General features: G+C 40.1%; 3 protein-coding genes across 8 annotated transcripts in view; 1 reads left to right on the top strand and 2 right to left on the bottom strand.

Annotated features, from left to right (window-relative positions):
• The first annotated feature begins 39,875 nt into the window (after positions 1-39,875).
• On the top strand, positions 39,876-92,807 carry ACO1 (aconitase 1). 4 transcript variants are annotated; one of them, XM_026713457.2, is made up of 21 exons: positions 39,876-40,367; positions 55,435-55,552; positions 56,753-56,921; positions 61,027-61,164; positions 63,854-63,923; positions 64,787-64,970; positions 72,303-72,442; positions 73,296-73,467; positions 75,005-75,105; positions 76,236-76,352; positions 77,630-77,789; positions 79,360-79,495; positions 81,253-81,337; positions 83,458-83,614; positions 84,369-84,493; positions 85,035-85,139; positions 86,484-86,626; positions 87,372-87,519; positions 89,138-89,260; positions 90,726-90,911; positions 92,146-92,807. In XM_026713457.2, exons 2-21 carry the CDS (start codon positions 55,456-55,458, stop codon positions 92,257-92,259), a joined length of 2,670 nt encoding a protein of 889 aa, XP_026569242.1. In that variant the 5' UTR covers positions 39,876-40,367; positions 55,435-55,455; the 3' UTR covers positions 92,260-92,807. The 4 variants fall into 4 exon arrangements, with proteins under 4 accessions (XP_026569242.1, XP_026569245.1, XP_026569244.1 ...); XM_026713460.2 differs by having other exon boundaries at positions 40,279-40,367; positions 55,438-55,552; XM_026713459.2 differs by lacking the exon at positions 39,876-40,367 and adding an exon at positions 52,911-53,179.
• On the bottom strand, positions 92,777-135,957 carry RIGI (RNA sensor RIG-I). 3 transcript variants are annotated; one of them, XM_087926534.1, is made up of 19 exons: positions 135,428-135,943; positions 127,979-128,107; positions 123,891-124,069; positions 122,152-122,302; positions 120,989-121,102; positions 119,094-119,201; positions 116,693-116,843; positions 115,666-115,927; positions 111,012-111,174; positions 103,955-104,056; positions 102,830-102,987; positions 101,656-101,791; positions 100,538-100,686; positions 99,991-100,081; positions 98,879-99,049; positions 96,459-96,610; positions 96,038-96,184; positions 93,528-93,828; positions 92,777-92,944 (listed from the first exon to the last, which is right to left on the bottom strand). In XM_087926534.1, exons 1-18 carry the CDS (start codon positions 135,531-135,533, stop codon positions 93,529-93,531), a joined length of 2,769 nt encoding a protein of 922 aa, XP_087782660.1. In that variant the 5' UTR covers positions 135,534-135,943; the 3' UTR covers positions 92,777-92,944; position 93,528. The 3 variants fall into 3 exon arrangements, with proteins under 3 accessions (XP_087782660.1, XP_087782659.1, XP_087782661.1); XM_087926533.1 differs by lacking the exon at positions 92,777-92,944 and having other exon boundaries at positions 93,282-93,828; positions 135,428-135,957; XM_087926535.1 differs by lacking the exons at positions 92,777-92,944; positions 96,038-96,184 and having other exon boundaries at positions 93,393-93,828.
• A 5,710-nt stretch (positions 135,958-141,667) lies between these two features.
• TOPORS (TOP1 binding arginine/serine rich protein, E3 ubiquitin ligase) overlaps positions 141,668-144,179 on the bottom strand; it is a 6,619-nt gene continuing 4,107 nt past the window's right edge. Inside the window, exon 2 of the mRNA XM_026713461.2 lies at positions 141,668-144,179. This exon is cut by the window's right edge and continues 211 nt beyond it. Within this exon, the coding sequence (XP_026569246.2) occupies positions 141,859-144,179 (2,321 nt within the window). The 3' untranslated portion in view covers positions 141,668-141,858.

Here is a 144,179-nt window from a genome sequence, read left to right as displayed (position 1 = left end):
GATCATTTTGATCTAGAACGTCATTCTTATCTCTCCATCTAACCTCTTTAAAATATGGTTAGAAAGATACTGGTAAAAAGTGCCGTATATGGCTTAAGCTCCTTGGGAGAAGAATAGGATAATTATGTATTAAATAACAGCTTTGGAACTATTTTTATTTTTTACTCCCACGTTGTAGACCATTTGGATTTGTCACTGTAAGCCCTGATATATCTTGGATCATTTACTCCAAAGAATAGTGATGTAGGTAACTCATTATTGATCCCATTGTAATGATAGAAAATTAAGGCTAAAATTAATCATGCCCAACTCTTCCCAATATAGATATTGTACCTTGTTTCCTAGACAAGCTAACTGCCTGGTCGCATCCATTCTTATTCAGAAATAAATGTCAGCGGGAAAAGAGAGGGCAGATTTAAATAGGAGCTATCCTATAATGACTTTTCAGCTTCACTACCTCTGGCAGTTAATATCTTCTGTCTAACACCCTTTCAGCTATACAAGCACCATTAATTGCTAGAGAGGGGCCTGAATTTAAGGCACTGGGGATGTTTGATCACTTTGATTAGAAGGTAAACTGTCGCTAATTCCATGGCTTATTCACTGTCCAGAAGAAGGGAGATACATTAAAAAAACTGCAAATTATATATATCCTCTGATGGACTTAAATGGGTAAGTCAGCCAAGGTCTTTGCTTATTGCTATGGAAATGGCTTCAGTTAGTCTTCCTTTGTTATCCTCATAGCATCAAAGAACAAAGAATTAGATCTGCAGGCAACAACTGTTCCAGTTGAACATTGTGTGTGTGTGTGTGTATACACACACACACACACACCTTTCTGTGGCAAGAAAGGTCATAAAACGAGGCAAAATTCAAGGAACAAATGTCTCACTTAACAACAAAAAAATTGGGCTCAATTGTGGTCATAAGTCGAGGAATACCTGTAATAATCAGTTCTGAAGTCAGGAGAATGCAGTTCCTGACTTCATCCAATCAGAAATTTTCTGTGGTCAAATAAAACGACCATCAGAACAGTTCTCCTCATAACTGAGTGGTTCCAAGAAATTGAAGTATAACATAATAGTAATGATATATTATAACTGATTATTTTTGAATAAGTTATATCATGAATAAAATTTAGTAAGAATCGAGATTTGCTCTTAAAGATAACTTGGAATTGAAATTAAAATTTTATTGGTAATATAACAATGATATAATATGATATGCAAGGTTGATTAATACAATATGAATGTAAAGTTAAGAGGAAAAGATTATAGATATTGTGCACAGGATAAATGCACCAAACCAACACACTGTACAATTGAAAGAAGGTTTAATTTGTTGTTTTGTATGTTTATTATATAAAAAAAAAACTTTAAAAAATAACTGTGTGGTTCCAAAAGATCAAAATGAGGAAAAGAGAAGTTGGATCTTTTTGCTATTGGCTGGTGAAGAAGTTCCAGCTCCTCTATTCGTCAAGTCTGTCCTGTTTGTGTATATTGTACATGTAACTTCATGAATCAAATGAGGCCTTTAGCGTCTGGAAAGGCAACAATCCTAAGAGCAGTCAAAAGTCTGGGTTACTTCAGAAGCAACAGTCATCTTTAAAAACTAAGGCTCATTGCAGTTGTTAAATGTATTACACAGTTGTTAAGTGAATTCAACTTATCCACTGAGTTTGCTTGTTGGAAGACAGCTGGGAAGGTCACAAATGGTGATCACGTGACCGGAGATTTTGATCACATGGCTGTGAAGATGCTGCGATGTTCTTATGTATGAGGACTGGTATGGCTGTGATGACCCAGGGTGGAATACAAAAGCAACAAAGGCACAAAAACAGGTGAAGTCCCTTTAATTCCTTCAAATTGGCTTTAAAGGTGCAATTATCATTGACTGGAGAAAAAACTCCCCCACAAACAGTTGCGAAAAGGAAGAACTTCCGTTGAAATACATAGAAATTATACATAGAAAAAAACAACACAAACCACACTGAAGAATTAATGAGATAAGGCAAGATAAGGGCTTGAAGACACCCACAGATATCGAAATACAACACTGGGAAGGACACCAGAACTCAGATAAGAACTGACAGACTCGAAATATTTTCACACTTTGCTTCCAGCACTGACCCATGCACAGTTTGACCTTTTAAACAGTCCTCACAGCTCTAGCCCATGAAGGGCATCAAGGCCCTTTCCTCCTCCATAGACCACGCCATTCATGTTTCTCCCTTCTCCATTTCTCCCTGCGTGCCCTAAGATGAAGCGGGGATGGGCCTGGGTCTTCCTCTGAATGCCCAGCCAGCCTGTGCCCTTCCCCAGTTTCCTCCCCAATGCCATTGTAACTTAGAACAGTTGCTAAACAAATGATTGTAAGTCAAGGACTACTTGTATGCATTCTGAAGTATATTTTGCCCATTTCACATTTGCTGAATTTCTTTGTACTAAGAGATATTTGAATTTTTTCTTCCTTTTCCCCAGGTTCCTAAACATTGTTTTTTTTATCCCATTCCTCTTAGCTTGCTCACCGTGCCATAAAGAGATTCAGTAATGGAGAAGAAGAGAAACGGCAAACAGACTCACAACTATGGAACACTGAACTGATTAGCATTGCCCACTGCAAGGACTGAGAGTTTGAAGTGCACAGATTCATATGGCTGCTCCTCCTTGTGGAAACCGTTATGCTTCTAAGAATTGCTGGGAAGTAGCTTTTTTGGAATTTTTAAGTATTTGCAAAGTGCACAGTGTTGGGGAGATAGTCAGAGCTGCACTTATGGTGTACTTAGAGAAGGAATGTGGTACTTCTGAATCTCCAGATTACTAGCCATCACAGCCAGTTCTCTGATATTGTGGGAGATGTGTCAGAATGACAGCTAAAAGTTCAAAGAATCCTTAGGTATTTCTGCCCATGGCCTTCTCAGGTGCATTGCCCTCTCAGATTATCACAGGTAAAGGTTCCCCTCACGCATATGTGCTAGTCGTTCCCAACTCTAGGGGGCGATGCTCATCTCGGTTTCAAAGCTGAAGAGCCAGTGCTGCCCAAAGATGTCTCCATGGTCATGTGGCCGGCATGACTAAATGCCGAAGGTGTACCAAACGCCATTACCTTCCCCCTAAAGATGGTCCCTATTTTTCTACTTGCATTTGTACGTGCTTTCGAACTGCTAGGTTGAGAGAAGCTGGGACAAGTAATGGGAGCTTACCCCATTACACGGCACTAGGGGTTTGAACCACTGAGCTGCCAAACTCTCAATCGACAAGCTCAGCATCTTAGCCACTGAGCCATCAAGTCCCTTTTTCAGATTATCAAAGAACCAACTAAAGTGCCAGCAATCTGTAATCTCTGTTGTATTTCTCAACTCTCTACAGTTTTCCTTGAGTCAAAGGATGGAGCACTGATCAGACTGGGACCTCTGCTAGAATAACATGGAAAATATCGTTGAGAGCTAAGAGGGAAATCCCTCTCCAACACTGACATTTTTGCCTGTAGAAGCATTTTTGGGGTTGAAGCAAGCTAGATGAACTGAAGGGCAACTAGGGTCTACCTTGATTTATATTTGTTGCATGTTGTGGCACATAGAAGAATCTTCTAACCACAGGTGATCATGGGAAGCTAGCTTAGGAAAAATGAAGTGTCATGATATTAGGAGTTATGTAAAGCTAAACATTTCAGGAAAATGGAAGGCTCTCGATTTTTCAGGGCAATTTCTGTTGCTCTCCATATGTACTGTACAGTATGGCCTCTGTTCTGTAGAGACATTTGTATTTGAGAACGCTTGGATTAGAAATTGATTTTTCTTTTCTTTCTTTTTTTTCCTGCATCTCCTCTTTCCCAGAATCACTTTGCAATCTTGAAAATATTCTACTTCAGTCCAAATTTGCACAGCATGCAAACAAATAGCCTCTTTGATCCTGATAGAGGTCTTGAAGCTGCTGTGCTGTGGCTAAATAATGAATGACTTCAAAATTAAGGGCTTCCTTAATGATAACAGCTTGCTGGGCTATGAGCTTTTCATCGACTGTACATACCAAATGGTTTGACACATATATATAAAACAAGAAGACGCAGCCACCAAACTAAGCAAAACTTCTGTGAAATGTATGGATCTCATTTTAAAAAGAAAACTGCCAGAAGACTTAAGCATGACTTGTCTTTTGTGCACTGGGTTTGAAGAGAAGTGAGAAGTGAGAAGTGAGTCTTATTTTATTGCTTTCTTTGTAGCCACATCCATTAACACATTCAAGCAGAAAGTAGGCCTAAGGTTGTCTTTAGCAGCTTGAGATTTTTTTTTCTCAAAAAGGATTAGCAAGGAAGGAAAATAGAACTCAACATGAACAAAAAATGATGATGTAAAGCTGGGGAAATTGAGTTAGAATTCTCTTTCAGAAAAAAAAAATGCATTGTTATCAACTATATATGTTGTCACTCTTGAAGTATTTGTTTATGGCCTTTTAGATTTTTAAAATTCGTTTGTTTGTTAGATTTGTATGGGTACCCATCTTGGAGCAGAACTCTGGGGGGCTCACAACCACAATAAACCATAAAATGGTTTTTTTTAAAAAAAAAACCATAACAAAGACAAAAACATTGATGCCTCAGCTTCCAGGATGCTCCTACAAACTATTCACTGGCCAATCTCACATTACCCTGGTGCTGGGGGAAGAGCTTCTGGAAGGCTTAAAATGTGGAGGCTTGCCAGATCACCACTTCTAGATTCTACTAGATCTAGGTCAAATTATTTAAGAGAAGGGATCTCAAAAGTCCCTATTCTATTCAATCTGATAGGATGGCAGTCGGCCTTGGTGGTGATCTTGTAACGCAGCTCCATTCCTCACTGGAGTGATATTAATGCTTAGAAACCATCTTTTTTTAAAAAAAAAACAATAATAGGCCTTTGTTTTTTAGGTATAATCCATCTCTTTTTTTTTTTTTTTTTTAAGGAGCACCTTTGGGACAACCATGACCTGGATGACTTGAGAATCTCCACAGACAAATCAGTGGTGGGATTCAAAAAAAATTATTACCGGTTCGGTGGGCATGGCTTGGTGGGCGTGGCAGGGGAAGGATCCTGTAAAATCTCCAGTCAGAGGTGGGGTTTGCCGTTTCTCCGAACTACTCAAAATTTCCGCTACCGGTTCTCCAGAACTGGTCAGAACCTGCTGAATGCCACCTCTGAGATAAATCCATCTAATACAATGTTTTTCAAACTTGGCCATTTTAAAAGGGGTGGGCTTCAACTCCCAGAATCGCTGGCTGTGAAATTCTGGAAGTTGAAGTCTACTCCTCTTAAAATGGCCAAATTTGAAAACCACTGATCTAATCGATTAAGGAGGTTCATTTCTCAAGGCCAATTGCCCCAAAGCCCAATTCCAATTTGTATTCTAACTCCCGTTTGTCTATCCACACCTAGGTGGTCACACCAGCTTTCTAGCACAACCACGGCTTTTTCCTCACATCCCCCACTTGAAAGGAAAGAGAAGGATCGCCTCCCTGCCAGGTCAGGCATATTGAGAGAGCAGAGAGACTGCAAGGTTCTGGAAGATCAGAAAAATAACCCACAGTCAACGCAAGAGCTGCTTGTGTCCCATTAAGCACAATGAATAAAACATGACAGAAACAGCACAAACGCAGAAAGCCAGGCATTTTTGTTTCAAGCCAGATTCCCTATCTACCCCAGCAGCTCCTGGCTGGCAGGCTCTCTTTGCTAGTCAGCCATTACTCTGATGAATCACTGCAGATAGCTGTCAGTATCCTTGTCAGTATGATAAATGAGGCCAGGAGCTACAATGTTCTCAAGCAATGTATTCAGTTCATCTTGCATTAAAGTATGTAACACACCTCTCCTGAAGCTTTCCTTCAGCTTAGCAACAGCCAATCTTTATTTTCCCTTCCCTCATTGGGAGTTTCTTCATGTGCTCTGTTTCCTCCATTCTCCCCAGCTAAAAAAAAAAAATGCCTGAATTTCCTTCCTAGATTTCAGAAGCAATAGAGTGAATTGGCACAGTTCAAAATAAAACAAGCTCAAGGATAGCTCCATGTTAGAAGGCAAGTGGGAGCAGAAATACGGTGAGAGAGAAGGCTCTTATTTGGATTCCTTTACCTCAGGGGTGTCCAAGTTTGGTAAAATGTGGACTTCAACTCCCAGAATTCCTCAATCAATGATGGTATCTGAGGGATTCTGGGAGTTGGAGTACACAAGTCTTAAACTTGCCAAGGTTGGACATCCTTGATTTAGGAATTAGCACATCAGGAACAAGTTTCCTTTGTATTCTCTTTCAGAAAGAACTAATATTTTAGCCATAAGAATTTCTGCTGTGGAAGATATTCAATCATATGATGTGATCCCTCTGAAGCAACACAGGCCCAGAAAGCTTAGTTCTAAGGTGACCAACTTTTTTACAATGAGAAGGTGGACACAAATAAATAGAAGGAAAAAAAACAAAGCCACTTGTGTGCAGCACACTCTCTCAAAACAATTCTCCTGTGTGGAGTGCATGCATCTCATAATTGCGTCTCACCACACTGTACCAAGCCTTGACAAATCGTCATGTCAAGTACAAATACATCACATCACACACAACGGATCGGATTGGCATCGATCAAATAAGGAGATTTACAGATTAGTCTTCAAATATCAAAAAGGAGGACATGTAGGAGGACACTTTTCGAGAGAGGACAAAACTTTCAAAAGGAGGACTGTCCTCCCTAAAGGAGGACGGTTGGTCACCTTATTAGTTCATGCTCTCTTTTTGTTCTTCAGACTTAATAACAATTGAAACGCTTTCAAATTTACAGCCTTTATGCTTTCCAGCCTCCAGAAGTAGTTTTAAAACAAACCTTACTCATCAACCTATTTAGACTCTATCTTGATTATTTTTGTACCTATTCATATCTACTTCAACATCCAGGGATTAAGGGCACATCTAAACGTTTCTTCTGAGCCCACAAAGCATTGTAAATTAAGTCAATCAGCTGTTCTATTTTCTGGTCAGTAGGCGAACAAAGAAACTTTAAGTTATTAAATGCTTGATTCTGGCCAATGACCGAGTGTCCTAAATATATATCTCTAATGCTCTAATGTTGTTTCATTGGACAGGGATACAAAGTCTGTTATGATGCCCATTACGGTGCTGTGGGAAGTGCCCCCCCACCACCAAAGTATGAAATATTTTGAGGGATATTAAAAAGGCAGGATAGAATATTTACCCTAAAGGAGAAATCGAAGAATATCTTATGGGAGGCAGAAACCAGCAGAAGTCGCCCTGCCCCCAAGCAGAAACTGAGAAGGCCAGCTTTTAAAAATGCAGATTTTGTAATCCATTAGAAAGACTGGGTCAGACAGGAAACTTCAAATAAGCAATTAGGCAAGCCAAAGGGTTGAGAAGATTAGTTCAGACAAGCACCTAGAATTTTCATTTCCCCTTTTGCCAATAGAGCCAGCCATGACCCCATAGGAATCTGACAATAGCCAATAGAATATTAAACGACATGTTCTTGCCCAGGAACAGGAAGCTCAAATACAAAGCCAAAGAAGGTATAAAAACCCACCCATTCTCAACTCCATGTTGTCAGCTGCAGCAGAGCCACAAACCCTGGTGGTTCTGTTCATCAATAAACAGAATCTTTCTTTCCAATCAGCCTCCATTTTATTTCTAGCATCTTTCTCCCAGCTTGGAACTGAACCAGATGGATTTTCCTTCCAACAATTCTGTGTGATGAAAAGGAGGTCTTTCTCCCAAGGATATCAGGTCTTCCCTTCCACCTGATGGGTGAAATAGAGTGCCTGCTAAATTGTGATTGAATTTCATGCCCAAGGTGACATAATTAATAATACGTACATGATTGCTTTAATCTCCTTTCAAATCAATCATTTCCAACATTATTTTTCAGTAAGCATAGCTTTGTCAGTGAGAACACTTGGAGTCCTGCTGAATAAAATCAAAGTCCCCTCTTGTTAATGTCCTTTTTTCACATTGGCCAACTAGATGCTTTAGGAAGCCTATAAGCAGAATAGGAAAAAAGTCTTTCTTTCTTTCTTTCTTTCTTTCTTTCTTTCTTTCTTTCTTTCTTTCTTTCTTTCTTTCTTTCTTTCTTTTTATAACTTGCCTTCAAGATGATTAATAAACAAAAGAAATCATTTAAGATTTTTTTTAAAGTATACTTTAGCACAAACACACTCCAAGAGTTCTTAAATCACAAGTCAAAGGTCAGTCTAAATAAAAATAGGCTTCTCTGCAAGCAATAGAGAAGGACTTAGCAGCCTGTTGTTTTTTGATAGGGAATTCCAAAAGGTGGAAATCGTTCTCTCATGCTATCCCAGATATAATTCAAATGTTTATGGATTTAAGAGTTGTCCTCACAGACTGGCACATGATGACTTTTGACCCTGGAGAGTGAGCTGTTATCATTCAGATGATCTCCTCACCTTCCAGGGATTTATTTCCTATCATTCAAAATGGTGACCAACATTTGGCAGCAAATACCCTCATTGTTTATTAGTTATTTAGTAAATACCAATCTCGCAGTCCAAACGCATTTAACTGCAAATAGATAAATAGGTACCACTTTGGTGGGAAGGTAAAAAATAGTGTTCTGTGTGCATCAGCATATAGTCATGCCAGCCACATGACCACAGAAGCATCTTCAGAAAATGCTGACTCCCTCAGGTAGGAAACAGAGATGAGCACTGTTCCCTAGAGTCCAATGTGACTGGACAGGGGAAACCTTTTTTTTTTTAATGGAAAACTGCAGTCTTTAATTTTTCATGACTCAGCTTTAAGAGACGACTCAGGGTTCAGGGGGGTGTTGAGGAGAGATTTTAAAAAAACACTCATCTCTCCCAACCTTCCATACGATAATCACTTTGCTCAATAATAACATATTCACCCATATACACCAAAATAAACGACCTTGTTAACTGTCTTATCTAGTCCATGGATGTAAGAATAGCTCACATTTACATCCAGTTTATGATTTACATGTATGAAAGGTATACATACATACATACATACATACATACATACATACATACACACACACACACACATATACATATATATACACACACACACACACACACCACTGATTTTTGTTTCGTCTTAATGCAATCATAATTTTTTTTCTAGTGAAATAAGTGATCAGGATGTTAAGTGACAGAAATTATACGATAGAAATTCGTATAGAGTACAAACACTTGGAAGGTGACAGAGTTCTACCACTGCTTATATCTAAAATGAAAAACATCTTTTATTTTATTTTCATATTTTCCTGATGTTAGTGTTTATCTAGGTGCATCTCCACATACCTTAAGGCACATTTCTTAAAATCTTCCACAAAGTCACTTTTGATTATTCAGGTATATGACAACTTTGCATCAACACCACTTTTGTAAAAATGAACACCGATATGAGGCAAAAAAGTTAATACATTATTGTCAACTCGACACTGGTATTGTTAAAGTTAAAAAGTAAAACTAAATGTCCCATTTGCAGAAAATAAAAAAGAATTGAGTGAGCATGGATAAGCCAGCTGCTAAACTAAACCTTGCTATATATGACCTGTAACCACTCAACTTATAGAAAAATATTTGCAGCAATGTCAAAAAGCTGTTTGGGGTAGTTAGAGTTTGCAGCAGAAATTCAAGTCTAGAAAACACACAGATGACTGATTTAGCAGGATCATTAACTTCTTTATAAACAGAATAATATGAGTAAAGTTTACAATACCATTTGTAGATTCTTTCAACCAAACAAAAGCAAAAACACAAGCAGCAGCCTCTCAGAGCAGATATCAGTTTCGGCAAGCAAGCAAATTAGTTTCACTTTCAGAATTGAGAGCACGCCCAGACTCTCAGCCCCCAATTCATCTCCCATTGGCTGACTTTGTTAACTATGTCTCTGCCAGTTCATGAATATACTCTGACATTTTCAGCATGAAAAAGTTGTTTGCACTGTGTACCTTTTCCCCATTTTTCCACACAACAACCTTGCAAGGTAAGTTAAGTTGCAAGAATGTGACTGGCCCAAAATCACTTTGTGAACTAATGTAACTGAGGATGGAGTAGACCAGGAGTGTCCATTCTTGGCAATGTTAAGACTTGTGGACATCAAATCCCAGAATTCTCAGCCAGCATGGGTTTATATATAATTACAATTAATATTGTAGTTAATATGTTGCCTTTTTTCCTTTTCTTTATTTACAACTCTTTAAGTTATCTAAATAACGGAGTGCCAAGAATTTGTAATTATATCAGATATCATTGTATTGAAATAACATAATGTATCAAAATTTTCAGCAACAGAATAAAAAAGAAAAAGAAAAACCTTTTCATAATTGTACAGCATTAAAAAGTGCTGGAATTTATGAACGTTCCTCTCTGATCCCACAAGGTGCATCTTAATTCTTTAAGCACTGGTGAATTAAGTACTTAATTTTGTAAGCACAAGGAGCAGAGAATGAGTCTTTCATTACATGAAGATTTTAAGTAGGCATTCTTCTTTTGAAAAGCAAGAATTAAAATGTATTGCCGTAGTAAGGCTTCAGATTTCTTTTTCTTTTCTTTTTATAAAATTTATGTCAGGCAACACCTGTATTCAAACAGTATCCAATCCATGTGGGAAAGGGATGTTTGGGCTAATTAACCTCAATGATTACTGAGTGAATGCTTAAGTGCCTACCACATAGTGAGGCCTAATTATAATCATGTGAAAACCAGCAGAGATGCCAACAAAATTGTCCCAAGGTGAAAACTAGCTATTGAGGTTACAAAAGCTGACCTTAAATCAGGGACAAAGATTTTTAAAAGGCTCTAAATTTTCTCTGGCTTGCATCAAAAGAATAAGAATATATGATTATACCTTCTTCAGAACAAGTCCCTTTACTAGAAAGGTAGCATGAGGCATTACAAGCCAGAGGCATAGATGTCACATTATAAGATATGACAAAAATAATGCAATAATTTTGATGTGATGACCTCATGATGGACATAATCCCACTTGCTGTCCCCTTGTCCATCCAATGGATCCCCATATATAGAATTACTACTGCAATTTCTTTTCTTTTTATTAAAAGAAAACAAAGCAAAATTGGTTTGTTAAGGTCTGCAAGCCTTTAGCTTACTAAGAATATATTTGTGTACTATTTTAATGTTTGAGATATTTTTGGAATGATTTGGCTTCTGAGTTAATCCAAAAAAAGCAAAGAGTATATCAGTCAAGTTCGATTTTGTTCCACGAGTCATTTTTCTGACTTAAATTCATTTCATCTTATTTCCGCCTCAGTTTGCCATTTCAGTCCAAGCAGTCCAAATGAAAAATGAAGGCATTCTGCTCACATTTGTCTTGATATACTCATTTTTCTATATAGACTTCTTTTATTTGCACACAGTGTTTGCTCCGGTTCCAACCCCACACCCTCTTTTGCTCCATGTGTTTCAGTTCTGGGGTTTTGTTCACTAATGAGTACATTTTTGTGCACTAAATTCTGAAAAGAGATAGATATGTTCGGAAAATGCAATATTAATAAATTCATCGAATACAAATCTAGTGTATTTCTTAACCATCCTTAATTAGAGGATTGCTTAAGAGAGCTCACTTATATTTTCTCTCAGAAACCAGGCATGTAATAGGACTTCTCTGCTAGTGCCAGCACTAAAAGATATGAAGATCCATCCTTTCTTTCTTCACCTTAAACTAGGGGTGGGATTCAAATTTTTTAACAACCGTTCTGTGGGTGTGGCTAGGTGGGTGTGGCTAGGTAGGCATGACCATGTGACTGGGTAGGCATCAGGGGTGGGATTCAAATTTTTTAATAACCAGTTCTGTGGGCATGACTTAGTTGGTGAGCATGGCTTGGTGGTCATGTGACTGGGTGGATGTGGCTTGGTGGTCATGTTATTGGCTGGGTGTGGCCAACTCAATATCATTCACATCGAGGCACACATCTCCTTGCCTGGCCTTTCATGACTGTGGGGATGCTGCAACAGTCGTAAGTGTGAAAAATGGTCATAAGTCACTTTTTTCAGTGCCATTGTAACTTTGAATGGTCACTCCACACAAGCAAAGTACCAGCAAAGGAGGGGGGGAAAGCTCCAGAGATGTTCCTGAGACAGGAAGTCTAGTCCTGCCAAGAATGTAATATGGGTTAACGGAAAGGCAGTTTCTGTAAGCAACACCAGAATGTTTCCTTCCCGCCTCCCTAACAGGATTAGGCCAGTAATTTCTTCTAGCAACTGGTTCTCTGAACTGCTTAGAATGTTAACAACCGGTACTAGCGAATAGGTGCGAATGGTAGAATCCCACCCCTTGTAGGCATGGCTTTTTTGGCAGCACTCCCCCCCCCCCTTTTTGGGGCCTTCTGGGCCTTAGGGAAGTCTCCTTGCGGGGGAGTGATTTTGCTCCCAAAAGTTTTTGCTTCATGGGGCCCAGGAAGGGAAAAAATGGAACCTGTGGGGAATGCCCCCCTCCATTTTTTTCCTTTCTGGGCCTCGGGGAAGCCTCCTGGGAGAAGCAGTAGAGGGGAATTCTGGCACAGCCGATCATAGGAACAGCTGATTGTTGGGTGAGGGGGGAAAGAAATACCTTAAGGAGTGACTGGGAGTGGGAGAATGCAGTCAGCAATGTCAGGCATGTGCGCGATGTTGCACATATGTGATAAGGACTGACTGGGTGGGGAGGGGCGTGGCGAGCGGAGAGGGGCAGGGCCAGCCAGGGACATGGTTTGCCGCTTCTCTGAACTGCACAGAATCATAACAACCGGTTCTATAGAACCGGTCCAAACTGGTAGAATCCCACCCCTGCCTTAAACAATAGGACACGGTTTTGCATGAGTTCAGCTGCTGCTTCCTCTAGTCCCATCCTGCAGAGAGGTACTCTGAGTAGAATTGCACCTGTCACCTGGTTAAGATTATGTTTTGACCAACCCAGAGAAAATGAAGGTCAGGAACGCACTGATCCTCTGATATCGAATCCGTATGAAGTTGTAGAATTAATGAATTCATAAATAAATACGAATTTTGCGGGTATCCTAACAAATGAAGTTTGGAAGCTAAGGTTATGTAGAGAGAGAGAGAAAAAAATTATTCTCGCGTTCTGAAATAGCCAATATAACTACATAGCCAATTGGTTCTCGAGGGAAACTGTTCTGCAACTTGAAAAACAGAATGCAGTTTTGTTCTTACTAATGAAGCTTCCAAGTGGATAGCTACAAAGAAGAAAGTGACATTTAGCACACACACACACACACACACACACACATTCCTCAACCCAAGGCTTCTGATTTCCCCGTTAAAGGTGACACCAGTATTGCTGAGACACAGATGAATTAGTTCATTAATCCCTATACTGTCCTCAGTAACTGGGAGGGGGGAGATAGGAGGCCCATTTCTTTGCTAATAGAGGCTGGCTGTGGGACTCAGGGTCACAATACAAATTAGTAACCGTTGGCAAGCTTGGAACAAATAAAGAAATTCTTATTTTCTTCAGCTTCCTTTTAATCTATCAGCCCACACGCCCACACGCCACCGATATTTTCCAAGTGAAAATTGGGATACAAGCGGGATCTTTACTGATAGACCCATCGGTATCTGCCCCTAGGGGGTCCAAACGCCAATTACATGGTTAGAGTTCTTTTTTCTGCTTGGTTTCTGATGCTGACCTGCTAGGAAATCAATTACAGGTAGTCCTCGACTTACAACAGTTCTTGTAGTGACCGTACAAAGTTATAACGGCACTGAATAAAGCGACTTACAACCGTTTTTCACAGTTACGACCGTTGCAGCATTCCCAGAGTCAAAATTCAGATGCTTGACAACTGGTTCATACTTTATTTTTTTAAGTTTTATTGAATTTTTATTTTTAAATATACATCAATATTTAATATACATCAATATGAACAGTGTGGCCTCTGGGTATGGTTCATTTTGATACAAACAGCAATAATAATAATAATAATAATAATAATAATAATAATAATAATAATAATAACAACAACAACTTTGACATTGAAATTCCTGTGCTGCATGAATTGAAGATGCACAGCAAGAAAAAAATCACAAAGTACTTGGACTTACAAATTGAAGTTGAGCGACTTTGGAAAAAGAAATTGTGTGTTATCCCAATTGTAATTGGAGCCCTTGGAGCAATACCTAAAGGGCTACCTCACTTTTTGGAAATTCTGAATTTATCAGACTTGAACACCCTGATTCTACAAAAAAACCACCCTACTTGGAACAGTTTATATCCTCCTCTGACACTACCTTAATAGTTCCTAGGTCCTTGGTTAGGACTCGAGCTGTTGAGCTACCAACTAGCCCCAAAGGCTGTGAATCTCACTAAAGATTTAATAATAATAATAATAATAATAATAGCCCAAAGGCTGTGAATCTCACTAAAGATTTAATAATAATAATAATAATAATAATAATAATAATAATAATAATAATAATAATAGTTGTTGCATTAATCAAACTTATATAATCCTAGTGTTGATATGCATGTTTGTTTTAAAGTAGTTATTTAATATTTCAGTGTTCCATTTTAATGTCAATGATATTGTTATGCGTACATAGTAATACCATCTTTCAACCTCTAATCTTTCCATTTAATTATTTTTTATATTCTATTATATAAAAATTATATCTGCTAATATTCCCGCTATTTCTTATTTCTACCTCTATTCTAGCTTTTAGTCAGGCCACCATTACTAATCCTAGCCTTAATACACATGTTTATATTAAGACATAGCCCTTAATTATTTGGTTATTCAAAATTACAATATGCCATTCTGTCATACTTTTGACCGTTGCTATGTCCCAATGTCATGTGATCCCCTTTTGTAATCTTCTGACAAGCAAAGTCAATGGGGAAGCCAGATTTACTTAACAACTATGTTACTAATTCATCAACTGCAGTAATTCACTTAACAACTGTGGCAAGAAAGGTCATAAAATGGGGCAAAACTCACTTAGCAACAGAAATTTTGGGCTCAACTGTGATCGTAAGTGGAGGACTACTTGTTGTTCCATCTTACGAAGCCATCCTTGGCATTCTTTCCCACCTATAGATCTAATATGTAGAAGAAGCCAACAATTATAATTCTGTGGAGGGGGAGGGCAGCAAATATAAGACGAAATAGTGGGTCTTCACCTCCTTTGGGAAAGCTTCAATGCAAGGACTTCCACTTAAATTCAGCCCAGCAAGGCAGAAATTAAAGAGAGCTTTTTATAAAATGTTTGTCTCCACACTCATTATTTTTTAGAAAGAAACAAGTAAGTAGGCCAGCACTGGAGCTGATATAAAGCAAATCTTTGGCTGGAGGCTGCTTGGGAGCTTTTGATGCCGTTTATCCAAAGTCCCTCTGTTCTGTTCCTGGCTTTAAAAAAAAAAAATTGCCCTTGGCAGTTCTTGAGGAATCAGTAGATGTCCCTACTTACGCTGGATTTCCCTCCCCCGAAATTGTCACACGCACGAGGGGGACTCTGAAAAATGCATTGGTCTCTGGGATGCCCTCTTGAGAAATAGTTATTTTTTCCTGGGAATAAATCACTCTTGCAAATGTCTATGTAAACAAACAGAGAAGAGACGCCGTAAAAGGCAATCCCCTATCACCTGTTAGGTAAGCCATCTTATCAGGGGCTTCTTAGATAATGTGCATAAAATACTGCTTATAAGCATGCATGCTGCGGCACAATTCTCTGCGTGTGTCCTCAGAAGTGAGGATATACAGAAGCAGACAGACCTCCAACTCAGATTACTGTAAATATACCTGTAAATCTATTAACAACACAATGTTATGCCTGTTTCCTTGGAAATTGTATCCAGCAGGACTGATGTGAAAGAAAGGATTGTCCCAGATTGCATCCTATTACACAATAAATCCCATTGAAATCAGAGAAGTGCATTCTTGACTAAACCTGTCTAGGGCTATCCTGTAAATCAGGGTCCCCAAACTTGGCAACTTTAAGACTTGTGGACTTCAACTCCCAGAATTCTCCAGCCAGCTGGCTGAAGAATTCTTGGAGTTGAAGTCCACAAGTCTTAAAGTTGCCAAGTTCGGAGACTTCTGCTGCAAAATGTTCGTTTTGTTTATTCAGTTGGGTTGATTTGGGGGCAGAAAGAGAGAGATGGGTGGCAAGGATGGGGCAGAACAGAAAGGGATGATAATGACATATTGTCGTACTCTGGCAATGAATTTGGACTCATCTTGGCTTCTTTCTAGAGTACCAATAGGGTTACCCCTCCCCCCATTTTGTAAATATTTCTGCCCCAATATCTCAGGAATGCTCTTGTCAACAGCATTGCATGAAAAAAATGTTTAACATTTAAAAAAAAAAATTCAAAAAAAAAACTATTGAGGCTTACTGTGCTGAAATATAAAAACAATAGAAAACAAACTTTAAGGCATAAAGTTGGGGAGCATATACAAAAAACATAATGAAAAAATATTTTTTGGTGATATATCTTTCATTCCCCTTCCATTTTTATTCTCAGCCAATAAATGCAACCTAAATATTCAGACTTTGCATCAGTTGGAATTGGTTTCTGTTTGAATCCTCTAAGCCATTTAAATTGTAGCTTGGAATAATTTGTATAGTTGTTTTTTTTTTCCATATCATTTCCCACTGTAATTGGAATGTACTCTTAAATTTTGCCTTCATCTCCTGGCGTTCTGGATGATCCAGGAACCAAATGTTTGCCTTTCATTTCTTTCAGTGGGAGCTATAGGAATCTGCATTTTTGTGGGATAGTTTTTGTTTCAACTAGAACCTGCTGGTGAATCTTTATCAGTGGTGGGATTCAAAAATTTTTACTACCAGTTCTGTGGGCATGGCTTGGTGGGCGTGGTATGGCTTGGTGGGCGTGGCAGGGCAAAGATACTGCAAAATTCCATTCCCTCCCCACTTGTGGGGGAAGGTTACTGCACAATCCCATTCTCTCCCCACCCCACTAACCTGCTTTCCAGCTCTGTTCTCACTTTTGATCGCAAGTCGATCACCTGTGGTGAGACTGAGCCACCAAATTCTGGCAACAAAATAACTAATTTGTAGTGTATGGTCTTCCTTCCATCTTTGTACAAGTGATGGGTAAACTGCCTCCATTTCCCCTTTTACCCCAGCCTCTTATTCAACCCCCCCAATAAAGTTGCTTCTGACTTTTGGCACCATGTCTTTGAAAGATATATTGAGTTTGGGGATGGGGAACTAAAAGTGAAATAGAAAGATTTTGTCTCTCAGAAGCTTCACACTCCTATTTCCATTCTTTATAAATCCAAAATGCGCCATAAAACTGGTTGCATGCCTTCTAATAATATCACCACATCCTCCGAAGGCTTTCCAAACTATCTACATGTTTGGGGGTCTCAGTTATAACCACTGGTGGAATTCTAATTTTTTTTTATTACCGGTTCTGTGGGCGTGGCTTGGTGGGAGTGGCAGGGGAAGGATACTGCAAAATCCCCATTCCCTCCCCACCCCACTTATCTGCTTTCCAGCTCCATCCTCCTGTACAGGGCAACAAAAAAAGACTCAGCTGGGACTCAATGGGAGGCAGAGAATAGATGGGGGGGCGGTGCCAGTCAGAGGTGGTATTTGCCGGTTCTCCAAACTTGTCAAAATTTCTGCTACCGGTTTTCCAGAACTGGACAGAATCTGCTGAATACCACCTCTGATCTATACATTTTCAATCAGGGGTGTTCAACCTTGGCAACTTTAAGACTTGTGACTTTAACTCTTAAGACTTTAACTTTAACTCTCAGAATTCCCTAGCCAGTGCAGTTGGCTGTGGAATTCTGGGAGTTGACATCCACAGGTCTTAAAGCTGCCAAGGTTGGACACCCCTGCCTTAGATCTTGCAACACTAACCGTCGGTGACGCTGCTTAAGTGCTGCAGTCTTGCTTCCTAGACAGGAAGCATCTCAGATGAGTCTGGCTCCTCTTTTTAATAAGCCATATTTAATAAGCCATATTCTAGAAAAACCTGTTGCTACCATAACTTCTTGCCTTGCATTTGCATCAGCTTCTCTTCTATGGATCACACCATGGCTTCAAGCTCGGCTCTGACAACCTACAATAGTACCCCTGATGAGTGCCTCGAAACAGAAAAATACCATATGATGAGAATTTACCAGACAGTATCCAGACTATAAACTAAGGAGGACCTGAGGAAGTGGAATAGAATAACAGAGTTGGAAGGGACCTTGGAGGTCTTCTAGTCCAACCCCCTACCTAGGCAGGAAACCCTACACTACTTCAGACGAATGGTTATCCAACATCTTTTTAAAAATTTCCAGTGTTGGAGCATTCACAAGTTAGCAAGTTGTTCCACAGATTAATTGTTCTAATCGTCAGGAAATTTCTCCTTAGTTCTAAGTTGCTCCTCTCCTTGATTAGTTTCCTCCCAGAGGTGGCATTCAGCAGGTTCTGACCAGTTCTGGAGAACCGGTAGCGGAAAATTTGAGTAGTTCGGAGAACCGGCAAATAGCCCCTCTGACTGGAAATTTTACAGCGTCCTTCCCCTGCCACGCTCACCAAGCCACGCCCACAGAACCGGTAGTAAAAAAAATTTGAATCCCACCACTGTTTCTACCCATTGCTTCCCAATATCTTTTTCTCTTGACCTTCTTGCTTTTCGGCAATGCCGTCTTGCATTGAAACAGAGCCTTTTAACAAGAGTCCCACACTGCTTCAAAACCTTTAATTGTGTGATGGATTCTCAGAGCTAACAGGCAACAAATCGACAAACTGCAGGCTACAAGTGGCTGGCCACCCACTCTTTTCCTTTTTGAGTGTAATCCGAAACTCTGGCTTTTCTTTGACAGTTCAGCAGGGAGATCTCTCTTTTTTTGCATCCACCAGAGCCATGGGCATCACACAGAGGCTAACATTTGAACAAACTGGCTTAAAATAGCTTTTGATGCCTGTTCTCAGCACCCGTCTCCAACTCCAGAGTAAATGATAGTGCCGTGACTTGCCATGCTGAGCTTTTTACTCCTGATTTGACATTTATCTGCATGATGTTAGAAACACAGCAACTAGGGAGGGGGGAACAAGGATCCTGTGTCAGCCTTTTTTCTCTCCTCTCCCTCTCGTTATAAAACCTGACAAAAAAAGTAACATTTGAAATAATACCCTTCAAATATGACTAGACTGCACGATCTACATTGGCATCACTTCATTCGGATTGATTGATTTGATCGTGTATTTGAATTTTTGTATGGTTGGTTGTTTTAATTTTATTTTAATACTGCTAGCGTCCCAGAGTCACTTTTTGAGATTGACAGTTATAGGTAAAGGTTCCCCTCGCACATAAATGCTAGTCGTTTGCAGCTATAGGGACGTTGCTCATCTCCGTTACAAAGCTGAAGAGCCAGCACTGTCCGAAGACGTCTCCATGGTCATGTGGCCGGCATGACTAAATGCCAAAGGTGCATGGAATGCTGATACCTTCCCACCAAAGTGGTCCATATTTTTCTACTTGCATTTTTAATGCGCTTTCAAACTGCTAGGTTGGCAGAAGCTGGGACAAGTAATGGGAGCTCACTCCGTTACGCAGCACTAGGATTCTAACCACCAAACTGCCAACCTTTCTGATCGACAAGCTCAGCGTCTTAAGCTACTGAGCCACCGCATCCTCTTGGCAGCTATACTAATTAATTAATTGCCTCCCCAACATTGCCATTCTTCAAGGGAGCTTTGGAGAGTTGTATTTTATCCCAGGTCCCCAGAATAAGTAGTTGGATTTTTAGTTGCCTTGTGTTATCAAAGAGCCCCTTAGTTCAGAAATATAAAATACATACATGCGTGCATGCATACATACATACATACATACATACATACATACATACATACAAACTAAGTATGGTATGTAAAATCAATGACTTACCTGTCAATGAATACTTCAGCTTCAACCATAACAACACAAGAGCACACAATAGATACAAACTCAAGGTTAACCGCACCAAGCTTGATTGCAGGAAATACGACTTCAGCAACAGAGTGGTCAATGTCTGGAATACTCTACCTGACTCTGTGGTTTCTTCCCCAAACCCCAAAAACTTTCACCTTAGACTGTCTGCTATTGACCTCTCCCCTTTCCTAAGAGGTCTGTAGGGAGCATGCATAAGCGCACCCACGTCCCTGTCTTATTGTTTCTTTTATTTTTCTTATATGTACCCATTTCATGTATTCATAAGTATGTATATATTTATACCTATTATCTTGTAAGCGATTGACAAATCAAAAAATAAAATAAATAAAACATACATACATACATACAATGCTTATATATATAATTGACCCTTGTTCTTTTGGAGGAATTTTTCTAGTTTTATCAGCTTGTTCCATCTAATGGGTTATTTTTAATGGATTGTTTTTATTATAATCTCCCAGGTTCAATTGAGTTGGGCAATATGTACAGCCTGAAGGACAGAAGGAAAAGGGGGGGCGTGATTGAAAGCTTTAAATATATAAATGAATAAGGTTGTAGAAAGCAGCATTTTCAATATTAAGCAAAAAATCAAGAACATGGGACATAACCTCAAACTGACAAGAGGGAAATTCAAAAGTAATGTTAGAAAATATTACTTCACAGAAAAAGTAGTGGAAGTTTGAGCCAACTTCCATCAGAGGTGAATTTGTAACTGAGCATAAACATTAACATTCATGGAATAAATCCATTATCTGACAAAAACAAAAAAATTAAAGGAAGGAAGGAAGGAAGGAAGGAAGGAAGGAAGGAAGGAAGGAAGGAAGGAAGGAAGGAAGGAAGGAAGGAAAAACTGAAAGGACAGATTCGATGTGCTACTAGGTCTTTTTCTGCCATCAGTTTTCTATGTTTCTATTTGTAAATCTGAATTAATTAACAAATAATGTTGTGACCATCAACGGTCATGAAGACTTGGCATTAATTTCTTTTTTTAAGGAAAGAAAATAAATAATAGTTCACACACTTACCTTAGGCAGAGCAACTTGAGGAAACTTGATCTCATAGATCTTCTTCGCCTCTCTCAATAGAAAGAGACATTATTGAAACAAGGGCTTAGAAAAATAATACCTATCAGAAACCCACTGCTGTAAGACAGGTGTGGATTTTTTTTCTTTCAATGTTTTATAACATGAGCTACGGACATTGAATGAAGTCTAAGGCTTGTCTTTGATATATCCCAATCTAAATTCTAGTAAGTTCCAGTATTAGTGGAATGGTGTTTCGGGAATTGCCTAATGTTTCTATATTGTGTGTAAGTCTGCAGTGTTGTATGAAATACAAGGAAGGACAGAAAAGAAAGCAAAAGTAGTGTCCTTACTGGAGAAAATATATCCAGGAATAAATTGCCCAGGAGTTGGAGGTGCGGAATGACTCACCTTTTCTAAAAATATTCCACCAAAGGCAGAATAACCTTGTTGGTAATACTGATGTGTGATAACTCATGTGGTATTCTCAGGTTTCACAGTACTAGAGACCAGCGGTCGCCAACTGGTGGGCCACAGCCTACCGGTGGGCCTTGGAAAACTTTTGGTGGGCCGCAGAAGAAATGGCCCCCAAGCAATTAATCTGGGCCACGCAGTTCTTGCGCCTCCCGGCTCTCTGAAGGACCCCGGAGTCAGGCCTCTGAGATGCACACGCCAACCAGCTCCTACACCTCCCAGCGGCAGCAACAGCAATCCCTTCCCCCAGCGCCGGCTGTCAGCTCTCCCCATTAGTTTTCTAGCTTTGAATTGATCCCGGCTCTCTCACTTTCCTCCCCGCCCCCCCGCCCATGTGCAGGCAGGAAAGGAAAGGGAGACGGAGCCGTGCACAGCTCTCCCCTTTTCTAGCCCTCGCTGCCTCTCCCAACATCGAAGCCTCAGAAACGCAGGCAAAGCCGCCGCAGCGGTAGCGTCCTGAGTTGCCTTAGCATGCTCGGTTTGTTAAGAATCGCCCTACCCAGAGAAGGAAGTGGTGCTGTAGGAGGAGGAGGCAGTAGTGGAGAAGCAAGCAACTCAGGGCGCTACCGCTACCATTTGTTAACATTCTAAGCAGTTCAGAGAACCGGTTGTTAGAAGAAATTACTGGCCTAATCCTGTAAGGAAGGCAGGAAGGAAACATTCGGGTGTTGCTTATAGAAACTGCCTCTCTGTTAACCCTTATTACATTTTTGGCAGGACTAGACTTCCTGTCTCAGGAACTTCTCTGGAGGTTTTTCCCCCTCCTTTGCTGGTACTTTGCTTGTGTGGAGTGACCATTCAAAGTTACAATGGCACTGAAAAAAGTGACTTATGACCATTTTTCACACTTACGACTATTGCAGCATCCCCACAGTCATGAGAGGCCAGGCAAGGAGATGCACGCCTTGATGTGAATGATGTTGAGTTGGCCACGCTCAGCCAATAACATGACCACCAAGCTATGTCCACCAACTAAGCCATGCCAACAGAACTGGTTGTTAAAAAATTTAAATCCCATCCCTGGGCAGATGCCTGCTGAGAAGCCCCTGGAGTGGCAGTCAAGGGGCACTGCCCCCCAAGCCCCCTTTCTGCCTCTGCTTCTCCCAGCAGCAGTTGCCCCGAGGCCCCTCAGCTCAGACACACACACACACACACACACACACCGCCCGCTCTTCTGTCTCTTTAGAAGGTGCCAGGTGGGGGGAGGCTTCCAGCCCGGAACGTTTTATTTTGTTATCATTAAGCATTTACATTTTTATAAATAAATGAGTGTGTGTGTGTGTGTATGGTATTCAACTTTGTTCGGGTATTTTTCCACGTCATTATAGTTGTGCTTTTAAAGTTGTAGCAATGTTTCGGCAGAATCTCATCTGCCATCATCAGGCTTCTGGGATGGCAGATGAGATTCTGCCGAAATGTTGCTACAACTTTAAAAGCACAACTATAATGATGTGGAAAAATACAAACAAAGCTAAATACCACACATGTAAGTACCACGAAAAGTTAAGAATCTATATAGATTTATTTATAGAATATCTATATATAGATAGATAGATATAATTATATATATATATAAAATTTTCTTAAGTTTTGATAGATAGATAGAGATAGAGATAGTAGATAGAGATAGAGATAGAGATAGAGATCAGGCTTCTGTAGATGGAACAGAGATATAGATGAGATTCTCTTAAGTTTTAAAGCACAACTGGTGGACTTACATGTAGATCTGGTATATCATATATATATATATATATATATGGATCTTTGTTGTTGTGCTTTTAAAGTTGCCAAGCCCCACCCAATCAAGTCCACCCCACTGGCAGTTAAAAGGAGGAAGCAGCTGCAATCTCACATTACTCTGTATGAAGCACAGGAGACAGAAGCCTGATGATGATGCAATGAGACTTCATCGAATGTTGCTAGATACTTGAATCTTACGCAGAAAACCCGAACAACAAAGATCCACAAAAATACCCAGAACCTCAGAAAACAATGCCATATATATATATATATATATATATATATATATATATATATATATATATATATATTTATATTTATATTTATATTTATATTTATTTATTTATATTTAACATAAAAATTATATTAAATATATTAGCTTTTTTAAAAAATCGTATTAGTGGTCCTCGGGATTTAAAAGTATGAGTTTAGTTGTCCCTGAGATCCAAAAGGTTGGCGAACCCTGCTATAGACCCCTTTCCAACAAACAAATTGCCCGATAGCCCTCAAATTAAAATACTGTGTTATGTAAGATCAAAGGTTTTTATCAAATTCACAATTGTCCTGTTCTTACCAGTGGTGGGAGAATAATACTTTCAGATTGCAATGTTGATGTCTATCTTACTAGGTAGATTGGAAACCAAACCAGTGGGTGAATTCTACTTTGCTCTAGTTAAGTTACATTAAGAGAATCCTGCAAGTTTGAAAGTACAGTTTTTCTGCATTTTCGTTATAGCCCAAAAAATTAGGAAAGGTTCTTCTAAGCTTCTTACCAATCCACTATCCAACTGTGGACTATGCTGTCTCTTATCTGATTGTTCCATAAGATAGCATTTTTTAGTCCATTCTCCCAGGGTCTTTCCCACATACCATTATTACAAGAGGGATATATTAGAGCTGGGCTTTTCAAACTTGTTCATGATAGGAACTTCTTGGTTGGAAAAAAAAATTCCCAGGACTCCAGACTTACCAAAGTTTTAGCAATAGATAATTGGCTGGGTTCAAATGAACCTTTTTTTTAAACTCTTAGTCTCTCAGAAAACCCCACTAGGTCATTTCCAGAAGACTAGAATTCCATGGAGCTTAATTTGCAGGACTGTGGGGTCACCAATCTTTTATACCTCAGGGACCACCAAACTCATAATTTTAAATCCCAGGGACCATTAACCAGTTCTATGGGTGTGGCCTAATTTGTGGGTATGGCTTAGTGGTCATGTGACTAGCTGGGCATGGCTTGTATGTAAATATTATAAATATTGATATAAATATTGATATTTTTTTTATAAAAAATGAGCAACTTTCACCCAAAATCAGGCAAAGCAGGCAGGCAGATTGAGTTGTTTACAAAATCACAGATTCATTCAAAGATCTATCTATCTGCCATTGGCTAGCTCAGTCTGTCACATAAAATTTGCTTGCAAGCAAACTCACAACATTAACTCACAACACACCATGTATGTAAATATTGAATTTTTTTTGTTAAAAAAGAGCAACTCTTACCCAAAGTCAGGCAAAGCAGGCAGGCAGATTGAGTTGCTCACAGAATCATTCAGTGATCTATCTATCTGCCATCGACTAGCTCAGTTTGTCACATGAAATTTGCTTGCCGTGAGTCTGCACTGAATAATAGAACCTTCAGTCCTAAGGAAGATTTGGCTGTGCTTAAAAGCAGAGCCAAAGGTATAAAGACTAGCTAGAAAGCAAGAAATCCAACCATTTCCTGCTTCCTAACTAAACTAAATCTCCCAGCACAGCAGAACAGATGATGGTCGGAAAAAGGAAAAATAGCAATTTAGCAGCAAGTTTGCCGAGTAAGGAGCGAGTGGGTGGGGAGAGTTCTCGTGGGCCATGTGGGCAGCGCAGCCTTGTGTTTCTGCACAGCCTGGATTAATTGCTTCGGGGGTGCTCTGGGGGTCAGATTTCTATGCAGCCCACCAACATTTTCTTGCAGCCCAATAGTGGGCTGTGGCCCACCGGTTGGCGACTACTGGGTTAGAGAATATCTAAAATTGGTTTCAACTTTTGGTTCTGCATCCTAGTCCCAGGCTAGTTAGTCAGTTTCATCATTATTTATGGGGTGTAGATCTTGGTGGCTCAGTGTGCTTAGAGGGCAGTATATTTGTGTGCCAAAAGAATAATATTCCGGTTGACAAGTCAGATAGCTCACTTGTTCAGAAATGTCACGTTTCTGAAATATATATTCAGGCCACGCACCAAAAGAGCCATATGTTGTTGAAATCAATCAGAAGGTAAATATATGCTAAAATGTGAATTATAAGTTTGTTTGTTTTTAAAGATCTTTGTAGTGAGAATGGATGTTTCTTCTTCACCCCACCCATTGGTGCTACTCAAAAAAGAATGATTTTTTAAAATAAGGTTTACATCTTTACAGATTGCTGGTTAAGTGAAATTTTCTCTAAATAATTGCCTGAAAATCCTCAGTGTTGATTGGAAAATGGAAACTACTCTGACCCAATCTAGCGCTGCATCAGATTGAACAAGGAAAACTCACATTTAAGGGCCAAGTTGTCCATCAGACCAATGGATCATTTTAGGCATCTTATTAAACCTGTCCTACTTCACAGGATTGTTGTTGCCAAGGTAAAATAAAGGAAATCCCCCACTTTCTGCACGCCTGGAAGAAAAGCCAAACCATAAGTAACACCAGAGATTCCATGGGGTGGTAGCTCTGTCTCAATTTCTCTTTCAGCAAGTAATTCATCAGAACAAATTGTGACTGAAATCTCCACAAAATGTGTGTAGGTCAGTTCCCAGGCAAAAAATATTTTTGTTGTTAGCAATCCCTTTCTATTTAGTCACAAGCAAATTTACATAACTAGTCTATAGGTGAGCGTGCAGATGCACACACACACTGACTCAGGGTGAGAGAAAACGGTCGCCTGTGTTTTCACCCTTGTTTCATATATTTCATTGTTGAAAGCCTCTATGTAATGACCTTGGGTGGTGGTTTTTTTTCATGTGTTATTTTTATTAGGAAGATCCATTTTTCCCTTCATAAAAATGTGTGTTTCCCATCTCGGCCATCAAAAGGGATTGGATTGATGCACCAATAGCGCCACCTAGGGACCAAAGAAAATACAGCGTCTCAGCATCTCTTTTTTTGCCTGAAGAGTTTAATTTTTACTGATCCCTTCTGAGCAGGTTTTTGACAAGGTTTTGTTTTGCTTAGTTAAGCAAGTCATCTGTGCAGCAAAGGTGCTTCCTTCAACACCTGCACAAGCCAGCAGTCAGCCCACAGGACTGGGAGCTGATCCTTCTGCCACTTGTTAGATTGTGCAATTAAATGGAGTATATTTAACATCGCATCTATTGCCTGACTTTTAACACTCTTCTAAAAATAAGCAAAAGGATGTAGTCAAAAATAGGAAATCGAACTGTTGCCATGGTTTAAAACCAGCCTTGTGCTGTATGACAGGCACGGTATGAATTATGTTGCAATTAAGTCTTTTATAAACACTTTGATTCAAGGAGGAAATAACACGGGAAAATAACACTAACCTATTCATTGTTCCAATTCTTCTTATTAAGATAATATGGAGAGCGGGCCAAGTAATCAAGGCCTGTTGTTCAATTGAAGCAGCAGCAGTGAATCTTTATTTGTAGAGCACTTGTGCCAAGTTACAAAAATAAAATCAAATTATACAAATAAACAGTTCTAAACAAAGATAAGACAAGGTGCACGCATATGCCTGCTTCTCTGATTTAAGGTTCCCAATCATGGATTCAAGAAAGCGCTTCCGTGAGAATAAGAGCTTGGAAATCAGAGTTTTGTGTCCGGTTCAAAGAAGAGAGCCCTTCATTTTCTTTTTTTGAATAGAGTTACTACATAAATCAGGACTACGCTGCTTTTACCTCTGCGCAATCGAAAGAAGATATGCGTGGCAAATAAATGAAAAACTGGAAAAGTACCATCAACTGAAGTGGTACTTAAGTGAAATTGAGGCAAAATTGCAAAAAATAATGTTTCTCCCAGATTTGGGATGAAAAAGCACATTAGCAAAATGATGAGGGAAATGCTTCTATTACTTTGCCTATTTGGCTAGGAAATTCGTATCTGTGCGAGCGGTTAAACTTCAGAGCTGCCAAAGTTATTATGCATCGTGTTCCCAATTTGTGGGGGGGAAACGGTCCATTTGATTCATTTTGGATTCCGGGAAGATAAATGATGAAAAGCCTCTCTGAAATCATTTTTATCACAGGAGGTCCCAAAATGTTGCAGTGCTTGAGATCCACAACAGCAGGTGGAATTCTAATAGAGGAATTAATATTGCATGGATTGCTCAATGATAGGTAGCACAGAAGCAGGTTTTCTCATCAAAGCAACAGAGGTTGACTTTTTTCCATCCATTTCCAATCAATTTCTCTTTTCAAATCCTTTAAGAAGTACAGGTAGTCCTCAAACAAACACAATTATGCCTAAAATTTCTCTTGAAGTGGTATTTGCCGGTTCTCTGAACTACTCAAAATTTCCGCTACCAGTTCTCCAGAACTGATCAGAACCTGCTGAATGCCACCTCTGGTACTTATCTTTTGTTAGTTTCCTTGTTCATTTCTTTGATTGCTGTGAGTATCCGAGAATGATTGGGGGTTGGATGGCATAAAAGTGGACCAGCAGTAGCAGGAAAGAGTTAGATTTGTGCATCTCTTGGCTGCCATCTAGGGGTCATTGGGATTCATGCAGCTGAAACCCAGCTGATATTAAAGAGCTGAAGTTTGAGAAATGGATTTTGCTGTGTCTGAGTCAACTTACCCTTGCATAAAGGACCAAGAGAAGGCTGCTTCTGGTTACATTAATCCATTCTTCTTATTTCTTATATCTATTTTCTAACCATTCATTTATGCCAGATTGAGTAATAATTTTTTTTTTCTTTTCTTTTGCAGCACCTCCCCTGTTAGTTTGTTTTTTGCTTTTTTTTTTTGCCTCCTGGGCCTCAGGAAGTCTTTGGGGGCATTTTTGCTCCCAAAAGGCTTCTCTGGGGCCCAGGAAGGCAAAAAACTGAGCCAGGGGGGCATGTAGCACCTCCCCTGCACTCCATTTTTGGGGCTCCTGGGCCTCTGTGAAGCCTCCTGGGGGGGACATTTTTGTTCCCAGAAGGCTTCCCTGAGGCCAGGAGGCCAAAATGGAGCACGGGAGGGCCACAGCCCTCTCGGCTTCCTCCTTGCACCCCTTTTTGCTTCCTGGGCCTCAGGGAAGCCTCCTGGGTGAATCAGTAAGACAGCGAGGGGGATCATGGCACAGCTGATCATCAGAACAGCTGATCGTCGGGGGGAAGAAATATGTTAAGGAGTTACTGGGCGGGGGAGAATGCAGTCAGTGATGTCACACACGTGCAATAAGGACTGACTGGGTGGGGAGGGGAAGGGGCAGTGGAGAGGGAAGGGGCCAGCCAGGGACACGATTTGCCGGTTCTCCGAATTGTGCAGAATCATAACAACCAGTTCTATAGAACCAGTCCAAACCAGTAGAATACCACCCCTGGATCTACTTGAATTATAAGTAACAGATAACAGGCAATCAGAGTTGGAAGGGACCTTGTAGATCATCTAGTCCAACCCCCTGCCTAAGCGGGAGACCCTACACCATTTCTGACAAATGTCAGTCCAATCTCTTCTTGAAAATCTCAAGTGATGATGCTCCCACAACTTCTGAGGGCAAGCTGTTCCACTTCCGACGGCAAGCTGTTAACACACCCAAACACAAATAACACACTCAAACACAAATGACTGGGGAAGCCAGGGTCCAAGTCTCTCTTACAGCCAAAGCAGCAGTGAAGAAAAGGCATAGAGGCTAGCAAGCAGATGGAATGGGGCAGTTCCCACAGCATCCTATTTGGATCAATTGGAGCCAACTAGATAACCAGCATCAACTGTCATCTCAGGTGAACTACATCATTCTCTTGGCCTGTCATTTGTACTACTTTTGGTACTGTCTCTGTCTTGTCAGAAGTAAAAATGTTCCACATCTATCTTTCCTTCTTTAACATCTTTTAAACATTATCTACCCATAGAAGCAGACATAATTACAGACCCTGGTCATACGTAGGCGGCGTGCATAAGCGCACCAAAACATGCCTACCGTCCCTGTCCTACTGTTGCTTTTTTTTCTTATTCGTATCCATTTCATATATTTATAACCATGTTTATACTTATATCTGTTATCTAATAATTGTTTGACTAGATAGATAGATAGATAGATAGATAGATAGATAGATAGATAGATAGATAGATGATAGATAGATAGATAGATAGATAGATAGATAGATAGATAGATAGATAGATAGATACTGTACTTACTAACTTCTGGCTCCATTCTTCTAAGATCTCCCTTAATGGTTCTGATGTTACACCATTTCATATCATTTTGTAAACCTCAGTATAAACTGGCATCAAGAATAGGTTTGCATTTTTCTTTTCTTTTTTCTTCTGCCTAGAGTCTTTGGTCCCCTCTAAAGTATCCGGTTTCTACAGTCATTAACTTATTTTTGCTATTATGTGCAATATCAAAGGTAGCCAGAATAAGTCTGTTTCTATGATGGAATGTAACCCAGAGTCATAGGAGAGAGACCGTCTTTTACAGAGAGCAAAGAGACAACGTAGCCTGGAATCTTTGATACATAGGAAGAAATCCAATCAGTGGTGGGATTCGGGTGGTTCACACCAGTTCAAGTGAATTGGTTGTTAAATCAGGGGTCATCAACCTTTTGGGCCTTAGGGACCACCAAACTCATCATTTTAAATCCCGCGGATCAGAGACCCTGGGAAAATCCCCCCAAAAGTCTGCATGAAAATTCCCCACCCCGTTTCCCTACTGATCGATCATTCTTTATTTGGGATCATAGGATACTGTCTCCAGCTCTGTTCTCGGGGGGTGGGGGAGAGAGAGAGAGAGAGAGACTTTTGGCTTCATACAAGGAAAGCAGCAGAAGCAGCAGAAGTCTTTCTTTCTCTCCCCCAAACTCCACCAGAAATGAGTCTTTGTGAGACTTACTGCGCTGGTGCAGCCTCTTGGAGCAGGATGCCTTGCAGGGTCCCAAAGACACATTTCTGGCAGAGTTTGGGGGAGAGAAAGAAAGACTTCTGCTGCTTTCCATGTGTGCAGCCAAAAGCAGAAGAAGAAAGAAGCGGAAAGAAGCAGTCCGGTGGCCAGGCCAGGTGCCTGGGGTGAGTGTGGCAAGTTCTCCCCTCTGGCCTTTCCCCCCTTCCCTCACTACTTCATGTTGTGACACAAGCCTTGTGTTCCCTCAGGCCATGTGGGTGGCGTAGCCTTGTGTTCCTGTGCAGCCTGGATTAATTGCTTTGGGGGGGAGGGTGACATTTCTCTGCGGACCACCAAAATTTTCTTGTGGACCACCAGTGATCCCTGGCCCACTGATTGGCAACCACTGTGTTAAATTACCCACCCACCCTTGCAATCAAAGTGGATCTTGGGTGCTGCACTGCGCTGCAATAGAGAAATGGGCAACGGAGCAGCCAGCATGAGGGAAGGAGAAAGCCACCTTCCTTCTTTCTTCTCCCTGCTCCTCCTCCTTCTCTGATGCCAGCTGCCCCTTTCCATTGCCCCTTTCTCCATTGCACCACAGCACCCAGGATCCACTTTGATAGCTGGGGGGGGGGGGGTAAATTTAACAACTAGTTTACCCAGGGTCAGGTTGGCCATTGTGGAAGGCTCATCCCGCATGTGTGGTGAAACTGGAGGATGTGGGGTGGGCCATGCCTCCCATGACAGCCAACCTGATCCTGGGTGAACTGGTTGTTAAATTATTTGATCCACTACTGGGTCAAAGGTGGAACACCACCTCACAGAGGTTCATAGGGTATATCAAATAATTATGCACATACTGTAATTGTTTTAATCTGACAAGATTTCTATTATTAGGTCAACATCAATAAAGAAACCACTCTGAACTAACTCCTGGTATTTGAGAGTCATTCTTGATTCCTTGCCTCTGACAGTTTCCCCCAGTTGTTTAATTTTGTTAGTTCCAAAATATTATAGAAAAAAGTCACTGTTCCAAATTTATCTGGACCCTTTATTTATAACATTTTTGTTGTTTACTTCAAATTCTCTAAGTTCTATAATTAATTTTTCTTTGGAGACAAATTCATCTCATGAAGAGTTTTCAATTTGTCCTTCCGGAGTCCTCTAATAGCTCTAAGACAAATAGGGAAATTTTGGAAATAGACAATTTCTAAAACTGATTACAAAGTGAGGCTTGTGAACTTAGTGCGCTTTAAAAGATTCTACTGCAACTATGAACAAAATGACTCATCCCATCACCTCCCGTCATTCAAACCCATAGAAATCACTCCCGTGGTCTGCTCATGAGAAGCAGCCATCCAGGAAAGAATAAACAAATAAAAAAAAGTAGTTATCTAATCTGAAATTTCCATTCTTATTTAACAAACTATGCAGAAAGCAACATATTAAAGCCTTGTATTAAGAGAAACCGAAATGTTGGATGTTGTTTAAGTTTTTGTTTAGAGTTATATTTCATGGATGGTTTTCAAGGTGAATTAAATTCTGTGTCAATACTTGTTTTATTTTATAAATATCAAATTATGTAATGCATTGATGCATACTCCTCGTTCTTGTTAGCCACTCTTCTGAAGAGGAAATTCAAGTGTGATGTCAAATAAAAGGTGTAAAGTATATACAGAGCTCATACATAAACTACCATACAAAGCTTTGTACTATTGTGCATAAGCGCACAATTGTGCCTACCGTTCCTGTCCTACAGTCCCCAATTATTAGTACCTATTTCAGGTATTCATACTTACATTTATTCTTATTTCTATTATATTGTAAGTGTTTGACAAATAAAATAAATAAATAAATAAAATAATGCATTTTGTGTGAGCCTTCAATATAAATTTTGACCTCTGGCAGCTGCCTGGACTCATCCTTGCAGGTTCCTTGACAGGATGTTACAGGTGATTTGCCGTTGCCTTCTTCCTAGGGCTGAAAGAAGGTGACTGATCCAAGATGACTGAGCTAACTTTGGGCCTTTGGTAGAACTAGAACTCAGTTTCCCAGTTTCTAGCCTGATTCTTTAACCACTACACCAAACTCACTTGCTCAACTAATCAGAATACTGATATATAAGGCCCAGTTTCCTTCTTACTGAACATTCCTAGTATTGCATTTATTTTTATTGCATGGCAAGAAGATTCTCTTAAAATTTTTGGAAATAATTTATAATATTTATTTCTTGCTTAAGTTAGCAAGCTGCAAAGTGAAGAAATAAATTGGAATTGTATTATGACTTCAGTTGTCTTCCATGAGCCCAGGTCTTCTGTTGTTTCCCCTCTAACTGGCTGAGGCTACTGTAATGACAGTTGCAGTCCAAAATATAAAAGACTATCTATACCAATTTAATAGGTAAGCTTGCCAAGAATAGAGTAGAGTAGGGGAGAGGAGAGGAGAATAGATTTAGAATGGAATAGAATAGAATAGGAATAGAATGGAATAGAATAGGAATGGGAATAGGAATAGGAATAGGAATAGGAAAAGGAATAGAATCAGAATACGAATAAGAATAGAATGGAATAGAATAGAATAGAATAGAATAGAATAGAATAGAATAGAATAAGATTAGGAATAGGAATAGGAATAGGAATAGGAATAAGAATAAGAATAGGAATAGGAATAGGAATAGAATAGAATAGGAATAGAATAAGAATAAGAATAGAATAGGAATAGGAATAGAATGGAATAGAATAGGAATGGGAATAGGAATGGGAATAGGAATGGGAATAGGAATAGGAATAGGAATAGAATAGAATAGGAATAGAATAAGAATAGAATAGAAGGGAATAGAATAGAATAGAATAGAATAGAACAGAACAGAACAGAACAGAACAGAACAGAACAGAATAGAATAGAACAGAATAGAATAGAATAGAATATTCTTTATCAGTCAAATGTGATTGGACATGCAAGGAATTTGTCTCGGTGCATAAGCTTTCTGTGTACATACGAACAACAAAGTGATCCAAGTAATTCTGCATTTCTTTGTGAGTTTCATTGCATGTTCTATTTTCTATCTCTGCAGCAACAGAATTGCTTTTCACCCATTCTATAGTTGGAAGCAGATAGTTTAAATAGGACCATTTATTATTGTTGTAGTCTTCTTTGTACATTGTGTGATTGCAGTAGACAGCTAATGAACTGTGCCTGTTACATTGTTGATAACGTTAGAAATTCCCCATTCCTTTCTAATTATGGCTTTCAAAAATGTATTTGTTCTATGGAATTAAGATTATCTAGGATTCTCAGAACCAAGTTACTAAAGGACCAATGTCACAAAGAGATACAGAGAACTACAGGTAGTCCTCAATTTACAACCATTCATTTAGTGACTGTTCAAAGTTACAACAGCACTGAAAAAAATGACATGACTGTTTTTCACACTTACAATGATTGCAGCATGTGATCAAAATTTGGATGCTTGGCAATTTATTCTCATATTTATGACAGTCACAGCATCTCAGAGTTATGTGATCAGCTTTTGCGACCTTCTGACAAGCAAAGTCAATGGGGAAGCCAGATTCACTTAACAACCATGTTATTAACTTAACAACCGCAGTGATTCACTTAACAACTGTGGCAATAAAGGTCGTAAAATGGGGTAAAACTCACTTAACAGCTGCTGAACCCTGCTAAGATTTTTCAAGATTAGACAAAGTCAGCTGGTTGCTGTCATCTGTTCTGGAATAATACAATTCATTGAGTAATAAATATAACAAAGAATTACTTTATTTTTGTTAATAAAAACTTACTTGGATTTATAGAAACTTATTTAGTATTTGAATTGTACAGTAGTACGTCTGTTTTTGTTGTACTTTCAGTACTTCACCATTAGATGGAAAACTTTGCTTAACCATTTCAATCATCAGATAACCTATTTCATATACAATGTTACAGTACTCAAACCTTTTATACAAGATTTCAGTATAAAGTCATATAACAGGCTTTAGCTTTTATTATTCGTTATTACCTTTTATTTATAATTTATTCATTCATTCATATCCCTTTCTCGGACAGTTTATATAACATTCCACAAAACTGTCCATTTAAAATATAATTTTAGAACTGATTCTCTTTAAAAAAAAATTATTACAGTGTTCCATTGGGAGAGAATTCCTGGACTTCTAATTATTTTATGAAGTATTAGAGCACTTATATGGAAATTTTTTTATAAAAGGAAATGTCTGCTCCATATTACCTGTTTTTATTTTCTCTCTCTCTCTCTCTCTCTCTCTCTCTCTCTCTCTGTGTGTGTGTGTGTGTGTGTGTGTGTGTGTGTGTGTATGTATAAAGAACCCAGTAGGGTATAGTCTTAAAGTGCTCTAAAACATGAAATTATACCAGAATAAATTGATTAATTTTAAACTTTCACATGTTTCCTTTTTCTTTTTTGCTTTGGCTATAGTAAACAAAAGTGGTTAATTTTGTTATGAAAAGCTTTATCCATAAAAGCCACCAAGTTAATGTATAGGACATGATAAAAAGTTATATACACAAAGTTAAAACACACACACACATATTACCAACAAAAAAAAAAAACACCGCCCACACCATAAAAACTACTCAGCCAGACATAACATATTGGCTTTTGTCTTCAATTAAAAGAAGAGTACGTTTTGGCAATGGAAAGAAAGTAAGGTTGAAAAAGAAGCATGGTTAACAAATAAGATTTGAGGCTCTTTCACCAAATTGGTCTTAAGCATGGCATACACTCGTCCAAGCAATGCCTTTTCTCTGCCCTGTTTGGTGGGCACTACCTTCATCTCATTCCCTTCAGGGTACCACTATTATAGCAGCATTTCCCCCTTAATTCCATCTCTGTGCAGGCAAACTCACGGGCTTTAGAACTTAGAATAATAATGGGAGGGATCTCGGAGGTTTTCTAGTCCAACCTCTGCTTGAGCAGAAGATCCTATACCATTTCAGACAAATGATTGCCCGGTCTCTTTTTGAAAACTTCCAGTGATGGGGCACTGGCAACAATTTCTGGAGGCAAGCTATTCCATTGGTTGTCAGCTTTATATGTGATTTAGGGGCCTATTTCCTCAGATTCAGAATAATGTCAGCTGGTGCTCCATTCAAAATCCAAGAAAGAAATACTTAGACTCTTTTAATTAGAGAAAAGATGTCTTTTACTGGAAATGAAGTGGTAGCAACAAGAAGATTCTGAATCTGAAGAAATAGGCGCGTAAATCACATATGCAAAGTGATGGAAATGTTCCCACCCCCAATAGTTCAAATGGTTCTTCCAATTAAAAGTTGTGAATATCATCATGTGGACATCTTCAGGTGGTGATGAAGTTTCTATCCGTTGACCTTGGCATACTTTGATAAAGGTTTGCAGCTGCGCAGAGAAAAGAAAGCTAAGCAAGAAATAGAAACCTAAGCAAGAATGTACTCCCCCCCTCCTCAATTTATACAATGCTAAGTTTTACCACCTCCAGCTCACTTCCCATACTTGTCCCCCCTCCTCCCCCCGTTACTTATGGCAACCGAAAGATGCAAAGCAGAAGTAGAAGATCTTGAAGGCTGACATTGGTTGATTGCTCTCATTGTTAGGAAATTTATCCTTAGTTCTAGGTTGTTTCTGTCCTTGGTTAATTTCTAATCATTGTTTCTTGTCTTGTCTTATGATGCTTTGGCAAATAGTTTAGATTCCCACATCCTGGAACACAGCCCCTCAAATATTGGAACATTGCTACCATGTCTCCTCTAGACCCTCTTTTCATTAGACTAGACTAGACATACCCAGTTCCTGTAACCATTCTTTGTATATTTTAGCTTGCAGACCCCTAATCATTCATGTTCTTCTTCTCTTTCCAAAGTCTTAACATCCTTTTTTTATATTGTGGTGACCAGAAATGAATACAGTATTCCAAGTGTGGTCGTACTAAGGCTTTGTACAGAGGTACCAAAACTTCACGTGATCTTGATTCTCTCTATTAATGCAGCTTAGGACTGCATCTGCTTTTTTGGGTGGCGGCTGCAGACTATTGGCTAATATTTCAGGGATCATTCCCCAGGACTTTAAGTTCCCTCTCACAGTTACTTTGCCACTTATTACCTTGAAGGAAGTCAGGTGACTGCCATCACCTGAAACAGAGGCAAGATAACAGATCAGCACCAGGAACATCAAATATTTTTCTGGGGATAGTTTTCTGGGGCCTTGCAAGGATGGGTAGAGGAGAGCACTGCAACTCAGCATGTGGAAAGGCTGCATTGTTTCTGAAATAAGGACTGATTCCTAATGAGTCAGCTGAAGTGCTTGTATTGCTTCCTAGAGGCGCAGTGGCTTGGTGGTTTAATGATGCTGGAAATGATTTTTGCTCCAGTGGTTTGAGTCCCAGCACTGTGTGTCGGGGTGAGTTCCCATCACTCACCTCAGCTTCTGCACCCCTTCCAGTTTGAAAGCATGTTCTATGTGAGTAGATAACCCGTAATGACCTGGGGCAAGGCACGGAGGCAACACAGTCAGCTGATAGTTCAAACCACCCATTTATTGCTCCAACTTTCCCCCAAACACTCCCATATTTATGGCAAGTCCCAGAGCAAAGGGCTCTCGCTCTCTCTTTCTCTCCCTGGCACACACACACACACACACACACACACACAAACACACCTCTAACAGTCTCTGGCTGCAAGCAGTCCAGCAAAATGCTGTTAGCACAATGGCTTTAAAGCAAGGAATCCAGCGGGGGGGCAAGAGAATAAGTCAATGAGTTCAGGAAACAAAGGAACGAGGCAATGGTTTCAGGAAGCAAGGAATAAAGTCCAGGAAACTCCCAAACATCAGCAACATCGCACAACACTCCACAAATTCAGTGTTTGTTCCTGACAAATGCCCCTCCCCATAATATCTCCTTAAGCCTCAGATCCCAGGTGTGCCTTGTGAAGAGGAGTGGGGTGCTCTCCTCCTGCGCTGTCCCCACCTCCTCTCCACTCCATGCTCAGGGATCAGGAGGGGTCAGTCCCTGCTCATCACCTGAGCTCCGACGCTCTTCATCTCCATTGCTTGCCTTCCCTTGGTCATCCTGCCCCTGTTCCTCCCTGCTGGCAAGCCATCCCAAGCCTGAGGGCCCTGGGGATGCCTCATCTTGCTCCTTCCTCCATTCCTCCAAAGCCAACCAAGCTGTCCCCTCAGTCTCTGTCGGCCACAGCTCCGACTCATCCTTCTCCAAGGATTCAGGCTCCGATAGGGGCACTGGGGGGAGAGAGAGAGAAGACGAGCTGGTGCTCCATGCAGGCAGCCAGATTCCTGTCCTCTGAACCTTCCTGATTGCGGTGTCTGCTTGCAAGGCAGCTCAAGGGAGGAAGGGGACCTTGGATGCTGCTGCAGGAAGATAGAACCACTGGTCTTTCTTTCTGGTGTAAAGCTCACTCCCTTGTGGTACACCATGGACAGTGTGTGTTTCCTACAACAGAGCTGGTACCTTGGCAGCTCAACTACTATTCTGAAATTGCGTTGTAGCCTCCTGGCTACTGTAACAACACCATATCCTAATAATAATTGCTTCCTGGATGTACAAATTCCAGAAATCTAACAGACATGAATCCTTGCTATTGGCTAGTGGATTAGACTTGGAGCAGAGACTCAAGAATCCTGGTTTTATATGTATAAAGGTTGATATATGTCATCATGAAAATGCTATCACTCCTGTCTTCACCTCAGATATGGGGATGCAAGCAGACAGTGACTGTGTTTGTTGACAACATGCGCATACATGTCATCATGGTTTGCTCAGACTCAGTAAACCAGGAAGATTTTCCCATTCGGTTATTCATCTCCTGGATAATTTGGATCAGTTGCACCCTCTTTCCCTGACCTATAAAATACAGCTAGTTTGGGGGATCAAATAGGATGCTTTTTATGCTGCCTTGACCTTTAGAGGTGGGGGGAAAGGATGTATGAATGAAAGATGAAGGAAACCTAACCTTTCTGGTACGGTGTGTCCTTTCTTTCTTTCCTTTTGTCATAAAAGTTTTTTATTTTATATTTACAACAGGTCCATCTTTCATTTAAACAGTGTGGCGACTGGGCACATATATCTTGTGCTAACAATTATAATTAGCATACTTTCCTTGCCAAAGTATCAATAATCACATTTTCTTATAAACTATTGTCGCTTACATATTTTACCTTTATACCAATCCTGGCTTATTTCTCTATATATTCATCTACTCGGTTTTAACTTATTGTGCATCCTTTCTCTGTTAAAATGGTTATTGATTACGTTCACACTTCACTTGAATAGGTTATTGACAAAAATCCCAAGAACTAATCAAAACTACCCCCAGGCAGAGAAAAAAATAACCTTTGCAATAGAGTTAACCTGCCCAACGTTTCTTTAAATAACTTTTGAATGGACAGAATGCAGCTGAACAGACTCCTGTTATGCCCATTAGGTTTGCCCTCAGAATATCGAATACAGCTACAGAATTATTGGTGCTGTGTTTGGTTTGCAAATACTTCATTACCCAACTACTTACCCAATTAATTACCCAGCTGGGCAATGAACCCCCTGCGAACAACCAAACTCAAGAGAGCACTAGATAACAACAACCCCACAGTTCAGTCCTGAGCCCCAGATCTTCTCTTCTACGGTCCCCAGATGTTTCAGGATTCCCTAGGGTTCAGGATTCCCCCATCAGCCCTTCTGATCCTTTGCGCCAAGCCTATATTTTAACACAGAGGTCCCCAAACTTGGGCAACTTTAAGACTTGTGGATTTTAACTCCCAGAATTCTCCAGCCAGCATAGCACAAGTCTTAAAGTTGCCAAGTTTGGAGACCTCTGTTTTAACATCTTGGCTCCTCTCCCCTTTTCTCCAAAACACAGAGGTTCAAATGATCCAGTCCAACCCAATTCTATTACAGCAAGGGTCTTCAAACTTGTCAGCTTTATGATTTGTGGACTTCAACTCCCAGAATTCCTCCTCCAGTCATGTTAGCTCAGGAATTCTGGGAGTCGAAGTCCAGAAGTCTTAAAGTTGTCCAAGTTTGAAGACCCTTGTATTACAGTCAAAGACCAGAGATTAGAAACAAATAAAAAGCAACTCGAGGACTATCCAGTTAAAAATCTTAGAATAATAAAAATAATCAACAACAGATAAAAATAATAGATCAAACACGGAGGTTGTTGCTGGATTTAGTTCTCAGATATGCCCTTCCCTCCCTCAGCCACCCACCCCAATTTAGCTTTTATTTATTTATTTTTATTTATTTATTCATTTTGTCAATTGCTTACAAGAGAATAGGTATAAGTAAAAACATAATTATGAATACATGGGTACATATAAGAAAAATAAAAATATATATAAAAGAAACAATAGGACAGGGATGGTAGGCACGTTGGTGCGCTTATGCACGCTCTCTACAGACCTCTTAGGAAAGGGGTGAGGTCAATAGAAGACAGTCTAAGGTTAAAGTTTTTGGGGTTTGGGGAAGAAACCAGAGTCAGGTAGAGTATTCCAGACATTGACCACTCTGTTGCTGAAGTCGTATTTCCTGCAATCAAGTTTGGTGCTGTTTACCTTGAGTTTGTATCTATTGCTTGCTCTTGTGTTCTTATGGTTGAAGATGAAGTATTCATTGACAGGTAGGACATTGCAATGTATGATTTTATACACTGTATTTCAATCAGACCGAAGGCGGCGCAGTTCTAAGGTTGTCTAGGTCTAGAATTTCGAGTCAGGTGGCATAAGGCATTCTGCAATTGGTAGAGGAGTGGAGAACTCTTCTTGGTAACCACGTCGCGATTCTAACGGGGGAGGATAACTTTTTGGCCAAGGCTAAGCTCCTAAGGGAGAAAGGAGGAGCGAGGGGGCCGTAAGCAAGCCGGTTTCGCCGATCCAGACGTGCAAGCCGCATAGCTCGGCTCGGGACGCGGGAGGAGACGCAGCCAAGCGGGCGTTCCCTTTGTCGAGACTGGGGGGGGGAGGGAGGAGAGACACACGAACAAGGGGTTTCCCCCCCCCACACACCATCCGAAAGGGAGGCGGAGCAACTGTTTTTCTTCGCCCGCCCGCTTGACCCGGGTGGGAGGAGCCTCTGAGGGGGCGGAGCAAGCAGTGGCGAGCACAGGGGGTCGTTTCTTTGCCCGAGCTGTCCCGGCGCCGTGCAAAACAGCCGCTGCTGTCGCCGCCGCCGCTTCTTCTGCAGCCGGGTAAGTCTCCGCGGCTTCTGGCTTAGGCGAGGACGCGCCTGCGCCAAGGGGAGCGCTGCCCTTTTGGGGAGGGGGGGGCTCCCTCCCGGTGGTTTAGCCCGCCGAAGCTTCGGGACGGCCTTCCTTCCCTTTCTTCTTGCCGCCTTGCTCGCGAGTAATCCCGCGGGCTTTAGCGAGAGGCGCAGAACGGAGAGGGAAGGAGGAGAAAGGGGCGCCCGGCCGAGCCTTTTATCCTCGCGGCGAAGCTTCGCTGGAGGCCCGGGGAGATCCGGAGGGCCACCTTCGGGGTTTCGCCTCGGGGTTGTGGGAAAGAGGACAGCTCTGACGTTCGAACGGGGCTTAACCGAACTTGTAGGTCATCTAGTTCAGGGGTCTCCAACCATGGCCACTTTAAGCCTGGTGGACTTCAACTCCCAGAATTCCTCAGCCAGCTTTGCTGGCTGGGGAATTCTGGGAGTTGAAGTCCACCAGGCTTAAAGTGGCCAGGTTGGAGACCCCTGATCTTGTCCAACCCCTCCCCCAAGCAGGAGACTCTAGCCGTCTGCACGTCAAGACATGCGCGTCTGTGGAGATTCTCAATCCTCCAGGTCATGGTTGATTCCAAAGGGGCTTTTCCCTCCCCCCCTCTTCCTAAGAGGCAACTGGACTTTGCTGGTTTTTCTTTGAAGACGTTTTGCTTCGCATCCAAGAAGCTTCTTCAGCTCTTGGATCTGAAGAAGCTTGGAGGAGAAGTGAAAAGCCTTTAAAGGAAAACCAGAAAGTCCAGTTGCCTCTTGTGGGGGGGCGGGAAGCACCTTTGGGCCTTAAGATGCGTCTTGGACAGAATTGCTTTTGGATAATCTCAGGGGCGCTTCCTCAAAAGTAAACCCAAGGCATAGCCTAAAGGCAGATCAGAATTGCTGGCTTGTTCCAGCCTTCTTGTGTGTTTTTGTCGGCTTCCACACACACACCCACACACCCAGAGCCTCTTGGACAAAAATTCCCCACACTTTGCTTGCCATCGGTTATGCTTCCTGGGAATTACAGATTTATAGACACAAATCGAATCGAAGGACAAGAGGAGTCGCTCCAAAGTCTTTTTCCCTTTTTATACTTTATTTATTTAATAAAGAGCTGGCTGTCATTTTGCCCTTTGCAATACATTTTTGGCGTTATTAAGCTTAGGAGAGAAAGGGGAACCTTGTGGGGCTGGTCCATGCCTATTTATTTATCTTTTATTATGTTCTATCAAGTTTTTCTGACTGAACCCAGTTGCCAAAGAAGAACCCCTGAAGACAAATTCTTATTTGGGTTAAGAACTTTTCCGAACGGTTCCTTCCTCCCGTAATTTTTTTTGGCTCACCAGAAAAATACAGCAGAAAGTCTGATGTTTGGTTTGCTGTAAAGAAAACTTTTACACTTCCCTTGGTTTACTGTTGACTCAGCAAGCTGAGGCTTTGCTTTCTTCTCCCCCCGCCCTCTACTTCAGATTTCTTCTTTTTCTTTTCTTTTCTTTTTTTGCCCCCCCTCCCCCCCCCAATTTATTCTCTTTGTCAGCAGGAACAAAGTTCAGTGTCAGTTTCACAACACTTTTTCCCCCTAAGGCTAGGAAAGGTTCAGGTTAGGAAACATGTCTTGGGTGGACCTTCTTGTTTCTGCCAAAGCAGATTAAGAGTGATACAGGTTTTGTCTGTTGCTAATACACCTGTGAAGGGCCTCTCAAAAGAGCAGCCTTCAAGACTGAGCACAGAAGCATTGACAGAACTACTAACCTGCTAGAATTAAGAAGCTTTTCTTCTAAGAAATCTTTTTTCTTTCTTTGCTGTATTCCGAATATGAATATTGAATTGTAAAATCATTGACAAGATTCCCATCCCTCTGCGTTAAAATTATACATTGTATAATATTTAATGGGGGCATATGAAATGGATTTTCCTTTCATAAATGCATTATATGTATTCCCTCAGGATACTCACTCTTAGCCACACAGTCTTAAATTGTACCTCGACAGAGGTACTCTTAAATTCTACACGGAGCTTTGCTAAGTTTGAGGGTACCCTTAACCCACCTTGATTCACCTTGGAAAAGCTAAGGAGAGAAATTTGGGGAAGGCACTGCTAGCACCCCTAGGAAATCCCAGGGCTACAGGATACACTGAGGCAAGGTCAACAAATCCACAAGCAAGCAACAAAATTGATGTTTTTGTCAGGCAAACATGTTCATGTAGTCAATAGGAGAAAAACCCAACTCAAGGGAGAATCTTCCTTTTTTAATCTCAACAGCCTTAGTTGTACACTAATTCACACTATATCTCATTAAATCATAATTTGCATTGCCTGTGTTTGCTGAGTAAACTACATCTAGTTATACTATACCTTATACTAAGCCATAAATGTTGGTTTGTAAGCTAGGCTTATATAGCTCCCAAAGCCACAGTTTTGTTTAACATACAGGATGAACCTCACCCAGAAATCTAGTTACTTCAGTAAAGCACAGGTATTGTAATCACAAATAAGTAAGTTGTGCTTTCACAAGTTTTGGGTTAGCGTAACTGTGCACTCAACCTATGCTGGTTTATAAAGAATCACCAAAGTGGTTTGTGCATTACAAAACTGATTTATCAAAATAAGCTTCAGTTTGTGCACTTTTCCCTCTCTTCTGAAGTGTTCACTTCTGTTTTGATTGACCACAACTGGCCATTCTCCAAACCAAGAAATTAAAAATTCCTAACTCAGTTTTCTTTGAAAGTATCATGTTTAAGCCATGGGTTATGAAGATAAGATATTTCAATAATTAAGATTAACTACTGTTTTTATTAATGTAAATCAGGGGTCCCCAAACTTGGCAACTCCAGCATAGCTGGCTGGAGAATTCTGGGAGTTGAAGTCCCAGAAGTCTTAAAGTTGCCAATTTTGGAGACCTCTGGTATAAATAAATAAAAATAGGAAAGCCATGATTTTTTTAAAAAAGGCTCCCTCTGTCTCTACCCAGAGTAGTAGTGGAAATGGAAATTGTGTCCTTCATGAAAAAGTATTTCATACCTTAACACGCTGAATTGGCCTCTTGAAAGGGCCATTTTTCTTCTATTCAGCTAGGCAAACGCAAGCACGATTTGAAATGTTTACAGGTTCAGAGCAGAAAATAGCACATGAGTGACATTGGTCATGGAAGTCACATTGTTATGCTGTCTTTTGTGATCCACGTGAAATACAGTTGCCAGTCTAAACTTCTTTGTATTCTTAAACCGGTGACAATCTAACTAGATTTATTTTGTAAAAGTCATCTGTTGATACAACTGACAGTAATAGTAATACACAAAGCTATAGTTATACACAAAAAAATACCATGATTGAATTCTGTCAGAATAATCCAACTCACAGGTATCAGCAGAGGCATCTCTTGTGTTATTGGTGCACAGTTTTTAAGAGTTATTCTTTCAAGTTACTTTGGCCCAGTTTATAGGAGACATACATGTAAAACAACCTAGGGGAAGTTTGAATGATCCCCCCTCCCCGCTGCTTGGCAAAAGTTTCTTCCCCAAACCCCAAAAACTTTAACCTTAGACTGACTACTCTTGACCTCACCCCTTTCCTAAGAGGTCTGTGCATAAGCGCACCAACGTGCCTACCATCCCTGTTTCTTTTTATTTTTCTTATATGTATCCATTTCATGCATTCATAACTATGTTTATGCTTATACCTATTACCTTGTAAGTGATTGACAAATCAAATAAATAAATAAATACAAATAAAAAAGAATAGCATTTTTTTTACTGTTCCACTGATGTGCTACAGATTTCAGTTTGAAGTTTTGTTAGTTTTTTTTACCTAACTGTTTTTCATGCCAATGTTAATAAGAGATTTAAATTGTGAATTTCATTGGTAATGCTTAAGTCAGCTGTTCTCTGAGGATAGGTTTCTCTATGGCAGGAAAATCAAAGACTAACAAATATGTAATGACAAATGCTTTCGAGGATTAGGACTTAAATGTTCTTTATTTGCAAGTATATACACATTTCTTAGATACCGGTGGGGGGAATTGTAAGCAGTGAGGTTAGGTTGTAGTTACTCCTATCGTTCTACCATTTATTTTCTGAAATTCCAACCACCCCAAAACTGCAGTCCTCAGTGTGATTTACAGATGTTAGCAATGTAAAAAAACGTTACATCAGAAGAGTTTATATGGAGAAAAAAACACTGCAACCAAGCTGAAAATGGTGATAGCTATAATAGAAACAAGGTAGAATTCTAACAGCATTGAACAGTTTTAAAAATTACTACTATATGTACTGTATAAGATAAGCATAGTAAAACTGCCATTTATGGCAATGCAGTTAGATTCCTACTTTATTAGAATTTAATCAGAAACAGGAAGGTAGATGTCTAGGTTGAACAGAGTATGGTGGAAAAATAAAGAGAAATAAAACTGGAAGCAGGAAATAGGAGGAAAAGAAGTTGAAAGAGGGAGAAAAATGGAACTAAGAATATTCAGTATTATTAAATAAAAATTAAATAAATGTGGGAGGTGTTGGTTCATCTATATACTATTAAAGTTTTCATTGTGCGTTATACTACAACTGTCTATGGAGACTCTCAGTCATCCAGGTCATGGTTGTCCCAAAGACATTTTGCTTCTCATCCAAGAAACAACTTATATGAGAAGTGAGAGGTCTTCAAGGAAAAACAAAGTTCAGAACCCATTTGAAAATGCACCTTTGGGATTGATTATACTTTTGAATCAAGGTACCAAAAATCTACTAGCTTAAAGAATGCATTAAAAATCTGGGACCCATTACTCCTGTGGAACTGAAATATCCACAATGTCCATGCTAGTTTTATTTGCAAAATAATGGCCATTGTAGCATCCCAGCAGTCACAAAGGCATGATTTCTGGTGCTTTCTGCCACCTTCCCACAAGCAAAGTCAATGGGGAAGCCAACAGGAAGTTGGACGTCATTCTTCCCACTTGCACTGCTCTTTTGCCCACACATGGTCTTTCTGTTTAGCTCTTTAGCTAAGAAAATAATGACTTACTGCTGAAGTTTGTTTGCTTTTACAATTTTTTTTCTAATTTTCTACTAAGATATATACTCTTCTTAGATCAGGGGTGGCAAACTCGATTTCATTGAGGGCCACATCAGGGTTGTGTTTTACCGGCGGTGGGGCATGGCCAGGAGGGCGTGGCCAGCTTGATGTAAGGTGTTGGGGGCACCCGTGATGGCCCGAGTGGTCTGCCAGCAAAATGGGCTCCTGAGCTCCATTTTGGCTGGGATGGCCTCCTGCAACCCTCTGCCAGAGAAAATGGAGCTCAAGAAGCCATATGCACCCTCCCAAGCTGAGTTTTCACTGGGAGAGGCACTGTAGGTTGGTCCTTTGCTGTTTCCTGGGCGACCCCGCAGGCCAGATCTAAGCACCCCACAGGATGGATCCGGCCCATGGGCCTTGAGTTTGACACCCCTGTCTTAGATGATTTTGTGTGTGTGTGTGTGTGTATGTTTGTGTGTAAAATTTAATGTTCATTCTAGTCAGACCAGACTCTGCTACCTTTCTCCCAAAGCATGACCCAATAGGTTACAGGGTTACCAGATTTAAAATAAAAGCTTGTAGGACATTTGTAATGTTTAGTTAATTGATTCACTTGAATCCCACACAGAGCCACCCAAGGCAGCCTCTTTATTTATAATCAGCTCTTGGGAGATTTTGGTAAGTTTACTTACCATGTAACAGCATGATTGATCAATGCATTCCGAAGCTTACTTTTTTATTCCCAATTAATTCTATGGGTGACTCCAGAGATAAGCCGTGTTGCAACAGCAGTGCAAAGGCAGCATTTCAGCACCACATGGGAGAGGATTTTAAAGGTTGTGTCACAAGGTTGCAACAGCTTTTTGGCATTTTCTGCAAATATGTGACAAGTTTACTATATTCACATGAGAGTAAACCTTTCTTGGCAGTTGCTACAGACAAATACTGCTCCGGGCATCCATCTTCTGTTCCTTACAAAATGTTCTTGTCATTATGTAATAAAGGGAGAATTTCTACACTACTGTGTTAATGGACCTCTAGTTCTTTTAATAAAAGAAATCAGATTACGATTGTACTCTGTATTCTAAATGAATCACATTGATGTGATTCATTTTCTCTCTCATTCTTTACTTGAGATCTCCAATATTTTCCTATATTGGATTTTTAAAAATATTATATGTGTGAAAAATAGTTATTTTTCTCACAGGATGTCATGTATTTATGAATGAGGATCTGGAACTAAGGTCAATAATTTGTACTGAACTGTAATGTGGTTTGGCTTAGTATGTTGAATGAACCCAACAATTACAGTTCGTAATCATGATTGTGGCTTATTAAGTTTGGAGTCCTCTTATTTGACTTATTCTTTAAACCAGGGGCGTCAAATTTGCAGCCTGTGCTGGCCCCACCCCCACCCGGTTTAGCAAGGGGGAGGGAGTCACAATATGTCACGTGACGCTGCCGTGACGATGCAAGTTTGACACCCCTGCTTTAAACCATGGTTTGGTGCATTAGCTAAATGGGCTTATGTATGAGTGCAAATTTAATTTTCCTTCAGGCATGCTCTTGCACGGTTCTGTTTTCTGGATTAATTCTTTTCTATCATGATCCTCACGTACAGTATTACTGTATAGTTTAGCTGGGATGGATATAAAGCAGGCAAATTACATGTGTCCTGATTATTAAAGTGAGAATTTATGATTAAGTGTATTGATAACTTTCTTTTTATCAAAACATGTTCTTCAGCAAATAGCAAAACCACAACATTTTTAAATGAATATTTTTTTTTAATTAAAATAAGATTTTACAAATATTTTAAAAACTGCAGAGGTTTTTTACAGAAGAAGAGAGAAAAAGAAAACAGCTTATAAAAGGGTAAAAGAAAAAAAGTGGAGAGTAAGAAAAAAGCAAGGAAAAAAGATATCTAAGGAAGGGATTTCCCTCTTTTGCCACAGTAACAAACAGCAATTTTTGCTACATTTTTGCTACATGTAGCAATCTCTACCCTTCCATATTGCATATCATCCTTCTCTTTTTCCCATAAATGTTTCTTTTTAATCTATAAATGCAGAAATCAGCAGTTCGTTGTTATCCATTTTCAGCAAATATCTATAAAGGGTTTTCAGTCTTTTATAAAGGTAGTTGTAGATCCCTCTTTTAAAGCCGGGTCATCTTCTAAATAGTCGCAATCTGTAAAATGTTTTACTTCTTGAATATTTCTCAGAAAGGAGGAATGACACCTGCCTCTTTTTATAAAATAAAACTAAATCTGGAAAAATATCTCCTTGTTGGGAATAAGACTTTACCTTTTAGTCACTTTTTGGATCTCTGTGACTTGCTAGTGACAGTGCTTTTTAAGAGAGCTGAAGGTGGCAAAATTTAATGTAACTTTTGGTGGTAGAGCAGTGGCCCCCAATCTTTTTTGTGCCATGGCCCGGTACCGGCATCACAAAATGATCTGCGGCCTGGTACCGGCATCAACACACATGACAAGGCAAGGAGAGCTGAGAGACCAGCCAGCCAGCCGTCCCCCACTTCTCCCCGCCATCTTCAACTCCTCCTTTGTACCTTTGTCGATGGGCTTCGCTTCGGGACGGCTTCAGGACGGTCGCTCGGCTCGCCTTGCCTTGGGTGCTGAAAGAATCCTCGCGCCTTAGTTTTGTTCGAAGCCCCCCACTTCAACGAAACTAAGGCGCGAGGATTCCTTCAGGACCCAAACACCGCTTTCCAACCGGAAAAGCTCACCCGGAAGCACTTTCTCGTCAAACAAGATGGTGGCGCTCAGCAAACCGGCGGCCCGGTAGGAAATGTTCCACGGACCGGTACCGGTCCGCGGCCCGGTGGTTGGGGACCCGTGTGGTAGAGTTCAGCAATATCCTTGTCAACCATGTCCACCAAAGAAACCATTTCCTAATAACCAGGTGAGCCTCCCATGTTAGGTAGTCTTCTATTCAAAAAAACAACATACCCTAAATTCATAGGAAGCCCAAATATCCAAAGAAGGATGGTTACACCTTCAAGAAAATAGTATAACCATTTAATGAAGGTTATTGGATTCACCTTTTTTTAGCTTTATGCTGCTTAGGCGCTGGTGAATTCTGAGAGAGGGATAAAGTTATCCTAAAATCTGCCTAAATGGGACAGGAGAAGGGTCACCTCTAAATACTTTCATTAGCCTTCCTGGCAGTATTTTTTCCAAAGCACTGTAGAGAAAGATCAAGTCTCCTTTAATTCAAGCTCAACTCCTGTGACTTTATGGTTCCTATCAATGTGTATGTAATCATACATGTAATTTTCTTGGCACAGAGTAGAAAAGAGGAACGACTCAGTGTAGAGGATAACTATTTTAATTGCAGCTAACTTCCATATAAACTTAGTTTTAGTTTTGCCCTGGTTCCTTCCACTATGCCTCCCCCCAAAGGTGATGTTCTGCTGATCTGTTTTCTCTTGGTGGCTAACAAAATCAAAATGTGTCCTGCAGATAACTAGGACTACACTACCATTTCAATGCTTAACAGTCCAGAGAGTGAAATAAATGGGGAAGGAACAACAGAATGGGACTCCTAGGTAAAGAGTCCCTCTGCATTTTGTCATACATCCCAGGCTAAACTATATTGTCCCAGGCGCACATTCCTGCTTTTGCTTTCAACATCAGTTGGTGTAATCGTTGCATAATTTGCATTGTGGCAAGATTTAAGATCGGGTGATTAGCACTGTTAAAAGACATTCTGGTCTTGGCTTTCTTACTATCTGCATGTGGAAGCCAAGCATAGCCATTCAGGACAGGGTGTATCTAAGATCAATGCACAAACATTCAGTGGGTGGAGTTTCTTTTGATCCGGATCAGTGCAAATGGATTCCCAATCAATGGATTTAAATCATATCCCCTCCCACACACCCCACACCCATCTCCAGTTTGTAAAAATACTTGCTTGGCTGCTTTAACCAGTGGCTTAAAGAGGAGCACATGCTTGCAGAAGCTGTCTCTTTCTTCTCTGCATTAAGTTGGGAATTCAATTGCTGTTTTTCCATTTTTTAACAGGTCACTTGGGATGAAACATGCATGTATCATTTTCCCAGGATCTCTTTATAGGCAAACTTTCTCAGCCATGGACCTTCTGTATGCAGAAATACTAAATGCCAGAATTCTCAATAACAGCCTTACCAACAGGGGAATTCTGGGAATCTGCACATCTGGATAGTCCCAAATCCGGGAGGGCTGGCATAAGACTCATAATAAAGAAGACTGACTGTAGCAACCAATCTACTGAGATTGCAGCACTTTCATTCAGCTAATCAGAAGCTCTGTGCAGTTTTTTAAATACATGGAAATAAATATTCCTTATGTCTTCCCTTGGATGAAGCCACTTTGAAGTTGGTTGCATTTAATTCTAAGTGGGCACACACAGGCTTGTGATTTTAAAGTCCCTTTTAGCTTCTTATGATACTTTACTTGCTCAAAACAGAAGAATAGGCGTGCATAATTTTTAAGAGTCGGCTCATAGAAAACATTGTGGTCCAGTTAAGTTAGGTGCTGTCATATTTCTTTTTTTCTCTCTCATTCCCAATGCTTTCTCTGGAAACCTATGGACAAAATATTCCTTGCTTTTTAAATTAAATATATAACATTGCACAGTGCATTTTTAAAAATGTTGGTTAAACTGAAAAGTTGGAGAGAGAAAAATAACAACCCATTCCTGATAAAGTAAATGGCAAACCGCTTCCAAAGTTGAGAAAACGTTATGAATCCAGTATAACTCAAGGGCGTTTTTACCAGTTTCTAGACTCTGTGTTTGCTTTCTTCAGCCTAGAAACTGAAGCTTGGGAAGAAGTATTCAGCACAGAACAGAAGATACAGTTGCACATATCAGTTGCATTTAGTTGATAGTGATTTCCATTGATTTGGATAGTTGAAAAAAATCACAGTTAGTGCATGCAAGAAAACATGGCGGCATGGGGTGATTTTCCAACACTGTCTCCATCGTGCCCTGTTCATTTCCCCTCTTCATTTTTTTCCCTAGTTTTCCCTGGCCCTCCCTGAACTGTTGCCTAAGCATCTTGATTGAAGTAGTTGAGCAGGTTCAGTCTTCATTGGATTAGCCTGCCCTTTGCTGGTTGCCTTTTCTTTGTGAAGTTTGGGTGAAGATTTCATTTGCTTCTGTAGAAATCTTGGTTTCCCTTGTGTATCCCTAAACCTTCTGGTATGTTGATGGAGCTATTTTGGCAATACAAGTCAAGGATTTTTTTCCTCCATATGAGAAGAAATAAGAAAGTGCTTAATGGCCAAGAATGCAGGATTTGATCCATCTCATGGCAAGGTGTTCTTTTTTTTAAACCCTAACAAACAAACAGACTTTTTTCTCCCTTCCCTGTTTCTGTTACTGTGGGCCAAAATGTACAATTGGCTTGGGATATATTTCCGTCCAATGAGCAGAAGATTCCTGTCCTTCATTTGTTCACTCCTAATGTCAGAAAATAAGAATTCCAGTCTTAACCATTTTGAAAATAAAACCAGTGGGGAATAATCATTACAAAGTGAGGAACTGGAAGGGGTTAATAATTAGAAGAAAGCAGATACAGAGTGAACTGATCAAGGCATAACTCTTCTAAAGTCTTTGTTTTAATTAACATTAACATTTCCCATTCTTTTTTGAAGCGCCCTCCTCCAAGTAATTCAGGCCAATTAAGAGAAGTGTCTTGTGATTTAAGCTTAGTAGTCTTAAACACTGATGCCTAGTTGATAGATTGTATAGACTGTGGATTACTTCAGATCTTGTGGCTTTGGCATTTCTAGAATGTTAAGTTTGCAAGATCTGATTCTGGAATGGTAAGTTTGCACAATCAGTTCGAAACAACCTGTGTGAAGGAAGGTTGTTTTCATCACCGTCACCCACATGGGCCCAAAAAACGATCAACCAGGAGGACATGTTCACTGTGCCATAGACAAAAGGCAAAGGCAGCCATTTTTAGATGTTCCTGGAAAATTGATAATTGGAAATATTGATCCTACATATAGATCTGAGATAATTTCCAACCAAAAAAAACCTCTGTAGCACTTTTATGGACAGATGAGTTCTGTTGACAGGTGAAAAACCAGAACTGGTTTAAATTTGAGGGTTCAGGTTAAATTTCCTTGTTCAAATAAAAATAGCATTCTAAGCAAATCAGAATTCTATGCTAAATCCCCAGAACTTTTAGTGTTTCAGATTCTAAATGCCCAGATGAAAGATTCATAATTCAAAGGAGCGCAGGTGCTCAAGATTAATTGTTTTTCCCCTCTTGAGCAAAATGGTCAGTAATTTGCCCAGGCAGCAGGACTGAGAGGGAACAAGCTGGGAATGACTTGGATTGGGGAGGGATACTCACCTAATGACCAATGGGGTTCAGTTAACGGCAGTGGGGGGTGCTGGGATTGCTAAGCAGTTCAGTCCTATAAAGTTGTCCTATCTGACTCCATTGCTTAGCAGCAGATATTTCCAGTCCAATTACTGTTTTTAGGGTTGGAGTACAGGTAGTCCTCGACTTACACTAGTTCCTTTAGTAACCATTCAAAGTTAACAGCAGCACTGAAAAAAGTAACTTATGACCATTTTTCCCACTTAGGACCGTTGCAGCATCGTGATGGCCCCCTGATCAAAATTTGGATGCTTGGCAACTGACTCATATTTACGACGGTTGCAGTGTTCCGGAGTCATGTGATTCCCTTTTGTGACCTTTTGACAGGCAAAGACAATGGGGAAGCCACATTCACTTTAAAAAACCATGTTACTAACTTAACAATGGCCATGATTTGCTGAACAAATGGGGCAAGAAAGGTTGTAAAACGGGGCAAAACTCACTCATAAATGTCTCACTTAGCTACATAAACTCTGGGCTCAATTGTGGTCGTAAGTCAAGGATTACCTGTATTTCTCCAGCTGTTGACATAATTTTACAATAAGCCTGCCAGGGTTCCAAGTAACATACCCATAGCAAACAAAACTCTGAGGCAGGCAATTTCCTCAGAGAATAGGTTTATTGAATATGTCATATTGTCACAGGCTGGCGAAAACCAACTCTGATCCTTCCCACGGTTTTCACCTAATTAACAGTAAAAATTTGTCACTTTCTCAAAACAGTCACATGGTCCAATCAAGATACTGTCCAGTTGCTAGGTGACTCCAATTCCCTCCTTCCGAGCACCTACAGGAATGTCCTTGGTTCTCGAGAGAAAGTATTTTGTTTTGACTATAACACCCCAACCATCTCCATTCCCCCCTCCCTATCCCTCTCCTTCAGTGTGCCAGCACTGAAGTTTCAAAATGGCCTCAAGTCAGGCCAGCTTCAGGGTTGACAAAGCCTTGATGCTAAATGGTGTCCATTTACTGCAGTTTGGATAGTAGGTTGTCTCTAATGAAAATGGTCTGTTTGTTTAGAATGTATAATGAGAAGGATGAATGATCAAAAGCATCATTCTATCAATTGGTATCATCCTTCCTGCAGCTGAAAACTGCAGAACATTCTGGAGCTTATATCCACGTAGCACGTTTAAAGTTCAGATCCCTTTTGAGGCCAGCTACAGCTTTTCAATTGATTTCTGTAAGGTCAGGTTACAGTTGGGATATTGCAAGGCAACGAATGGTGTCTATAGTACTGCAAACCATGAACTTCAGTCCAGATATCCTTATCTTTGGTGCCCTGGTGTTTACTCTGTATGTAATATAACTGCCTCCTTTTGTTCAAAAGCCTGAAAGCAGAGAAGTAATTGCATATGTTTTTATGCCCAACACTAAATTGCTTTTAGAAGAACAGGGAGTTGATTTTAAAAAGGTAATTATTCTACAGTTTGTTTTTAAAAACAATCCTTTATAAATTAGTTTTCAATTCTATTATCTCATAAATGGTTCATTGATTTTTGAGCTGGATTAAAAAGTATATCTTGTCCTTACCTTGGTTTCTCTTTTACAAATAATATTCAGCAAGCGGTGATCTATGTCTGAATACTAATTGCCCTCCTTTTCTTGTGATGGTTTAAATACTGATATGTTTGTTGACATATCTGTTGTATTTAAACTTTATAGAATTAAAGTGTTCTTTTATAAGTAATGCTGCATAAACACAAAATGTGCAGTCAAACTGGTGCTGATTATTGTCTTTTCAAATCATTTCAACTAACTCCGCAATAATAATTTTAAAAAACAGCAATAATTTATTAAAACAACGTGCTTCATTTTGCTATTGCATAAGTGGAAGAACTGGCATAAGGCTAAGAGTCTAAATTATGGATTGTAAAATGCTTGGCTTGAATCTCATCTATGTCAGAATTGCAATGAGCTGTGTTAGTTAATAACAGAAAATATGGGGATCTATAATACTTATAAATTGATTCAGAATAACAGAGTTGGATTCATCCTACAAGGAGACTACCTAGCTGAAGTATAGGAAGTGCTTTAAGTATCTGAAAATGTTGTAGAAAAATATAATAGTAATACATATTTTAGTAGTATACATGATACAAATTAGTAAGATAATGTACTCTTTCTTTATTGTTAAAGAAAGTACACATACACATACCCAGAAAAATATGGAACTTTTAAAATTTGTTAAATACTAATACAGTAACAAATAATTTATATGACACCACATTAATTTCCGTTTAGTGCAGATCTTAATTTCAAAATTATTAACAGAGTAATGGATGTTGACTCAGCCTTCCATCCTTCCAAGGTGGGTAAAATGAGGACACAAATTGTTGGGGGAAAATATGCTGACTCTGTAAACTGCTTAGAGGGGGCTATAAAGCACTATAAAGCGATATATAAGTCTAAGTGTTATTGCTATTTCTGCCCAGAAATTAGTTTTATTTTTTCTGTGGGGTTGCAGCTGACTTTAAATATAACAGGGAAAGTTGCCAATATAGTTTGACTTTATCATAGCAATAATACCCCAAACAGATATTTTGTTAAAACTTTGTAAATGTTGTATTGGTCCCCAAAGTATGAATTGCGTAGACAGATGTGTTTGTACAGATAGTCCTCGACTTACGACCACAATTGAGCCCAACATTTACATTGCTAAGTGAAATATATGTTAAGTGAGTTTTGCCCCATTCTGCAGCCTTTCTTGCCACAGTGGTTAAATGAATTACTGCAGTTGTTAATTAGTAATGTGGTTGTTCAGTGAATCTGGCTTCTCCATTGACTTTGCTTGTCAGAAGGTCGCAAAAGCTGATCAGTTGACCCTGAGATGCTGCAACTATCCTAGACATGAGTCTGTTGCCAAGCGCCTGAATTTTCATCAGATTGTAACTTTGAACGGTCATTAAACGAACTGTTGTAAGCTGAGGACTACCTTATTTGATCATTTACAGCAGGTGTTTCCAAACTTGGCAACTTTAAGACTTGTGTGATTTCAACTCCCAGAATCCCTCAGTCAGATGGCTAGAGAATTCTGGGAGTTGAAGTCCTCAGGTCTTATGGTTATTAAGTTTAGAGGCCACTGATGTGCAGCATGGATTGGGAACCACCTATTGGTTGTGGCTTTTTTTTTTCAAAATCCCTAAAACCTCCTCTTAATGTGCAAAATACGATTTTGTGGATTTTAGGATTAATGTGATTTGCCTTAGACTTTTAAAATAGGTTTCTTTTTTTAAAAAAAGGCTCATGAGGTAAAAAAAAAAAAGCAGGAAATCTATTTCTTCAGCACTAAGATCTTCAGTTGTCAAGAAAGAAAAGAAAAAGAATAATATGGATCTCTAACCAGGGGAAAAATACTTGCCCCAAGTATATCCTAGACATATTTAAATTGATCGTCTTAAGAACCAGTTTGGTCTACTAGGGGTTAAGGCAGCAGGCTAGAAAGCCAGAGATCACGAGTCCAATTTTGCCTTAGCAATTGAGCCAGCCACTCTCAATCAGGTCAACCCAACTCACAGGATTGTTGCCATGGAAAAAAATAGGAGGAAGATATGTTGGATATGTTCACCACATGGGGTTCTTTATAAAAAAAAAATAAAGGTGGGATGCAAATAAATAAAAACTCTTAAAATAAAATCCAGTGATATAAACCTGTTTTTTATTTCTCAGTAGTAACAAAACTTTACAACAATGAGCAACCCCTTTGCACATCTCACGGAACCTCTGGACCTGGACCAGTCAGCAAAGAAGTTCTTCAATCTGAATCATTTGAAAGATGCCAGATATGGTATGTTGGCTATGGTCAAAAGGGTTTGTCCCATGCCTGAATTCACCTCTACCTTCACAATGCTCTCATCTGTTGATGGTTCTTGATGATCGCTTTGGCTTTATCCTTTAGAGACCCATAGCTCATTGGAAAACACAAGCAAAAAGTGTCAGATTTTAGGACTTTTCATCTCCAGACAGAAAATTGAAGTATGGAAGGGCTGGTTTTTAAGCATTATTACCTTTCAGAAGAAAACATATTGGATCAAAGATCTGAAAACACTTTTTCTATTTTGGGCGAAAAGTATGGAGAAATATTTCTCCTAACCATCCAAGTGGCTTTCATCAGGCAACCCAACCCCTTGCGGCTTCACACGTATATTTGCTACCAATCTCCATATGTATAGAGGTCACTTTCTCCCTGTTTATTACAGAAAGTCATATCTTTTCCTTTATATTACAGCTTCCCCAATGGGGTGGGTCTCCAAGTTCCAGAATTATTAGTTGTTGGATCTAAAACAGGGGTGTCAAACTCAAGGCCCGTAGGCCAGATCCAGCCCATAGGGCTGCCGTGGAAACAGTGAAGGACCAGCCCACGGTGCCTCTGCCAGCCAAAATGGGCTCCTGAGCACTGTTTTCAGCTGTGATGGCCTCCTACAACCCTCTGCCAGCATGTGGCCTTCCTAAGCTTCATTTTTGCTGGCAGAGGGTTGCAGGAGGTCATCACAGCCGAAAACAGAGCTCGGGAGCCCATTTTGGCTGGCAGGGTGCTCAGGCCACCACTGGCGCCCCCGACACAAGTGATGTCAATCTGGCCACAGCCACCCCACCTCAGCCCCCTGAGGACAAACACAAACCTGATGTGACCCTCAATGAAATCGAGTTTGACACCCCCAGTCTAAAAGATTGTAAATCTCTAGATCCAGAGATTGTAGAAGTCTGGTTTAATTTCTGTATCAGTCTTCTCCATCTGTATATTCCGGAGAGATGTGAATTTCAACCTCCAGAATTTTCATCGATGTGTGGCCGGATGGCGATTGTGGGAGTTAATATCTGGAGTGTGCCCAAATGAGAAGAGTGTTCTGTATTGTGTCTTTGGTTTTCACTCAGAGAGATGCTCCCTCTTTGATGTGAGACAAATTTTTGAAAATCTCAGCTTCTTTTTCTGAGTCTTCTTTTCAATTTCATTCTCTCCTCCCCTCCCTTTTCCTTTCTTTCCCAGCACACTTACCGTTTTCTATCAGAATCTTGCTCGAGGCTGCAATTCGCAACTGTGATGAGTTTCTTGTGAAGAAAAACGACGTTGAAAATATCCTCAACTGGAAAGTGATGCAGCACAAAAATATTGAAGTGCCATTTAAGCCTGCTCGGGTTATTCTGCAAGATTTTACGTGAGTTGTGTGTGTATGTGTATGACTTCTCCATTAAGTTTGCTTGTCAGAAGGTCACAAAAGGTGATCACGTAACCCTGAGGTACTGCAACAGTCTTAAATACATGTCTGTTGCCAGGTATCCAGATTTTGATCACATGAACACGGGAATGCTGGAACAGTCACATGAAAAATGGTCATAGGTTGCTTTTTTCAGCGGCACTGTAAACTTCGAATATTCACTAAATGAATGGTTTTAAATTGAGGATTGCCTGTACTACAAATTGCACTGGGATGAAGACTTCTAAACAGACAGCATTGGTCTGTTTCTAGGAAAATATTCAGTTCATGCTCATGAATGAATATCTCAAGCAAAATTCACCAAAAACATGGCCTTTTGATATTTCAGTAGACTATAAAACCAGGTGTTGGGTTGTAGTTGGCTAGTAAGAAGCAGCATGCAACTAATTTATTTCCAGTTTGAGAACCCTCTAAAATATATAAAATTCAACTTTCAGAATTTTCAGAATGATTAAGTTAGTTAGGAATTACAAGATTTATTGAACCATAGTGGCGCAGTGGTTAGAATGCAGTACCGCAGGCTACTTCTGCTGACTGCCAGCAGTTTGGCAGTTCGAGTCTCACCCGGATTGCTGGGGGCAAGATGCTGACTTTGTAAGCCACTTAGAGAGGGCTGTAAAAGCGAAGCAGAATATAAGTCTAAGTGTTATTGCTGTTGCTATCATGTCTGCCTACCTGATACAAATTGTCAATTCAATACAAATTGACTAAGGTTTTTTTTTTCTCAATAGAGAAAAAAAACTAACATCGCGTCTCCTGGTTTTTAAGGAGTGCTGTTCCAAAAACAACTGTTACATGAAATCACTTTCTTCCCCTTGAACCAATGGTCTTTAATATGTGGGATATAATTTTAAAAATAACCTACCTTGTAACATGGTAAAACTTACTCTCATTAGTACCACCTTAAACCTGAAAAGCAAATTTGAGAATCCTCTGGTCATGTTTCCTCCTAGAAGGGAAGAAACATTCACCTCAGGTAGAGTCACAGCCTGGAAATCAGTGACAAGCAAAGGACAGAGTTCTGATTTCTGTAGTCTTTGGCTTGGTGACCAAGGTCGGAGTTTGCATTTGAGCAAACTTTACGAAAGCATCTTTACATTCAAGGCAATGTCAGTGATAGCACATCTCTGCCAATTATTAACACCTGCTGCATTTTTTAACATCTCGATTATGTTTAAATCTCTCTCTTTTTGAATATTTTTGCAAGCTAAACTTGAATGAATTATCTGAACTTCAACTCCCAGAGTTCCTCAGCCAGCTTCGCTTTGCTGGCTGAGGAATTCTGGGAGTTGAAGTCCACAAGTCTTAAAGTTACCAAGGTTGGAGACCCCTGCTACATACCATACAATCATTAAAAACGGACAGTAATGAACTAAAATCTTACAAAACTTAATAATTGCCAGCCAGCTTATCTGCAAACGTACAGAAAAGCAATGCAGAACCAGTAGCAAGATAAAATTTAAAATATTAAACCATTCAATAAATAAAAGAACTGAAAACATCTGGAATGTTTTAAGTATTATAAAAAAAAAAACCCAGAACATTAAAATAAAAGGGAGGGGAAGTAATGTATTCAAGGGAATACAGTATTAATGCCATGCCAAATAAAGATAAAGATATGATATCTGGTGTTTTCCATTTTTCTTACACTCGATCAGGATCATTTCATCATATTTTCAGATCTTGTTATGGAATTTTAAAAGGAAGATTGCATTTATTTCTACATGAAAAAAATAAGTGTATCTTGTAGATAGTTGCTAAAAACTGGGACAGATGCATTTTAAAATATCTGTTCTGTGCTGGGAAAAAGATGACTATTCTGGGGGCATGATTAAAAAACGGTATTGATAGGGTATGTTTGCATCATGTTTGGGTGTAAGTGGGGAAAGTTTTTATTTTACCTTCATAAGAATTGAGTTGGGTGCTATCTGAGGCATTTTTGCAAATTATTTTCTTGTCTTGGCTCAAGTTTTAGTTTTTCTGATCATTATCTTGGTCTTCTTTCATTCCTTTAAGCTTTAGTCCTAAATGAGAAAATATTATGTGAAGCTTGAGCGTATTAAATAGTTTTGATAAGGCCCAGGAATCTTCCATTTTGACACTGGTGCTACTCCCCTGACTTGGTACCTCTGTTCACATGTGGAATCTATTATGTCAGGAAGAAAGATTTGAACTAGCATTTTTTCCTGACAAGCTATATGCTATTTTTCTGAATGCAGAAGATATATTTGGAACAGGGTTAACACAGCAGTCCTTCCTAACATTGTGGTTACTCAGTACCTGCCTTGAACCTTATATGGCAGTCTGTGAAATGCCATCTTATACAATGTACACAGTGGCCATTTTTTTTTTCTCAAAGCAATAACAGTTGTTGTGAATCAAAATCCTTGCATACGAAGGCTGAGCTTTGTGTAAACGTGAACAAATAACACTTCGATAGAAACATCACTGCAAGAGTAGAATCTCTCGGTTTTCTTAAACTATGGTTAATATATGCTTTTTCATTACAACCTAACTACTACAGTTATGTAAAACTTTGGACTCTAGAGTCTGGCTGTATGTTGCATACATTTTGATTCTTATGTATTAAAAGTTTGCCACATATTCATGAACATTCATTCTATAGTAGGCTTATTTTCTTCCAAAACAACTTTCATTTTTTTCCCAATTACCTGTGAGAATCTGTCCTAGCTAAAAATACTGTTTCTAAAACAAACATAATGTAGTGGGAATGGAATCACTAAATTCTGTTCCAACTTTTACTAAACCTGTTGTGTGGTCTTACTCTTAAGAAAACAACTAATAGCATTTTTTTGGAAAGCATTCCAGATGAATTTGAGTTGCTGATGTTGGAGAAATGTACTTGCAAAGGATTTGTTCAGACATTGCTGTGTAATTATCCTAAGTAATAGCAGTGTCTGAACAAATTCTTTGCAACTACATTTTTGGATAATCCACAACATTATTAGTTGTAGATTTAATTATGGTTTTGAATAATTTTCTTATTTTCCATTGGAGGAATTGATATTTGTGCAGATGCTTTGAGGGTGTAGAATTAGAATAATCTCTCCCAATTCTTCTTCAGTGTATTGTAAGTTATATAAAATATAAATTTAGTGCCAGGCTCATTTATTCATTTATTGGGCTTGAGCTGTGATGAGATAAAAAGGATTCTGGGATAATGCTGTAAGAGTTCTAGCTTGTTTACTGCCTGTGACAAATTGCATTAAAACTAGAACTTTTTTTTTTCACATTAATCTCCTCCTCCTCTTCCTCCTCCCAGTCCCTGGATCTATTTGTGATTTGAATCTCAAACATTCGGTTGCAAAAAGTTTGCTTAATATTCAAATAAATATCCAAAATAACTATAGGTAGTCAACTTACCACCATTCATTTAGTGACTGTTCCAAGTTACAACAGCACTGGAAAAAAAATGTTTTGCATAGATTTAGACTAAAAAAAAAAACCTATTGACTATGGTCTGAGAGTTGTACCATAGTATCAATATATCTGCAAGAAAGAACAGTTTCATGGGCAATTCATGTACCTGATTGCAGTTTGGCGAATTAGAGACATTTTTTTTCTCCTCTTTTGCTCTTTGATTTGCAGTCAGCACTACCATAGTATCTACAATCCAATACTTTCCACAAGTGAATAAGTCAGCAATCTCTGGCATTTGCCTATTAGCAGGACCTAGAGCTTGCCAGCTCAGATAACCACAGGTAATTAGAGTTAATGCTACAACACAAATTGTAAAAGGACAGTAGAAGGAACAAGGAAAGTAAAACATGACTCTGGAGCTTGTTTGTTTGGAAAGTTCTTTCTGTTGAACCAGGGTGTTTGCTCTTATAGCACATTCGGGTGTGTTGAATCTAGCTACCATTCTTCACTTCGCAGCTCCAACTCTGGACCTTGCGAAAGTGTTGCTTGCGTGCGTGTGTTGAGTTCAAAATCTTACTTGCACATTTCTGCAGTCCCTGGGCTATCAGTTTTTGACAAATTTGCCTTGTGTTTTTTGTTTGTTTGTTTTACTTTCTTGTTGCAGAGGTGTCCCGGCAGTGGTTGATTTTGCTGCTATGCGTGATGCAGTGAAGGCCCTGGAAGGTAACCCTGAGAAAATCAACCCCGTGTGTCCTGCTGATTTAGTCATTGATCATTCCATCCAGGTTGACTTTAATAAAAGGTAGGAAATTTACCTTTAAGCAGCATGCCAGGAAGGGAGGAAGGGAGGAAGGAAGGAGGGAAGGGAAGGGAAGGGAAGGGAAGGGAAGGGAAGGGAAGGGAGACCAGAACTTCAGTGAAGAGCAAGGATTCATTACATTCAGAGACTGGGAACCCTTAGGAAGGTAGCCATGTTAATCCTGGGGACTCCTACTTTATACATTCTAGATTAAGGGTCTTCAAACTTGGCAAGCTTAAGACTTGTGGACTTCAACTCCCAGAATTTCTGAGCTAAAATGACTGGAGGAGGAATTCTGGGAGTTGAAGTCCACAAGTCTTAAAGCTGTCAAGTTTGAAGACCTCTGTTCTATGGTATTTCTCCAGGGTCATGTACCAATGATGCATCATATGTTGCTTTAACTTCCAGGTGAGGTGAAATATCTTTGTCAATGGCTCCACAAGCAGAGAGGGGCATAGCAATGGAATTGTCAGTCAGGAGAGAGTTCCGGTGGATGGCAATTTCTCCTGAGTCCCCACATGTTAATTGTAACCAAGTTTGGAAGCTCTGAGTTAGATAATCCCTTCCTCAGATTAACAGGGAATGGTATTCACATGTGAATGTTGGGAATGATTAGCTCAAAAAGTTTGCATTCTTTGAAATGTAATCTTTAGCATAAGGGCATTCCAGGGAACTTGCTAGATGAGACCAAAGTCTAGTCTTTCTCCAACAATAGTGTAGCTACTGAAAACCTTCCCTTCTTCTCTTATTTATATATGAAGCCTGGTGTTCCAAGTCTTGTTTCTGAACACTAGGTTTCCATTTATTTGAAGTTGGAAAATACTGTGTTTCTCATATAAGGCCGGGTCTTTTTTTTTGTGCCCCGAAAAAATGGCTAGGCCGTCTTTTCGGGGTGTGTGTGTGATTTAATTCCCCCCCTTGCATCTTCGGGTGGGCGGGCGGCGATGGCTTGGATGTTGACCTCGGCGTTGGTGGGGCACTTTGTATCGGGGTCAACGCAGGCAGCACCATATCCTGGTGTGCAACAAAAGTACTTCCTAATGGCAAGCCCCCCCACCATTCCCCCCCATTTTGCATGTTTTAATATAGGCCTTAATTTGGGGGGAGGGGCTTAATTTCATTTCATGCCTATAAAACATGCTGGGACTTCCTATTGGGGGAGGCCATATTGTTGGAGAAACAGGGTAGTACAAGATGAAAAATGGAAATGATTAGAGGCTGAAACAGTTTAGGAGGCCTAATTTAAGCAAAATCAGACTATTTTGCTTAAAAAATAAAAATCAAGTAAGAGAAGATGTGATAGAGGCACATACAATTATTCCTTTTATGATGGAAGCAGAGATAAGAGATTTCTGTCGTGATTAAAATCTGAGGCCCCATAAATCAAATTTCAAAGGTTCAGAGTAGACGAAAATCAGTCATTCACACATAGGTAATCCTCAACATACGATCAGAATTGAGCCCAATATTTCTATTCCTTTATAAGGCAGTTGTTAGGTGGGTTTTGCTCCAATGTGTGACCTTTTTTTTGCCAGAGTTGTTAAGCGAATCATTGCAGTTGTTAAGTCAATCATGCAATTGTTAAGTGAATCATACAGCCGTTAGGCAAATCTGGTTTCCCCCATTAATTTTCCTTGTCAGAAGCCAGTTGGGAAGATTACATATGGTGATCACGTGACCTCAGAATAGTGCAAGTGTCATAAATACCTACCAGTTGCTATGTGCCAGAATTCTGATCATGTGACCATGGGGGCGGGGGGAGGTTTGCAGTGGCCGTAAGTGTGAAAAACAATCATAAGTCATTTTTTTATGTGCCATTGTAAGCTCAGTCACTAAACGAATGATTGTAAGTCGAGGACTACAATCGAGGACTGTATTCTATCTTACTCTATAGAACAGACCAGATGAGGTTAAAATAAGGTGGCTCAACCATGAGTTTAGCATATTATGAAAGGAGAATACTTACATTGTCCTAAACACAGCCATTGTGTTTCTTTATTCCAGGTTAAGGATTTATTGAGCCCAGATTAGTGGATTTTGCCCTCATGCAGTATATATGAGGGTCACGAACTTGAAGTCTTGAATGGGGATTAGATAAATTTATGAGGGAAAAAGGAATGATCACCTCAGAGATGGGGAACAAACAGAAAACCATATACTGAGAAGAGAGCATTTGCCCTTGTATCCTGCTAGTGTGTTTCCCATATGATTAGCTGGATCTTTTGATTTGAGTGAGAACAAAATCTGTCTTGCTACTAAGACTTTTTAGTCTAATTCAGCCTGGTTCTCAACTCATATGGCCAATATTCCAGTACCTCTTTACATAGTGCTTTTTTCAAAGCCTTGAATGTATTTTTGTCAGCTGTACTTTCTAATCTTTTTCTGCTTACTAGAACGCTTGTTCTTGTATAATAACATGTTTTAGAAACCTTTCCCTCACTGTTATGTTCAGAATACTCTCTGCCAAAATGCCTACAGGGAATTAGCCGTTCCTTGAGACAGTAGGAATTATTATAAAAGCTTTGCTTTTTTCCTAACTCTCTAGTGCATGGCGATTAAAGAGCTCCATGATGCTGAGCTAAATAAATACCAACTCGCTCTCCGCTTTCTTTTTCAAGGTAGACATTGAATCCTGCACTCTTATCCTACTGATGTTTTCTTACTTGTATTAACCTCTAACCTTTCACTGCAGGCCAGACAGTTTACAGAAGAATCAAGATTTGGAATTTGAGAGAAACAAAGAACGATTTGAGTTCTTGAAGGTAAGATCATACTTCCTTTGTGTGTCTGCAAAGCTAAGCATGGAACAGCCTACTAAGGTAGAAAGGAGTCTACAGAATCACAGCTCCTAATGTATTAGGAACTGTCAGATACTTTGGCCACCTAATGAGAAGGAAGGACTCACTGGAGAAGAGCCTAATGCTAGGAACGGTTGAGGGCAAAAAGGAGAAGGGACGGCAGAGAATGAGGTGGCTGGAGGGAGTCACTGAAGCAGTCGCCGTGAGCTTAAATGGACTCCAGGGATGGTAGAGGACAGGAAGGCCTGGAGGAATGTTGTCCACAGGGTCGCGATGGGTTGGACTTGACTTTGCAACTAGCAACAAATCTATTAAGAAGTATGACATGGACCTGTTTTTGTCTTGAAAGATTAGCTAAGAAGAGAAGTTAGCAAAGTTTTTTTTTTCCATAAAAGAAGAGAAAGAATTAAACTTGATAAATGCTCTCCAACCAATGCTCTCCAAAATTTAAATGTTTTTTAAATTTGAGCTTGGTTATTCTTCGGTATCACACGTACCAAGCCAGACAGTTAATTTTGTAATTTCTGTCTAGCTCATGCATCTGGCTCAGTAGGTAGCCAATCAGAATGGGGCTGTTTGCTTGATTATGGTATCTTAATTTACATCTTGTCAGATTTTAAGATTAAAAAAAAAAAAACCACAGGTGTATTGGTGAAACCACAAAGTCTGAATAGAACTTCAAAAATTTGGTAGTAGGTCCACGTGGGCAGAATGTTTTAAAAACCAAATCTTCATATCCCAATATTTATAAATTGATGACTAGGCAAGTGAAATACTTAATTTTGCTACTTCTTAAGACATTTCCTTCTTTTCCATTTGTGTTTTAGTGGGGCTCTCAAGCCTTCCAGAACATGAGAATTATTCCTCCAGGTTCAGGAATTGTCCATCAGGTGAATTTAGAATATCTGGCAAGAGTTGTCTTTGATCAGAATGGATTCTATTATCCAGATAGTGTTGTGGGTACCGATTCACATACCACAATGATTAATGGCTTAGGTGTACTTGGCTGGGGTAAGTGCTTTTAAAACGGAACTGTCTGTACATTGGGAATTTACGTGGTGTTTAGAAAAAGTCAAAAATGAGAAGGTGTTATTCTGAATTTCTTCTTGCTGTTTCCCCCCTGCTCCTAATAGGAATAGCACTTAGTGTGTGTGTGTGTGTGTGTGTGTGTGTATGTATGTATGTATGTATGTATGTATGTATGTATCCCACCCAAATACCATATTCCCCAAACAATCTGGATCCTCATTTTTACCCACCTTGGAAGGATGGAAGGCTGAGTCAACCTTGAGCCTGGTGGGATTTGAACTGCCAAATTGCAGGCAGGCGATAGTCAGCAGAAGTGGCCTGCAGTACTGCACTCCAACCACGGCGCCACTAAGGGTCTAATATATAATCAACTGGGGTAAAATTTGTGAGATTTTTTTTTTAAAAAAAATATTGATTGAGTTTTCAGTTGCTGAATTTATGTTCAAATAGCTTCGTATGTTTATTATTTTTATCCCACCTTTGATTATTTTTTATTAGTGGCGAGAGAATACCTAATATTCTTTCCTCCTCCTTTTTCCCCCATAATAACAACCCTCTGAGAGAGACTGGCCTAGAATCACCCACTTGCTTTTCATGCAGTGGTGATATTCAATTTTTTTTACTACCGGTTCTGTGGGCATGGCTTGGTGGGTGTGGCAGGGGAAGGATACTGTAAAATCCCCATTCCCTCCCCACCTCACGAACCTGCTTTCCAGCTCTGTTCTCCTGTGCAGGGCAACAACAGAAGACCCAGCCAATCAGCTGGGACTCAGGAAGCAGAGGATAGATGGGTGCGCGGCTAGTCAGAGGTGGTATTTACTGGTTCTCTGAACTACTCAAATTTTCAGCTACCTATTCTCCAGAACCTGTCAAAACTGGCTGAATACCACCTCTGCTAAGGTGTGACTACAACTCACCATCACCAGGTTTCTAGCCTGATCCATAACAGTTACATCAAATCAGCTCTATATCTTCTGAGAAAAAAAAATCCATTGGCCATGCAATGGAACTTGGAGTCCTGATCTTGCTGAAGTACAGCTTCCAATATCTCTATCCAAAGTCCAAAATGTATGGAAAATAATATATTCCCTATACGGGTCGTCCTTGACTTACGACCACAATTGAGCCCAAGATTTCTGTTGTTAAATGAGACATTTGTTAAGTGAGTTTTGCCCCATTTTACAACCTTTCTGGCCACAGTTGTTAAAGCGCAGAAATTCTTAAGTTAGAAACATGGTTGTTAAGAGTGAATCTGGCTTCCCCATTGACTTTGCTTGTCAGAAAATCGCAAAAGGTGATCACATGACCCCTGAGACATTGCAACCGTCATAAATACGAGTCAGCTGACAAGCATCTGAATTTTGATCATGTGACCATGGGGTTGCTCCAATGGTTATGTGATGACCCAGAGCGTGGCACAAAGGCAACACAGTCAAATAAGCAAGAAGAGTCCCTTTAATACTTCCAACCCCTAATATCCAGGTTACCTTTGGCTGGAGAAAAAACTCTCCCAAGAACAGTCTTTAAGTGGAGGAAATTCAGTCCGAAAACAAAGTACATACAAACTGTAAATAAAAATCCACACAAACCAGGTGGCAGTAATTAACTTGACAGGGCAGGATAAGGAATTGCAGACTTGAAAGGCCAATAAAGCACACACAGTCGGGAAGACGCCAGGAATCCAGATAAGCCTCAACAATAACAGATAACTCACGGTTTGCTTCAAACAACTTTGCTGTGCATAGCTTCCCTTTTTAAACACTGTGTTCCCAGCTGCGGCTAATGAAGGGAATCAGGGCCCTTTCCTCCCCTGTAAGCCATGCAACTCACGTTTCTCCCTTCGTCGTTCCTCCCTGCATGCCCTAGGATGAAAAGGGGGTTGTCCTGAATCTTCCTCTGAATTCCCTCTGCCTTGCTCTCTCTCTTCCCTGCTCTGCCCAGCCGGACTTTGCCCTTCCCCAGTTTCTTCCACAGCCAACAGAGCCCTACTCCCACTCCCTGTCAGCTGCTCGGCCTCCCCCTTAAAATCAGATTCCGACAGTGGCATGACAGGTTATAAGTGTGAAAAACTGCCATAAGTTACTTTTTCCAGTGGCATTGAAACTTTGAACAGTCACTAAACGAACTACTGTAAGTCAAGGACTACCTGTACTTGGTCAGTGGTTTTTTTTTTTAAAAAAAAAGTCGAATTCAGGCTAGGAGCTTCGTGTCACACAGCCTCTTTCCATACAGTGGCAGAAGAACTTATGCTGGGAATTGAAATAGGAGAAGAAGCGAGCAGTTACTAACCCCATTAGTATCAAATTCATAAGTGGAGGCCCTATTTAACCATAATTAGACATGGCCTCTGATCACCAAAATGTTTTTCACACCATTGATCATGCCTGATTTAAGGAAATGCAGGCCGAAGCAGCACTGAGTCTATATTTCCCTGGAAAGTTAGGGGAAGTCAGGGGAGCGATACCAGTTAGTTATCATATGACAAATTAATACCACTACTGAAATAGCCCTATTCCTGAATGGTAGAAGGAAACAAATGAGAAGTTGTCCCAGTGACTGAAGCATGACAAAAGGCTCACAAGATAGAAGCCATGCCTTTAGTTTCTCTAATTTTCAAAGTGTTCTCCATAAATCACTGAGTCAGATGAAGACCATTTTTACCCCTTCTGTGGGAAGAGAAGACATTTATTTACCTTGGATAATATCAGTCATTGTCCCAGAAGAAATATTCCCACGTGCCAAGAATATACATGGAAGAATTCTAAGGTTTATATACCTGGCTTGCATTCTTACTCCACTTTATTTTGAGGGCAAAATCTTCCTGATTCTAGATTACATCGGTTAATTAAAGGCGGGATTGCATGTTGAAGGTGATAAAATTGAGATTCTTAGCAGATGTGGAGAGAGCCTCGATATACATCTGCACTGTTCTGTGAAGAAGGCTGATGAAGAAAAGTAACGTTAGATCGGCATGTGTTAAAAGAAAGCAAAATCGCACTGTGAGATCTTAGAATAAAATACTGTTGTTGATTTCTTATCTTTCAGAATATCTAGCCATTTTGGAAATAGTTTAAAATAAGGATTTTTAAAAAATCACATATATATTAATTAGAGCCCTGTTCCTAAATATTAAATCCCTGAAAGAGCTCTTTAAATCCCATGAAAAAACCACCAAACTTAAGCCTAAAATCCCGTTTAAAATAAGCTCAAAGCAGTAATGCATTTAATCTTTCTAGAGAAATGCTTTGACTCAGCATATATCAGGAAACCATAAGTTTTTCTTTCAATTCCAGTTGTAGTTTGTTTGGTTTTATACACACACACACACACACTTTTGCTTGATCAGCTAACATAAAAATGCAAACAGGGCAAAGTAAGAAACTTTTAAAGTTGTTTTTTTTTATTCAGTTAATACAACTTCAGGCCTTTCCTCACTGCTTAGTTGATGTGTTCTTTATTCATTCTAGAGTTGGCTGAGATGATAATTTGCTGCCGCGGTTACTGAGCCTTCTCTCTATTATTCTTTTGAAATCACTATAACTTATATCAATTCAGTTGAAAATAAAATATAAAGGAGATACAGAATATTACTTAACGTGGAATAGGTTTTACCAATGGTTAGAGATAAGAGGTAGAAATTAGATTAAGAAAGAGCATAAGTTAAACATGAATGTTGTTTAAAACTATAAGTATGCTAATATAATCAATAGGATTACAAATAAGATAATATAATTATAAATACGGTTGGACTTATTCTGTTGTATTACTACTATTGCTATCAGTATATATGTTACTATTTATTTATTTTCTAAAATGGAATGCCCAGACAATACACTGTATTCAAAATGCATATATATAAACAAAAAAAAACTTGACTTAAAAAAACTTATATCAATTCAAGATCAAAGGTGACAATCCTAGCAGATTTCACACACTTTCAAACTACATGTGATGACCCGGGGCATGGTACAAAAGTAGATAAATTCCCTTTAATACCACCAACTTGGCCCCCAATGTCCAGTTATCCTCGGCTGGTGATCAAACTCTTCCAAAAACAGTCTACAAAGGCAAGAAATGCAGTCCGAACCCAAAGTACAGATAAATTAGAAATAAAAAACAACAACACAACACAAACCACGCTGAAGTAATTAACACGACAGGCCAAGATAATAAATTGCAGACTTCCAAAAGATAACGAAGCACACACAGTTGGGAGGATGCCAAAACCCAGATAAGTCTTGACAAAGATAATGTACGCTTTGCTTCCAGCAAGGTGCTGTGTGCAAACGCCCTTCTTATATCCTGTTCTCCCAGCTGCAACTAATGAAAGGGATCAGGGCCCTTTTCTCTCCTGTAAGCCACATTGCTCCCTTCTCCGTTCCTCCGTGCATGCCCTAAGATAAAGAGGGGCTGGCCCTGGGTCTTCCGCTGAATGCCCAGCTGGACTGTCTCCTTCCCCTGTTTTTTTCCACAGCCACTGGAGCCTCACTCCCACTCCCTGTCAGTCAGTCTTCCCCTCAGAATCAGACTCCCAACAAGGGCATGACACTACCCTAAAAGATGGTCAGACTAAAGGAGAAATACTACTTTAATTCCAATTCAGCTGACTTAAGAATAGATCACTTACATCTCAAAGCAATGTGTTGGGGGCACAGGAAAAAAAACATGCAGCCGAGATATGTGCCACAGTTCGATACAAGTGAGAAAACCTGTACGTATCTGGAAATGTAATGGTGCGTCCCTTTAAAATTAAGAAGACAATGTAATAAACATTGTTTGTTTTCCCTTGGGAATAGCCAAGGAAAACTAGATCTAGAGTGGATCTAAATTTGATAAAGAGATGCATGCATAGTATTCCACTGCTGAGTAAAATAAATGTATTTCTTGATGTCATGTTTCGAGATATCCTTATCTTCTAATTCATTGGCAAGCATTTGTGTGTGAGTATTGGGGGTTATGAATATACAGGTGAAACTCAAAAAATTAGAATATCGTGCAAAAGTTCATTTATTTCAGTAATGCAACTTAAAAGGTGAACCTAATATATGAGATAGACTCCTTACATGCAAAGCAAGATAGTTCAAGCCGTGATTTGTCATAATTGAGGTGATTATGGCTTACAGCTCATAAAAACCCCAAATCCACAATCTCAGAAAATTAGAATATTACATGCAATCAATAAAACAAGGATTGTATATAGAACAGTATTGGACCTCTAAAAAGTATAAGCATTCATATGTACTCAGTACTTGGTTTGGGCCCCTTTTGCAGCAATTACTGACTCAAAGCGGCGTGACATGGAAGCTATCAGCCTGTGGCACTCCTGAGGTGTTATGGAAGACCAGGATGCTTCAATAGCGGCCTTCAGCTCTTCTGCATTGTTTGGTCTCATGTCTCTCATCTCTCTCTTGGCAATGCCCCGTAGATTCTCTATGGGGTTCAGGTCAGGCGAGTTTGCTAGCCAATCAAGCACAGTAATCCCATGGTCATTGAACCAGGTTTTGGTGCTTTTGGCAGTGTGGGCAGATGCCAAGTCCTGCTGGAAAATGAAGTCAGCATCCCAAAAAGCTCATCTGTGGAAGGAAGCATGAAGTGCTCCAAAATCTGCTGGTAGATGGCTGTATTGACCCTGGACTTAATGAAGCACAGTGGAGCAACACCAGCAGATGACATGGCTCCCCAAATCAACACAGACTTTGGAAAATTCACACTGGACTTCAAGCATCTTGCAGTGTGCGCCTCTCCATTCTTCCTCCAGACTCTGGGTCCTTGGTTTCCAAATGAGATGCAAAAGTTGTTCTCATCAGAAAAGAGGACTTTGGACCACTGAGCAACAGACCAGTTCTGTTTTTCTTTAGCCCAAGTAAGGCACTTCTGACGTTTGTTGTTCAGAAGCGGCTTGACAAGAGGAATACAACATTTGAAGCCCATGTCCAGGATCCGTCTGTGTGTGGTGGCTCTTGATGCACTGACTCCAGCCTCAGTCCACTCCTTGTGAAAGTTCCCAACACTTTTGAATGGCCTTTTCCTGACAATCCTCTCCAGGCTGCGGTCATCCCTGCTGCTTGTGCATCTTTTTCTTTCACACTTTTCCATTCCACATAACTTTCTATTAATGTGCTTTGATACAGCACCTTGGGAACATCCAACTTCTTTTGCAATTACCTTTTGAGGCTTTCCCTCCTTATGGAGAGTGTCAATGATGGTTTTCTGCACAACTGTCAGCTCAGCAGTCTTTCCCATGATTGTGATTTCTACTGAACCAGACTGAGAGACCATTTAAAGGCTCAGGAACCCTTTGCAGGTGTTATGGCTTAATTCGCTGATTAGAGTGGGACACTTTGAGCCTAGAATATTGAACCTGTTCACAATATTCTAATTTTATGAGATTGTGGATTGGGGGTTTTCATGAGCTGTAAGCCATAATCATCTCAATTATGACACAGCACAGCTCGAACTATCTTTTTGCATGTAAGGAGTCTATCTCATATTAGGTTCACCTTTTAAGTTGCATTACTGAAATAAATGAACTTTTGCACGATATTCTAATTTTTCGAGTTTCACCTATAAGAAGAAGATGTAGGACCTAGCCAGGGAAGGAAGCGTTAAATACAGGGTTAGTATTATTTTATGATAGTCATGTGTTTACAATTCTTTCATTTCCTGTTCTTAAGCTCCTTGAATCTTTCACATTTAAATGCCTTGTTCTATTGTTTTTAGGTTGTGTTTTATTTGCCTGTGGAAAGGGAAAAAAATGATTTTGCATGCATAGTGATTTGCAGAATGCAAGAGAACAGATTCACATGTTAAAAGAGTTTATATTTTTGATCCTTACAGCATGGTTTTTATAGCAAAACTATCCTGTATGTTTAGCATGTACATGTTTCTTAAACAAGGGGTGCGGCATTCCGCTTAATTTCATCTGCAGATTGGTAAACCCCGCTTTAAAACTGATTGCCTTGTGACTTCTCAGTCCAGTTTGAGTTCCTTGGGGAAATGAGGTAGGGAACATGCTAATGCACAACTGTTCTTGGGTCTTCCTGTTAGCATCTGCTTGGGCATTGTGGGAACAAAAAACGAATCTAGATAGGCCATTGTTTTGATCTAGCAATATTTTTGATGTTCTTTTTACCCTGATTTTATTTATTTTAGATGAATAACTACTGTTTTCATCTCCCTGTCAATAATACTGCTGACCCACTGTTGTTTTCCTGAATGAATGTTGCTGCAAGATAAGTCAGCAATCATATTTAATGCATCTTTCTCTCTCCCTCTCTTGCTCCCTCCTCCCGCTCTCTCTTTCCCATTGATCAGGTGTGGGTGGTATTGAAGCTGAAGCGGTGATGCTGGGCCAACCAATCAGTATGGTTCTTCCTGAAGTGATTGGTTACAAATTGAGCGGTAGTCCTCAGTCATTGGTCACATCCACAGACATCGTGCTCACAGTTACCAAGGTAATAACTTGCTTGACTGACCACAGCTGATCATGATACAAGGCTATTGCTTAATTAATCTCAGAAATCTGCATGCTAATAGATACAGGGTAGGAGTTTAAGTCCTCTACATCAAGTGTTTGAACTCTATTTCTGAGAGTGTTTTATTCCAATTTAATATAATCAACGAAGTCACTTAGTGATCACTATTCTAAGCACTAATGTGTGTCAGAAGTATTGAATTAATAAAATAGTTCCATAGTCCCACCTTTTAGAGATAAGAACTTCTCTTAACACAGAGATACTGAGGACCACAAAGTACATTGGTGCATTATAGACATGTGCAGGATTTTTAATTGTGACATACTTAATTTGAGGACAACATTATATTTTTATTTGTTTCCTAATTCAAAATTGCAGGAAAATGTATGATCAGTTTTCAACAAATGTTAAAGGGGTTCCAAGAGGCATAAAAATAGAACTCAGCCAAGATTAAATCGATTGAGGCAGCCAACGCAAATTGGAGATAGTGAGATTTGGGGCTATAGGGGGATTCCAGCTGATAATTTACATTCAGGACAATTTTTATTCAAAACGTCCAACAGAAAGTTTTGTGCCATATTATAAAACTGTAATTCTCTAGAAAAACTATTGAAATCAATCAAACCCATTTTATTTGTTTATTAGACTTGTATCAGTGTTGCAATATAGGTTCAAATTTGGCAGCAAACTTTGCTTAAATGGAGCCTTGGATTCTCCTTTATGGAAAAAAAAACAAACCCAAAGCTCAGTTATATCTGATTTCAGCCTTTTTAAATATAGTATAGAACATACCGTGAAAATGGAACTGAATGCAAACTTAAATGTGTTGCAGCACTTACGCCAAGTAGGGGTTGTGGGAAAATTTGTCGAGTTCTTTGGACCTGGAGTTGCTCAGTTGTCCATTGCTGATCGAGCCACCATTGCCAATATGTGTCCAGAATATGGAGCAACTGCTGCCTTCTTCCCAGTTGATGAAGTTAGCATCAAATACTTAGTTCAAACTGGTGAGTAGACGAAAGACAATATGTAAAACCTGAATTTGTGAAGCAGAGAGTATTCATTTCAGATGAAGATAGGACACCTGCTTTAATACCAGCCCGTTTAGACCAATATAGCATCTGTGGAAAGAAATGTAAGCTCCAATCTTGGCATGTATCAAGATTCTCTGATTCTTTAAAATCTTCATTCTAATGCAATTTTAAAAATTGAATAGAAAGCTGGGATGATGCAAAACTGAACAGAGGACAGGAAGCCATGTTACCTAAAGCAATACAGGGAAACCCATAGCAGTCCATTTAGATATTCCTCAAGATAAAAAAAAAAATCAACAGGAAAGCTGACACTATGAAAAAATATCCTGGGAAACCAGAGGTAGTGCAGCAAGATAAGATTCTGTAATTAGAGATAGTCGCTATAGCAGTTACTATGAAAAGGAAATCTCCTCCTGGAAGACTTCAGATTCCCACATCAGACTTCAACATTGTAAATGGATCAATTAACCCCAAAATATAAAACTATTCTGGGTCAAACAGTGTGGCTATTTCAGGTAAAAAAGAAAGAAGATATTGGGGGCTTTTGCTTGAGTTCCGAGATTGTATTTGCTATCTTATCAATAGTAAAATATGGTTTCTTGCATCTGAATTAGAATAATTCTTTATTGCTTTATGTGCCTATGCAGAAAATAAAATATTGGAGATTTGTGAATTATGCTTTGGTCAGTGTGTGATAAAGTGGCTCACATTGATTAGCCAATTAAAAATCACAGTTTTAGCAAAATATAAAATACAGGTCCAACCTCAGGAGCTGATTGTTCAAGTTCCTATACTTTAGTCTATTTATTTAGTAAATCAAAGGATTCAGACAGTCTTCTAATAGGATCTTTCTAATTTCACAAACAATATGTGTGTCATCCTGAAAATTAGAGTTAGTAAAGGACAAACTTATTAATTCAAAATATTGGCTCATGTATAATTAACTCAAGTAATGGTTTCAGGGATACTGCATGTAGATTTATGTAGAGATAGTGTGAATTTATTTAGTTTGCGCATTTGCATGCAGATAGTATGTATTTCATATTGTGTTGAACATATAAACAGTAAATCCTTCACCATGTGTTTCTTATCACATATACAGCATGCTTCCAATTACACCCAAACCATTTTCTCAGTAAGTATTCATTGGGAGTGCCAATATGATGATTCAGACATGTTTACATTCTTCACTTTTAAAGATGAGTTAGAACTTTACGATTAGTCTCTTAGCGTGTATACTAAATAGTCTGGTAATACCCAATGTTGTACATTTGGTGTGATACTAGAGGTTTTCTGAAATTCTAAACAGCAGGGCTCTCCAACCTTGGCAACTTTAAGCCCGGAGGACTTCATCTCTCAGAATTCCCAGCCAGCAAAGCTGGTCTTCTAGGCTTAAAGTTGCCAAGGTTGGAGGCCCCTGCTATGCAGCATCTTACATTTGCTGTTCCTTAAGAAATTGCCTTTCTATCTCTTTGCACAGTCACAGAGTTGTTATTTTTGTCCATTATAGGCCGTGATCAAGAAAAGATCAATCATATAAGAAAGTACCTCAAGGCTACAGGAATGTTTAGAGATTTCAATAACTCATCTCAGGATCCAGATTTTACTCAGGTACCTTTGCTTAAATTTGTACTGTTCCCCAAAGGAACATTCAAGCCCCAGACTTCTAGACATCTCAGGAAATCATCCTGCATCTTCCACTAACCGAAAAGGCAGAAGCCAATTACAAAACTATTTAGAAGATAAGAACCAGAAAGCCTCTCATTGAGTACAGTGGTTAAATTAAAGATGTCTAAAAAGAAGTAATGTTTTCAAAATTACTAGAATTACTGGATGGTCATAGAGTTGGCCCAATAGGCAGAGTCTTGTGGCTATCTCTGGCATCTAATTCCGTTTTTATTAATGTGAGAGAAGCCTGTTTTGATGGATTTTCTACCAAAATCCTTTAACTACTATGCACTTTGGTGGAAGCAAAACCTGGGTAACCTCTAGGTTTCTTACTTTAAAATCATGCTGAAGCCCTTGAAACAAGCCAGCACAGGCCTAATGGAGGATCTGCCAAATCAAATTAAGCCCACCACCTACCTATGACAGACCACCAAGGAAGGAAACCCTCTTATTAACGCTTCATGGCTGGGATTTCAGAACCAGCAAGGATTATGAAGAGCCTTGGCAGCCATACAATGAAGCTGGTGGGTTAGGTTCAAGCTGCTACAGGCCTGTCTTGAAATCATCCCCCACAAGGCTGTGCTATGAATCCTGACGATTTGGCTCAAATTCTCCCAAGTTGCTTATCTGAATCCCTTTAGCTTCTGCAGTGCCCTTTAAAAAAAATTTTTTTCTCTATTCTTCAGGCGACTAGTCAGTCCTCCAGGTAAACAACTTATAGATTTGGTCATCCTCTTTCCAGGCATGCAATAAATTTAGCAATTTAAGTGGTTATAGGGGATCAAGACTGCAGGGCAGAGGGGGAGAGTTTAGCTTCAGCACTTAAGGAGTGGGAGAAAGAAAGATCAACAAGTCCTAAGTGTGGACAGACTGCCAAGCAGCCAAATTTTGAACATGTGACCACGGCGCCATGAGCCGAGCATCCCTTTTGTTCTGTGCCACCATAATTTTGTAAGTCATTTTGTGAGCGTTTGTAAGTCGAGGGCTACTTATATAAATATATAAGGGAACAATTTCAAGGAAGCTAGCACCTCTCGGTTTCTCTTTCTTCCCACTTCCTTTCTTTTCAGTAGATTGTAGAATTGGACCTGCAAACTGTTGTGCCATGTTGCAGTGGTCCTAAAAGACCGCAGGACAAGGTAGCTGTCTCTGACATGAAGAAGGATTTTGAGACCTGCTTGGGAGCAAAGGTAATGCTATAAAATATACCCCTTTTATAATGGTATGTGATCTTCCTTCCGATATATTAATTAATTTATAATCAATGTACAGAAGATATATTTCTTTGTGAGGCTACTCTTATTTGTGGAGAATCTATTTGCTGGTGGGGCCAGACTTGAATATAAAATATATATGTTTTCACAGTTCAGTTTTCATTAATGATGAAACTCTTTGGTGGCTGCCTTTGATATAAATTCATATGCTCTCCTGCATCTAGATCTCCAGATCTAAAGTGTTATTCTTTAGGATAATGTGTTTCCTTTGACTAGCAAAGCCAACTTTGTGCCTAAATTTCAAAGATAGAATTGTAATAGTTTTGTTGTACAAATAATGGATTTTGAAGCTAAAAGGATAAATGTGGTGTTTAATCAGCCAAAGACCATGCTATTTTAAAATCAGTAGACACAACATTACACTTGAACTGTCATGACCATTCCCAGACCCCCCAGATGAGACTATAGCTTTTGTTGTCCTAGACCTAGATTATTGACCACGGTTGACAATAATGAAGGATGGGGTCAGAAGTCAGCTGGAAAACTGAAAATTCAACTAAATTCTGCTAAGACTTTTGCAAAGTTGGTAATTCCAACTGACTGTGTGGAGGAAGAAATAATAAAATATTTCCCTTCTCAACAGCATTTTTACAGAGTGTCTGTCTGTCATGCACAGAATATACACAGAATATCATATATCCTTCAGTTGCACCTGGCTTTGAACGACATACAGAAGTATATCTCCCACCCCCCCACCCCCCAAAAAAAGATAGAGCTGGAGAAAAAAATGAACTGGTTTATTTTATTTAAATTGATTTAAAATTAATCAGAGGTAATTAATGTGGTTACTTCCATCTATCTACAAACAAGAGGACGTGTGTCAGCACATTCAAGAGAACCATAAAGCTTCCCGAATTGTTATAATGATTACAATATAATTATAATCCAAGGAAGCAAAGTAATCCCAAACTGATCGATATGGAAAGCCAGCTGGCAATTGGAAGTAAATTATGAGAAACTGAGAGATGGTAGAATGGAATAGGGTACGCTGGACGGAACACTGAAAGGATGGGCTGTGCTACAATATTTTGTGGCAGCTTTTCAGTTTCAAACGTCTAGATCAGTATTTTTCAATCTTGGCAAGTTTTAAGATGTAGGGACTTCAATGCCCAGAAATCCCCAATTAGCTCTGTCTGAGCGTTTCTTACCAATTTTAAAAATATGTATGCTTTTTGTTGATTTCTGTTTTGCAGCAAGGATTTAAAGGTTTCCAGATTGCCCCCGAATATCACAACCACCATGTCCAGTTTGTCTACAATGACAAGGAGTTTGAACTAACACACGGGTCAGTTGTGATCGCGGCTATTACTAGCTGTACCAACACTAGCAATCCTTCTGTGATGCTTGGAGCTGGTAAGTTGTCATTTTAGAGCACCAGTTAAAGCAAAGATAGAGGCAGGTAGTCCTCGACTTACGACCACAATGGAGCCCAAAATTTCTGCTGTTGAGCGAGGCAGTTTGTTACGTGAGCTTTGCCTCATTTTACCACCTTTTTTTGCCACAGTTGTTAAATAAATCATGCAGACATTAAGCAAATCTGACTGCCTCCCATTGACTTTGCTTGTTGGAAGCCAGCTGGGAAGGTTACAAACGATGGTCACATGACTCTGGCACAGTGCAAGGATCATAAATACATGCCGGTTGCCAAGCGCCCATTTTTTTTTTATCATGTGACCATGGGGATGCTGCAATGATTGTGAGAAAACTGATCGCTTTTTTCTGTACCCTTGTAACTTCAAACAATTATTAAACCAATGGTTGTAAGTGGAGGACTACCCGTACTGCACATTTAATGGAAGTACCCCACAGATCTCTTTTTAAATTTAATTTAACTTAATTTAGTTGACAGCAAACTGTTTTAAGGAGCCTTAGATTTCCTTCCACAGAAGCTGAATTCCATAATTCTCTGGAAAGAGGGTAATGGCTATTAAAATCAGATGAAAAGTGGTGGAGCAGAGGCTGTTCCTTGCCCCTTTTATTTCTTCCCGATATTTCATTTTATTATACATGAATGCGGTATAGATTCCATGAAACAACAATCGCGTTTCTCCAAGATCTCTTGGGGATGCGTAAAAACACGGCATTCCCGCACTGCAACACAGAGTCTGAGATCTAAGTCGATCTTGTTTTTCAGTGGCTTGGGCCATAAATCACAGAGAGCACGTTGTTGCAGTGATATTCAGGGGTGGATTCAAATTTTTTAACAACTGGTTCTGTGGGCATGGCTAGGCGGGCATGTGACTGGGTGGGGGTGGCTTCTTCTTATTCTTTTGCAGCACCCCCCACCCACCCACGCTCTCCTTTTTGCCTCCTGGGCGAAGCAGTAAGACAGCTAGGGGGATCCCGGCATAGCTGATCGTCGGAACAGCTGATCATCGGGAGGGGGGAAAAAAAGAAATATCTTAAGGAGTGACTCGGTGGTGGGGAGAACACAGTCAGCTATGTCGGGCATGCACGCGATGTCATGCATGCACAATAAGGACTGAATGGGTGGGGAGGGGAGGGGAGGGTATAGAGGGGCGGGGCCAGACAGGGACATGATTTGCCGGTTCTCCGAACTGCTCAGAATTCATAACAACCAGTTCTGTTGAACTGGTCCGAACTGGTAGAGTCCCACCCCTGGTGATATTCCATTGAATCTTCATGAGGATCATGGAGCTTGCTGGGCTTCTAGGTGTTGCAAAAGAAAGGCAGCAAGGACCAGACTTCCATTACTATGGGAAATAGGGGCTTCCACATTTTGGATTTCTCTCTATTTCCAAGGCAGGAGAGAAGGTATCAGATTTATATTTTTGGAGCCAGATTGAGTAGCGGTATACCAGCTATGTAAGCTTTTAGAATATTTTTTTGTATAAAAAGCCTAAACTAGCCTGAAGTACACAAACTCATATATCTGTATATATATATGTGACTCTTTATGCAGGTTTGCTTGCAAAGAAAGCTGTAGAAGCTGGGTTGACCGTGAAACCATATATTAAAACTAGCTTGTCTCCAGGAAGTGGAGTAGTCACATACTATTTAAGAGAGAGTGGAGTGATGCCTTATCTTGCTCAACTAGGGTAAGACATTCCTTTCTTCTTTCTTTTTTTCCATGTATACTTTTAATCTCAAAGATGGATTCCTGGTTGCAATAACAAAGAAACGTGTGTTTAATCAAGTAGCTATATCTAAAAAAATAAGGAAAATGTTGTCTTAAAGAACCCAAGGAAAATACAGCAATTCCAAATATATGTGCGCTGTAAAATTGTTACGTTTTGGTCATTCCAACATTAAAAAGACGCTGAGACTCTGGAAAGAGTGCAGAGAAGAGCAACAAGATAATTAGGGGGATGGAGGCTAAAACTTATAGAGAACAGTTGAAGGAATTGAGTACGTCCAGTCTAGTGAAAAGAAGGACCAGGGCTGACATCATAGCCATATTCCAATGCTTAAGGGGCTGCCACAAAGGAAAAGAGGAGGTCGACCTATTCTCCAAAGCATCTGAAAGCAGGAGAAGATGCAATGGATGGACACTAATCAAGGAGACAACCAACCTAGAACTAAGGAAACATTTCTTGACAGTGAGAACAATTAACCAGAGGGACAGCTTGCCTTCAGAAGTTGTGGATGTTCCATCACTGAAGGTTTTTAAGAAAAGATAGGACAGCCATTTGTCCAGAATGGTATAGGATCTCCAGTTTACACAGGAGGTTGGACAAGAAGACCTCCAAGGTCCCTTCCAACTCTGTTTTTAGCATTTTGGATTTCCAGAGCATCTGGAGCTGCAATTACATATAGTTACATACATACATATTATCCACAATTCTTCAGTTGAGGAGTTGCAGACAAGTACTTTGTGAGCGATCTTGATCTTGTGTGCTCTAAAACACCCTTATATTATAGAATCAGATGAGCTGTATGGCCTTAAAAATCACTGGTTGAATGGCTCTGTATAAACGCAATTCACGTGTTCAGCTGAAGAAGGGAGAGTACAAACCAAATAGAGAATCTATTCAGCCCATGCTGTGTAGACATTGACCCCGAAGGTTAAGAAAACAGCTGCACACAGCTACTACGGGAATGTTGGATGCGCCAGCATCATTCACTGGATTACAGATTGCTTGCGAAGTGGAAGAAACTTCATACCACTTTAATTCCTCAAGAAACATGGGGTGGATTAAGTCCTTGCCGTCGTTTCAAGTTAGGGAGATTCACTTACTTTCCAACTCAATTTGTATCAAAGAGTGCCATGTTTATTGTATGCCATATTGAGATGCATGCATGGCCAAGCCCAGCTCAACTGAAAGAGGATCAATTGTCTCATGATGTGTGTGTGGATTATAAAATTAATCTTTTTGTTATCTGAATACTTATCCGCCCTGCTCATTAATCTTTACTAAACAATCTGAATACTTATCCCCCCCTGCTCATAAATTGATGTGTCAGAAAGAAGGTAAAGCTGGAAGATTCCTTTTATGCTCGGTCAAGTTTTTTTTCCCCCCATTCTCAGTTTGAAGCAGCTGGTCTACAAGCAGTTTTTACAGAGGCCGTACTTTCTGAAAGGCTGAGAGTGATCGTGAGAGGAGCTTATTGTTTCACTATTTGAAACATATGGAAAAATATATCTAAAGATATATCCATCCTCCCACCAGCCCCTCCATAGGAATCAGTTTATATAAAGTTTCCTTGCCCAGTTAGAAGAATGTACCATCAACACTAGGGTCGTTATTCTGAATTTATTACATGATCTGGCAAATGGGAGAAATGCATTTGTTTGATCTTTTCTTTTCTACTAGATGTCCCATTAGTAATCTATTGACTTTCATGTTCTCCGCAGGTTTGATGTGGTTGGCTATGGGTGCATGACATGCATTGGTAATAGTGGGCCTTTGCCGGAATCTGTTGTTGAAGCCATTACTCAGGTATTGCTGATTTTTTTGTGTGTGTGTTTTTTTTTTATTTTCGCGATTTTGCATACAAATGATCAGAACCCAGCAAAAAATAAGATTGGTAGTGACTGGATTTTTGGATAGACAGTGGAACAATGTATGAACACTTTAGACATGCAGAATAGAAGGCTTATTGTTCTTGCATGTAGTTCTTGACTTACCACTGTTCATTTAATAACGGTTCATGATTACAGTGGCCTTGACTCATCCTTGAAGTTGCAACTGTCGTACCACTACCACAGTCACCTGCTGACATGATGCTTGGCAACTTCATTTATGGTGGTTGCAGTGTCTCGTGCTCACACAATCGTGATTTGCAACCTTTCTATCTGGTTTCCAACAAAGCAAGTCAATTGGGGAAGCCAATTTTGTTGAACAACCCTGTGGTTCACTTAACCCCCATAAAAATGGCAATAAAATCAGGTCTGGGGATGATTTGTTTCATGAATCCATTGCTCAGCAGCCAAAATTCTGGGCTAATTGTAGCTGCAATTTGAAGACTATTTTTAGAAGGGCAACGCTTATTTATTGTACATTGATCTAACATTGTCAATATAATGTTTATGTCAGCGTTCCAACTAACAAACTCCAAACCAATAAACTCCGAGACAGGCATCTTCTCAAAGTTCCACTTTATTAGAGTAGTCCTATTGGCACATCTGGGAAAACCCGAATCTGAGAATTCGGGGTTTTCCCTTCGTAATTGAAAATCCAAAACTCTTCCCCTGCATCCATCAATCCATCACATGGTTCAACTGGAGACATCCCTCCAACCACTCCTTTCCCAGGTGCAGGGTGGCTTGTCCTTGACTCAGAAGAAGAATGTTGTTATGTTTAACTTACACTTCTCTGTAAGATCCTCCCCTCCCAAATTCCCAGGCACTAGAATGGGGCAGTGTGGAAGTTCCTAGGTAAAATATGGCTTCCAAAGCTGACAGTTTAATGATAGTTACCATGCATAAGAGCTGTTTAGTTTAAGAGTTTAAGAGCTCTTGAGATGATGGAGTTGTGTCCCTTTAAAACAGAGGTGGGGAATTTGTAGACCTTTATGATTTATAGACCACAACTCCCAGAATTCCTAAGGCCCACATGGCTGGCTCAGGAATTCTGGGAATTGAAGTTCACAAGTCATTAAAGGACCATCGTTCCCCACCCTTGCTTTAAAAACAGTGCTTTTCAAACTTGGAAAGTTTACAATATGTGGACTTCAACTCCTAAGCTATCTGGGAATTTTGGGAATTGAAGAGGACACATTTTAAAGTTGCCAGGTTTGAAAAATGCTGCTTTAAAATAATTCCTTGCTCTTACAGTACAGGAAAAGTAACTTTGAACTTTATTTGGTAATGGATCGCCAACTTCCCATTGTTGTAGCCTGCCAGCGGCCAGCGGAGCTGGTGGCAGACTCAGGCAGTGAGGAGGTTGGGGAGGAACATGGGCCAGTCCTGGAGTCTGGGGAAAGCTCTTATGAGTGCTCTGTGTCAGAGGCAGAGATGGAGCCAGGGCCGTCTGACACTTATCAGCTGCCTTCAGAGTCAGAGATCAGCGGGGCAAGAAGAATAGCTGGAGCCTGTTCCCAGTCTGCGCATCCACAGAGCTGCCAGGAGAAGGGAACAGTTAAGGAACAAGGGTCAACTCGGGAGTAAAGGCTCAGGTGGACAGTGAATGGCCCCTCCCATAGGGAATAAAGAGGAGCGAAAGGGGAATGGTGTTTGCAGGAGACAATTAGTTTAATTCATTAGGGTGAAGATCTGACTTCTTGCCAAGTAATTGCTATTACAGCATGGTGTTTGGAAGATATCGGCCTGACAACTCTCCAAGCCTGATAAAGGTCTGTAGTTGTGAAATCTCATGAAAGACAGTTTGCTGGAGAGGAATTCACTTTAACCTAAATAAAAGGGATTTTATCCTTCATGATCTTGGGAAGCCTAGGTCAATACTCCCATTTTTATTCAATTTTAATGTGGCTATTTAGCATAGTCTTTTAAGGAGAGGAGTGAGATTTCATGTGACTTTAATGGACATTGTATATGGACCTTGGTGATATGAACAAATGGAAACTACTTTCTTTTTCAATATGGACGGTATTTTTGCAGGGAGACTTAGTAGCTGTAGGGGTGCTGTCTGGAAACAGGAACTTTGAAGGCCGTGTCCATCCAAACACACGTGCTAATTATCTGGCCTCCCCTCCCCTGGTAATCGCCTATGCTATTGCAGGGACTGTAAGGATTGACTTTGAAAAGGATCCTCTCGGTAAGGCATAATTTGCAAACTACGGGATTGGAATTTTTTTTTGAAGGGGATGACTTTAAATAAACCAGAAACCACGCCAAATCTCCGGGTCTCTGTGTATACAGATGGATTGTGTAAAGGGGTTGGGATCAGGGGTGGGCTTCAAAAATTTTAGCGACAGGTTGTCTGCCTGGTTGCTGAGTGGGCCTAGCTATGGTGGCCAAGTCAGCCTCCTGCACCATGGTGGGGGTGGCATTTTTGTCCTCCCCAGGCTCCGGAGGCTTTCCTTGAGCCTCCAAGAGGGCGAAAACAGCCTCCCTGGGCTCCGAAGGCTCTCTAGAAGCCAGAAACAGGCCCATTTCCAGCCTTTCTGAACTTCCAGGAAGCTCGTTTTTCACCTTCCCCGAGCCCCCTCGTGGACCCTGCACTTACTTACATCCAAAATGCGTTGTGTGGGGATTCCTGGGAGGGAAGCAGTGGGGTGGGCGGAGCCAGCCAGAAGTGGGATTTCGGGGTTCTTCAAACTGCACAGAATCTTAGCTAGGGGCTCCCCTGAATCCCTGCGAACCCCCAGCAGCCCACCCCTGATTGGGACCATAAGACTATTCTCCATATTTCTCTGTATTCCTTAATCATCGTATGTATATAGGGTTTATGTTCATGGAGAAGGGATCAACCTGGTTATAGAAAATGAGATCCAGTTCAGCTCACTGTGCCTCTGTGGAGGACAAGTTAGTAGGGTGCCTGCTGAAAACCGGTGTTCCATGAATTGCAGGTGTCAACGCACAAGGCAAAAAGATCTTTCTGAAGGATATTTGGCCTCTGAGAGAGGAGATCCAAGCCATTGAACGTCAACATGTAATTCCAGGAATGTTTAAAGAGGTCTACCAGAAAATAGAGGTAATACTCAGTATTAAATTGTGCTTTCTGCCTTTGCTCTGGTGTACATTTGCTTCTTCTTACTTGTAAGTTAAAACTTCATAAAGGTTCCCACAAAACAAGAGAGAGTTCACTTGTGAGTTGGGTAAGATCATGATATTCTAATAAAAAAATCACCAGAAAGACAACGAAAGCGCCAATATGGGATTGGCCAAACTTTGATGCACTTTTTAAACCTTTTTGGACCCAATGAAATTTTGTCAGAAACTTTTATGAGAAGGAACATTCTAAATAGGGATGCTACTTGATTCTCCTGGTCTCAAACTTAACCAGGTCAGACTGAGTTGGCAAAAATAGGCATGGCTAGATGAATGGGTAAAAGAATGGAGCCTTTAGTTCAGAAATTGAACAATAAGCATAAATCTGCATTTGTTTTCATGTGTCTCTGAATCAAAAAGAACTTTTTTTCTCACATTGCTTGTTTATTCATAGGCTAGAGATAAAGGGATTTAGAAAATTGACATTTGCTATGTTTGTATCTTTTTTCTTTTAATTTTTCTAGACAGTAAACAAATCCTGGAATGACCTAGATGTCTCATCAGACAAACTATATGCTTGGAATCCAAAATCCACATATATTAAATCTCCTCCATTTTTTGAAAACCTGGTAATTCTCTTTTCGTGGCCTTTTGATGAATTTGCTGACAAACATGCTTTCTGGGTTGTGGTTTGTTTAAATGATTTCAGGTTTCTTTTTAAGTTTCTCTAAAAGTTTTGTAAAGTATAAACAAAAGTAGCCTGTCTAGTAACAAAGTGTGAAGTATTAGACGTCTCAGGAAGAAAGGAAGGAACGAAGGGAGGGAGGGAGGATCACTAAAATGAGTATTCATTAGTAGGAAATAAAGCTTTGACATTTGCAAAAGTATTTCAAGTAACTAGATTATCTTCTAATTAGGTCAGTGCTCTGATTGAATAACACATTCAGTTTATAATCTTTAGATTATTTGGATGCAGGAGAAAAGGTGGAAATGGAGGGGGGGGTGAACCTCTGACTGCCCTCCCCTCCAAATTCGTAACTCTGGTTAGGGAATTATCTACACGAATTGCTTTGTATTTGCTTTTGGGAATAGCTAGTTTAGCTATTCTTTTAAAACACCAGTGTTCCTAGAATTTGACATTTCCCCCAAAATTCTAGGCAAAATAGCCCAAAGTGAGAAAAAAGAAAGGTTATGTACATTTAGATTTTTCCAATATGATTAAGAAGGGACACAGTGTCTCAGCATCTAAGATGCTAAGCTTGTCGATCAAAAGGTCGGCAATTGAGCGGTTCGAATCCCTAGCACCGCATAACGGAGTGAGCTCCCATTACTTGTCCCAGCTTCTGCCAACCTAGCAGTTCAAAAGCATGTAAAAATGCAAGTAGAAAAATAGGGATCACTTTGGTGGGAAGGTAACAGCATTCCGTGAACCTTCGGCTTTTAGTCATGCGGGGCACATGACCACAGAGTCGTCTTCGGACAGCGCTGGCTCTTTGGCTTTGAAACGGAGATGAGCACCGCCCCTTAGAGCCAGAAACAACTAGCACGCATGTGCGAGGGAATGTTTCCCTTTAATAATATGAAACTATGGAGGATGTACGTTTAATCATAAAGTATTCTGTGAAATTAAAACATTAAAAGAACGAGGAAGGTATTGTAACAAGGAAGATCACGTCAATGTTATGGGGTAAAAGAAAAAAAGAAAAGTGTAACCAATGCTCAATACCTGCTGCAAAATGTACGTGTGTACATATATTTGTTTATATGTTTGTATGGTTTTTTTTAAAATGTTTTAAATGTATGAAACTTAAATAAACTTTATTTTAAAAAAAAATTAAAAAAAAGAATGTCCAGTTCTTAGATACTTTAGAGAAAATGGAAGCTCGGTATATTTCTGTTCTCATAAACCAGTCCTCATTTATATGCCTGACAGACAAACCTGACCCTTTTTGGGTGATCTTTTCTCCCCTCAGACCCTGGAGCTTCATCCCCCTAAATCTATAGTGGATGCCTATGTCCTGCTGAATCTCGGTGATTCTGTGACAACTGACCATATCTCTCCTGCAGGGAATATAGCAAGAAACAGTCCGGCTGCCCGTTACTTGACTAGCAGAAGGTGAGTCCAGTCAATGCCCCCGTGAGGTAGAGGAATTCTTTTTGGACAAAGAAATTCTACCTACTCTCTTTGCCATCATTTAGTTGTTCAGTTGTAGATCTCAACAGCAACATCTAGAACCCAGTTACCGGGTCTGTGTAACTACTGCCAGTGCTGAAGAGAAATCTCTCTGCTTATTTACTGTGTTTCCCTGAAAATAAGACCTTGTCTTTTATTTATTTTTTGCCACCAAAAAAGGCACCAGGTCTTATTTTCAGGGGGTGTCATCCACTGACTAACCTCACTTGCATACATTGCTCCCGGCCTCCTTTTTGCTGTCAGAGGCCTTTAGGAACTTCTTTTTCTGTGGCCACCAAGGCTTTCCTGAAGACCTCTGCAGCCAATAACAGAGCTCCAAATCGATCTGGGGCTCTGGTATCAGCTACAGAGGCCTTTAGGAAAGCCTTGCTGGCTGCAGAAGAAATGGGCCGGCAAGGCAGGTGTCGGGGTGCGCGAGGCCTGACTATAACTGTCCAAAGGTAAGTAGTAGGGCAGCTCCACCCCCTTGCTTAATTTTTACCCATGCACTCTGGAGTGGGCGGGATCTTAATTAGGGCTTATTTTGCGGGGTAGAGCTTATATTGGGTACACGTGTAAGAATCAAGCTAGGACTTACTTTCAGGGTAGGTCGTATTTTGGGGGGGAAACAGTATCAAACCTTTGGGAATTTTGAATACTAAGACGTGCCTCTTTTGCATCTTGATAGTCTCACCCCTCGAGAATTCAACTCGTACGGTTCGCGCCGGGGCAATGATGCTGTCATGGCAAGAGGAACATTTGCAAACATACGCCTATTTAACAAATTCCTTAAGAAGCAGGCCCCGCAAACTATCCACTTCCCGTCTGATGAAACTGTAAGTATTTTCCCTCCCAGCCTTAGGTTTAGCCCCCTTCACCTTGTAGTTTGGGCTTTTCTGCTGCTGCGGGATTGTCTCCTTTCAGGCAGAAGTTTCAATCTATTGTGCTTAGTAGGCTGCAGTGTGCTCATCTAGCACAGTGATCTAGGGCTTTAGGAGGCTCTTGTAGATAGGTATAAAAACCAGGAGTTCCCCTTAGAAGAAATATTCTGCGTTTAGTTACTACGTGTTCAGTAATAGCGCATAACATAGACGCTGGTGAAAATTCTGTACATATTTTCCATGAATGGACTCCCGTGGTACATGTGCCAACTCTTGGACCTACCTCCTCCAGAAACCTTATTCAAAGTGATTTTGGATCTTTTCCTGTTATGAAAATAACACCATGGAGAGATGGCTTTTGCTTGCATGCTTGATGGGCTTCCGTTGAAGTGTGGGAAATCAGGCTGGCTAGAGCTGAACGACTTGGCATTCATGTATATCTCTTGGTCACCTTGATTTTAAAGTGCAAGGATAAATATATAAATAAATATATGTCCCCATGCATTTCACACCAAGACATGACCTTAAAAAAGAACGAATAACTCTACGAGCTTGTCTTCTTCTTGCAGACGTTTCATCACCCAAACTGGGTAAACATCAGCAGTGCCAGTATGGAGTGGCAGGGGTGCGATTCAACTGGTGTAACAACCAGTTTGGTGAGCAGGCACGCCAAACTCGTGCTTCGCGCGCACACAGAGCATTTGCTACTGACCTTCTCCAGCAATCCCTGTGTGTTAAACAGCGGATGTGCGCCAATCTGTTGTGCCGCGCGAATCAGCTGAGCTTGAAAAACAGAATATAAAGCACAGCCTAGAACCCAGGCCGGCGGGTGGGCCCAACAGCTGATCATCGGAGCAAGCCTAATTGGTTTGCTTCCTGCTGATCCTTGGAGCTACCGGTTCGCTGGGGAGTGGGGTTTGTTTTCACCAGTGTTGGTGGAGGGTGGTCTTAGAGGTTCTTTGGTTGCTGTTTACTGTTAACTGGTTTGGTAGTTTCTTGATTGGGACTGCCAAACACCAGCAATCAACACCTAGATGAGCATAGATTAACTCCAAGATTAACATCAGACAAACAAGAAGTAAACAATATTCAATCAAGCAACTGCCAAACAAGTAACAATTAGCAGCCCAATAAAGAACCTCCAAAACTACCCCCACCAACATTGGACAGGGCAAGGCACTAGAATATAACGTGAGAGAAAACCCCATTCCCTACTAGCACTGATAATGTTACCTAGTTTGGGTAATGAAATGTCTTCAAGAAAACAGCCAAGCTCAGAGAGCGCCAAGGACCCTTCATGAATAATGTGTAAGACAGAAAAGGGGAAATGCCACTTTTATCTCTACAGCATGAATTGTAGAGATAACAGGGATCATTAATTTCATGAGTCGAATGAGGGAAAGGCCAATTGTGCTTTCATAGTTCATTATTTTTTATTGTCACGTCTTAGTTTAAAAGGTGTTACACTACAAGAGTTAATGAGTTAGTATCTACCACAGGGATAGAAGGAAGGAATCTCTGACAGGAGACATTGCTTCACTAATTGAGCTTCCATTGCATTCTGTCTCTCTAGCTGGACGTATTTGATGCTTCTGAGAGATACCAACAAGCCAACCACCCACTTATCATATTGGCCGGCAAGGAATATGGCTCAGGAAGCTCCCGGGACTGGGCTGCCAAGGGGCCTTTCCTGCTGGTGAGTAGCCTATTTTAGTAAGAGGAAGCTTCATAGAATCATAGGTTTGGATGAACCAATGGAGTCCATCTCCTGCTTTCCGTTTTTGGTTCTCTATTCATTCTCTGGGTGAAACACCTGTTTTTGCTAGGAATTTTTTTCAGCTATAGCCTTGTACGTTGACGTTTATTTTACCTGGTAGTCCTGAACTTACAACAGTTCATTTAGCACCCAAAATTACAACGGTGCTGAAAAACATGACTTAGGATCGTTTTTGCACACAGACGCTTGGCAGCTGACTCATATTTATAAACGGTCGCAGTCGCCTGGGGTCAAGTGATCGCCTTTTGTGACCTGACAACCAAAGTCAGCGGGGAAGTCAGATTCACTTAACGACTGTGCTGCTAAGTTAAAAACCTCAGTGATTCACTTAACAACTGTGGCAAGAACAGTCATAAAACGGGGCAAAATTCTCTTAACGAACCTATCTCGCTTTAGCAACAAAAAATTGGGAGTTCAATTATGATCATAAGCCAAGAACTACCTGTAATTCTATGGGGCCATAGAAAACAGTTCTCAACTTTCTTTCTTTTCACAACTGTAAACAGTTTAAAATGCTGTCAAATATTTCCCCCTCATTATTTTTTTTTTCAAAACTAATCAACATCCCCTGCTAAACAACTAATTCCCACAACAGTCAAACTATTTAGGAAGTCTGTATTACTATTATTCTTCACATCCTTCCTATTACCTATCTCTTCCCACTTATGACTCTAACCATGTTGCTTGTATCTTTACAATTTATATTGTTTTATTTGTTTCCTAGTATGATTTGATTGCTTATTAGTAACCTATGACTATCGCTGAAGTGTTGTATCTTATGATTCTTGATGAATGTATTGGACACACAAGGAATTTGTCCTTGGTACGTATGCTCTGAGTGTACATAAAGGGAAAAAAATACATTCATCAAGAATCATAAGGTACAATACTTTAGTGATAGTCATAGGTTACTAATAAGCAACCAAATCATACTAGGAAACAAATAAAACAATATAAATTGTAAAGATACAAGCAACCCGGTTAGAGTCATAAGTGGGAAGAGATACTTGTCCCACCTTCTGCCAACCTAGCAGTTCAAAAGCATGTAAAAATGCAAGTAGAAAAATAGGGACCACTTTGGTGGGAAGGTAACAGCGTTCCATGCGCCTTAGTCATGCCGACCACATCATGGAGACATCTTCAGACAGCGCTGGCACTTAGGCTTTGTAATGGAGGTGAGCACCGCCACCTAGAGTCGGAAACAACTAGCACGTATGTGCAAGGGGAACCTTTATCTTTAACTTTACCTAGAGGTGTTAAGAATGGACATGAAGCCTTTTGTCTGCATAGTTGCCCTGCAAATAATTAGCCACTTCTTTTCTACAACTTTTTTTTTTTTATTGGACTATTAATGCCCTTGTGTGTGCCCTTGTGTGTTCCTCAGGGTATCAAAGCAGTTCTTGCAGAAAGCTATGAGAGGATTCACCGCAGTAATCTGGTGGGCATGGGAGTCATCCCGCTACAGTATCTCCCCGGCCAGGATGCAGAGTCTCTAGGATTGACAGGGCGGGAACGTTACACAATCCTTATTCCGGAGGACCTGATGCCTGGAATGAATATCCAGATCAAAGTAAGTGTTTCCAGGGGTTGCATTATTTTAATCTCGCGACGCTCAGTGTGTTGGTGTGTGTCTCTGTGTTTGCACACATGAAGGATGTGCAGTTATGTGAGGGGGCTGTGTGTCGGACTTAAGGAACAAAATTTGGAGTCTGAACAAGACCTTGAATTGACTTTGAATCGTTCAAATCTTTTTATGATTTGGTGCTCTTGCAAGATTTCAAGGAGTGATGGCTTGAAAATATTAGAAGTCTTTGTGTATCGAAATAATCTAGGGTTTTAAGTCACATTCCCTTACAAAGTCCTATTGCCCTCTTGAGGAAAACTTGGCTTGTTGCTTTGCAGCTTTTATAAAAGAGCCATGGTGGCACAGTGGTTAGAAGGCAGTATTGCAGGCTAACTCGCTGCTCACTGCCACAAGTTCAATCCTGACCTGCTCAAGCTTGACTCAGCCTTCCCTCCTTCCAAAATCAGTAAAATGAGGAGCTAGATTGTTGGTGGCAATGTGCTGACTCAGTAAACTGCTTAGAGGGGGCTCTAAGCAGTTTACAGTCTTAAGACTTATTAAGTGCTATTGCTATTGCTATTGTTAAAATGTGAGAAATCAAGATTCCCGTGCATGGAAGCTATTGTTTCTATTGAAGCAAGTTGGATTAAATTCAATGAGTGCAGAGAAGAGCAACAAAGATGATTAGGGGATCGGCGGCTAAAACACATGAAGAATAGTTGCAGGAATTGGGTATGTCTCATCTAGTGAAAAGGGGAGATATGATAGCAGTATTCCAATATTTAAAAAGCTGCCACCAAGAAGAGGGGGACAGCCTATTCTCTGATGCTGCTGAAGCCCTGTTCAGACTTCCAGAATAAACCAAGAGGTTTAAATTCAGTGAAAAACAACTTTTTAGCACTGGGTTGAATGAGATGGTCTGCATGTAAGATGTGCGTTCTAACAATGGGTGTTGCAGGAATAGGTAATGTGAGCCCTTGACAGTTGTTGAAATATTGTGTGTGCACATTTGAACATGGTTTTCATGTTCCCCCATCCCTAAGATTGCTCATTTAAGACGTTAGGAGAGCTTTCTTGCAATGGGACACACCAAAATAATGTGCGGTGACGTAATGTTATTTCCAAGGAGATCCTATTTCTTTGGAGCTTTGGCATAATTTCTATTTTAAAAGTCCCTGTGTGAACTGAAAACCATTGTACTTTTCCTTAATCCTCCTTGTTCTCTATGTTCTCTCCACAGTTGGACACAGGAAAAACTTTTCAAGCCATCATGAGGTTTGACACAGACGTGGAGCTCACCTATTTTCGTAATGGCGGCATCTTGAACTATATGATTCGCAAAATGGCATCTTAACCCCCAAATGAAGCACTGCTCATATCCAGAAACCCCCCTTTTTCAAAGGACAAAGGATCAGAATTATAAATGCTGTAATTATGAGAAAAAAAAAACCAAAATATACAGTAACAAGAGAATTATGTGCAGTTTTCCCCAGCTTATTAGGACTACAAAGTCCACTTTCTGGGCTGGCTGGTGCTCCTGGGGGGATGTGATTTCAGCAGAATTGAAGGGAAAGGCTTGTAAAGGGTTTTTTACACTGTCAACCCTTTGGCCGCTTGTCTGATTTATGTGTATTTTTGAACTACTCCTTTCTACAGTACTGTTTTTCATCCATTTATTTTGTACTTGTAGATGGAACAAAAAACTTTTCTCACCTACATATGTGGAGGCTAGATTCTTTTCAACATTTTATACAGCCATTAACAGTACCAGTTCCTTTTCCTGCCTGCCTGCCTCAGAAGTTACTAACCCAGCACTATTGCATTAAAAGCGCTTATCAAAATCCCTCCTTGAAATTTTAATACTGCAAAAATGATTAAATGACTCGGCTCTTTATTATTTGGCATATGTGCACTTCATTCTTATGACGCCTTCATTCATGGGACCGCAGGATTAAAGCTATTTGTAACAAGCCTGTTTTCAAAAACGAGTAGAATCTTTCGTGGATTTTACTTTGTTTGCATTCGGTCGCATGTGAATTCTGAAACAGAAGTTCAAGATTAAATAAATTCTCCTTTGCTTTAGCAGAAAGGAACATGTTTTGGGATTCCAAGCAATAAAAGGTTGCAACAGCAATGGATCCTAACAGTGGATATAATACAATAGAAATATAAACGAATTTATATAATATCTTTAATCTTAAATCTGAAGGATGAAAACTTGGCTTTAACTATTACTATTAAGGATGGTTCTAGCTCAACCTCAAACGTCTTAGAATATCCTCCGCTATATGTCCCTAACTTTTTAAATAGCCAAGTACAGCTATAATTTAAAAACAACCCCTTACTCCCACAGCCTCCACAAGCAACCAAGGACCCTTTAAAGTTTCAAATATGTACATTTATTATTAGTTTGCGTAAACAGAAGACAGCTGTGGAAACATTTCAGCTTTTTTGAAGCAGCACTGATTACTGGAAGCGTACTAAGAATCAGATGTCACAGCTACTTGGAGTTTGAATTTTTACACTGGAGTAAGTGGAAAGTCAATAGGATCTGTTACCAATTTGACTTTAAAATAGAATTAACTAGGGCATGCAAGATTATAAAGTTTGAATAGACCGTACTTCAGTAAGATAGCTCTTCAAAATCAAGGTCTTTCACTGCAAAATCAACATCCTTCCATTTTCCGAAATGATTCTGCTTGTTGCTAACAACATCCTTCACAGAAAAACTCTCAATTTTAATGATGGGCATGTCCTCAAAGGTCTTGTACTTCACAATGATTCCCCAGTCGTGATGGCAACTGTCAATGATGCAATGCATCTTGAATTTTTTCTCAAAATCCCCGTAGCTGCGTGGTGCCTTATGAGGTTTTGTGGTATACCGTGTTTTAAATTTCTCGCCCAAAACCGTGTGGTGCGACTCCTAGAATGAACACAGCACAGAATATAGCATAAATGGATTAGTCAAAAATCTTAAGGCTGCATGCTTTCAGGTCAATCATAACCTCTTGGTATATTAAGTGCATATTCAGTTATCAATTTTCTCAACCACAGCAGTCAAAGCAGCTCCATTTATCCTCTAGAGTTCCACTTCCAACATTTAATTCTGATATGGCAAAGCCAAGTTTCTTTCAGCTGAATGTAAAGAAGGGTTTTCTCGTGATGAATGCATTCAACTAGCTCAGGTTTTGTTTAGGACTGGATAAATTCCAAGCTTCACCTTGTAGCAGGAATTCAGAAATGCGTCTTTATGTGAAATTGACACAGGAAAAAGAAAATCTGTGAATGACTCCTTTGAGCCCATTTAGTTTGCTTTTTAAAATAAATACTTTTTTTTGAAGAGTTTACCCTTAGCCCATATAGTTTGTTGCCCTGCTCACCAAAATAGTTTGGGAGAAGGATGAGATTTTCTAGAAATCTGCAATGCAATTTATCTGTTGGATCGTGTCCACAAGTGCTTTTGTTTCTGGTCTTTGGGATTTGTGGAATTTGTTGGGTTATGAGTTTGCATGGAGATCACATGGCTTTTGAGACCTTAAAATCAAGCCTTTGATGATCCTTCCTGTTTACTGCCTACACCATGAAAGCCACAAGATGTAGAATGAATGTATGAAACATTTAAAATTTGGGGAGGGGTTTCTTTTTGTGGGGGGGAGAGAGACTGGCTACTTTTTTGATGGAATGGCAGAAGACTTCAAAATATATTTTGAAATCTCTATTGTGCATTCACAGTCTAATTGAAAAATGCATATATGTATGTGTGTGTGTATAATACATACATACATACAATGTAGGAACAATTACCCTTGATCAGTCTGACCACTTCAAAGGGACTAGAATGCTAGAGTTCCATTTACCAATAGGTGACACTCCCAAGGGACTAGAATGCTAGAGTTCCATTTACCAATAGGTGACACTCCCACCTACTTACTGTATATGTGTAACCCAAAGGCTGGGCATCTTAAAATGTTCTTACTATGACCAGAAGTACAAAGTACTAAGATTTACCCTTCCAATTTGACAAGTCAAGGTAAATGTTTATTTTTTTTTTCACTCCTTTTAGTGTAAATATAACCAAACTTTAAAGGAATTCTTCAACTGAAAGATTTGATTTAACAACCTTTTTAAAATTTAATCCTTGGGTAAATACTTGAAGTTTAAAAATCAAATCAATACCTTTTATTTGCTGTGTTTCCTGCACCCTAGTCCTGACACCTCTATTATAAAGGGCAGAGAAACAGTTAAAAATACTGCATAAAGCAAAGAAAGCCTTAACACTTTCCAGCTGAAACTTTGCATCGATGTCCTCTGAAGCTGCATTTTTTAAAGTATGGTCTGAAGAGCCCTGAAGAACTAACTACTCAGGAATCTGCAAAATCAAAATTATTTGCCAGCCTGTTGAAAAATAATGTAATATTAAAATCCCATCAAGAAAGTGTGAGGAACAGAAATGGCAGCAAATGGGACAATTTTAATTTTCAATATGATTAATTTCAATAAATATAACCCATACAAACAAAAAGAGAGGGGGGGGGGAAGAGTGCTCCAAAAATTTTAAAAACAGGAAGGAATCCAGAGAGAAATGTTTTAAGTAACACTTCTCTAAAGCCTCTATCATTGTGATCTTCATTTTGTTCTGCCAAACGATTAAGCAGATGCAGGCATATATTTTTCCTGCTTTATAGGCTATGAACAGTGGTGGCATTCTAACCGGTTCGCACCTGTTTTAGCAAACTGGTAGTTCCAGTGAGGAGTTGGCCTCATTCACCTGCCCTTTCCTGTCCTATATTTCGCTGTATTTTAGCTCAGCTGATTCCCATGGCACAGCAGATTGCCACGCCTCAGCTGTTTTACTCACCAGCACTGACATTAGAAGGTAAGTTTTTAAGCTTAAAATGGGTGGTTTTCTTAACGCTGCGCACGGGCTCACCGAACCAGTTGTTAAACCGGTTGCATCCCACCACTGGCTATGGATAAAGCTTTTATCAGTTCAAATCTTGAAATTCAAATCACAGACTTGGACTGAATCAGGCCTCATTCAGAAGTGAACGGAAACATGGCTGATCTGTACCCTCCAAGACTCATCCGGCCCAAAAAGGCACTGTAAAGCGAAGGCAGCAACAGCAGGTTACCTCAATCACCCGGAGGTCCTCCGTGCTGCAGACCTCGGTTTTGCATTTCCTACACAAAAGGACTAGATTGTCTTTCCAGGGTTTGGGTTCTGTTGTTTTTCTCTTGGAAGCTAGCATTTTTATTTGCTGCTTTTGCAACTCGTTTATCTGAGGTGAAGAGAGAAAGATGGAATTCAGGTCACAAGGCACCAACTGCTCTCAAGGGGCCAGGAATGTTGTCCTGAATCAACCTTCCCCATCTCCCACCCCACCCTCAACCATCCTGAAAATAAATAAACGACAACCAAACCTTGTAAGCAAAGTTAGAAAAACTGCAGGTTCAGCCATTCTGTCTTTGAACAGTGTTGGCTCAAAAAGTACAGAATTTCCCCCCCTTGGCTGAATGGGACATGAAGGGAACCCTCGTTATAAAACTGCTCACCTTCTTTGCAAACTTCTTTTCATCCCAACTCTGTACCTCTTCAATAGCTTTGTTCATCATTTTCTCTTTTTGTAAATTGTATCTCTCCTTCTCTTCCTCTTCTTTTTTGCTCGTCACAAGAATGCACTTGCTGTCTTTTGCTCTTCCACGACCTGGTGATGGCACATTACAGGTAGGTTTTTTTTTTTTTTTAGTGACCACAATAGAGACTAGCACTTCCATCGCTGAGGGAAGTGATCACGAGGTGAGAAATTGCATGACCAAGATTGTGCTTTCTAGCTTGAAACTGCAAAGACTTGTTCAATTTCACACCTTTATGTTTTATTTGCCTCACAACCATTTTACTTCAGCTTTCCCTTTTCCCAACTCCCCTGCCCTTTTCAATGCTCACCTCAGTCTGGGATAATTACCAAGAAGAGAACTAGCATTTGTACTTAACATTAATTGAAGAGGCAGAATTGTAAGAGTTAGCATAATGGGGAATACACATTGAGAGAAAGGTGCCAGCTCTAGCAACCACAAGCACGTTTAACGAACAGTCCAGCGTGTTCCCCTTTGCGTGCCAAATTACTCTCTTACAATCCCTTCCTCTCCATGATAAAGTGATGGATAATTGTTGCCAAGGCCTCCTTCGAGTGAAGCCATAATGGACATTACAAGAGACTCATCTAGTCATGGCCTCTGTCTATTTACCAATGACTACAAAATCTAGGAAGATTCTCAGGTTACAGATTTGCTCTACGAGATGAATTGCTATGCTATCCAGAATTACAACCAAAGCAGTTAAGGGCCAATTGGCTTTTAGACTTCTATCTTAAATGTGATTCAATTTAATTCTTCCCACTGAACCCACTGACCTTTATAGCAAGTTTAGCCCAGCCCAGGATGGAGATATACACCTGAGTGTTATTCACTTCATGACACTATTGAAAAGTGGGAGATGGGATAGAGAAGGCAAACCCCTACAGCACATCCACTCATAAAAGAACTGAACTATTTAAAACAGAAACTCTTATAGGAAGTACAGAAAGACATCGTGGTTGATATCACTGAAAATTGCTGAAAGGATTTAAAAGGAACAAAAGGTGCACTTACTCACTCACTGCAAATCCTTATGAAAGTTATCAAGCCAAATTGGACAAAACTGTTAACGGTTCCAGGCCTAGACCTGAACACTGACTGAATATTACCCAGGTAATTTTTTTAATGATGGCCCCCAGACAAGGAATACAGGTTAAGTACTTGGTTAGCAAATACACATTCAGTGACTTTCAAAGTTACAACAACGCTAAAATAGGAGATTTACAATGGGTGCTCAAAGTTGCAGCATCTCAACGGTCATGCAATTGTGACTTGGGCACATGGTAACCAACGTCTTCCAGTCATATGATAGCCATTTGCAACCTTTGCTGCCAACTTTCAACAAGCAAAGTCAATGGGGAAGCTGGCAAGAAATCACAAATCACAGTATTATTATTCTTATTAACAATGTATGCTGTTTGTTACATTGGCCAGGAGACTACAATGCTATTGCAGACTAATAGTTTGGCTGCCAATGTACCAGCCTTATTTTAGAAGACGCTCGCGTGCTTCCTAAGATGTGCCAGCCGAGGGCAAGCTGGCTTCGCACCACAAATCATAATCACAAACCACAAATCACAATCACAAACCACAAATCATAATCAGATGACATCACACTTAATGACAGATACCAGAATTGCCCAAACTGCTGCTGAAAGTTATAGCGGAGTCATGATTTTTTTTTTTTGCTTTATGGCATTGCTTAATGATAAAGAGGCTGCTCCCACTTTTGGTCATTAATTGAGGACTATGTGGAATTGGATTGGAGAAGTCCAACAATTGGTTCCAAGCATTACATAATGCCTCCAATATCAAAAGCACTTTTGTGTTTGCATAATAAGCCCAAATAAAGTATTGTTTGCTATGTATCTGATAGCATTTCATCCTAAGGTGGATATGCATGACCTTCAGTTAACATACAGGTAATCCCCGACTTAAAACAGTTCATTTAGTGACCCTTCAAGGTTACAATGGCACTGAATAAAGTGACTTACAACTGTTTTTCACAGTTACAATTTTTGCAGCATCCTCATGGTCATATGATCAAAATTCAGAAGCTGGGCAATCTGGTTCATATTTACGACGGTTGCAAGGTGTCAGGTGATCACTTTTTGCAACCTTCTGATCCACAAAGCCAATGGGGAAGCCAGATTTACTTAACCATCCGGTTACTAACTTAACACCTTCAGCGATTCACTTAGCACCTGTGACCAGAAAGGTCGTAAAATGGGGCAAAACTCACATAACAAATGCCTCCCTTAGCAACAGAAATGTTGGACTCCATTGTGGTCGTAAGTCGAGGACTGCCTGTAATTAAAACATCCGTTTCACCAACCTACCTCTGACTTGTATCATTTTGATGATGTTGCCTGTGTATTCATATAGTAGGACCAGGTTGCACTGAACAATATCGATCCCTTCGTCAGCCACTGAAGTTGCTATTAGCAGCTTGCTGTCCCCATTGATTTTGAAGGCATCTAAAGTGCCTTTTTGATTTGGGAGGGTCATGCCTAAGAAGAGAGAGGTGATAAAGGAGAAACCAGAGTATCAATCCTACAAATATTGCCCTTATCCCGGGTCTGCAGAGGGTGCGCAAGAAAAAGTACAGAGTGATAAAAGAACCCAGGTGTCAACCCTGAAGCTGACCTGACCGCAGCCATTTTGAGGCTTTCAGTGTAACTACATGAGAGCTGAGGGAAGGGTGTGAGGTGGGGGGTGTGAATAGAGATAGCTGGAGTTTTGTAGCCAAAACAAAATACTTTCTCTTGGGAACCAAGGGCATTCTCACACCTGGTCAGAGGAAGGCGGAGTGATGTCACCAGGCAGCCAGACAGCGCCTTGATTGGACCACATGACTGATTGTTTGGGGAAGGGGATTTTTTTTTACTTTTAATTAGATAAAAACCACAGGAACCTTCAGAGTCAGTTTTCACCAGAACTGTGCCAATATGATATATCCAATAAAACTATTCTTTGAGGAACTGCTTGCCTCAGAGGTTTGTCTGCTACGGATGTATTACTTGGACCCCTGACTTTAACTTTGGTGAGAATCTCTACTTCATAAAATACAACACAGAGGTTTCAAGTTCTTAATTAAGTTGCAGCGCATTGCTTGGAAGTGTGGTATAGGAGAAAGAATGCCAGAACATGAGGGCACAGTGACACCCCCCCCCCCCATTAGCTCGGCGGCCCTCCCAAGTTCTATTTTTGCTGACAGAGGGTTGTAGGGGCCCAGCAAAGCTAAAAATGGAGCTTAGGAGCCTGTTTTCACTGGCAGAGGCATCACGGGCCAGTCCTTTGCTGTTTCCAGGGCAGACCTGCGGGCTGGATCTAAGCCCCCCCCGGACTGGATCCAGCCCCCAAGCCTTGAATTTGTCACCCCTGCCATACGTTGAGGACTACCAGTACACCACCCGTCCCTAGCCTATACAGTCCATCCAAGTTGCCTCACCTGTGCAATGGTTTCTTTTCCCACGTCCCATCAGCGTCTGTGGCTTCAAGAACTGAAGTTCAGGCGTTTCTTCTATCCAGTTCTTCAATGCCTGTAAAATTCACTTGTGATCATAGGGATCCAAGTTTAATTTGGCTGGCATGATTGTATGTGTAGCCCTTTGTACATCATCACAGAACCTTTGGAAATATCTTTATAGTGTTACATTTTAATAATAATAATAAGCACATTCCTTAATTTTCCACTCCCATTTTCTATCCTAACCTGAGGACTTATCTGTAATTTCTTTTTCATCACCAACACCGTAACAACAAAAACAAGAGGAAAGTGATGCCAAAATTGACCCTATCCATTCTTATGATGCTACCAGCTGAGCAGAAAGCCTTCAGCAGCTCACCAGCTAGTTAGAAGTGTGCATTGTAATCCCATTCCAGAGGAAATTCCCTCCACACCTCAAAACACAGGTGAACTGATCTTAAATGCTAAGCTACACATAGCAGAAAACGGGGGGAAATCCCGCTTCCTCCATATTGGAAGAGTTTCTTACTGCCAGCAGCGCTCTTGTCTTCACGAAGAGAATAGTGCGTGTCTCAGGATTGACATGATATGCCTCTTCCAAAATCTCTCGAATATCTTCCAATTTAGGGTTTTCATTTGATTCATCCTCGGAAGCAGCAGTGAGTTCTGACAAATTGACTGGGAGGAAAAAAAAATGCAATTATCTAAGGATGGATAAGGAAAGGGACATCTTCCCTGACAAAACTATAACCTAACACCATATAGATAAGTAATTATATTTTATTGTATTTGTTTATATAGGTAGTTAGCTGCATTAATAAAGGATTCAAAAATCATCCACAATAATTTTGCATTTCACCTTTCATCCAGGGCAATATGGATCACGATTTTTTTTTTTAAATTCTTGGAACTGGTTTATGATAAAAGTTTTACCAGTTCTCTCTCTCCCCCTCCCTCTTCTCTTCCTTCCTTAGCACTGGTCTGTTCTATGTTTTGACCTAATTCTCAGTGAGGCAAGCATGATCACTTAATACCCACTTAATAATATGACCAAAAAAATCGTAAAGTTATGACTGCAAAACTACAGTAGCCTTTTCCATGCCATTCCAGTTTTCTATGATACAGGGAACTAACTGGTAAAAGATCAGCAATCAACCATATGAACCCGCACTTGAAAATGATAAAATTAGGCAGCCAACACAACTTCCTATTTTGTTCACAACCAGCCCCTTATTTTCAACATGTATAGTTGCATTTCGTTTAATGCCGATAGATAGATAGATAGATAGATAGATAGACAGACAGATGGATACGGACAGACAGACAGACAGAGATGAGGGTTGAGGTATTACTGGAAGACAGGACTGTTATATTTTAAAAAATAGAATAGAATAGAATTCTTTATTGGCCTAGTGTGATTGGACACACAAAGAATTTGTCTTTGGTGCATATGCTCTCAGTGTACATAAAGGAAAAATAAAATACATTCATCAAGAATCATCAGTGATAATCTTTATTATCTTAGTGATAGTCTTAGTGATGTTATATTCTTTACTGCTTCTAATAAATTTTGAAAATCAAGTTTGTTGGAATAGACAGGTGTTTGCAACATGAATGGTGAGCCTTTTTAAAATATCTATAAAGCACCTTCAAAATTTGAAGCCAACTGCTGTTCAATATCATCAAAGTAGCAATTTTTTATATCCTCAAAATAATCTTTCAGATAATCCAAAGCATCTTTGGTTCGGGCATCTTCATTGATGATTAAGGCATCATTGTATTTCTGTGATAAAAATATAATTTACATTATTTTTATAACCATAAAAAGGCTGTTCTGAGAACATGGCAGCAAACAACACTCATGAGAGGAAGCCCTTACAATCACATGAGGTCTTCATTTAATGACAGCCATAGGGACTACTGGAAATAGCTAAGCCACAAACTTATGTGACATCACCCTTTATGACCTGGTCCCAATTGCCATTGTAACCCGAGGACTACCTGTAGCGAGGTGACCTATTTCAAACTTGAATCATTCCAAATTCAAATGACTTGGTTCAATCACCTTTCACATTTAAGACACATTCTGAAAGATCAAAGCAGCCTCATTCAAACCTAAAACAACGGATTTGAACTCCAAAATGCAGCATTTCAAAGGAGAGGCCCTTCCAATTCACTAGACTGGCAAAATTCACTAAACAAATTTCTCACTCAGTGACATAAATTTGGGGATCAATTGTGGTCGTACGTTGAGGGCTACCTGTACCTGACAGTAAGCAAAACGATCCAGAACACAACGCAGTCATTTTGAACAGGATGAGTTACGCATGTATTGGTGTTTAGTTTGAAGCAGTCTTCTGATACTACTAACAAACCAAAGTACTCTTAACACACCGTTGAGTAAAGTAATGCCAAACATCAGGAAACAGGACAGGAGAAACACAGCTCAAAGGCAATAGAGCAGGGGTCTGGCCTGTGGGGTGCTAAGATCTGGCCCACAGGACCGCCTTGGAAACAGCAAAGGATCAGCTCATGGTGCCTCTGCCAGTGGAAACAGGCAACCGAGCTCCGTTTTTGGCTGCGACATCTTCCCGCAACCCAGCATCACAGCCAAAAATGGAGCTCGGGAGCCCATTTTCACTGGCAGAGCATTTCACAGGCGCCCCCGAACACGAGTGATGTCAAGTAGGCCATGCCCACCATCCCCCAAGGTCAAACACAATCCTGATGCATTCTACAATGAAATCGAGTTTGACGCCCCTGCAATAGAGCAACAAGGCAAGAGAAATGGTTGCTTCCCAAGTAGAAGAAAGTTACCCACCCGGAGGTGCTGCATGCAAATAAACAGAGCCCTGCAGACTCGGCTCTCTTCTTCTGCATTTTTACACTGTAACACCACAGCTTTCTTCTGCATGTCGACAACCCACTGCTCGTACTTCTGGGTCCCATAACACTGTTTCTTGATCACAGACAAGTCATCTAATGGAGAAGGAAAGATTTTTTTTTAAAAAAATGGCCTATAATGAAGAGCAGAGATCTCTTTATTCACGTTCTGATTCAAGGCATATTGTAATCTGCAGTACAATATATTGAATTGTTCTAAGCCAGGCTAGAAGATATGGTCTCTATCATTGCATAGCCTTTGATAAGGTGAAGACACGCATGTTAATGGCACGCTGGTGTGGTTGTCTAAGATTCATGAGATGTTTTTAATTGGGGACCTTGATTTTGTCTTTTTTAAAAAATTTCTTTAAACTGATAATGGTTCTTCCCCCTCCCCCCCCCCCTTTTATTTATATGTAGCATATACCGTATTTTTCGGAATATAAAATGCACTCCCCCCCAAAGTGGGTGGAAATCTGTGTGTCTTAAACAGCTAATGTTGCTGAAGCCCTGCCCACCCACCAGCCCCCACCCTCTGGCCTTCCTTGCAGCAAACAGTCAGCTGATTGTCGGTTGGATCGGCCTCCCGATGATCAGCTGTTTCAGAATTCCTATTGCCACCCCCGCGCACCCCATTTTTGGCCTCCACATCCCATTTTGGGCCTCTGCACACCCTGTGTTTTGGCCTCTGCATGCCCCATATTCCGCCTGTTCCGATTGCCCAGAACAGGCCAAAAATGGGGAGCACAGAGGCTGAAAATGGGATGCGGAGCCGAAAATGGGGCGCGTCGAGGCAGCAATAGGCTATGGCAATCCCTGCAGCCTGAAACAGCTGATCATTGGGAGGCTGATCCAACTGACAATCAGCTGCTTGTGCTAATCAAGCTGTACTGAAACTGAAACGGGCTGTTTACTGCAAGGAGGCAAATTGCTGGGAGGCAATTTGGGAAGATTTTTTTTCTTGTTTTCCACCCCAAAAGCTAGGTGCGTCTTATACTTCAAAGCGCCTTATACTCTGAAAAATATGGTAATTAACATCACCGAGCAATCTCAATTGTCTTACCAATAGGATAAAATTGTCTTGCTAGATCCTCTGCTTTCGACATCATCTGAGATACAATAGCTACAAAACGATTTTGTGGACGGGTCCCAATAAACCTAATAACTGTAGTAAAAATAAAAAAGAAACCGCCATTATTAGCTGCACATTTAATTCTTCTAAAATAGTTACAAATCTTTTGTCGGAGAAAGCATTACGTTGCTTTAAGAATGTGGCAAACTAATTTATTACGCTATCTTTGTTTAAACTTTTGCCTTTCGAAGATACAGCTATCATCCCAATATACCCATCATCAAGTACTTTGCAACGGTTGCTACCAACACAACATGAGTGAGTAAAATGGCTCAAAATGTATGTTTTTTTCAAAAGGCAGATGCCCTAGAGCAGTGGTCGCTCGTGGTCCACGAGAAAATTTTGGTGGTGCGCAATGTTCCCCCCCCAGCAATTAATTTAGGCTGCTCGGGAACACAACGCTACGCTGCTTACATGGCCCGCCCACCCGCTGGGCCCCACCCTTTGGCCAAGCGCAAACCTTACCTCATGTAGAGCCATATGAGCTGGAACTGGAAGGTAAGACCAACGGCGGCAGAGGGAAATTGGTGGGGAAGTTGGTCCCATATTCCAGAGCTGCAGTAGTCAGGACTGGCCCCTTAGTCATCCCGGAGCAGCTGCTCCTCCACCTGGATGCATTGGCCTGCCATGGCCTGGAGGAGCTGCTCTGGGATGACCAAAGGGCCAGACCTGTGACTACTGCAGCTCTGGAATATGGGACCAACTTTCCCACCAATGTTAGCAAGCCACCGGCAGTCAAAATTCATATTAGTGGTCTGCAAGATTTAAAATTATGAGTTTGGTGATCCCTGAGGTCCAAAAGGTTGGCGACCTCTGCTCTAGTGGTGTAGCTAGCCTAGTTTTGCTGAACAAAGAAAACTGAATGAACCTTGGAGCACTTTAAGTTTATACTTGCATACGTTTTCATAAGGTAGAGTCCACTTCACCACGTGCATGAAATACAGGTGGTCCTTGACTTACAACAATTCATTTAGTGATTCTTTGAAAAGTTGCAACAGTTTTTTTCACACTTACGACCGTTGCAGCACTCCGAGGGTCATGTCATCAAAGTTCAGGCGTTTGGCAGCTGACTCCTATTTATGATGGTCCTGTGATCATGTGATCACCCTTTTTGTGACCTTCTGATGGGCAAAGTTCACTTAACAACCAGGTTACTGATTTAACAGCTGCAGGGATTCGCTTAACAACTGTTGCCAAGAAAAGTCGTAAAATAGGGCAAAACTCTTGCATAGCAGCCGAAATTTGGGGCTCAGTTGTGGTCATAAGTGGAGAACTATCTGTATTACATTGAGAGGCAGCTTAAAATGTTAGGATTGTATAATGCTTCAGGGAGGGTTCAGAGAGCAGCTGACGCATCAAGAGCTTCATTCTTTTCCAAATCCCACTACAAGATCCTAAATCTAGCTAAAGCTAAATCTACCAACCCTTCTGGAATTGTAGTTAAACACATCATCTATCTATATATTCTATATATTATTATATTATCTATTATATATATATATATAATAATAAATATAATATAATATAATATAATATAATATAATATAATATAATATAATATAATATAATATAATATAATAATATATATAATATAATATAATATAATATAATATAATATAATATAATATAATATAATATAATATAATATAATATAATATAATATAATATAATTAATATGTGAAATACCACTCATGCATCATCACAAAATCTCCAGAATCGTAAAGCCTACAAAACTTGAAATTTGGCACATATGTTCCTCTTGGCTTCTAGGTGCTCACTACGAAAGGATTTTTCGAAATGACCATCGGAGAATTAGTGTTTCATATATTATTATTAACACACTCTGATGCTAAGGAGTTCTACTCCTCTCCACCTGAAAAGAAATCTGTCCCAAATGCAAAACACAAACAGAGGAGAGGAGTTTCCGCTTCAGTTTTAGTTTCACAGCATCAAGCAGCTTTAGTACAGAACAGTTGACCTAAGCCATGCCCAGGCTCCTTGCTATGTCCTTCTTGCTCACACAGCAAATACTGTTTCAGTTTCCAAACAGCCCTCAACCCTCTCTGGCACACTGACAGGATGCTAGGCAGATGAATACCGATGGATGCTGGTAGGTAGAGGCAGAATTTTTTTTCCCTTATTTCCTCCCCAAAAACTAAGCCCGGCCACATAGTTTCGTAGTGAAGCACGGGTATCGAGCTAGTTTATAATGTGTTTATAATAATACATGAGCCATGGTGGCACAGTGGTTAGAGTGCAGTACTGCAGGCTACTTCTGCTGATTGTCAGCTGCCTGAAATTTGGCAGTTCGAATCCTACCAGGTGTTGTGGTTAGCTGGCAGCAGGTGTGGACAGCTGAGGAGAGCGAGGACTCAGATGAGAGGCCAGGACCATTAGGGAGTGGACTGCTGCCTTCAGAGATTGTGGAGGGTTGGCAGCAGTGATGAGGAGGTTCCCGAGAAGCCTGTGCCAAGTGCGCTTGCGTGCAGGATTGCTCGGAGGAAAGAGCAGTTACAACAGCACGGGCAACTCAGAAGTAAGGCTGCAAAACAATGGCCCCTCCCTCAAGAGGATAAAAGCCAGGTTTGAAGAAAGCGTTCTTTGCAGAAGGCAAAGACGCTCTGAAGCTCAGCCTCGTGGACATCATAGTCAGTATTTGCAAACTCTTGTAAATTAGTTCTTATCTCTGGGTTTTTGGCAGCCTTGACAAACAACTTGGCAAGGCTCTTTCTTGTTGGAGCTTATTAGCTGGAAGCAGCTTTTTATCTGTGAAGAAACGGGATTTTTAGCTGAAACTTAAAACAGATTATATTGCTGCCTTTGTGTTGTTGTTTGCTTTCTTGGAACCAAGTTTGGGTCAGAACACCAGGCTCAAGGTTGGCTCAGCCTTCCAAGGTGGAAAAAATGAGGTCCCAGATTGTTGAGGGTGGTGGTAATATGCTGACTCTGTAAACCACAAAGCGGGCTGTAAAGCACTGTGATGTGGTATATAAGTCTAAGTGCTATTGCTATTATGCTCCCACCCATTCTCAAGAACCTTTTCCAAATCAAAGCCAAAGCCAAATATTGTAAAGCTTAAATCCATGTATTGGCTTACAACAATAAACGGAAGTCCCAAAGATGCCTTTTCAAAAGGCAACTGGACTTTGAAAAATAAAGTCCAGTTGCCTTTTGAAGAAGCACCTTTGGAACAAACCATGACTTGCATGACTGAGAATCTCTGCATAGTCAAATAAAGGGAAGTGTATTGGTGTATTGTTGAGGAAGAATCTAATCTCTACCACAAGGGAAGGGAAGAATACAGGGCTGGCATTGTGGCATTCCTGGAAAAGCCACCTGGGTTCATCCGATCCAGGTCCCATTGGAGAAATCCCTTTAAGTCTAGAGTCATGCAAAGTACACAGAGTTTGAAACACTGTATATGACAATTGTTAGGAATATAAGTCACCTAACAGGTATTTGGGTTAGAAATATATAAACCAGGATAAACATTTTAGTACTATATCTTTAAGGGAATGCAAGAGCATGCAATTGGGTGTGGTTTCTCAAACAGCCATAAGATGGAGCCAGAAACCTGGGTTGTTTAGTCTGAGTCTCAGAAGAGAGTGTGAGTGTATCTCTGTTTCCTTCTGTTGGAAAGTATTGCCTTTGCTCCATTTCTTCTAATTGACTGATATTACTGGATTTAAAGTAAGTCTGTTACTGAACTGTTTTTTCACACTGGACTTTGATATTTGGATTATCCCTGGATTGAAAAACTGACCGATTTACCTGTGAATGACTTTTGGACTGCTTATTTTGGACTTTGCTTAAACCTTTCTGGAAGTAAAAACCTACATTTACTGTACAGTGTATCTGTGTACTGAGTCTGTATTATTCCAACACTTCTCTCAAATACGTCTCCCTGTATGCGCTCATTCTCCTAATGGGGAATTACCACAACATGCATGCTGAATTGTGTGTAAGAGTTTTTCTTCTCCTGGTCCAGTTATGGCTCTCTTCCATTAGGGATTTTAACTGCTCAGAATTGCTTGACAATTCAATAATGGCTATAAAAATGGTTTGAGCTGAAAATATCCCCTCATAAGTAAAAAAAAAAAATTCCTGGAGGTTCAAACAAACTGTTTGAATTTCACCAGAAACATTCTCACTGTCCTATTCTAGAAGGGTTCTTAATTCAACGTAGGACTTCGCTGGAAGATTTCAAAGTTGGGATAATCTATTCTAAACGCAAAACAAGGCACTTTGAACTTGAAACGGAGTCTTTTCAGCCCCAAATGTTTCAAACGTGGCACACTTTTAGGAAAAAAAAACAAAAACACCCCACTTTGAAATCCCTGAAGGAACCTGAAATTTGGCAGGATTCAACACAGGAGTGTATCTCAAATTGATGGCTTAAATTAATTCATTGCTATGAGTCTATTGAGGAAGAAACGTGTGTTTAGGTGAAAGTCCCTATCTAGGAATTAGTTTAGCTACAGAGCATCATCTGACACATGCAGAAAACTTTCATTCTTTCTGGACCTAAGCAGCTGTCTACTGAGTACAGCTGTGTCCCAATTTCTAGCCCAGGGATGTTTAATGGAAATGCCAAACAGGATCTATATGGGGGTCTTTTAATTCGACCATCAAGACCAGAAGTGTCAAACTCAAGACCTGGAAACAGCGAAGGACCGGCCTCTGCCAGTGAAAATGGAGCTGTACCAGGGCTGCAGGAGGCCATTGCAGCCAAAAATGGAGCCGGGGGGAGGAACGCATGCCCCCCCGAGCTCCATTTTTGTTAGCAGGGGGCTGCAGGTCCATCGTGGCCGAAAACGGAGCTTGGGAATCTGTTTCTGCGAGAAGAGCACTCGGGACACCGTAGGTTCCCCCCAACATGAGTGATGTCATGCTGGACATGCCCACCATGGCCTCCCGAGGTCAAACACAACCGTGAGGCGGCCCTCAATGAAATCGAGTTTGACACCCCTCATTAAGACTCTTAAACTGTTTGGCAAATGGAGCGCATATGCATGCTTGACTGGTTCATACTTATGACCACTGCTATGCCCCCAAAGTCATGTGATCCTAGTTTGCAACCTTCTGACAAGCAAAGTCAATGGGGAAAGCCAGAATCACTTAACCACCGTGATACTAATTTACAACTGCAGTGATTCGCTTAACAAATATGTCAAGGGAGGCTGTAAAAACGGGGCAAAACTCACTTAACAAATGTCTCACTTCCCAGAAATTCGGGACTCAATTATGATCGTAAGTCGAGGACTACCTGTAGTACATCCACTATGGCTCTTCAGATTATGGGTTCATCTCACTGAGAGATGAGTTCTACACACGGCAGTTCATCCCCAGTATATCAAGTCTCAACCGAACTATGACATGAAAAGTGTCCAGAAAGCACTCCAATCTGAACCACAGGTACACTGTGCAGAAAGTTAGTACCCACCTCTCTCCTCCAAGAATGAAATATTTTAGCATATATTAAAAAGGCAGAATATTATATTTCCCTGGGTGAGAAAAGGAGAAACATGTTTTTAAAGATGAAGAGCAGCGCCCTACAACCCAGCAGATAATTGGTGCACATTAAGACTGGGCCAGCCTAGCTACAAGACAGAAATCCTCCAGCTCCAGGGTGATGGGATTAAAACATGGCCCCTCAAGACATAATAGGATTAGCCTTCTACCCATCTAACAGCAGGGCTCACTGCATTGCAAAATCACCTGGGGACATTACATCAGCCAGGAGGTTCCAGCAAACTTGACTCAGACAAACATGACTCCACATGGGAGTCTGACTACAGCCAATAGAACACATGCTCTTGCCACAGGAACAGGAAGCTCAAGGGCAAGGCCCAAGAGCTGCCCAGGACCTAAAACCCACGTGGTCCTGTCCATAAATAAATCATCTGTCCCATCAGCCTCCATGTTTCCAGGGTGTTTCTCCCCACTTGGAACTGAACCCAAATGGCTATTTCTTCCAACAACTGATACCAGATTTCATGGGCATTCCCCACTACCTATTTGCAGCAGAGGGAAATATGAGGCAAATACGGTCGTGCAATATTAATGTATTTCCTTCATTACACACACACAAAATTCTTAGTATAAATCGCCGAGGAACAAGATTAATGTACATGACTGCTTGTGGTCTTCTTCTTAGCCACTATGAGAACATAATGCAGCCTTATGCCTGCCTATTCCTATTCAAGTATATATCATCTTAATTTGGAGTGGAGACATTGGAGAGAGGCAGCATAAAAATTCCAGCATAATTAATTGCATTGTAAGGGATTCCAAGGTTAGGCGTGGTCACGACAGGTTGTTTCACACAAAGGGTGCTTTGTGACCAATAAATACCCTGAGCCCTTATAAAATTGTTTGCCTCTTCCATGGTCATATGAACTTGACTTGGGTGCCTGGCAACTTGTTCACGCTTACGACCAGTTGTTACGCATCTGGCAAATGTGTGATTGTCCTTTGCAATCTTCTCTGCTGGCTTCCCCAGAAAGTCAGTGGGGAAGCTGGCAGGGAAGCTGGCAAGCTGAGGGGACTCCCTCTCATCTCTGGGAGCTGCCTGCCTGCTGGGGGATAATCTCAGATGAGATTTCCAACCTGCAGTGAATTTCTCCTCCTTTCTGTTTTCTTTTGGACTCCAGAAAAGGAGCTAAAATAATCAAGGTTTTAAAATTTTCAGGAGTTTAGCTCTGTTTCTGCAACCAGAAGAAGGGTTCTCCCCTGCATCAGATCTCTTCACCTGAGACACCTTCTGCTTAATGACCTAGGATATCACTTAATGACTGCAACCAGGGAGTGCTGGGATTGCAGTCGTTGAATGAAGCAGTCATGTGGTTGTCTCACTTGATGACCCTTTTGCTTAATGACCGAGATTCCAATCCCAAGCATGGTCATTAAACTGAAGAACTACATGTACTCTTTAAAAAAAAAAACAACTACTTGTATTCCAAAAGAGAGAATTAGAATGGAGGCTCACTTTTTTCAGGTTTGTGAACAATTTCTTCAAGGTCCTTTATGTTCTTTCTGACTGTTGAGATCACTTCAATATTGAGCGAAGCACAAATCTTGCAGATGTAGTCTATGGCCTCACCTATGTTCTTGGCACTGCCAATGCCGGGAGAAGCGGTCAAGCCTACAATCTGAATAATTAAGATACATTCACATTCACTTTAAAGCAGAAGTACCACACATCAATTAAGACACTGAAACATGAAAAGAAACAGCAAGAGATCCCTTGAAATCAGAAGAGAAATGACCTCTTCTTAACCTCATTCAAAGAAATACCAGTACTAGGATGAAATAATTACAACTGAAACATAAAAAGCATAATTACATGGTATTTAGAAATTAAGTTTTAGAAGATGTATATTTTTCCTACTTTCAATCTTGCTTCTCATTAAAAACAATTCCAAATTGACCTTGCCTCAAAACATTGTGGGTGCTCTACCAGTGAAAGTTTTCAAAAAGACTGGACAACTATTTGTCTGAAATGGTGTAAGGCAGGGGTGTCAATCTCACATCGTCACAGTGACGTCACGTGACATATCAGGACTTTTTTCCTCTTTGCTAAACTGGGCATGGTGTAGAGTCTCATGCTTAAGCAGGGGGGGTTAGACTAGAAGCCCTCTGAGATCCCTTGCAACTCTATTATTCTATGCTATAAATCTTACTGTTATAAATCTTGAAATAGGCCAGGTCAATAAAGAGGAATGGTTGGAATTTCTAGAATGCTCTTTATTATTGTTGAGGTATTTTAACAGAATCTTAAAAGCCTGCCAGACTTTCTCTAAAAATCAAGGTGGATTGTTTTGAGCTTCTTTCACTTTCACACTTTCTTCTTTCCCGGGAATATTCTTTTTTGAAACTCTTCCTCCCCTTGCCATTCCCAGCATCCAATCTACAGCATATTCCATCGCATTTATTTTCACTTATTTAAAAGGGCAATACATTTCTAGGATAAATCACAAAACACTGCTAGTTGCTGGATCAGATCATCAGTTTCTAATCCCAGAAATTATTAGACTTTTATCCTTATAGCCATCGGGAGTCAGGTACAATTCAAAGGTGTGTAACAACAATATTTCTAATTGTTGGACTTCCGGTTTGCAAGGCTTCGGCGGTGGCAGGAATCCGCGATCGTGCGCGGTTTCTGCTGCGCTCGCCACTGGAGTGCCCCCGATCCAGCCGGATTTGGGGGCTATTAGTTACCCCATAGAGGTAACTGAAGACAGGAGAGATCCGGCAGGGATCCGGGGGAATTGCAATGCCCCTCCCCAGCTGGCTTAACTCCCTTTTCTGAAAGCGGTGGAGCGGCGGTCAGCAATGGTCACCACAAAGAAGCTTTCATCCGGATAAGAATGCGCAGGAGGAAGCTGAAAAGTGAAAGTTTTTGGGCTGACCGGGACAACAAGTAGCATTTAAATACCCTGGAATTTAAACTTCATTAACATCGTTCCCAAAGAAGATCGGAAAAAGTGCTGAATGAAAGTAGAAAGGGAAAGTTTGTTTTTTCTCACTTTCCTTCCTTATGGTGATAGCAGATGGAAATCAGAAAAACCCGTTTTGGCATCAGCAGGTAATTAAATTGGAAAATTAAAGCCAAGGGGACATTAAAGATTTCTGAACACTGGAAAAAAAAATTTTTTTTGCTATAAGTGGGAAGGGAGAGGAAAAGAATTAATATTAAGATTTTGCTGGAGGAGGCTGCTTGGAATTTATAAGACTAGAGTTAAATTGTAACAAGACTTCTAAAAGATATATTTTGGAACTTTGCTACTGAATTATAACCCCAGGAAGAGAAAGTATAAAAAGAAGAAAGTCCTAAATGAAACAGTCTGTGTGTATTTGGATTGCTTGGTGACTTTGGGACCTTTGGAAATTATTATTTGAAAGACTAAAAACATTTGGGTTGTTTAAATATTTTTCACAATGGCATTACTTGTTGATGAATTGAAAATGGAATTTAAAAAGCTTAAAGAAGAGGAACAAGAAGGGAAGGGCTCTTCTGGATCTGTTTTTCATTTTTAGAAATGGTGATTTCTACCTATCAGAAACTACTAGAACAAGAAGATTGGGATGAAGAAGAAGCCATCTTTAATGAACAAGCAACTCTAGCTGGGGAAGAAAAGGGAAAGAGGGGAAAGAGAATGGAGAATTTAAGACTTAAAAAAACAACCAAAAAAGGGAAAAATAAGGTGAAAAATCGATACAATGTCAGAAAGCAACAGAAAAGAGGAATACAGAAGAGGGTGGAGATTAAGAGGGTGGAGGTCAAGAGACAAGGGGGTAAAAAGGCTAGATTGGAGAAGAAAGGAAGGGAAAAAGGGAAGAGAAGTTACAAAGGTTTGAAACAAGATGTAAAGAAACAGGATTTATTCAGAGATAATGGGTGAAAATATAATTAAAAAAGAGATTCTGCAAAAGTACATAAGATTGCATTGTTGTATTTGTATTTGAAATAATGTTAAGAAAACTGAAACATTATATGATTATAAAATGGGATAAAATATTAAAAGGAATATGTAAAAGGCTTAAGATTTAACGATAGAGTTTAATTTGCTATGGATTATTGTTTTAATTATATTATAAACTTATTATTCTTTCTTATTTTAAAATATAGTACGTAGCTTTAGAATGTACTAAGCAGAATCAGAATGAAAATTATATGTTATTTTAAGTGTTAAATTTAGGGGAAAGATATAAAGGCATCATACTTCAATCAGTGATTACAGGAGAAATTTTGTGTTAATGAGAAAAGATAATAGATAATTGAAATAGAACAGACAAAAGATATAAGTATAATGATTTAAATTGAGATGAAATAAATAAAACAGAATTAAGAGAGTGAAAAGAGGGGAGAAGCTATATAGAAAATGTAGAACAGTAAATAAGATATGAAATGGTATACAAAGTGAACATGAATTTGATTTATGTCTGTACAAAAAGATGTAACCCGGGACTAAGCCGCTTTCCAAAAAGAAGTTTTGTTTTCATGTTTTGTGTTTTGTTTGTGTATGTTTGTTTATTGAAAACTAATAAAAAATTTATAAAAAAGAACAAAAAAAACAGTATTTCTAATTATTAGAAAGAATTTATAACAATATTTCTTGAATATGTATTCAAGGGGTGGACAATTAGTCCTCCAGATGTTGCCTAATTACAAGTTCCAGTGCCTTTGATCATTAACTTATGGAATTAAAGTTCAGGAATATTTTTGGAGCGATATTTTGCTCAGCCTTGCTTATGGCTTATCATTTGCTTAATATTTGTTGCTATTTCTTGTTAAAACAAGTATATCAGCAATAATATATTTCAGAAAATAAGGCCTAAGCCTGCTCAAGTGTTGGAAGCAGAATGATGAACAGATCAATAATTGAGGACACCTTTTGAATGCCAAGTTTGGCTTTGTGTTTATTGACTGTGTTTATGATACTGGAATAACACTGCTGTGGTGGGGTATTTTTCCTAAAAGTCTCATCTAAAATAACTAAGCAAGTACATGTCTTTCTATGTGCTTGGCACCACAATGTGCATTACTTATTGAACACTAACTGCATTCTTTTTGTTCATGGATTAAAATTCACCAAAGTCCAATTTTTTCCCCAAAGTGAAGCTCAAGTGATCATTAGTTAAGAAAAGAGTGGAAGACAAAGTGGATCTCTACCACAATATTGTCAGACTAAATGACTCCTAGAGTACAGGTGTGCATGCTATCTTCTTGAGAGGTTCAACATTTTCTATGATGGGACTCCTCTCCGGGGGGATGAGTCTGCCTACTGAAATGAGGTGGATTGGTTGCTTTCGTGGTGTGGAGACAATAACTTGGTCCTCAACACCAATAAGACCAAGGAGCTTATAGTGGACTATAAAAAGAACAGATCAGACCTTCAGACCTTGCTTATCAAGTGGCCAGTTTTAAGTTTCTGGGTGTTACCCTAAAAGAGGACCTGACCTGGGGTGCTCACATTGCAGCCCTGGTCAAAAGGGCCCAGCAGATACCTGAGACTTCTCAGAAAACAACAACTGAATGAAAAACTGCTGGTGACCTTCTACCGCTGCACCACAGAGAGTATTTTAACTTACTGCACTTCTGTATGGTTTGCCAATTGCACAGTGGCAGATAGGAAAGCACTCCAGAGGGTTAATGTCATTGCCCAGAAGATCATTGGTTGCCCTCTCCCCTCTTTGGAAGAGCTTTATAACTCTCGCTGCCTTAAGAAAGCTCAAAACATTCTCAAAGATCCATCTCATCCTGGGAACCTTTTTTTTTTTTTTTGAACAATTACCATCTGGCAGACAATACAGAATAATAAAAACAAGGACAACTAGGCTGAAAAACAGCTTCTATCCCAGGGCAGTAGCTCTTTTGAATTCTACTGTATAGTGCAGTATTGGTGCGGTGTGTGGGGGGTTCGGTTAAATGTGTGGAGGGTGAAGGATGTGTTTATTTTTATGGTCACGGTCACGATGTGCACTGAAGATGCTGTTTGATTTCATTGTATGAGGTGCAATGACAATAAACTAAACTAAACTAAACTGTACTGTCTTCATGTATTAGAAGAGGATACACAACTTACTAATAATGACATATTTCTTTTACCAACACGAGGAAGCTCCCAGTATTATCTTACCTGAGGTAATGAGCGTGCTCCTTGCTTCAGTTTAAGGTCCAAATACTTGAACATTAGCACATTATATGGGTTATTCCCCGTAGTGTTGTGGCACTCGTCGAATATCATCAATGTGAATGTTGAAAGAGAAATATTTGTCCCCTTATTATTCAGAGAGTTCAAAAGAATCTGGGGCGTCATGACAATAATATCATTCTCCTGAATAACTATTTCTGCAGAAGTCGAGGAAGCATTTTCTCCACAGATGCCGTCAATTTTGTAGCTGCAAGAAAAGAGATAGATACTTCTCAGAGCACCATCAATCTTGTTTAAGCCTTCGATCTAAAACTACAAAATTAGAAAAAAATAAAGAGAGAGGTCATCCAATTTCCTAGACACTCACATAGACAAATACACTCAAATACTCATAAATTGGTCATATCTGAGAGCTCTTTTTTTAATTGCAACATACACATAGGTGCTTATCACATTGTACACATTACAAAGCAAGCTGCTGTTCCAGACACTGATTTCAAAGTAAGCAAGGGTACTAAATTTCATCCTTGAGATATGGCAGACCATCTTTCTATAGAGCAGGGGTCTCCAACCTTGGCAACTTTAAGACTTGTGGACTTCAACTCCCAGAATTCCTTCTTGGCTGAGGAATTCTGGGAGTTGAAGTTCACAAGGCTTAAAGTTGTCAAGGTTGGAGACCCCTGCTATAGAGCAGAGGTCCCCAACCCCCAGCCCGCTACCAGGCCTTGAACCTTTCTGAACCAGGACAGGGAAGTGAGAGGCGACCACGTGTGTCCCTGCCCCTTGTGCAAATGGAGCTATGCATACAGGCATGCTTGCCTGCTTCATGCGCAGGACTTATCTCCTCTCTCCCCCACTTCCGCTCCTGCACCGGCCTACAAAGCTGAAAAGATTGGGGAACTCTGCTGTAGAGCAACAGTCTAAATCAATGGCTAAAAAATGACACTTATTGCTATTATTTTAGAACTAGGAAGCAACAGGAAATCTGCCTAGGACAGACTTAAGATCATACTCAGTTTTGAAGTGTTCCTGGAAGACTTTCTTCTGTTGTTCATAAACTGGAACTTTTGTAGCGAGGAAGACTACTTTTCCTGTCTGCCCAGCAGGTCTGTTGCAGAGATGATGCTCACATATCATAATAGACACAAAAGTCTTCCCAGATCCTGTAAAAAGGAATAAAAGGCTGGTTGGACGCATTTGGAAGCCATGGGCTGAAAATCTGAATGACAAGCTGGCAAATCCATAACAGATGGTCCTCTCACATAGGAGATCACAACTGGGACTGGAAACTCCAACACGGAAAATCTCTTACCATAACAGGTTTATTTTCCTTACAGTTATTGAATCATTACAGGTGTTAAGCAAAACATCGTATCACGGTGATGTGATGATTTTATTTGCTTATTGCAAGCCAGTTGAAAATCACACGATTAGTGTCTGTGGGATACTGTGACAGTTATAAATAGTCACAAAGTTTGTTTGTTTTTTAATGCCATTTTACCTTCCAATATTTGCTAAACAAGGCAGATGGTAAGTGAGGGCTACCCATACTCCCTAGTCATTAACTTACATGACAATATTAATATTCCTTTCTAACCTGTTCCCTCAGCTGTAATATAATGCCATCTTTAAAGGTTGTGCCAAGATGATGTTTGTGAAGCACCATTTAAGTATTATTTACTGTTTAGTATTATTGTGTATAGGAATCTTTTGTGCATATTTTCAAAGACATTTTCACTAAAACCATGTTCGGCTCTTTAATACAACACAAATTATTCAGCATAAAAAGGGATGTTCAAGCCTAGATGGTATGGAAGAGTGAAACTTGGAATCCCCTTCAGCTTGGCAACAAAAAATGAGCCATCTGTCATTGACCCAGTGATTCTCAAACTCAGCAATTCTAAGATATATGGATTTCTAGCATGCTAACTGGGAATTCTGGGAGTTGAAGTCCATGCATATTAAAGTTGCTAAGATTGAAAAACACTGTTCTATCTGAATGAGTAGCAACAGGGACATATATGGAAATACGTGCTTTAAAAAATATGGGAGACGGGAGCAACAATTTTAGGTGACAAAAATGGGTTTCAAGAAATGTAGATAAAATAGACGCATATTTTACAACAGAATTTAAATAATTTTCCTTCACTGTCAAGTCCATTATTTTATGAAACGTTGATACTGTAAACAGTGCAGTACAAAAAAGAGACAGCAAGTATATGAAGTTTTCTTATATAATATGAACCCACTGACCTCCCTTGCCCATGGCATTTGATCTGACTGACTGATCAGGTCAAGCCAGAAATAAGCAGAGATTTCCTGATTTATTATTGTCCCAATACTTTCAAATTATTCTAAATGAAAGGGGGACATACACCCTTTTCTGAGCTGAGGACTGCAGTTGATCTGGGAGTGATATATCAAAGACCATACCACGGATGTCATCTGTCTGGTTCAGACATTTTGAGGAAGGCCTACTGAAAGACCCTTGTGGGAATTGGACAAGATGACCCCATATTATGGAACATGTCATCTCTGAAGAAATAAGAAGATACCTTTTCCTCTTATTCATGAAGGTTATTCCAATAAGCTTTTGACTACACTGACTGATGCCTGTGGTTTCTCCAGATATTGTTATTGTTTGTTTTAATTGATTATTACACTATTCTTCACAACTTTCATTTTTATTCCACATTCTACATTGCCCAGTCACAAAATTGAAATAAACTAAGCAAATAAATGGTGCTCTTCCTATTTACCCACACCTGTACCCATACACACACATACAGTGTACATACATACCGTAATTAAATATGATACAAATTTCTTCTTTCTTACATAAAGGATAGAAGTTGGTAGATGCTTCCTGACAGCTTCCCACAAGAAAAGCCAAAGGAGAAGCCAGCAGGAAGTCAGAAGTTACTCGCTCCCCCAATCTTTTTTGGTCTGCCAGTCATCATGTTTATCTATTTAGGTAAGCAAATATTGACTTATTATTTAAATTTCTTTGCCACGACAATTATTTTTCCTATTATAATATATACTCTTGTTAGATGATCACAGGACTGTCCAGCACTGGGATTAAAAAACATATGGTGACCCTAAAATTTAATGCTAATTTCTTTCACATAAGACTGCATTATCTTCTTCTTAAAAGATGACTCAATGTATCACAGGGTTGTCTGGTATTCCTATAAAGGGATAATCAAGGTTTGATGATGGCACTGGCAAACCATTCAGATCTCCATCACAGCAGGAGGAGAGAGAAAAGGAAATTGTAAACGTTTTCTTCTTATTTTCTTATACATTTTTATTTTGGCCTTTCTTTAAAAAAGTTTAAAATAACTTTCCATTCAAATCAGCAAGAAGCTTTCTTCTAGGTGTAACTGTAGTTCCGAGAAATACGATCTTACCAGTAGGGGCACAAATCATGGTGTGTTTGCCATTAAGAGCAGGCTCAGCAAGTTCTATCTGATAGCTCCTTGCCTTCCTCGGCACATATCTGGTCTGCTGGAAGGTATCTAGAAGAATAAGTGAACAAAAGCACATTGAAAAAAATGTAACATATATAAAATACAACATATGTATGGAATATGAAAAATAGAGTATCTACTATAGCAAAAGCACTCAGACTTACATACTGCTTCGTAGTGCTTTACAGCCTTCTCTAAGCAGTTTATAGTTGGAAGTTACAACAGCACTGAAAAAAGTGACTTATGACCATTTTTCACACTTTGGATGATTGCAGCATCTCCATAGGCACATGATCAAAATTTGGACAGATGGTAATTGGTTCATATTTTAGACGGTTGCAGGGTGGGATCAGCTTTTGCAACCTTCTGACTAGCAAAGTCAGTGGGCAAAATTTGTCACCTTATCAAGGCTGCTGAAAGTAATTTTCCTGTGAGGAAGAACCATAAGATCACTTGCTCTTTGCAGTGATGGTGTCAGCTGGTAATTTCTGAAGAACCTTCTTCCATCATAGCTCACCATTATAAAAGGTAACTATTTTTTTAAATAAATTTTTATTCTTTAAAAAACAAAAAATACAAAAATCTCATTTCCATTAACAGTTATTGTGTCAATGTGTATACATGTTTCTTGTTTTGTGACTATACATTATTTTTATCTTTATTCTTCACCCATTCGTACCACCTCTCCCATATCGCATAGTATTCTCGATCCTCTTTGTCTTTCAGTTCAAAAGTGATTTTATCTAGTTCAGCACAGTCCATTATTTTTCGAATCAGAACTTCATCTGGTGGTATTTTATCACTCTTCCAATTTTGTGCTGAAGTGATTCTTGCTGCAGTTAAGATGTGTATAATAAGGTATCTTTTATCTTTACTCAAATTCCCTATAAAAGGTAACTATTACGGATAAGTGTCCAAATCTATCTTGGTTTTCTTTACCCTCTGTATGTTTTGTTCTTTTTTGTGAATTTTAGACTGGCACAAAACTGATTAAAAGCAAATAACCATACATATAAAGTTGAAAACTTTTGCATGCTTGTGTCATTATGTACAGTGGTGTGTGAAAATGCTTATAGGCTGGGTGAGTTGGTTTAAACATGGAGGCTAGATCCTGAAATAAAAGTATGAAGTTCTTTTTGTCTGATTCAAGGGGCGGAAATTGCACTTATGCCCCATGTTCAGCTGTCAAAAAGTAACATTTTTCAAAACAAGAAAATACCCTGCAAGCTTTCTAATATAGTCCTGTGACAGACACCTCCCAGAGAAAATGCTGAGGTGAAAATACATAGAATCTGTGCTAGGTACACTAGTCTCTTGGTTCATCAACCATATTTGTGTTCAAGCTATTTCAGAACAAAAGCCTTCACTGGCCTGTGGCTGGTATTTCAGACTATGTTAAAGGTAAATTTAATCCTTTAAAAATAAATGAGTATTCTTTTGGTATTGAACCATTTCTATGTTTAATCACATTACAAAATGCCACAATAACAATCCACTAGGGGCTATAGCAGGAGTCTTCAACTTTAAGGCTTGTGGACTTCAAGTCGCAGAATTCCTCCTCCAGTCATGTTAGCTCAGGAATTATGGGAGTTGAAGTCCACAAGCCTTAAACTTGCCAAGTTTGAAGACCCTTGGGCTGTAGGGACAACATTGAAATATTTCAAAAAATGTAAGTACCGCAGGCATCACCGTGGGCACCTGGTCATACTCCTTTGCCCTAAATAAGAAAGTGACAGAGAACTTTTGGTAGAACAGATCCTTTTCTTGAGAAGCTACTAAACATTTCCTAGAAGAATGCAGAGAATTGAACCCAAGGCAGTTTTCCACTGTCTTACCTGAAGCTGAACATGAACTCTCACAAAGATTATCAGATTCTGCTTCTTCAGAAATCTGTATTTGAAAAACACCGCTGCTTTCATCATTTCCCATTTCAACGTCTGCATTATCATCTGAATGTGACACAGAGAAGTCCGTTCAATGTTTGCATTTTCATTACTATTTGGCTTGGCACATCTATTGTAAAAGCACTCCTCAGATATAAATGAAGGACAATATGAATAGGAAAGAATATATTGTTGCACAGGGGTATATTGAACATCAATGACTGTATAATAAATTCATATTCTGCATGTTGTTGGGAACAGAATGTAAATATGTTCTAATGAATGCAGAAGCACTGCAAGTTGCCCATCTTAAACACTGTGGAAAGACCTATCTGAATAATCTTGCTCAAGTGACAACATTTCTACATACTTCATTTGTTTATATAGTCAGTGTATTTCTACCCCACCCATTTCACTAAGTGATACTAGTTGAGAGATTGGAGAGGAAGGGATTTCAAGAGTAAGCTGCTTTCTTTTCTAGACATCAAAAGCAGTGTGATTATACAAATAATGGGAAAAGGGCAGGTAAGGAAGTGATTGCTTACAGAAATTGCTTGCTTTTTTTCTACCCCCCCCCCCATTCTGCCTCCCCACATATAGTGAAGATATCGGAGAGGAAGGGATTTCAAGAGAGTACTGGAAGCTATTTGTGTAATGCGCCTGTGTCTTCCAGCACGAATGCATTGCTTTCTATGTATATAAGGCAGTGAACAAGTACTCTGAGCACCCCAAAGCACAGGGGAATAGTTAGGAAGCAAATAAAGCCAAAGGTATGAAACTGAATCTATTGTCTATTTCTAGCCAGAAATTACAGTTGCAGTAATGTGATTTCCCACTCAGGGACTGCTCCACTTAGTGGCAGAATTGCAGGTCCCAGTTAGACTTTTTAAGTGAGGACTACCTGTAACAGCATGACAATGGACGCCTTTCCAATTTTAAGGCACATACAAGCTAAAACTGAGGGGTTTCGATCACCCGATTATGACCATTACTACAGACACACCCCACTGACATCCCAAATGGTGATTCTGCCTCTCGTAACTTCCTCTATTCTGGAAGTCTTCCTAGAGAAAGAAAGAAACTGAATGGAGAGTAAAACAAAGATATAACAATACCTCCTTTCAAATCCCACAGTTTGCCATGACCGTCGTATCCAGCCTCATACAGTGCGTGTTGGAACATTTTAGGCCAATGTTCTTTGTCTGATCGATACAGGCATTCCACCAGTTTGCTTGCACTTGCTCTTCTCCCCTTATTGCGACTAATCTGCAAATCAAAAACAGGAGGTAGAGGGGAGTACTTATTTATTGTATTTCAAAACTCAAAATATTCACTTCCACTCTTCTTTATGGACTTTTTCCATAAAACAGAAAAAAATGAAGAATTTGTGGCTATAATTTGTGTTTTTGAAGATTAAGGGAAAAACGGAATAGAAAAGAAAGTTTTCTTTTGTAATTATAGCGTAGGAGATAATTTTTGTAAGTGTACTTATATTTGTTGCAAAGGAAACAGGAAGGTTTTTATGTCTTTTTATCCTTTCTTTCTGCACCTTTGCTTTTCATTTTCTTCTTCCTTGCTTCCACTCTTTATTACAGCCTTGGTGGAGCTGTGGTTAGAATGCAGTATTGTAGGCTGGCTCTGCCAACTGCCAGCAGTTCAATCTTGACCGGCTTGAGGTTGACTCAGGCTTCCATCCTTCCAAAGTCAGTAAAATGAGGACCCAGATTGTTGGGGGCAATATGCTGACTCTGTAAACAGCTTAGAGAGGGCTGTAAAGCACTGTGAAGTGGTATATAAGTCTAAGTGCTATTGCCATAACGTTTACAATATTCAGAACCGAAATAATTGCATTTTTTTGCAGGTACAATATTTCTTCAAAACTTCAAAATGCTGGATTTGCCAAGTCATGATTGAAGCGGTAAATTAGCCTGAGTGCTATTGCTATTAATTTGAGTTCTAATATTCTTTGTAAAACTTTCAACAACATTTTATGAAAATAATATCAGAAGATACATGCCCAAATACAGTGGTTGCCAAACAGTGGGCTGGGGACAACTGGTGGTCCGCAAGAAATTTTGGTGGTCTGCAGATAAATGTCACCTCCAAAGCACCCACCAAAGCGATTTATCCAGGCTGTGAGGGAAAACAAGGCTGCGCCACCCACATGGCCCACGGGAACACAAAGCTTGCGTCGCTTGCATTGTGAACAACACAAGATAGTGAGGGGAGGGGGGAAAGGGCAGAGGGGGGGTAACTTGCCCCACTTGCCTCACCTGGCCACTGGGCTGCTTCTTTCCACTTCTTTCTTCTTCTGCTTTTGGCTGCATGCAAGGAAAGCAGCAAAAGTCTTTCTTTCTCTGCCCTAAACTCCGCCAGAAATGAGTCTTTGGGACCTGCAAGGCATCCTGCTCCAACAGGCTGTGCCGGCATGACAAGTCTCACAAAGATTCATTTATGGTGGAATTTGGGGGAGAGAAAGAAAGACTTCTGCTGCTTCTGCTGCTTTCCTAGCATGAAGCCAAAACTCTCTCTCTTTCTCTCTCTCTCTTTCTCTCTCTCTCTCTCTCTCCCCCTCTCTCTCTCTCAAATAAAAAATGATCGATCGGTAGGAAAATGGGGTGGAGAATTTTCCTGCAGACTTTTGGAGGGATTTTCCCAGGGTCTCTGGTCCGCGGGATTTAAAATTATGAGTTTGGTGGGCCCCGAGGTCCAAAAGGTTGGCGACCCCTGCCCAAAATACAAGTAACTAAATGCAAGAAAACATCAATGATTGGAGCAAAATTCAAACCTCCTCTCCCAGAGTAACAATAAGAGAATGAATAAATAAAAAATAAATAAATTAAATAAATAATACCTGATGAATTTCTTCCCATTCCTGAGATTGGAGGCATTCTCCCATGTAGCCTTGAAGTTCTGTGACGTTAATATCCTGAATAGCGGGCTCAATTCGTTTCAACAGTTCCCTGTGAGGTTCCAAACTTTCAATTGTCTTGAAATCCCATGTTTCAATTGCTTGATAAAGGCCAGTATAGTCTTAAGAAATAGAACAGAAGGTACAAATTTAAATTAAAGTGGCAACTGACTAAAATCAACTATAAGCAACAGGTGATTTATTTGATGCCTTTCTCAGTTAGTTTCAGCCCACCCCAAAATGTGGAAAAATTATGCTGAGAATCCCTACCAATCAAGTTTGGTAAGAAACTCCAGGTCCCCATAGACTCAGAAAGCTTTCAAAGACCTTTACCTCCCTGCCTAAATAAATATAAATACACACACCCACACACACACTTGGGACTAAAGGAAGGAAACAACTTACTGGAACAATTGAACTTCTGAGTGTAAGAAATGATACATGACATTTATCATTGTAAATATCTTATTAACTTGATGTTCTGATTTTGTTGGCTGTGTTGACTGACTTCTTTAAGCTATTTAAAGTTATCCAAAATACGCTTTTTCAGGAGGCAACTGGACTTTGTTTATTCTTTTGAAGACGTTTCGCTTCTCATCCAAGGAGCTTCTGCATCCTTTTAGCGGGTCATTGAAGCAGAATGCAGATTACCTAAAAGAATGCAGATTACCAGCTGTCTGCAAGGAATATAATTCCTTCCATTCCCCACCATCCTGTCAGAGCTGAAGAAGCTTCTTGGATGAGAAGCGAAACATCTTCAAAAGAAAAAGCAAGAAAGTCCAGTTGCCTCCTGAAAAAAACCACCTTGGGGACCAGTGGTGCGTTTCAAAAACGTTTACCACCGGTTCGGTGGGCGTGGTTTGGTGGGCGTGCTTTGCGCATGCACCAAACATGCATTTTGCGCAGGTGCAGAGGCTTTCCAACTCACCTCCTGCAATCTCCCGGTCACTTCAGTAGCTGCCGCGTGGCACTGCTGTGCCGCCCAAAGCAGCTGCGCTTCAAAAGCAGGACATAAAGGTTAGTATGGGATCCCAGGAATGTAAGGAATCTATCCACCAATTAGTTGGGTTGGCAATATATAAACCAACGTGTGTTTGTAGCTTTAAGACAAAATCACTGTATTGATTTATACTATATTCTGATTGATTATATTGCAAATTACCATAAGAGGGAGCTAGAGATCATAGCTTGCTCTCTCTGACATTCTCTCTCTCTGACATTCTGTTGCTATCGAAGGTTCTCTGTTGTATTTATGCTGTGCTTATACTTTGATATCTTTGTTTACTGTAAATGACAAAGGCAACCGGTAAGAAGACTTTGTAACTGGATATTCTTTGGACTATTAAACGTATATGACCTGGACCGTTTATTGGACTGTGCTATTTCTTAAAGTAAACTTTAACTCAACTTAGTATATCTGTGTGTGGCTGGATAATTATTCATAACTACTCTCATAAACGTTTCCATGTGCATATCCTTGTTACTCAAGGGTTATTCTGTACATATCATAACAAGGAGGGCAGGTGGGCCCAACAGCAGAGCATTGGAGAGAACTGGTTCGGTCACTTCTGCTCATCGGCACTACCGGCTTGGCAGAACTGGTAGAATACCACCGTTTGGGAAAACCATAACCTGGATGACTGAGAATCTCTACAGACTTCTATTTCAAATTAGTTGCACAGAAACAGCATCGAGCTCACAATAATAAACCAATAACACACAACATAGTTAAAACAGTTGTGTCTGATCAGAACAGCTGGGCGAAGGATAGTTTGTTTTTAAAAAATTAAGATTAGGACAGAATGAATAAAGGTTTCCTGCAAGCCAGAGCAGCCTCCTGTAGGCTGCAGAAGCCTGTCAACACAAGAAGAACAGTGCATGAAAGTGAGCACGAACCGCAGATCCTGGGGGTGCTGAGCCACGGGGACAACTGCATCGTTCCCCAGGATTCATAGTGGCACTAGGGCTGACGTTGAGTCCTCTACCTCAGGCCCAGACTTGGTGGAATGGGACAATTTGCTGTGGCCAACTCACTGGGGCCCACTCACCATGGCTAACTCACCATGACCAACTCACCATGGGACAATACAACAATTCAATTTAATTATTTAAAATAATTACAAAAATATTTAAATTTTTGTCATTCACAATTTCATCTTGTCCTTCCTTTTGCATCCTTTATTTAGTGAATCTGTTCCATCATTTCTTTCTCCATCATTAGCTTAACTCTTGTCCCGGGGAGAGTTGGCTGTGTCGAGTTGACCGCAGCGAGTTGGACCAAGCAAGATAGCTGTGTCGAGTTGGCCACAGGGAGTTGCCCTAGATAGATCCCAGCCTCGGTGCTCCCAGAGAGTGCCACTGTTGAAGGTGGCCTGGGTGGTGTGGGGGGGGATGGTGTGGGGGGAGATAGAAAATATTTTTTTCAGAGTAGCCAGCAGAGTCAAGTTAAGCATTTTCTGATATTTTTGACACACCAAGCCCAAAAGGTTGACCATCACTGATCTAGCACATGCTTTATTAGGTATGCCCAATGATGAAATAAGTACGTCCTATGCAGAAATAGCCCCTGAATGGCTTCTCTTAACATATGAAGGGACAACTACTATTGAAGGCCTTGGCACGAATTGGTAAGGAAAATTAGCAACTTTAAGCTTCTTAGCACCCTTGAGATCCTGGTTACTTGCATGGGATTGCAAGAAGTTAGTGGCTCTGTTTCTGGAGAGGTATCTTCAGTAATGAAACAAACTGTTGGCCTTTGCCGAAGGCCTTTGCTTTGCAGGAATGCAATCTGAATTCTTTGAGGCAGGACTAGTCTCTGAGGAAAATATACCAGGTGATTTCCTGAAATGTCAAGACAATGGTGTAGGGCAGGGGTCCCCAACCACCAGTCCCTGGACCAGTACTGGTCCGTGGATCATTTTTTACCGGGCCGCAAAGCTTGGGCACCGCCATCTTGTTTTGACGGCACTTCCGGGTTTTCGGTTGCTTCCGGGTTTTCGGTTGGGAAGTGCTTCCGGATTTTCAGTTGGAAAGCGGCATTTGGCTGCTTGCGCCTTAGTTTCATCGAAGGGGGGGCAGCTTTGAATGAAGAGCCATCCCAATGGCGGTGGAGTCTCGTGTTACTCAGGTACCGGTCCGTGGAAGAATAATCGTGAAACCGGTCCCTGTTTCAAAAAAGGTTGGGGGCCACTGGTGTAGGGGAAGCATGTTGCTCTCCAAATACAAGCAACCTTAAAGCACGTTGCAGCCCACTGAGTTTCTCGTTTGTGCAACTCTGAGCATTTTATCTTTGGAAGAACTGGTGAGATTCTCTCCCACAGTGGAAAGCACAAAAGTCACACAATTTGCTTGGTGTTCCTGATCGGAGGTATTTCCTAAGCTCCATAATCAATATTTGCTTTTTTTTGCCGATAGAGCCATTCTCTTCTCTTCTCTGAGATAAAGAAAGGATTGTTTTTCCCCTGAGTAAAGGAAATTCTTTTCGTTCCCAATTGCTAGATGTTCCCCAAAATCAACAGCTTTAACAGCTTCTCTCCACCCAAAATTATCCCTAATTTCACTCTCACAATGGTGTTGTTTTTTTAAAGCAACAGAACACATGCAGTAACCCTCAAGTTGGGTAGTGTGCCTACTTTATTAATTTAAACCACATTTATCTGGTAAACGTTATCTTAAAAATGAAGAAAACCCCAGCTCCTAATTCCAGCTTTCATTTCCAGCAAATTTACTGGATCACAGACTCCCAAATCTGAGTTTGAAGGAATTTATCAGCTCATTTGCAGAGGCTTTTGGAAGAAGCCACCTTTCAAAAACAGGATATTTACATGTCAACGAATAATGTGTTTCATGTCTTATAACTGAATAGCATCCTATATATATATATATATATATAAAAAAACAGAACTTTTTGAATAATTCTTTTGCATGGTATCCACTCAATGAAATTGCAATTGTTTACATAAAACCATTGATTGGAGTTTTAGAGGGAGAAGGATTGTAGTTTAGCAATAATAGTAATAAAGCAATCATACCTGATGCTTTCAGCGCATCAAGAAAACCACGGAACCATCCATCCTCCTTGAGCTGTAGAATAGACTGAAGAAAGAGTTCTGCTGCCTTGGTTGGCCGGTTGCTTTGCTCTTGGATTTGCTCCACAGCCTCTAGAATGAAATCAGATTGTAGACAAAACTGCTGCAGTAAATTTCTCACCTTAAGATTCAAAGCAAAACAATAGGCTTTCAAAGTAAAGCACCTTTTCCATTTTAGCTTTCCAAGTGCCCATGGTTCTGTTTGCCACATACCCAAAGGCAATAATATTTAGAAAATGTTTCTCTGTGTGCTTGCTTATTGAAAACACATTACCAGTAGTTCTTACTTATTGATTGCCTCCCATTGAAAGTTACAAGTACTGTCCCTCAGAAATGTGATTACCGATACAGTCAATATTCATCATCGTCCTGGACTTAATACGTTGTTTTTCTTTTCCCATCTTCCTTGTAGAGTAGAGAATTGGAAAGGAAGTGATTACAAGAGAATAAGCAGACGTACAATGGGGAATACATATCAAAAGCAATGTGCTGGCATTGGCAGCCTCTAGCACACTATGCACACAGCCCATATATTCCCCAATGGGTGTTTACTTACCCTTTTGTAATCTCATCCTCTCAATCTCTCTACCTTGTGGAGAGGCAAAGCCATTTTTGTAAGCAATCTCTCCTATGTGTGACTTCTTTCCTGTTTGCATGCTTTCCCACTCCCTGGTAGCAATCAGCCTTGTCCAGCTGCACTCATGAAGGGCCAGTTTAGGCACATCTCCTCAGCAGTGGGAAGAAAACAAGAACAAAGGTCAGCTAAGGATGGCAAGAATCCTGAAGGATTCTTGGGGAATAGGTGAGTGAATAACGTTGAAGCGTATCGTGAGGTTAATGTGGGTAGATTGCCGAGTGTTAAATTTTGATCCCTTGGGATGCTGCGACCCACAACTTCAAAGACCAGGCAATAAGTAAGATTTGTTCAGCACCACCATAACTTCAAATGCTTGTTGAATGGTCATGAAGCAAGGATTATCTGTAACATTTTCTGTATCTCTTTGTCTAGATCAGGAGTGCCAAGGCTTAGATCTGGCCGGGGGGCCACCCTAGAAACAGCAAATGACTGGGTTACACACACCTCCAGAGCTCCGTTTTCACTGGCAGAGGGCACATATTGCCAAGGACTTTTTTTTTACAAATCTATACAATCAAGAAGAAGTACCAGAAGAACTTATTAATCAATATCTGAAGGAAAAAAAATTACCAGAAATTATGGATGAAGAGAAATGCATTTTAAATAATAAAATACTCACAGAAGATATTAGAAAGGCAATTGGAGCCCAAAAACTGAATAAAACCCCTGGCCCGGATGGAATTCCATCTGAATTCTATAAGGAGTTTCAAGAGCTACTGGAGGAATTAATGACAGACCTATATAACGAAGCCTTGGATAGTGCTAATATACCAAAGTCATGGACTGAAGCATATATAACCCTTATTCACAAAGAGCAATCAGACCCACAAAAAATTCAAAATTACAGGCCAATATCACTTTTAAGCGTAGATGACAAGATTTTGGCCACAATAGTAGCGGAAAGATTAAAGAAAATATTAAGTAGGATTATTCATACTCACCAGAATGGCTTTCTGCCATATAGACAAATGAAGACAAATATAAGAATAATTACGGATATTTTAGAATTCTACGAAGTACACACAACTAAAACAATGGCACTGATGTTTTTAGACGTTCAAAAGGCTTTTGACAATTTGAATTTGAATTTTCTTATTAAACAATTGACAGGCATGAAATTTGGCGACAATTTTTTACGATTCATTAAAACAATATAGAATACCCAAACTGCAAAAATATTAATAAATGGGGAAAATACAGATAATATAAAGATAAATTAGTGTGTAAGACAAGGATGCCCCTTGGCTCCCCTACTTTATATATTAGCAGAAGAGACACTACTGGTACAAATCCTACAAAATCAAGAGATCAGGGGTTAAAAGTTAAAAAAGAGGAGTATAAACTTCAAGCATTTGCTGATGATATAGCATTTATAGTGGAAGATCCCCTGGAAATGACACCCATTTTGATGAAAGAAATAGAACAATATGGAAAGGTGGCAGGGTTAAAAATTAATAAAGAAAAAACAAAGTGATAACAAAAAACTGTACAAATGAACAAAAGGAAGAACTAACAAAGAGATTAGGGATACAGGTGGTAAATAAAGTAAAATATCTGGGGATAGGGCTGACAGCTAGGTGCTCGTCAATTAAAAAAGATAATTATGATAAATTAACAATTCAAATATTTAAAGAGTTAGATAATTGGGCTTAATTACAAATATCTCTATTAGGCCATATTGCAATAGTAAAAATGAATATTTTGCCAAAATTGTTGTTCTTATTTCAGACGGTGCCAGTCAAGTTGGAAAAAAGCTTTTTTAAAGAACTTAATAAACATATCCATATTTATATGGCAGGAGAAAAAACCCAGAATAAAATATAAATTACAGGACAATTGAAAGAAAGGAGGCTTTGGTCTTCCAGATTTTGAAACATACTACTATGCTGTGATAGCAACCTGGCTCAAAGACTGGGTTAATTTGATAAATAAAAGGATCTTAATATTAGAGGGCTTTGATCTCCAATTTGGATGGCACACATTTATGTGGGATGGAAAGAGTAAACAACATTTGTACTTTCAAAGGCATTATATAAGGAGTGTGTGTTATTAACTATTTGGTAAAAGATAAAAAAAGTACATCACTGTAAGGTCCCACTGTGTTTATCTACAATGGAGGCAGTTACACATCCAAACGTTTTAGATTATGATAATACTGTAAGATATAAAAATCTATTACATCAAACCAGAAAGTTAAAGGGTAGGAATCAAATACAAATTCAAGGAAAAGAGATAGCATGGTGGCCCCATGCGCAGATACAAACTCATTACAAAAAAGATCAAGAACATTTTGGTTTTAACATGACCTACCAGGAATTAGATAAAATTTGGCATGGAGAGGAAAGGAAATTGATTAGTAAAATATATAAATATCTATTGGATTATAAATTAAAAGAAGAAACGGTCAACGAGTGTATGATAATTTGGGCAAAAAATGTGGGCCACAGTATTGAATTAGACAAGTGGGAACATATTGGGAAATAAATTACAAACTAACTATGTCAGCCTCGTACAAAGAGAATCTCTATAAAATGTTGTAACATTGCCACTTGCCACCCCCGAGACTGGCTAAGATGTTTCCGAACCTGCCTCCAAACTGTTGGAAGTGTAACTGCGCCCAGGGAACATACTTTCATATGTGGTGGACCTGTCCATATGCTCAGAAGTTTTGGAAAAATATCAAAAATTGGATTCTAAATATAACTAAACAAGAAGTAAAACCTGAACCTGAAACCTTTTTGCTGGGTATGATAGACTCAAGAATAGAAAAAAATATATCAATATTTAATCTTGCACATTATAACGGCAGCCAGAATAAGTTATGCTCAAAATTGAAAACTGTCTATTGTTCCTTCAGAGGAGATGGTCATTAAAAAAATTCACGAGTGTGCAGAGATGGACAGCCTAACCAAATTACTAAAAAACAACAAAGATAGTGAATACTACAAAGTTTGGAACTGTTGGTATGAATGGTTGAAGAAAAAGCAACATTTGACAACTGAATAATTTATGAAACTATGAAGGACGTGCGTTTAATCATAAAGTATTCTGTGAAATTAAAACATTAAAAGAACGAGGAAGATATTGTAACAAGGTAGATCAAGTCAATGTTATGGGGTAAAAGAAAAAAAAAGAAAAGAAAAATGTAACCAGTGCTCAATACCTGCTGCAAAATGTATATATGTATATATATATATATATTTGTTTATATGTTTCTTCTTAAATGTTTTAAATATATGAAACTTAAATAAACTTTATTTTAAAAAAAAAATTTTTTAAAAAGGAGTGTCAAGGCTCAGATCTGGCTGGTGGGGCCACCCTAGAAACAGCAAAGGACTGGTTTACGCACACCTCCAGAGCTCTGTTTTCACTGGCAGAAGGCAGCAGGAGGCTGTCATGGCTGAAAATGGAGCTCGGGAGCCTGTTTTCTCTGGCAGAGGGCTCGAGTCACCACAGGCGTCCCTGACACCAATGCCATTGAGCTGGCCACGCCCCTCTGGGCCTGAGGTCAAACACAACCCTGATGCAGCCCTCGCTGAAATCGAGTCTGACACCCCTGGTTTAGATAATGGGCGGTTGGTGTTTTTCAGCCTGGTTGTGTTAGACCTAGGGAAGACTAATATTTGACCAGCACAGGAATCTCTTCATCTTCTCCATCACACTCTCTTAGTTGTTATCAACGGACGAGATTTTACAGCCAACTACAAAGTACGTTTGTCCATATGACCGAGTATGTTTCTTCTTCTGTATAAGACCAAGCTTTTAAAATGACTTGAATTACTTGCCTGACAAATGCATTACTCTACCAAACCTTTCTTCCAATTGCTGAAATATATAATTAAATTAATCCGACACAGTGACAAATCTATTCTATGTTCTTGTTGGCTCTAGTATTTTAAGTCTTCATTAACATAACCAATATATAGTTGTCAAGGTTGACTCTGGGCCAATGAACCCCTCAGCCTAGCTATTTCATGGGGTTGTTATTATGAGAAAAAAATGGAAAAATTCTATGTCCATACATCCTTGTTTTCCTGGAGGATAAACGAGATGAACTAAAGCTAAACTAAAAATCTTTGCATGCACAGACTAGGATGAGGATTCATGAATTGAAACTGGGATTAGGTACTCTTGTAATGAGAGACGGGAGCCAGTATCTATGGGATCTTCTGATGATGTCTATGGCATGGGAATGACTGGGACTTGAGAGAAAGAAATGAGAGGAAGAGAGGGGGATAGAGAAAGAGAGGGGAGAGGAAAGCAAAGGAATTAACACGGTACTTTGACACAAAGGGTATGTCATTAAACATAATTAAACTAGCTCAATACCTGTGCTTCACTATGTGACGGGGCTTAGTTTTGGGGGAGGAAAATAAGGGGGGGGGAATTGTGACTGTGCCTACCAACATCCATTGGTATTCATCTGAATAGTGTCCTGTCAGTGTGTGAAAGAGTTGAGGGCTGTTTGAAAACTGAAGCAGTATTTGCTGTGTGAGCAGGGAGACAGCAAGGAACCTGGGCATGGCTTAGCTCAACTGTTCTGTACTAAAGCTGCTTAATACTGTGAAACTGAAACGCCTCTCCTCTGCTTGTGTTTTGCATTTGGAACAGATTTATTTTCAGGTGGGGAAGGGAAGTAGAACCCCTTAGCATCAGAGCATGTTAATAATAATATATGAACTACTAATGCTCTGATGGTCATTTTGAAAAATCCTTTCTTAGTGAGCACCTAGAAGCCAAGAGGAACTTAGGTGCCAAATTTCAAGTTTGTAGGCTTTACGGTTCTGGAGATTTTGTGATGATGCATTGAGTGGTATTTTGCTTTTATATATATATATGGATTAGAAAAATTTTAGTGAAACTGAATCACTTTTCACTTTTGTTTGTTTTCTAACATCAATCCTTTGAACCTAAGGGTTCTGAATGAACCTGGCTTGTATTTAAAAATGAGTTAAGTGTTATGAAAAGAATGTGGAGAGAATGAATAAGAAATAGATTACAAATAAATATATGAAGGGAGACCGAATGTGACCAGAGGAAACCCGAGAACACCAGAGAGATGGAAATGCTGGAACCCTCATGGCAGAGGTAAGTCTAAAGAATATAAAAGGAATGCATGAAGCAGCATATGAATTGGGTGAAACTAAAGATGATTACTATCAGAAGGTCGAAATTTGTTTCAGAGCTCTTTATCGAGATTGTACACTCTGAAAGACCGCGACTTCGTGTAGAAAATGCCTCAATCTCGTTCTCTGTTTCTAAGAATGAAATCGACTCTGGATTTCCAGACAGCCAGTGTTTATTTCGCCTCCAGTAGAGGACGAAAAATTCTGCAATTTTCAGACAGGGAGTTAAAACAGGAGGCAGGACACGACCACGCCTTGAGGGGTTTTAGCGCCATCTGCTGGCAGGATTCATGCCCCGCCGCCACAACTGCTTTCAGCCAAGAGCGCCCCTGCTTCCCCCACCCGGTTATCAAGAAAAAGAGCATGCTGGGTGCGGTCCCGCTCCTTGCTGGGAGAATATACGCCCCCTCCATTATCTCGATGCAACCAACCAAACCGCTTGCGAAGGTGGCCTTGGAAACCCAATGACGAACGCCTTGCCAATGTTGCATACAGCAAAGCCGCATCTGCCAACTCGAAAGTACTGTAGAGTACACGCAAAGCCGCCGCAAAACGCGTGCAAGGAAAAATGGCTTCAAACACCTTTCTGAATGCCCGAACCGGCTTTAAGGCTGATGTCTCTTTTCAAAAACGAGAATAAGAACGGTGGGCGAAATAGTAGTGTAAATGACTTTCGGGTTCTTTGCTGAACATTAGCTACGCCGAAACCTTTTGATCCTTTCAACGACTTGCTGGTTCAACCATCACCAACCTCTTCTGCAAAGGCATAGCCAACGCCTTAAAGGCAGGGGTTTCCAACCTTGGCAACTTTATGACTTGTAGACTTCAACTCCCAGAATTCTTCAGCCAGCAAAGCTGGTGGATTTCAACTCTCAGCATTCCTCTGGCTGGCTGAGGAATTCTGGAAGTTGAAAGTCCACAAGTCTTTAAAAGTTGCCAAGGTTGGAGACCCCCTGCCTTTAAGTGAAATCAATATGTCAGTAGATCTGTGCTCTTAAATTATGTTGCCTTAATTAGCAGCCGAGATTGTGTGAGAAAGACGTATTTTTAAAAAACAAAACAAAACCCAGTAAGATTCCTTAAAAAGATGTCTTCGGCTGGAGTTTTGACTTATTCATTCGGATTCCAAACATCACTAGGAAGTTTCTGGTTAGCCAGCCAGGTAACCTCTCCCTGTCATTGCAGGCAGGTGATCTGATTCTTAAGTCAACCAATTAATCGACACGCCTGGTCATAACATAATTCACGGGGGGGGGGGAGGCATTTTTCAGCTCATCTGCTTTTCATTTGGGTATCTGTTTTCCCCCGTTCCAAACATCTGAACCGAATAGTCTCCAAAACATCTGGAGAGCGCCAGATCATGCGCTCCTTCTAACGTCAGGAACGGCCACGGGTATTCTGGGCTAGATGACACGGAGGGTGTCCCTAAACAAATCCCTCATCCTAAGTGTCAAATAAAATGCACCTGGTAAACCACTTCTCCCAGTCGGATCGGGACGTTGCATTGGATGCCCGATGCTCAGAGTAGATCTGCGCTTTATGTAACACTACAATTCCTAAAGGGCGTCCAGCTGGGGACATCAGAACAAAACGTGACTTCGATAGAAAACCGGGCTGATTCCTACTTACCGTCAGACAGCCAGGTTTTCATGTAGCTCAATATATAAGCGGGATTCAAAGTCTTCACTATATAGTCCTTGCAGCGAAGCAAATTTTCTCGTTGGATCTCGGTCATTTTGCCTCGTTCTTCTTAAACCTCTGGCTTTGCAATGGCTTTACCCCCCCCCCCCTTCTCGTATTCCGCTTTTCTTTCAACCCTGCCCACCAAAAAACCACATTTAAAAAAAACATTCAAACCCGACCGCAAAGATCGTCTACTCCGTCGGGAAGCAGCTTATAAAGTCCCCTCCCGAGGCCGGGCCAGGCCGTCCAATGAAAACCCTCCGCTTCCGACCGACTTGAGTCTTCAAGAATCAGCCGACTAGAAATAAGAAACGAAACTGAAGGAAGTTTCCCAAAAGCAGGAAACGCGAGCGGAGAAAACGGAGGAAAAGGAAAGTGAAACCGAGTGGCGGAGGCGCCGTTGAGCAGGGAAACGAAGCGGAGCCTTTTGTCTTTATTTGGATTGGTCTCCGAATTGGCTGCGGACAGCTTTAGGCAAACGTGGCCGAATCAGAAATCAACTAGGCCAGAGGTCTCCAACCTTGGCGACTTTTAAGACTTGTGGACTTCAACTCCCAGAATTCCTCAGCTAGATTTGCTGGCTGAGGGAATTCTGGGAGTTGAAGTCCACAAGTCTTAAAAGTCGCCAAGGTTGGAGACCCCTGAACTAAGCTGCTGTCGTGCCAAAAGAGAGTGGCCGGCTGGCCGTCACAACGATGGCCAGGTGCGAGTTCCTCCCCTCGCCTCAGCTGGGAGATGCTGTAAGCGGCAGTTCCCACCAGGGCTGTCTTAAAGCATGGGCCTCAGGAGCATAAGGGCCCCATACTAATCTCTGTACGTTAACCCTTCAATGCACCTTGTCTCATATAGATACAGCAACATGTTTATTACATATTTATTTGTTGGAAGTGCCAATCAAATAAATACATGCTTAATTTTATTGACCATTTACATTTTTATTCCTGTGGGTAGTCGTAGGGGCCCCAGGTCATTGCTTTGCCTGGGGCCCATAGTGATGTTAAGATGGACCTGTTTCCCGCCCTGCTCTAAGAGCGCTTTCTGGGCTGCACCCCAATATTTTGGACCCCAGCTCTCCAGTCAGGATGGCCAGGGATGGTCAGCTGTAATTGGAGGTGTGGGGGAGTGTTAATGTCCCCACAGTCTGAAAGCCGAAGGTTGCCTGCGTGATTCAACGCCCCCCCCCTTCCCTCCCAAACACTGAAAAGGGGGAGGAAAGGGGGGGGGAGAAGCTGCTCTTCAACAGATAAGAGGTGTGTCCATATGTGACCCAGAATACAGGTAGTCCTCGACTCAACGACCACAACGGAGCCCAAGGTTTCTGTTGCTAAGTGGGGCATTTCTTAAGTGCGTCAATTGCCCCAATTTACAACCTATCTTGGCACAGTTGTTAAGTGAAACACTACATCTGGTTCCCCCATTGACTGCTCGTCAGGTCGCAAAAAGGGATCGATCACATGACCCCGGGAAACAGCAACCATCATAAATGTGAGTCAGTTGCCAAGCATCTGAATTTTGATCAGGTGACCATGGGGAGGCTGCAATTGGTTATAAGTGTGGGGGAAAAGGTCATTCACGTTTTTTAGTGCTGTTTTAACTTTGGTCACTAAATGAACTGTTGTAAGTCGAGGGCTACCTATAACTGTTCATCACAATTCTTACTCTTCTCTCTCGCACATACATAATAATTAAACATTTTATTTTAATTTCGACCTGCTTGGTTGCCAAATTTTGATTGCCTCTTATCTTCATCTGCTGAGGGTTAGCTTAGGAATGCGGAGTCCTGATCCTATGGGGGCAGATCTGAAAGCCTCTAAGAAAGTACCTCTAGGGGTTGGTTAGTGAGGAGCCAGACGATTTAAAGCACCATTTCGATCTGTATCAAAACTGCCCAAGCCTTCTTCGTATTAGCCAAGTAAATCTACTGGTGTGTCACCAGAAGACAGAATTCCAAAGGTGAGGAATTCCAAAGTAAGACATTTCCAGAGACGGCCCTTCCCTTTGCAACCACAGCCACTGCGACCTGCTGATTAAAACACCTGGCTAGAAAGTGGGAGGCTGTGAATTCTAATCCTGCCTCAGCCATAAAAGCCAGCTGGGTGACCATTGGCCAGTCACTCTCTTTCAACCTAACTCACCTCACAGGATTGTTGTAGGGGAAATAAGAGGATGGAGTATATTTTACAGCTTTGGTTTATAAAAATAATAATATAAATAAATAAATTCTTGTTTCAAGGAACATGTGGCTCCACTCCAGGGCCAGTGAAGGAACCATCCAACCACCCCCTCCATTTAGGACACAGCCATTCTTACCAGAAATCAGTCTGAACTTGTTTTAATTTATCCCATCCATCTAGCTTGCAGGCTTCAAATAAGGATCTCCATAATATCATCTGCTCAGTTCTAGATGGAGATATATAACTGGGAATCATCAAAATATAATCAGTTATGATTGTTGGAATATTTTTCTTATGTGTTTACACTAAGTTTAACGATCAATAGAAGATTGTAGAACTGCAGAAAAATTAATTGCTACCAACCTGCCTTCCACTGAGGACCTGCATTCTGCACGAGTCAAAAAGAGGGTGTGAAAATATCTACAGACCCCTCACATCCTGGACATAAATTGTTTCAACTTCTACCCTCAGAACGACATTATAGGGCACTGCACACTGGAACAACTAGACATGAGGACAGGTTTTTCCCAAATGCCATCACTCTGCTAAACAACTAATTCCCACAACACTGTCAAATTATTGAATAAGACTGTATTACTATCATTCTTCTCATCCTTCTTATTACCTATCTCTTCCAACTTATGACTATAATCATGTTGCTTGTATCTGTACAATTTATATTGTTTTATTGTTCCCTAGTATGATTTGATTGCTTATTAATAATCCATGACTAGTGTTGTATCTTATGATTCTTGATGAATGTATTTTATTTTTTTCTTTATGTACACTGAGTGCTTATGCACCAAAGACAAATTCCTTGTGTGTCAAATCACACCTGGCCAATAAAGAATTCTATTCTATGCTATTCTATTCTATTGTATAGATAGCAGCAATTCCATTTTTAAAAAGTCTCCTGTCATTAGAAATAAATGACTACGTCACATAGAAAAATCTATGTAGAGAGAGACATACAGCATATGTATCAGAAGACAGATATGTAGAAAAAATAAAACATTTATATAGGCATTGTGGCTAATGATATATAAGGAAACATCTATTTTAGCAGAATATGAAAGGAAGGAGAAAGATGTCCATGCCGGTAAAGTATGAACCATTTTAATAAGCTAACACATTTCTTTCTATTAATAATTAGTTCAATCTTTATACTAAAACCTATAAGAATTCACTCTTGAAGATTCCCTTAAAGGTAGGCAGGTTGGGATTTTTTAGACCAGAGGTGTCAAACTCAAGGTCCAGGGGCTAGATCCGGACCACAGAATGCTTAGATCTGGCCTGTGGGCCCGCCCTGTAAACAGCAAAGGATCTGGCCTGCGGTGCCTCTGCCAGCAAAAAGGGAGCTTGGGAGGGCTGCCTTCCTGGGCTCTGTTTTGGGCCACGACCAGAGGTGGTATTCAGCAGGTTCTGACCAGTTCTAGAGAACCGGTAGCGGAAATTTTGAGTAGTTCGGAGAACTGGCAAATACCAGTTACCTCTGACTGGAGATTTTAGATCCTTCCCCTGCCACACCCACCACGCTACGACCACAGAACTGGTAATAAAATTTTTTGAATCCCACCACTGACCACAACAGCCTCCTGCAACCCTCTGCCAGCGAAAAAGGAGCTTGTGGAGGCTGTGTGCGGCCCTCCTGAGATCCGTTTTCACTGGCAGAGTGCTGCAGGAGGCCATTACAGCCCCAAACGGAGGGCCATCGTGGCTGAAAAGAGAGCCTCAATGAGTGACATCCAGCTGGATACACCTACCCAGCCCCGCAAGGTCTCAATGAAATCGAGTTTGACACCCCTGGTTTAGACTGTCAGCAGATGTGGGGAGAGAGGGAAGAGAGATTGGGGTGTGGAAATGGAACGATCATGCGTTGCCTAATTGCAGTCATTTAATCAGTTAATCAATTCTCAGGCTGATTGTGTATCTCATTCTGCTTGACTTATCTTGAACTGCTGCCATGTATATTATATAATCAAAGACTAGCATCCATATTTATTAACACAATTAAACTCCTAGTATCAAACAATTCAGATGAAACCTGCAAACTGTTTTAAAATTCCTTATTAAACATTGATTTTGAAAATTTTTGCTAGCCTCATCCAACAATGATTAAACAATAGTCAAAAGATGAAGAGATAGATGCAAGCATTTCATAGTGACTCATCAGTACCTACGTTACAAAATTTGCCTCAAATATAAGATGTAGCAAGAGCATTAACTAAGCCTATAACACCATATGCAAAAAAGCAACCAATGACAAGCCTTATGCCCATAGGAGGTGCAGATTACACAAAGACAACCAATGGCAAATCTTACGCCCACAGGAGGCGTAGATCGACATAAAGCTGCTTCTGCACACATAAGGGAGGCCATCCCAGGTGTTTTATTGACAGGCATAGTAAAATAAGAGAACCAAAGTCAAGAGTTCCAACTGCCAGTAAAAAAAGGAGGTATTTATTGAGCTGCCCTTTAAGGAGGATCAATTAGCAGGCTTGATGACTTGATTAAAACTCCTTAATTGAAGCAACATTCACTAGGGCTGAGCTTCATATATTACATCAAACCCAGAGGCTACTGCTGCCCCTAATTAAGGAAGGACAACGTATCAACCCCAAAACTCATTGTGTTTACCGATTTATTTGTAATTGCAGAGACAATTACATTGGCAGAACTGATAGGTGTTTGTCTTTCAGAATAAAGGAGCATCTTCTGAAATGGGTCCAGAGAGTCTTGAGTAATCCAGCAGCAGCAGCAAATTATGGCCATAAAATGCCTTCTTTGGCCATTGCAAGATACTTTCTACAGGCCATCAGGCAGGGCCAACTTAACAGCATTATGGGCCCGAGGCAAAGCAATGTATTGCAGCCCCTACAACTACTACTCTCAGGAATAAAAATGTAAATAGTCGATAAAATTAAACATATATTTGCATGTTGGTATTAATTAAAAATGCAGTAAAATGTAATAAATGCTGCTGTATTTATATAAGGTGCATTGAAGGATTAGCATACACAGATTAATACGGCCCCCACTATGCTCATGGGGTCCATTGGCAAGTGCCCATCAGACCCATGCATAAGGCAGCCCTGCCACTAGCGGATCCAAATAGAAGTTTTACTACACCACAGGAACTCTCATTTCCTGCATTTTGCTGAGGCTGTTGCTATTAACCATTTAAAACCTCCCTGATTTGTGCAGAAGCAGCTTTGTCATTGGTTGTTTTCATGTCAATCTGCGCCTCCTGTGGGCATAAGGCTTGTCATTGGTTGCTTTTTTGTATACGTTATAGGCTCAATTAACACTCTTGCTAGATCTTATATCTGAGGCTGATTTTCAACTGTGTTATTGTAATGTAGGTACTGATGAGTCAACATGCAATACAACTGCCTGTTCGTCTTTTGACTATTGTTTAAATTATTAAAAAGGTCTGTTTTAAAAGATTAAATCATTAAAGCCTTTGAAGACTGTCACATAAGCTAAGGAACAAAAATAGCATACATGAACATACTTTTTCCCTTCAAGAGGCCTCTAGCATAAAAAAAAATCCAACTTAATCTACTTGTTATAATTTAGTAGGAATAAGTCCTATGAAGTTTTTAATTGGGGGACTTACATAGTGCAATGCTAATCCAATAAAGGCCAACCACGTCCTTCTGATGTCAACATTATAATCTGGATAAATGGTAATGTATCACGTCTCAACCCAAATGAGAAATATTAGCCTACTGATAATTATTTGCTTATACATTACTTTTAACAGAGCTGTCCTGTGTTTAGCTTTTAAACTAAGCATGTAACAAAAACGGAACCAAATCTGACTAAGGCAAGTTTGTTTTTAAATAGTTTGGGAAGATTTTTATCATGATACTGGATTGATCTTCACCGCCACTTTTAATAAATAGTTAAGAGAGCGAGCCCACACTTTCCTAGCATTGTCAATGTTACCTAGTCAGATAATAAAAAAAGCAAAAAAACCAAACTCAGAAAGCACAAAGGACTCCCAAGGTCACATTTTATTTTATCTATTTATTTATTTAATAAAATTTATTTCATAAAACAAGTTATTTTTTTCTTTCTTTAAGTTAAAAACAATAGCAAACAAGTAATTATTAAAAACTAAAAAAAAAATCTATGTCTACATCTAAGGCTTAACCTATCTAAGAGGAAAAAATCTACTTAAAAAAAAGTTTTAAAAAATTACACATCTTGTTCTGGTGAATGTAGCTGGCAAGAATTGCCATTTATCATTTGTGCCAGACGTAAAAACAAAGATGATCTCTTAGCTGGCAACTGGTTGAAAATTTTAGATTCTGTAATGTCATTCTCTCTATCACTATCACTGTCAATTGTAATCACAACAGAAGATAATGCAGAGGAATTATTGGTAAGATTGGTAGACTTAATTCTTTTTGGTTTCTTTTTGCCGTACTTTGATGTACACACACCTTCATAAACGATTTCCACACTTGGGCTTCTTGACCGCTTCTTCTTCTTTTTGTGCTGAGTCTCTGTTTGAGGTTTTCTATCTACAGTGCTGGTGGCTTTTGCACAAATGGTTTGATCCTTTGGTAAGGATTTCTTTAGAGCGTTACTTTCTCTTACAGAAGAGGTTTCCTCGCAACCTCTCTGGCTGCTCTCCAAGTGACGTGTTTTATATTTCCTTTTCCCACCTGGCTTTTCAGAACGTCCTCTTTCAGGATGCCTGGAAGTTCTTGATCTGCTGCTAGATCGGCTTCTTGATCGGCTGCTAGATCGACTGCTAAATCGACTTCTTGACCGGTTTCTTGATCTATGCCTTTCATAACTTCTGACTGCATTTGGATTGTATAAAGCATATTCACCTCTTTTTCTGCTTTTGGGGTAATCGTCTCTCAAATAATAATCGGTGTCTTTACTCCTGGACGTTCCACTATAGTCTCTACTTTGAGATCGTGACCAGCTTAAATCTCTCAGATCAGTGCTTTCACTACTTGGAGAAAGAGACCGGGATGTACTCTTTTCTCGGGTTGATCTCCTTTTATTCTTTTTGTGTTTATGTCTAGTGCTGTCTCTTTTCTTTTTCCTTTTTTCCCGACTGCGATGCTTCCTCTTCCTTTTCGAACTGTGGTGCTCTCTGTCAGAATGCTGCACGTGCGATTCAGGCTTCCTTCTTTTTGACGAACTGTATCCATAACAGGCTTCCTTTGAAGGAAAGCTTTGCAACGAAGATGCTCCTCTGAATTTAGTCTCATCTTTTTCACCCCTCTTTGATTTTCTTTTTTCACTGGAGAGATACTCATTAATCTTATTAGCAGTACCATCTCTGGATCCAGAAGATGGCGAAGCAGATCTACTAACATCTGTCGGGCTAAAGCTGCAGAATTGGATAGGCTGCACTTTATCCGTCTCTTCCTTTTTCCCATCATCAGCTGAAACTTCAGAGTCTGAGGACAGCTGAACAAGCTCGGGGGTTCTCTCAGCTAATGGTTTGACGTAGTCCACAATTACACAGTTGTCCGATGAATCACAACTGTCACCGTTCACCTCTATATTTGCTTGCTGTGACATCTGCAACTCTGCCCTATTTCCAGCGGGCTCTTCATCAGAGCTTTCCGAAGTGTTTAATGCAGTCAGCGGAGAAGCATGCGCTTGCTCTGTGTTAGAATAGGAGGGGCCGGGGGTTTCGTCATCCCAGGGTGCCTGGCCTGTGTCACTTCTGAAAGCGTTGCAATCAGGTGCCTGGGCTTCGGTTTCGTCAGGTGATATTGTAATAATTGAAGATTCAGATGCACTTCCTTCTTCTCGTGATGGAGCCGGACAATCATAATTTGCATGCTCGTCGTACGCTTCAATATTAAATGGGCATCTGGCAAAATTTATAAATTCATGTAAGAAATGCTCTGTGCTTTGCAATAAGAAAGGCTGTAGTTCATTGGCAAATGCCTGGCTTTCCAGGTCAAACTTAATCAAATTGTTCATTATTACACGCTGAACTATATTAATGAGCGATCCATGAATTCCAAACAGGACCGTAAGTTCACGTTTTAGCCATGGTACCAGCCTATGAAGGCAGGCAGGATTCCTGCGGAAAAATTCAGCCGATATGTCCCGATAACGCCCTCCATCTTCAATGTTTCTCACACGTGTGCCAGAACGATACAGAGCTTTTCGAAAGCTAATCATCTCTTGCTCTTGAATGTGCCGCATAAATCTACCTTCCAAACTAGCTTGTCGCCTTGACGCAAGCCGTCTGATCATCTGATGCATTTCTGCATCTCTCTGCCTTGTTGTCTGAGTTGATAACCCTTCAAACAAGATCCCACAATTTGGAGAAGACATTGTCCTTCGAGAAGAAGAAGACCTCTGGGAATTAACACTTACAGGACGTTCTCCTGTTAACGTAGTTCGGTAACGGAATCGCCTCCCATTGGGGTTAGCAAAAGATTCCATTTCTGAAGGCCTCACAGAATGCACCTTGTAGTCATCTGCAGATCTCATGCTGTGCACGATGGAATGAAATGGCTGTTTACAGAGTGGGC

Source organism: Pseudonaja textilis, chromosome 2, assembly GCF_049901715.1.
Source record: "Pseudonaja textilis isolate UNSWEBS1 chromosome 2, rPseTex1.2, whole genome shotgun sequence".
In the NCBI taxonomy this organism is placed as follows: Eukaryota; Metazoa; Chordata; class Lepidosauria; order Squamata; family Elapidae; genus Pseudonaja; species Pseudonaja textilis.
Note: the sequence above shows the minus strand (reverse complement) of the source record. Positions and strands in the feature narration are given on the sequence as shown.

Coding starts and splice junctions, on each gene's coding strand:
- ACO1 (XM_026713457.2), top strand. CDS start 55,456: ATGAGCAACCCCTTTGCACATCTCACGGAACCTCTGGACCTGGACCAG. Junction 63,924..64,786: donor AACGATTTGAGTTCTTGAAG/GTAAGATCATAC, acceptor TTTGTGTTTTAG/TGGGGCTCTCAAGCCTTCCA. Junction 76,353..77,629: donor AGACCTGCTTGGGAGCAAAG/GTAATGCTATAA, acceptor TCTGTTTTGCAG/CAAGGATTTAAAGGTTTCCA.
- RIGI (XM_087926533.1), bottom strand. CDS start 135,533: ATGACCGAGATCCAACGAGAAAATTTGCTTCGCTGCAAGGACTATATA. Junction 119,202..120,988: donor GAGTTCATGTTCAGCTTCAG/GTAAGACAGTGG, acceptor TTATTCTTCTAG/ATACCTTCCAGCAGACCAGA. Junction 116,844..119,093: donor CATGATTTGTGCCCCTACTG/GTAAGATCGTAT, acceptor TCCTTTTTACAG/GATCTGGGAAGACTTTTGTG.